The sequence below is a fragment of the Lytechinus pictus genome, chromosome 5 (genome assembly GCF_037042905.1).
Source record: "Lytechinus pictus isolate F3 Inbred chromosome 5, Lp3.0, whole genome shotgun sequence".
Lineage (NCBI taxonomy): Eukaryota > Metazoa > Echinodermata > Echinoidea > Temnopleuroida > Toxopneustidae > Lytechinus > Lytechinus pictus.
Window position 1 is genome coordinate 48,110,973 of NC_087249.1, and position 144,179 is coordinate 48,255,151.

The window sequence follows — 144,179 nt, forward strand, 5'->3', positions numbered from 1 at the left end:
ATATCAACTTAAAGGTCAAGTCCACCCCATAAAAATGTTGATTTGAATCAATAGAGAAAAATCAAACAAGCATAATGCTGAAAACTTCATCAAAATCGGATGTACATGTAAAATAAGAGTTATGACATTTTAAAGTTTCGCTTATTTTTCACAGAACAGTTATTAGTCCGGGTTATAATTGAGCAAGGTGCCACAAGAAAAAGGAGAAATTTTCATATAGTGCTTCTAGACCAGTTTTTTACGCTGAATATGAATATACATGTATGAGGTAACCAGGCTGTATCCTGAAAATTAACCCGTGAGGGCGCTTTTTTCAAAATGGCCGCCAAATTTTCAGAACATTTGAATTTTCGTACATAGATTTTGACATAAATATTCCATTGCCACAAAATTAGTGTCATATGAAAGACAAATAAATTTTCTACAATTTGGTACTATTTATAGGGGATAAGTAGGTCATTTGGCTGAGATTTTAAGTAGAAAACTGCATTTTTTGTCATTTTTTCCCAAAAATTGAAAATTTTGCAAATACATGATTTTACATAATTCTGAGAAAAATGAATGAATTACCTTGAAATGTTCCAGAAAACTTTATTGATATACTATTATCATGTGGATGAAATTCCAACTCTGTATCATTCTTCTTAGCAAATTTATAAGGTATCAAACTTGAATACTTCAATTTCAGAAATGTCGCTTTTTGTATGCATTTCCATAGACTAATACGTATAACATGTACTGTACATGTATAATATGTATAATGTATAGTTTAATAAAATTTAAATGCAATTATCTCCGCTATTTAACCACTTGGAGAGTTAAGAGTAGGCTTTTCTCTATCAGCTACATAAAACAAAATGTTAATTGGCACATCAAGGCCTGACCCTCTCATGGGGTGGGGGTGTCGAAGTCACCCCCCCCCCCCCTTGCCCTTGGCTATATCATGTTGTTGTATATTGCCTATTTGTTGGAAAAATCTTTTGGAGCACCCATTGAAGCAAAAACAGGCATTTCTGCTATACAGTACAGTCACTTTGATTGCTTTGAAACCACTTGGAGAGGAAAGAGTATATAGGCTTTGTTCTACCAGCTACATGTACATACAAAGTGGCACATCGAAGCCTACCACTCTCGGGGGGGGGGGGGGGGGGTGGTTTGCTTAATATTGCCAATTTATTTGAAAATTCACAATTTTGGACCCAACATTGAGGCAAAAAATCGTTTGTGCTTTGTTGTACACCCCATTTTATTGATTTGAAACCACTTAGAGAGGAAAGAGTAGAGTTTGTTCTACCAGCTACATATAAATAAGCACTGGCACATTGAACCCTAGCCCTCTCATGGGCTGTCTAAGTCACCCCCCCCCTCTATATCATGTATATTGCCGATTTATTGGATATTTCTCCATTTTGGATCACCCATTCAGGCAAAAGCGCGTTCCTACTATATAGTACAGCCAATTTTATTTTCTTGCAATGAATTGGAGAGGAAAGATTAGGCTTTGCTCTATCAGCTACATATCAAGAAGTGTTGGCAAATCAAAGCCTATCCCCTTCAGAATGTTCAGGGGGCTGTAGAATTTACCCCACCAATTTTCGGTAATTGACTATCTATTGGACAGTCACAATTTGCATCACCCATTGAGGCAAAGGGCGTTTCTACTACATAGTACAGCAAATTTCTTTTCTAGCAATGACTTGGAGAGGAAAGAGTAGGCTTTGCTCTATAAGCTACATATAAAGAAGTGTTGGCAAATCAAAGCGTATCTCCTTCAAGCGGCTGTAGAAGTTACCCCACAAATTTTCGGTTTTTGGCTATTTGTTGAAAAGTCACCATTTTGGAGCCCCCATTGAAGCAAAAAGGCGTCTCTGATATATAGTTCTGCCACTTTTATTGCCTTGAAACCACTTAGAGAGGAAAGAATAGGCTTTGCTCTATCAGCTACATAATTTTGTGCTGGCAAATAAAAGCCTACCCCCTTCTGGGAGCTGTCGAAATCACCCCCTCACCCCTTTGCGTTATTACCTATTTATTGGAAATTCACCTTTTTTGAGCCCCCATTGAGGTAAAAAGACATCTCTGATATAAAGTTCTGCCACTTTTACTGCCTTGAAACCAATTAAGGAGGAAAGAATATGCTTTGCTCTACAAAGAAGTGCTGGCACATTGAAGCTTACCTATCTTGGCGGCTGTCAAATCACCCCACCCCTTTTGCATTATTGCCTAATTATTTGAAAATTCACAATTTTTGAGCCCCCATTGAGGCGATATGCACTTCTGCTGTATAAAACACCCAATTTCATTTTCTTGAAACCACTTGGAGAGGAAAGAGTAGGTTCCCATCTTTCAGCTATATATAACGAATTGCTGCCATATCGAAACCTGACCCACTTCAGGGGACTATATAGATGTTACCCCACCCTTTTTACGATTTTTCTCCAATTCATTGGAAAACTCGCCATTTTGGAGCCCCATTGAGGCAAAAAAGTGTTTCTGGTATATAGTAGAGCCACTTCTTTATATGTAGCTGTTAGAGGAAAGCCTACTCTTTTCTCTCCAAGTAGTTTCAAGGCGGTAATAGTGGTAGAACTATATATCAGAACCGCCTTTTTGCCTTAATGGGGGCTCCAAAATGGTGAATTTTCCAATAAATAAGCAATAATGAAAAAGGGGTGCACGATTTCAACAGCCCTCTGATGGGGATAGGCTTTTATTTGCGAGCATGTCTTTATATGTAGCTGTTAAAGCAAAGCCTAGTTTTTCTCTCCAAGAGTTTTCAAGGGTGAAAAAAGGCAGAAACATAATCAGAAATGACTATCTGCCCCAATGGGGGCTCCAAAGTGGTTATTTTTTCAATAAATAGGCAATAATGCAAAAGGGATGGGTGATTTCGACAGCCTCCTGCTGTTTGCCTGCACTTCTTTATATGTGGCTGATAAAGCAAAACCTATTCTTTCCTCCCTAAGTGGTTTCAAGGATTTAAAAGTGGCAGAACTATATATCAGAAACGCCTTTTTTCCTCAATGGAGGCTCCAAAATGGTGAATTTCAAGGGGGGGGGGGGGGGGTAATTTCGACAGTCCCCTAAAGGGAGTAGGCTTTTATTTGCCAGCACATCTTTTTATGTAGCTGATAAAGCAAAACCTATTCTTTACTCCCTAAGTGGTTTCAAGGCAGTAATAGTGGCAGAACTATATCAGAAATGCCTTTTTGCCTAAATGGGGGCTCCAAAATAGTGAATTTTCCAATAAATATGCTATAATGCAAAAGGGGTGGGGTGATTTCAACAGCCTCCCGGAGGGGGTAGGCTTTTATTTGCCAGCACTTCTTTATATGTGGCTGATAAAGGAAATCCTATTCTTTCCTCCCTAAGTGGTTTCAAGGCAGTAAAAGTGGCAGAACTATATCACAAACGCCTTTTTGCATAAATGGGGGCTCCAAAATGGTGAATTTTTCAATAAATATGCTATAATGCAAAAGGGATGGGGTGATTTCAACAGCATCCCGGAAGGGGTAGGCTTTTCTTTGCCAGCACTTGTTTATATGCAGCTGATAGAGCAAAGCCTACTCTTTCCTCTCCAAGTCATTGCAAGAAAATGAAATTGGCTATATAGTAGAAACGCACTTTTGCCTCAATGGGTGATTCAAAATGGTGTAATTTCCAATAAATAGGCAATATACATGATATAGAGGGGGAGGGGTTGACTTAGACAGCCCCTGAGAGGGATATTTTTCGATGTGCCAGCGCTTCTTAATAATTTGTAGCTGATAGAGCAAAGCCTACGCTTTTCTCTCAAAGTAATTGCAAGAAAATAAAATTGGCTGTATGATATAGAAACGCCCTTATGCCTCAATGGGTGATCCAAAATGGTGAAATTTCCAATAAATAGGCAACATACATGATATAGAGGAGGGGGTGACTTAGACAGCCCCTGAGAGGGCTAGGGTTCGATGTGCTAGCGCTTATTTATGTAGCTGGTAGAACAAACTCTACTCTCTCAAATTAATAAAATACTATTTAAGCACAAACGCTTTTTTGCCTCAATGTTGGGTCCAAAATGGTGAATTTCCAAATTCAATGGCAATAAGCAAAAGGGGGAGGGGTGACTTCCCCAGCGCCCCCCCCCCCCCCCCCCCCGAGAGGGGTTGGCTTCGATGTACGTGCCACTTCTTTTGATATAGCTGGTAGAACAAACATGACAAAGCTTACTCTTTTCCTCTCCAAGTGGTTTCAAAGTAATTAAAGTGGCTGTACTGTATAGCAGAAATGCCTTTTGCCTCAATGGGTGCTTCAAAAATAGTGATTTTCCAATAAATAGGCAATATACAACAACATGATATAGCCAAAGGGGGTGGGGGGGGGGGGGGCTTCGACACCCCCACCCCATGAGAGTGTTAGGCCTCGATGTGCCAACATTTTGTTTTATGTAGCTGATAGAGAAAAGCCTACTCTTAACTCTCCAAGTGGTTAAAAAGCGGAGATAATTGCATTTAAATTTTATTATACATATTATACATGTATGTACAGTACATGTTATACGTATTAGTCTATGGAAATGCATACAAAAAGCGACATTTCTGAAATTGAAGTATTCAAGTTTGATACCTTATAAATTTGCTAAGAAGAATGATACAGAGTTGGAATTTCATCCACATGATAATAGTATATCAATAAAGTTTTCTGGAACATTTCAAGGTAATTCATTCATTTTTCTCAGAATTATGTAAAATCATGTATTTGCAAAATTTTCAATTTTTGGGAAAAAATGACACAAAATGCAGTTTTCTACTTAAAATCTCAGCCAAATGACCTACTTATCCCCTATAAATAGTACCAAATTGTAGAAAATTTATTTGTCTTTCATATGACACTAATTTTGTGGCAATGGAATATTTATGTCAAAATCTATGTACGAAAATTCAAATGTTCTGAAAATTTGGCGGCCATTTTGAAAAAAGCGCCCTCACGGGTTAATTTTCAGGATACAGCCTGGTTACCTCATATATTCATATTCAGCGTAAAAAACTGGTCTAGAAGCACTATATGAAAATTTCTCCTTTTTCTTGTGGCACCTTGCTCAATTATAACCCGGACTATATGTATATGCACAACTCAGTAACATGCAAATGACAGTCGATGATGTCCATCAATAACTCTTTCTTTTGTTTTTTATTGTTTGAATTATACAATTTTTCATTTTTTACCAATTTGACATTTAAAACAACTTAAATGAACCACATAAAATTAAACAATATCAATTCCACAAGTTCAGGAAGGAACAAAACTTGATTTCACATGACAAGGGGGATAAAATCAGAATATTTCATATAAACAAATATAAAAGAAATAGTGAGTGGGTGACGTCATCAGTCTCCTCATTTGCATATCAACCAGGATGTGCATATCATTTGGAAAATTACGCCAACTTAAAAATGTCATTACTTTCTTAATATTTTACATCCAAATTTGATGAAATTTTCAGTGTTTTGCTTGTTCGATTTTTCTCTTTTTATTCTAATCAATTTTTGTTGGGGTTGACTTGTCCTTTAAGTATCAAGATAGAGTCTGCAGCCTCATAAGCATCTTGCAGCTTTAAGGCTAAGCTCCTACATATAACAAAGAAAGCAAGATGGCTACATAAACATCGGCAAGTTTTTTCCTGCGTTCTCAAAATATATATATATTTTTTTAGGAATAGGGCCTAGGCTAGGCCTATTTGTTTAAAAATGAATTCAACATTCTATAAATGTGAGAAATGAAGTTAGGGCTTACCTCTAGCATGTTTAGGCCCTAGGCCTAGTTTAGTATCCAATGTCATGAACTAACGTTAAAGTGTAAAGCCTCGTTTTAACACTAACATGACTACAGTGTGTTAGAGAGTCAAAAGGGGCCTAAGCTTTCGATCCTAGCAGAATCTTCGTCGGAGATTCTGCTAGGATCGAAAGCTTAGGCCCCTTTTGACTCTCTAATTTACTCCATTGGCTCTTTTTTTAGATAAGCAGTTTTCAGCAGCTTCTTTTTGCCAATGACTACAGTGTGTATCATCCTCATCATCTGTAGTATGATTTATGTGTGGATAACAGACAACGATTACGATGCCCCCGAGATTTTTAACTTACTTTCCCTGTAAAAGATCTAGCCCTAAATCATGTATTAAATGAGCTAACTTCGGGGTAACTTTACAATCCAATGTCATAATTAATTATGGGAGCATGGACATGATGGATACAAATTAGATTCTTTTTGGTCAAGCAAACATTTTGAAATTGTCTTACATCCACGCCCAAACTGTACCATATTTGTTAGACTTTTAATAATGCATCAAGTGTGTACGACTGGGAGATCTACAGGCAGTATAGGCGCACGGCCAATATGGGAGACTCTCTCCAATATGGGAGACAATCTCTCATATTAGAGACTTGCTTTGCAAAAGAACAAAAGAAACAACACCAACAAAAACATATTTTTTTCCACCAAAAATTTTGTCTCACTGAGGTCAGAAGCCCATTTGTTTTGTGTGTGGATGACAACAAAAATCCTTATCAAAACAAAAGTAGACGGTGAAAAGGGGTAATTTTTCATGAGGAATCTGCTTATAACATTTTTATTTGCCGCCAAGGTAAGCCTTTTGCAGCAAATGTAAACAAAGGAAATAAGTAATAAGGAGGAGGAAAGAAAGAATGAAGGAAAGAAAATGTTTCCTTCATTCTTGGAAAGAAAGAAACAAAGAAAGAAGAAAACAGGAAGGAAGAAAGGGAAAGAAAGTATGAAAGAATAAGGACAAAATGGAATAAATAATGAAAGAAAGAAAGGAGGAAAGAGAGGGAGGAAAGAATGAAGGGAGGCCAGAATGAAAAAAAAGAAGAAAATAATGGAAGGAGAGAAAGAACGCAAATAAAAACGAGTGGAAGGGAGAAGGAATGAAGGAAATCAAAAAAAGGAAATGTAATAAAGGCAAGTAAGAGAAAGGAAAGAAAGAAAATGAACAGAGAGAGAAAGGATCAGGAAATAAAAATAGATATGTAACAAAAAAGGGCAAGAAGGAAGGATAGAAAAGAAAGAAAGGAAAAAGTTCAAACTTCAAGCAAATAAAAACAATCCAATCATATAACAAAAATCCTAATGATATATGGTGTTCTTTTAAATATATTTTTAAAATTAAAAAAAAACTAAAATGTTTTAGGAATGAATAAAATACGGGACGTCTGGTCACCCTGGTCCTGGCCGAGTCAATCCGACGTTTGCATGCACTCAGCGCGATCTAGCTCGAGACTCGACTGGCTCGCGATCGCTCGTGTACGTCCGTACATGTACTGTAGCGCCGATGTATTAGAGCATGCGCTCAGAGGGCGAGAGAGGGGTTTCCCCACTGATCTCTCCCCTAACTGGATGGGAACAATAACGCTGATTGGCCAATTCCGTGTTGAAGCACCGGAAGTTGTACCTTCGCACGCGGAGTTCCCCCAAAAAGCCAAAATCGAAGTAGAGTAAACGTACACGGCAATAGTGTCAATTCGTAATTATACTTACCAGATCAACTCGTATTACAGCACTTTTCAATGTGAATTTATACGTGATACAAAGTTAAAGATGCCGTCCTGTGCTGCGTATGATTGCACTAATCGGGACGACCGTGGAAATAGAGAAAAGGGGATTACTTTTCACAGGTAAGACAACTGCATAGTCGTAGACTTTATGTAGTCCCATGTGCTCAAATACAGTGTGGTAATTCTAAATGGCCAGAGCAAGTTTCCAAAACTTTAAAACTCCAGGGGGGGGGGGGGTTATCGATTGTTGTGATTTCTCTGGAAGCGTGAATTTAAACCATTAAACCATGATTTAAATAAATATTCAGTTTATTCATATTCATAACTGTCACCAAGTTTTATGAGTTTATCAGTTATATTAATTTGGACAGGAGAATATCACGAAAATCAATGAATTGCTTATTATAGCGCGCATGTCCAGTATTGTCCTCTAACATCTCACACTTATCATTAGATTACTTGTTAATATTGTTGTAATGCTATTATTAAATTCTAATGAATGCTGTTATTGTGTTTCAGATTTCCACACTGCAACCTGGACAGGCTTAAAAGATGGGTAGCCAACACAAGGCTACTCAATTGGACACCAACAGCAAGATCTCACCTGTGTTCTACACAAGTATTTAGGGGGGTCCACCTGAATTTAGGGGGGACGCAGGAAACAAAATTGACAAGCAAAAAAAAAAAGGTTATCAACAGAAATTTTAAGGGGGGGTCCATCCCCACCTAAAATTTAGGGCGGACAGGACCCCCGCTTCCGCCGCCTATACTATGAACAAACTGGGGAGAGGATAATTGAAGAGGGTGGGTGTGACAGAGGGAGAGAGAGACGCTCTTAAAAGGGCGAGTCCACCTCATGGAAAAGGTGATTTGAATAGAGAGAAAAACCACACAATAATACTGAAAGTTTAATCAAAATCGGAAGAAAAATAAGAAAGTTATGACATTTTAAAGTTTCACTTAAGCGATGAAATTTTCAGTGTTATGCTTGTTTGATTTTTCTCTATGTATTCAAATCAATTTTCTTTTTGGGTGGACTTGTTCTTTAAATAAAAGAGGGTTTCAAGCCCAGTATAAGCCTGCATAACCTAGAAAGTCCTCGCCCTATCCCTAAGATGTTATGTGGCAATGCCTCCAAAATATCCTTAGACGAGTCAAGGATTTCATCCATTCTTCCTCAGTTGAGAAAAACACCAACCCCTTCAAAATTATGTTTCCGAAATGTACTGGGACAGTACCGGTACCATGGTTTCAAGAAAATTGAGGATTCTGGCACCTTAAATATATGAAGTTTTGTATGAAAAGCAATGAGAGATTCAGTGTGCAGACAGCTAGCGTACCGCTCCAATGCACATGCAGTGGAGCGATCGCGTTCCTTTTGGGGGAACTGGTATGGCGGACAATAGAACTTGCGGGCTTCAAACAAAGGACCGTCCCAGCATATCCAGTTAGGGGAGAGATCAGTGGGTTTCCCCAGCTAGCTAGCTCCTTCGTCAATTAGTAGCGCATGCGCAGATTGTAGTTTAGTAAGTAAGATGGCAGCCCCAATCGAACGGGACCGCTGGCGATAAATTGGCGCTGATTTGACATGTTTCCACTGTTTTTTTACTGGTATGACATTGTATGAGAGATAATTGGCCGATAATTGCAATTTATCAAAAAATTATTAAACTTTACTGTCAATTTATCTTTTTCATTTTCAAAACAACCACTTGCCCGATCGGGCAATTGACTTTGAGAAATGCTTGCCTGCACGTCATTTTCACTTGCCCCGGGCAAGCGGGTTTGTCGCGCCCTGCTTATTTTCATATATATTTATGAAATAAAGACAAAAATCGATGAGCCCCGTCTGGGGGAGTTTGCATTGTACCTCCCCTAATGGCGGCGACACGCTAGCGAGCCTTCTGTATACGAGGAGAAATTTTAAAAAATTAAAAAATGTAGAAAAACTCCTCGAAACCGACGGCTGCCGGCTGTCTAGCTGTTGATCAGCATTACCATGGTAGTTACCTGACCCCATAAACATAGGGTAAGACACAACCAGGTAAAAATAACCTCCAAATAAAGAAGATATGGCTAAAAATGTGATGTACGTATAATTATGTCGTGTATATGTAGAGGAGATCAGAAAAATTGCGAACTAGTTTGCTAGTTTGACACGTTGTATAATATATAGAGAGATGAGAAATTGCGAACTAGTTCGTTCGCAATCTCGTGTATTTGTAGAGGATATAAGAAAAATAGCGAACTAGTTCGCTAGTTTGACACGTTGTAATATAGAGAGATGAGAAATTGCGAACTAGTATGCAACAATTGACCGTCATGTATTGATTATTTAGGGTATGTAGAGATCAGAAAAATTGCGAACTACATGTAGTTCGCTACAGTTTGACTCGTTGTATAGTCTAGAGGAGATGAGAAATTGCGAACTAGTTCGTTCGCAATCTCGTGTATATGTAGAGGATATCAGGAAAATAGTGAACTAGTTCGCTACAGTAGTACAGTTTGACACGTATAATATATAGGCTAGAGATGAGAAATTGCAAACTAGTTTGCAATAATTTCCCGTCATGTATAGATTATGTAGAGATCAGAAAAATAGCGAACTAGTTCGCTACATTGCCCCCTCGTATATATATAGGCCTATAGAGGAGATCCGAAAAATAGCGGACGAGTTCGCTACAATTCCCCCTCGTATATTTTTTATATAGGCCCTAGGCCTAGATCTAGAGCCTAAGGCTAAGGGCAAAGGCTAAGTTAGACTTAGAGGAGATCTGGAAAATAGCGAACTAAGTTAGGAGTTCGCTACAATTCTCCCTCGTGATTATTTATATACAGATCCGAAAAATTGTGAACTAGTTCGCTACAGTTTGACACGTCGTATAAATTATAATGTAGACTGATACAAGGAGATGGTTACAAATTTTGACGCTTATATATAAGTTAATAAGCGAGCGTCGCGTAACGTTGGGGAAGTACAATAAGAAACAAGATGGCGGCGTAAACATCGGGCAAGTCTCTTCCGTCTTTTCACAATATTTTTTCATATTTTTGATGAATTCTTGTTTTAAAAATAACAACGAGAGCGTAGAAATGTCGGAAATGAAGTTTTATCCCATAGGCCTATGTACATGATTTAGAGCTAGATCTTTCAGAAGGAAAGTAGAAATCTAGGGGGTGAAAGTTTCAGGTTTTGGCTTCCATTGTGGCTTATTATAATCACTCGGGTCGCGTTCGCGTTCGAAATCACTCGGGTTTGGGATTTTTGGCGATTTTTTTTATAACGGTGTCTTCAATGGGACAAACACGCTGGGAAAATGAAATGAAATTGAAATTCTAGTTTCGTGTTAAGCTGACAAGTGCCTCAAATAAAATGCACCCGCCTACTGTTTAACATAACAAACAAGCAAATCAGCCATGTGGCTCAACTATCCGAGAATACATCCAGACTTCTACTATTTTTATACGAGGACTCCGAGTCGGAACTTGCCATATCTGCCACATCGATATGACATCGCAGGGGCCGCGGAACGGTTTTCAAAGTGGGGGGGCTGAGCCAAAAGTGGGGGGGGGGGGCTGACCATGCAAAAAATCACAATCATATGGTAATTTTTACGTTTTTGTACACGGTTTTGGAAAAAAGTGGGGGGGCTGAAGCCCCCCCAGCCCCCCCCCCCCCCCGCTTCCGCGGCCCCTGCATCGTCATTCCCATGTGCGGACATGCATGCCTGCATGCAATGGCCCCAAGGCGGAACCCGGCCACGGTTGGACACGGCGTGCATCGGTAGCATGGAGCAAGGTAACGTGAGTCGAGCCGAGTTAGATCCCACGTTACAGTGCCAGTCAGTCCGCAGCTCGTCCAAAAGTATTTAATTCAGCGGTATGCATAGCCAGCCATCCGTGGTTTAATGCATATATACGTAATTAGACCAAGAGCTTCGGTCTCTGCAATGTTCGTTGTTCCGCTGAACTCCGTTAGCTCCACTCACCAATACAGAGACGGAAGTTCTAGCTCGATCTGTACAGGGACTCAATGGCCATATGTTTATGCATTAAGTTCCAATAAAACGGGGAAGTGAAGTTGCGCGACAGCCGAAGCAATTAGTTACTGTTGTTTCCCCTTTTAAGTTTATTTTCCCTTTTTTTTTTGGTGCATTTTAGGACAAAACGGAATAATAATCTTTATTTGATACAGTTCTTTTCATATATTTTTATGAAATAAAGACAAAAATCGATGAGCGCCGTCTGGGGGATTTGCATTGTTAACCCCGTAATGATGGTTGCACCATAGCGAGCCGTCTGTGTACGAGGAGAAATAAAAATGTTAAAAAACTCGAAACAGATGGCTGCCAGCTGTCTAATACATAATGAGCTTTGAGGACGATCTTTCCGATAGGCGTTTTAAAATTCTGCTCTTAATTACTGTCCATTTCTCATAAAATTTGTCTTATTTTATAGATAAAATGGCCATATCATGTTTTAAGTAACTGGAGACTTAAAAATTTCCCTACCTAAATTCTCGAAACATTGCATTAGGTGATGTGCTTAATTGATCTTCTTTGTGCTCGCGTGCCAAACGTATACGTTGAGCTGAACGGGGATCAGTCTTTCTCTCTCTCTCTGTCTCTCCTACCTTTCCGAAATTAAAACGGTCCCTCGATCGGACATAGTTATTTAGACGCAGGACAAATAATGCTCTGACAACCAAACTAACTTTTCGTCAGCATCAGTAAAAATGTGAATGGGCTTTTAAAAACTAATACTTAAACTGATCTAAAATTGATCTTAGATCGATCTTAAAATTGATTTTGGAAATCGATTTTAAATTAATTTTAAAATCGTAATTGTACCTGTTCTAATTAACCGATTTTAAAATCGGCTCCCGATTTTACCACAATCGGCGATCACCTGCCAATCTTCGATCATGCCCCTTGAAGGGAAAATCGGATATAAAATATCGGCGTAGATCACGTTACCTTGCTCCATGCTACCGATGCACGCCGTGTCCGACCGTGGCCGGGTCCCTCCTTGGGGCCATTGCATGCAGGCATGCATGTCCGCACATGGGAATGACGATGTAATATCGATGTGGCAGATATGGCAAGTTCCGACTCGGAGTCCTCGTATAAAAACAGTAGAAGTCTGGATGTATTCTAGGATAGTTGAGCCACATGGCTGATTTGCTTGTTTGTTATGTTAAGCAGTAGGCGAGTGCATTTTATTTAAGGCACTTGCCGGCTTAACACGAAACTAGAATTTCAATTTCATTTCATTTTCCCAGCGTGTTTGTCCCATTGAAGACATCAAATCGCATCGAAATAAAAAAAATCGCCAAAAATCCAAAACCCGAGTGATTACGAACGCGACCCGAGTGATTATAATAAGCCTCCATTGTGGGTCTATGGGATAGAAGGCCTGGCTTCGTATGAGATTGAGAGTGACCTTATGTTCGTAAATGATTTTTACTCTCTAGAAGCCGCCTGGCTACTCTGGCAGCGGCAGAGCTTCCGGCCAGTTGCCGGTAGATCTCCGCTGTCGATGTAGCCTCTTGTCGAGGCCCTGGCGGCTGCTTCCGGAGCGAAGCGAGGGCTTTCCTAATTCGCGAAGCGAATTAGGCCTGGCGCGAGCCAGGGCCTCTTGACATCTGAACTGAATTATATATTCATGAGGAACGTCTTCCTAATGAATATACATGAGTCATGATATTACCGGTCACCGAGTAAACCAATGAAATGTCAGAGCTGTTTCGTCTTGGGTTCGGAATACTATATAGTAGGCCTAGTCCACTATTCTGCAGGGGATTAATTTAATTGCGGGACACTAAAGGTAGGGTGTCTGAAGCCACACTGAAAAGTGTCAGCATAAAACAGGCTAATTTAGGGGAAAATATGGCACATTTTTTCGGGGAAGTTCAGGCTACTAGAAAAATGTGATCTGAATTGATTATTAACTTGTGTTTGGCATGTATGGAAAGAGAAAATACAGGGGCATCTTTTGACAGTAAGGACAAGTTTATATGATCATTTTAAATAAAGATTTAGAGATAGATTGCAAACCCTTATTTTTGTGTGTGTTGAGATTGCCATTTCTCCATGCGTTTTCTATGGGAAAATGACATTTCTGTTTTGCACAATTTTTTTCACTTTGTCGCAATTTTTCATTGTGATCTGGTTTCCAAATATTTATAAAAATCATACCATCAGATAGAGCATAAAAAATCCTATTGGACTCTTTATGGACAAGTTTTTGGCATTAATAATAAATTTATAACAGCTCTCGGAAGCTAAAATTTTGGATTTGTGTGTGTCCATTTCTTAACTACACAGTCTATGGCAGAGAAATGCTGAAAATTGACCTAATTTCATTCTTCTTTTTTGCAGCCAATAATGGGATTTTTTTCAAAAATGTTACATTTCTGTCAGTCTGAAGGTCATTTCTCTTCAAATTCACAAAGAAAATGTGATATTTTCTTGAAATAAGAAAAATAATTTTTTTCTCCAGACACCCTACTAAAGGGGATATAACCAGCAAAATGCTAGTGGTACTACTACTACTACTACTAATAATAATACTACTGGCCGTAACAGACCCATCACCGCCCCGAAACTTCCCGGGAGATACTGCTCAGCCGCTGGTCAGACTCGAGTCAACTCCTAACCAACTCCACCCCAGCTTCCCTCACTGCTGTGGTCGTAAGTGCCTAAGACCACAGGGTATGGGTAGCTTGCACGCGCGCGTCCCAAAATGGGGAGATCGCGAACGGACGGCCGTACGTTCGCAAGGGGCCTTGCCTGCGTGGAAGCCATCTTCATCACTTGAGAGTCGACCGGTGCGAGACGAGGACGTCTGTGTTTACACAAATCTACCTTCTGCTTCGCCCGTTCGCCCTTCGGGTTTCATCTAGTTGCGGCAATAATACATCACATCGGCAATTATACATCTACACCAAGAATACGTCACACCAGCAATATCCACAAGTTATTTAGGCCTGCTTTTTGGTTACCTTATCATTAATTTCAACGTGCCTTGCACCAACTTCCTACTGGTGAGTATATCTGTGAACCTTCCTCCTGTTAACCTCACTTTCCACTCTTTCCCTCACAGGTGATATATATACATATTAGCCATAAAAATTACTACAGTGGCGTTGCGAGTAGGATTCGAACCTACGCGGGAAAATCCCATTTGATTTCAAATCAAATAAAGGCTCATAATAACTGGTCAGTTTTTGCTCGTTTAATTGATAATGTAGTTCCATTAAGCAGGCAAAAACCTGTGAATGATGATCATTCAGCGGACATGTGTGTATCTCATATGGACATTTTATTTAGGGAAAATGACCCAGAGATTATAGTCAACCTTGATAGTGGCTCATTTCAAGACAAGGGCAAATCACCCAAAAAAGAAAAAGAGGGAATGGAGAATTGTGAAATTCCTTTTGTTAGTAGCATTTCTTCTGATTCGGATTTTAAGTTTTTAGAGCATCAAGTTAAAGATCCTGTGTTATTTCATTTAATACAATGGTTAAAAGATGGGACTGAACCAGAAGAAGGTATTGTTATGTTATGGGGTGAGAGGCAGAAGGCCTTGTGGATTAACAGGGACAACTTTTATTTAAAAAATGGTGTTTTGTTCAAGAAAGGTGCCCCAAAAGATAGGATAGTAGTACCCCACAGTTTACAATCAGTCCTTTTAGGTCTAAACCATGATGTACCTCTAGCTGGGCATGCTGGAATAGACCGTACTACAGCTAAATTAAAGGAAAAATATTACTGGTATGGCATGACCGTGGACGTCAGGGACTTTATCGCTCAATGTGACATTTGTAATGTTAATAAGAAACCTGCACGGAAAGGGCGCCATGCTATGACTATTTTTCATGCCGGTGTACCGATGGAAAGGGTACATTTGGATTTTTTGGGACCACTCCCTAAGACAAAGCAAGGAAATGTCTATATTTTAGTTATAGTTGACCAATTCACAAAATGGGTCGAATGTATTCCCCTTCCCCTGCAAACGGCAGAAGTGACTGCCAGAGCAGCTGTTAATGAGTTTTTTACCCGTTTTGGTTGTCCTTTGCAAATATTCACCGACCAGGGTCGGAACTTTGAAAGTAACCTTTTCCGTTCCATGTGTAAACTTTTACACATTCACAAAACTAGGACCACTGCATACCGACCTTCGGCCAACGGGCAGGTAGAAAGGTTTAATAGGACATTAATGGATGCAATCCGATGTTTTATTAATTCAACACCAACTGAGTGGGATTTCTACCTCCCACAGCTAGCAGGGGCAATCAGGTCCACAGTAAACCGGAGTACAGGTTTTACTCCGAATATGTTAATGCTGGGAAGGGAAGTGATTCAGCCAGTGGATCTGATCTATCCTTTGCCTCAGACAGAGGAGCATATGCTTGTAGATGAGTACTGTTCTTCTTTGAGGGATTCGATTGGCAGGGCTCATGAGGCGGCGAGAGACAAGCTTCAGTCGGTTGTGAATACCAGGAAAAGAGACTACGACCTAAAGATAAGGCAAAATTCTTATGAAATTGGGGATAGGGTTTATTTCCTTAATTCAGGCGTAACATCTGGTAAGGGTAGAAAACTCAAGTCCCCCTGGAAGGGACCAGCCACTATCATCCATAAGTTCACACCTTATCTTTATCAAGTGGCTTATCGTCGAGCTACCTTCGTGGTAAATCACGACCGGCTGAAGATTTGCAAAGACAATAGTCCTGTTCCATCATTATCACTTCGGGGTAACAAGCATGAAAGATACTGTCTCTGTCGTCAGAAGGATGATGGTACTTTCATGATCCAATGTGACTATTGTTTTGACTGGTATCATGGGCACTGCATTCGTATATCCCAAGAGGAAGGGGAGGCTATGGATAAGTTTAGGTGCCCTGTCTGCAAATTGAGGCAAAGTTATGGATTAGATGGTTTTCATGTTTGCTTCGTTTCTTTCGACCCAGCAACCATGGGTGAAGATAATTTGAAATGCATTTTTTGTTAACCGTGATTTGTTTATTAATATCTGCCTGGTTAAAGGATGGCAGATAATCAAATTGTATTTTTTTTGGTTTTTCTTTCTCCCATTTGCTCAGGTATGGAGAACGTAGAGTCCATGGAAGTGGACGACGGCTTGAGCAAAGGCAAGGCCCCCGATGCTAACGACGTCGCGGGCGATTCCTTGGAGGCGCTTCCAAGTAAACCGGAAGTGTCTTCAGAGACAACCCTTGCAAAGGGTCCGGGTAACGCAATTCCCAAGGCGCCAATTGCTGGCACTCCCCTATCTCCTTCGAGGAAAGTGGGTAGAGTGAAGCGGGGAATTATGTGCCCCTTTAGGGGGTGTAAGGTTGTCCTCAGAAGGGACAAATTAGCTAACCACTCATTTAGGTTTCATTTACCCCTATGTTTTAAGATGGAATCCTCTGAGTCTTGGCAGAAGATGCGTGGCCTGCGCATCAATGCTCTGTTTACTCTTTCACAAGAGCTTGGAGTAAGAGGGCTAATAGGGTTGTTTGATTTCTTATTCAAAAGGTGGAATTGTTCGATTAAGACTCAATTTCAACTCGAGCTTGTCGATGACATGATACACCTTTCGAGAGAATATGGCTGGCATATACCTCCTCGGTTTAACTTGTCACCACCAAATTCACCGGCAATTCTCATTCATTGGCGTCCCTTGCTATTTTTGGTAGGCCAATTACCTCGCACCAGACAAATTTGGTTCAAGAACAGATTCTCAGTTCTCTCCGTTCCTTCTATAAAAAAGGAGCAGGTACCACCTCCCCAAGAATGTCAGCACAAACCAGCGACACAATCAGCGCCAATTGCTGCTCCACCAGTGGTGCGTACGTGCAGTTCTGAGATTCCAATTGCGCATTCACAATCTGCGCCAATTGCAATGACCATTCCTGCTAGTGCGGGCGTGGCAACCTCTACCTCGCCAGCAAGGCCTGCGCCAATTGCAATGACCATTCCTGCTAGCGCGGGCGTGGCAACCTCTACCTCGCTAGCAAGGCCTGCGCCAATTGCAATGACCATTCCTGTCAGTACGGGCGTGGCAACCTCTACCCTGCCAGTAATGCCGTCAAGGTCTGCGCCAATTGCAATGACCATTCCTGCGAGTGCGGGCGTGGCGACCTCTATATCAGCAGCGATGCCGTCAAGATCTGCGCCAATTGCAATGACCATTCCTGCAAGTGCGGGCGTGGCGACCTCTATCCCAGCAGCGATGCCGTCAAGATCTGCGCCAATTGCTATGTCTGGTCCTGATGAGTCAGGACCTGCTCTAACAGCTTTTGACGCACATTATCACCCTGACCGTTTGAGCGCACATCTCGGGCATGTTACGGAAGAACAGTTAGCACCGCCCCGTGTTCCGGTCAGAGTTATAGGAGGCGTTATGAATTTTTGTGACCCAGGGACGTACAGCCAAATGCCGCGTTTAGTTGGGCATCCTTGGCATCTTGCTATTGGAATTCACCCTTCGCGCGCAGGTACATACACTGCAGACGATTTCGCATACCTTGAGCAGACTTTGTCATCTCGTCGGGTCTCAGGTATTAGTGAAGTAGGGTTGGATTACAATCTTGATCCAAGCACATGGGATTCCCAGATGCGTCTTCTAAATCGCATTTTAGAACTGGGCACTTTAGGTTATGTCCTTATTATGCACATTCGGGGACCTAAGGGAAACCCGGACCTTACTCGTTTGGTATACCGCAAGGTATTCAAGCAGGTAAGGTTGTACTGTTCCGTTTATCAGCGGATCCACTTACATAGCTTTTCGGGCGATCTAGAGACTATGAACGAATGGGTATCTAATTTCCCAAAATGCTATGTAAGTTTCTCCGGATTGTTGCGTGTATTCACGTCGGATCAGCTTAGCGCACTGCGGCACTGCCCGTCAGAACGACTGCTGATCGAGACGGACTCACCATATTTGCCCCTCAGGACTAATGTGGGAGTGAATACACCCAACTATATTGGAGATATAGCGGCTGCAATTGCTGAAATAAGAAATGTTCCTCTCAAGGAAATTCTGCAGAGGACCAGCAGAAATTGTAGGCTCTTGTACCTAGGTGTACATGAAAGCAGCACCTAGATACAGGGAAGTAATTTTGTACATACCTTTTTTGTCTTTGGTTTGTTTTTCTTTTACAAGAAAGATCAGAGTTTGATCTAAATACCTGTAAAATTGCAATGAAAAGTGCAGAATATGACAGGTAAAATATTGCAACAAATACAGCAAAGACAAATTGTATCAACTAATTTTCTGTTAGTACTTGTGCTAAAACTACACATGAGTACAAAGAAAAGAATACCTTTAACCTTATTTTTTATTATTAATATGCAGGCAAATTGTTTTTTAAGGGATTCCCTGGTAGTCTCGGTATTGGTATCAAGTGAATCTTGTGATCGCAAGTTTGGGAATCAAAATATTTCAAAAGTCACATAGATACAAAACCCCTTGGACCTTTACTTGAGAGCTGGTTAGGTATTTAAGAAAAAAAATATATATATATATATTAGACTAAAAGATACAGACTTGTGACGTGTTAATCTACTAGTCCGAACACTTATTGAGGGATTCTCTTTCCTGATATTTAATACTAATCCATGAGCGCGACAGTAGATTAATATATGCGTTCTTACCTTATTTGGAATCATTGCGACCCGTACAAGGGCCATGATCAAATTTTTGGATACTACCCGCTTGAGGGTTTATTTTTCTATCCTTAAATTAAAAGGCGACAACGCTGTCCTAAAGTCGGGGGGAGTGTGGTCGTAAGTGCCTAAGACCACAGGGTATGGGTAGCTTGCACGCGCGCGTCCCAAAATGGGGAGATCGCGAACGGACGGCCGTACGTTCGCAAGGGGCCTTGCCTGCGTGGAAGCCATCTTCATCACTTGAGAGTCGACCGGTGCGAGACGAGGACGTCTGTGTTTACACAAATCTACCTTCTGCTTCGCCCGTTCGCCCTTCGGGTTTCATCTAGTTGCGGCAATAATACATCACATCGGCAATTATACATCTACACCAAGAATACGTCACACCAGCAATATCCACAAGTTATTTAGGCCTGCTTTTTGGTTACCTTATCATTAATTTCAACGTGCCTTGCACCAACTTCCTACTGGTGAGTATATCTGTGAACCTTCCTCCTGTTAACCTCACTTTCCACTCTTTCCCTCACAGGTGATATATATACATATTAGCCATAAAAATTACTACACTGCACTGCACAGCGGAGATCGATAATCGACGCCCCGGATCGACCGGTGGAATCGCATGAAATATTAATTTTTTCCATATCCTGTGGGTAGATTTACAAAGACATCTCGTCCTTTCAGTGCAGAGTTAATTTCATCGACTTGCAAATCCTTAAATCGGTCAATATTCAGCGTTTTAGAGGCATATTCAGTGCTTTTTTATATTTCGTCGTCACTCTTCGCCAAGAATCCAAGCCAGGCCCAGGGTCGCCATTCAAGAGGAGCTCATGAATATTTAATATGACATCAAAGCAGCTCGCGCTCTTATTGGATGATTTTCACCGACCAGTTTTTGGTCGGTGAATTGGTAAAAACAATAAAAAACAAAAGAAAGTCGGCGAAATTCGGTACAGATGTCAAGAGGCCCTGTCTCGCGGCGCTCTGCTTCGCTCTCTCCCGTGCTTTGCCATGTTCGCTCGGAAAGCAGCCGACAGGGCCTCGACAAGAGGCTACTGTCGATGCGGGTTTCCGCCATCACGAACTCGTAGCCTAACACTACAGGGAATAAGATCTAAGTTTTATTTTTAGCCCTTACCTTTAGCTCTTCCGACGGAAAATACATCGTTTGAAATTGGGATAATGATACCATCTTCTTCACTTATGCAGACGAATTGTGCCCACGGGCTGTTGTTTGCCATTTTTCAAGGAAATTTCTAATGAGTTATCGGTCTCAAGAACTCTCAGTCAATCTTCAGCCAGGATATTTTATGTACGACGTCGACGCATGCGTGGTAGTACCGCTCGTCGATCTTGTCTTGACTTGATATTTGTTTTTATTTATTTACCATTTATTCTATTTTTTTTAAATCTTTTTTATTTATTTATTTGGGGGGGGGGGTCTTCGAGATCAAGTTTTGCTTGTTATTCTTTAACGTGGGCATAATACAACTGATCATAATTGCATAAGGTTACAAAGAGCGCAAATAATATATTTTAAGGTACTATTATTGAAAAGTAAACATAAATACAAATTGATGCATGGTCCAGTTAAAATTGTACTGGTCCAGTCTTGAATTGTAACTGGAATTCTATACTGGTCTTGTGTCTGGAGTTTGTTACTGGTTTCACATGGTCTTCAAACTGGTATCCAACTCAAGCTGGTAAGACTGGGTGTTACTGGTAGCCTATTTCCTACTGGTCTGACTGGTCCTCCAACTGGTCGAACTAGTCCTTCAACTGGTCTTACTGGATCAATTTACTATATGCATTTAGTTTGTTATATATATACCATGGTCAGTGAAATGTGGTGGAAAAGATCGATTAATCTTTCTGCGGTAAATTTAAATGTGTTATGTGAAATTACACATTTTCATTGTGAAATAGTTCGCACAATTATTTAGAAAGTTTTTAACAACATTGAGTGCCATTGCAATGATATTCTTTTCTAAATCCTGATTTTTCTTTAAAAAATAGGAAGTGTGCAAATGAGGTAAACCACGTGATCAGCATCATCAGAATTACTGGTATTACTGGTCTTGACCAGTAATTCAATTTCAAACAATAAATGGAATTACTTTTGACCTGTTGACTATATCAGAGGAATATATATTTGATCTTGATAATAAAAGGAAATAATTATTATAATAATATTAATACTAATGATTATAATAATGATAATAATAATAATAATAACAATAGGCCTACAATAAGAATAATGATAACATTAATAAGAATGATAACAACTATGATATCATAATATATAATCATCTTCATCATAATGATAATAATAATAACAATGATAATAATAATAAATACAAAAATGATAATAATAAAAACAATATTAATAATAATAATAAGAAGAAGAATGATGATGATAATGATACATGATAACGATTAATAACTTTCTCTGAATTGCAAGATTCATTTTCCACAATTCGTCAAATGATTTTGACTTGAAATAAAGTCATTATTTTTATTGGACCAGTTACACCAGTTTGATGAAAAACAAATTAACTGGTATTAGTACTTTGCTTTAACTGGAATACAATTGTTGGAACTGGTCTCCAGTTGATTTTTACTGGTCCACTTAAAAATCAACTGGCCCAGTAAAAATCTTCTGGAAACCATTAAAAAAAATTACTGGTCTTACTGGTTTTTTCTTCTGGGGGGGGGGCAGATGGTCATTTTTACGTTTTTGTACACGGTTTTGGACAAAGTGCGGGGGTGCATGGTCAGCCCCGGAGCCCCCCCCCCCCCCCACTTTCAAACCGCTCCGCAGCTCCTGCTTGGAGGACATTGAATAATGTAATAATAGAATACAAAAGAACAAATTGGGATATGACATCATCAATTCGCTCAATAATTTAAATCTTTAAAATGTCGTAACTTCGTTGATGAATTCCGAATTCGATGGAATTTCGAGTGTTGTGTTTACATGATTTTTCTTTATTTTGTTCAATCATATTATTCTGAGCCTCATTTAATCATTATAGGCCTAAAGAAAGAATTTTAGTAGTGCAATCGCAACGGCAACAGTACTATTTTTTAAAGTCATACACGACACCATGCAGAGATCACTCAAATACTGCCATCCAGAGCCCGATGGACTCCTAGAGCTATAGATAGCCAATATATTCTCAAAATCAGAGTAGGGGGAACATTTTCATTCCATCAACGTGATGTCACCCGCCTGCCCATCACCAGCTTGATTACATAGGCCTACAACTGATCGCCAACCAGCATCTGTATGTAGATGCTCCCCCCCCCCCCCCACCATCAGGGGCCCGGGATCGAACTATATTTTTGAGGAGGGGGTCTACCGGGGGGCTGGTTTGTGAATAAAATGACAAACAAGAAAAAAGAAAAAAGGATTCGCTACAAAATTAAAGATTTTTTTGTCACACTTCTACATTTCAGCAGACTAACCTGAAAAAAGGGCATGCTGCCTATGGTACATAGGCTCCTATCTAAGCAGCACCCCCAGAAAATCTGGGAGCCGTTACTTTGTTCTAGATACGCCGCTGTTTTACGCCCCTCATTATCCTTTTGAACAGATCATTTACATGTATTTATATCAATCAACAGCCACTGCGAACGTGAAGCGAGCGAAATTTTGAATATCATAAGATGATCTGAAAGATTTGTGTTAGTGACTGATATTGTTGGGAGCTAACAGTGACTGCATGGATGGAAAAATGTTCACAATTCAAAGAGTGAAAAGGGCGTTTTGGAACACTTTGCAGCTTGAGTAGGATGCTTATGCTATGGTAACATTTACTATACACATCTTTTTTCTTCAGTTTTCAAAATTTCTGGGAGGAAGTGGGGGGGGGGGGGTAACGATCTTGACTGGGGGCAAAGGCCCCCGTTCACCCCCCCCCCCCCCTTGGTGCAGCCACTGTGCTGAAGCACCCCAAGCACACACTCAGATATTTTGATGCCTTAACAGACCATCATCCTCCTGCTGGTGTCAGTGCCCCATCCAACATCTTGCCATCTACTATAGATTTCTCCATCCCTCTGATAATAATGAGCCCTATAGATACCCACCTAGATGTACCATCTACCAGAGATGTTGATGCCTCACCAGAGCACTTTCCACCTGCTGGTGACAGTGCCCCATCCAACAACTTGTCATCTACTATAGATGTCCCCATCCCTCTGATGATAAGAACCCTTGAAACCCACCTATATGTACAATTTCCCGGAGATGTGGATACCCCCACCACAGGGGCGTCGATCCATTTTTCAGATTGGGGGGGGGGAGCAAAATCATTAACGTTCCAAAGGCGCTCGATCGTACAAAACACCCACCCACACACACACACACAACACACACGCACACACACATATATATATATATATATATATATATATATATATATATATATATATATATGTATATATATATATATGTATATATATATATATGTATACATATATATATATATATGACTCATGAGACACAGACACGTATCTCACTACACAGATAGTACCAGTGCCGAGAGTGAGCTCAAATTTCTTTACATTCTGAGCTGAAAACTTGATATTCTACGCATTTTTGGTACCAATGATAAAGATTTGTATCTAAAAGAAGAATAGATGCGAGCGCGAAGCGCGAGCTGAAAATTTTGATATTTCGATCTGAAAAAATGACAGTTTACTGGACGTTTTTGATAAAGAACAAGCTATATATCCAAGAAAAGATGATTGCAAATTGAAGCAGTTCTATTGAGGCTTAGAACTGAAAACGGGACATTTACATTCACCAATTTAATAAGGAAAAGTATGGGTTTTTGCTACAGAAATGATGCGAGCGCGAAGCGCGAGCTGAAAATTTTTATATTCCAATCTGAAAAGCGGACATTTTGAGCACTATTTTAAATAAAGAACGAGTTTTGTATCTCAATCTCGCTTGCTGAACATTACAATCTTGTTTTTTTTTTATACATATCCGGAATTATTGGGGGGCAAAATGATATGTTTGCCCCCCCAATATTTTCATTGGTGGGGCGATCGTCCCCCCCCCTGCCCCCATCAGGGTCGACGCCTCTGCGGGCCCACCCAACAACCATCCACCTGCTGGTGTCAGTGCCCTGCAATGGAATCTGTTGGTTACTTTTCGATTCATTTTTCTTCACATTTGCTTGATTTGTTATAAATAAATACCATCGAGGTGCAAGTTAATAGAGTACGTGTTTGTTGTACACCCATGTACTCTATATGCGTGCACCCCATCAGTCTCGCTGATTCAATTCAATTCAATTTATTTTTCATTCTTCAACATAATACAAATAATTACAAGATAAATTAATTCAATTTAAATAAAAGCATGAACAAAATTCAACATTGAGTAATATATATATATAGACGTATGGTATAAAAGTTGATTTGTGATCGAAGATTTGCCGAAATAACAATGCACTAACGTCACACTTTACCTAAGTGAAATGATTTGTTAAATATTTAATACTTATGTGATGATAATTGTTTAAAAAACACATTGGATTGCATATACATTTGGAGAAATAGAGCTACTTGAATCACAACCATCAGCACAAAAAAAAAAATGCCGCTAGAGACCTCATCCGGTGTCAGCGCTTCTCGCTGGCATATCGGGAAGAATCTTGACTACAGACAAAACGAGGTGAGATCGAGTCCCAACTAAAATAACTAAAAAATCGATACAGAAAGTGAATAGACCGGAAGTCTCGACAATCTTTTTGTCATTTTAGGTGGGGGTACATAATGCACCCTAAGGGGTAGACGTGTACACGGCCATCTAAGGTGCAGATGGACACCCCAAATAGGGGTGCACACTGCAGTACACCCCTATTCGGGATGTATGTGTGCACCGCTAGGGGTACTCGTATAGGGGTGTAAAATAAGCCAGTTCGTAGTTCCACTCTGCGCATGATCAGAGGAAGGTCATTGGTACTAATTAAAGTGACATGGTGGTTTAAAATTTAATGAGATAAGCACCAACTTTGATGTCTTGATTATTCATATATTCTTTTGCATTGTGTTTTTCATTCATATCCACAAAAAACAACAATGCGTCCACGAACGACTGGTATTTCACAGTTAGCCAAGTACATTGTACAACATGCTAGAAAATGCATTCAAAGGAGAAATGCACATGTAACAATACCTTCATAGAGTGTTCATTGATGTGCTATTCTAGTCACCTGGTCTATTCAATTTCTTCATACTGCTATGTAAGGCATGCTTACGTAATATCTTGCTTTGAAATCTGCCTATCATAATAAAAGAAATGAAAGGTCATTTGAACAAAATTGTCCATGAAGTAACTGGTCTATTCAGTGAACCCAAATTTCTTAGTGTGTACTTGTCGTACGGGTCATTTAAACAACAATTTCTGGTCTCTATGCTGAGTGCAGTGAGCAATAAAGTTTTCTTTTATGTCAATGATAACGATATAGTGGGTATATGTGAAAAACTGATAACCAACAAAACTGTTTGATTATGGGTGAATCAAAGGGGAAATGATGTGTCGTACGGGAATCAGAGATGTCCCTTATTACAACACGCAACATTTTCACCTCTAATTCACCCAAGGACGATATTTTTTGTTGGCTGTCATTTTTTTACATGACTTCCCAGTCGTACTATATCATTTCCACTGAAAACAAATGAAAGTTCCTCGTATCTTTGGACAGCAGGTAATGTTGAAAAATGATGTGAAAATGGCTGATTTTTCAAGCATGGAATCGCCCATGAAGGTTATCAACACTTCTATCACCATTGTTGATAATCTTCGGTACAATGATTGTGATAGGTTACAACGTATTTTTTTAAACATGATGTATATATAGGGTGATTTTTAATATGATAAATATTTAATTAATATGAGTGGTATGTGTCAAAATAAAATGCACTGAAGTATTTTCTCCCCTTAATTAAGTATTTACTGCTTTACCCAGAGCTTTTCAATTTCTCCTTTATCACCAGGCAAGTTTTCGAATGCATCAAACATTTGTTCTTTTATAAGAGCACCGCCGTTAATAGGCAAGCATATTACTTTTTTCGCGCGAATTTCCTTTATCTTCACTCAATCGAATGTTTCCTTTTCCTCGTTGCTATGTGAGGGTAATCGAGTGAGAGCGAACGAGAATTGGTCATGTGATTTGATGACGGGAATCTGATTTGTCGGATTTGTTATTGGTGGCGCGATTTTTTGTGTGGTGGAAAGGAAAGAAAGCGATTGTGGGCAGAAGCAATTTTCGCCGCTTGAGAAAAAAATTCATGTTTTGCCAACCCAAGGGAAAGGAGTCTGACTGCTTATGAGAGGGAAACATTGTGTGCGTGTTAGCATGTATTTTCCCCCATTATTTCCTGCCAACCTTCTTGCTGTTTTGGAGCTAGATTGGGCAGATTGTCGGCGGTTGACGTGATCCTTTCAGGAGGCGGCAGGCAACGGGATCTCCGATAACCAGAAATAACTGTAAGTTTGTAGTCGAACGTTATTTGTATCTTTGTTTAAATCAACCCTGGAATATCATAACTTTGTATTATTTATTCACTTTAGGAATAAAATAATTCATGTTTATATTATTGCATTTTACAGGACGTACACTGTGTTAAAAAAAAAAAAAAAAAAAGGTCACATCTAGTTACCAACAATGCATATAGCATTTCCATTTATTTTAAAGCAGGTAAAAGAGCATTGTAGATTAAATGCCTTGCTCACGGCCATAGCTGCCGCGGCCGAGGATCGAACCCCGGACTTTTTCATGCGTAGTCAGGCGCCTTAGACCATTCGGCCACGGCACCTCCAAATATATTTATAAACGCAAGACCATATATTTATATATGGCCTTGCGTTTAGATAGGAAACGCCCTCTCTTGACAAATTTAAAGGGATGGTCATTTACTTTTTGTAAAAAAATCGGCCATTTTAGATTAAACTTTTGATGGCTGACATTTTAAATTTAATTTCTATTGAAAAATAGTATACACATTTAAAACCTGCAATGTGTTGCCCAAATTGTCTCAGTGTTTTTTCACAACATATGTATTATTAATTTTTTTTTTTTTTTTTTTTTTGGGGGGGGGGGGCAACGGATACAAATATTTATGTTCCTATATATGGTATACAATTTGTTTTTGTTTGATGGAAGTGAAATAAATAAATTTGAATTGAATTGAATTGAATTTTGTATTTTGGAACCAAGTATGTCATTTGATTTCCATTACTGTATTTTAGAACCACAGTAATTCTCTTGTTATTGAAATTGTATGAGAAGGTTTAAATCTGAAGATTGGTCATTTTTCAAAACAGCATTAGTAATAAGCCTGATATTAAAGCGACTTTTTGGTGACATTGGATTTATAGTTACTGTTGCTATTATATTTGACCTGTATAAGGCAGGAATTATTCAAACTCGTATAATTAAATTTTATTATATATGCTTGTATAAATCGTGACCAGGCTTTAGAAATGGAAATATATTTTTTAAATGATTGGCATAGGGAATTTTAATCATTGATACCCTAGCTTATTATTGCCCTGTAATCATTTTACAGCCGTATAATTATGCTTGTTTTTACTTGCACGCTGTAAGCAATTTTTTATCGAATAATGTACATACACTTGCACGCTGCACTTCACCAGTACGACAATACACCAGACGGTGGACTGTACTGTTTCCAGAAGAAGAAGAAGAAGTATATGCATAGGCTGGCTTATAAAGCCATCATCGAGTTGATGAGAGATATTGGCCGTGATCGAAAGGCACTGGATATAAGGACTTAATAATAATAATAATAATATAGGGTATTTATATTGCGCACATATTCACCTTGTTAGGTGCTCAAGGCGCTCCTATATTACCCGGCTAAGCTAGGCGTTCATAGCGCACACACTTGATCATCGGACACAAAGTCTACCGTCTAAATACGAGGACCAGCTACGTCTTAGACCGACGAATTTTATTCGCGGTTTTCAAGAACATAATGAACTGGTCCGTTATCTTTTACTTTAATCATGCTAATTTAGTTAAGATCATCACTACGATTTTTTTTAATATATGAATTTAATGCTCTGCTATGGAGTGAAGACCCTCAGAAGCACATATTCAATTAAGCTTTCCATAATTATTTCCTATTTTCAGAATCAGTTGTTGTCAACTTATATATATCATTATATTTGTTTTATATTATGTGGGGTTATTGATTTGAATTTACAAGTTTACACGATTTGTCTTGAATTAAAAATCGATCTAACTTGTAATTTTTCAATTTCTGAACGATTCTTTTTTTTAAATTTGTGTATCGCAATATAAAAAACTACATTATCTGTGAAAGTACATGTATGTGTCTTTTGTACCTGCCTTGTAGTCGGTGTTGGTATATTTGTTTGTTTTTTCGATTGCTTTTTGAGTGAGAAATGCAGCCTGGATATTGGTCTGAAGTCTGATAACAATTTTCAAATTGTTATTGAGTTAGAATATATGTTACCAATGTATTTCATGTTTCGTGTTCAATGGTTAATTCAGTGGCGTAACTACGGGGGGGGGGGGCATGGGGGGGGGGCACGTGCCCCCCCAATCGGCTAGCCAAAAAAAAACGGTGGAAAAGGAGAAAAAGAGGGAGAAAGGAAGAGAAACGTAGTGGGAAAGAAGAAATTATTGTTCATTTAAATGTTATATTATAGTTATGTTATGTTATATTACATAAGAAACCTTTTTTTTTCATTACTTTATATGAAACATAATTTGCTCAGAACCTATGTCTTCATTGTTCCTGGTGCTCGCATTGTCTGTTTAACGAGATATATAATCCTGTTGTACTCAAACCTCCCGTTTTCAAGTCAATATAAGCCAAATATATTTCTCGCACTTCGAGTTATTATTGTTTTATATAGTGACATAATTATGCTTCTTTTTCATGACTACTTAAAGTGATCGCCCCATTATAAGGTCTTAATATTAAACATTTCCTGTCCGTGCTTACGTTTGCATCAGTGGATTGGTGAGATGTGTCTGCTCTTCATGAATTCCTAAAATCAGTCCTTAAAATGTCCCTTTTTCTGATCTGAATACCATAAATTTTCAGCTCGCGCTTCGCGCTCGTATAATTTGGTTAGTAAAATACGTATGGTCTTAGCGCAATCCTACAAACAAGCCTTAAAATGCCCCTCTTTAGGTCTGAATTTTTTAAATTTTCCCTTCTAAAGTCCTTGCAATACTCGATTAGGGAGATGCGGATGATAATCATGATTACAATGAGTGCAATTGCTTCATGTGTTTAGATGTACAAAATCAGCAAGCGCTTGGTACTCGAATAAGATGACTATGGTGATTGGTGAGATATGTATACTCCTAATGGATTCCTAAAATATAGTCCTTAAAATGTCCCTGTTTGGGGTCAATATATACAAAAATTTCAGCTCGCGCTTCGCGCTTTAATTGTTTGTTTAGCGAGAAAGGTACGTATCATCATAACAAAAATTTGCTTATAATGTCCCTTTTTAGGTCTGACTATCAAAAATTTTCAGCTCGCGCTTCGCGCTCGCATTATTTGATCAGTGGGATACATATTTTTTTATGGCACTGTCCTTAAAATGTCTCTATTAGGTCAGTAAACCTGGCAACTGAGCGCGCTCACTAAGTGACTCAAAAATGTTCTGGTGCCCCCCAATGCCGTGACCCACGGTACGCCACTGGGTCAATTGCTTTATAAGAAAGTCGGAGGGTTGGAGAAATCAGTACTTTGCTCTGTTGAAAGAGACTTGAAGTGTATTTTGAGATGGCATGAAAGTTTTAGTATAATGGCTGATGATGATGATGATGATGATCCACAGCATTTATATTGCGCCATATATTTGTTAAAACATTCAAAGGCGCAAGCTCATCCAATAAGTTAATCACTACACATCTGCCAAAATAAGTGAGTTTTGAGAGACGGTTTAAAGAGTTCTATGCTGTCAATTTCACGAAGTGAAGAAGGGAGGGAGTTCCAAAGGCATGGAGCAATAGAACAAAAGGCACGGTCTCCAAATCCCGTTAGGTGTGTGATCAATGTCCCTGTATGGGATCAATATATACAAGAATTTCAGCTCGCGCTTCGCGCTCGCATTGTTTGTTTAGCGAGACAGGTACGTATTATGATTATAAAAAAATGCTTATAATGTCCCTTTGAAGGTCTGAATACAAAAAAATTTCAGCTCGCGCTTCGCGTTCGCATTTTTAATCAATGAGATACATATCCGTTTAATGGCAATGTCCTTAAAATGTCTATATCAGGTCATTAGGCCCATACCTGGCAACAGACTGCGCTTCGCGCGCTCACTAAGTGACTCAAAATGTTTGCTGGTGCCCCCCTCCAAAGTCGTGACACACGGTACGCCACTGTGTGTGATGGGTACATGAAGAGTGACACCAGTACCAGATGACTGAGATGAGCGCAAGCCAGGACGTACACGGCGTTGTTATATTAAAGGAAGGTCACGTATCCTGGAGCTAAACCATGCACAGCCTTGAAAGTAAGGAGGATGATTTTGTATTCGATCCTGTACTTAATTGGTAGCCAGTGCAACTCTGTGGCTAACGAATTCATCTGCTTACTTCAAAATACAAATGTATTTTTCTTTTAAATTCAATTTTTTTTATACGAGTCTTTACGACTATCGTTCATCATGATGTTTTGCCTGCCACCACTGCTTTTATCCCTGTTTTTATTAAACGAGCGCCCGCTACGTTTTACTCATGAATTAGAGCCTCTTTTACGTATTTGTGACTATTGATATTGGGACAGCTTATTGCGATTTTGGTAACCCCCCCCCCCCACACACACACACCTTCCGCTCAGCCTCTCCCAATTTCAAAAAAGTTGAGGACATTTATATCAAATCATTATTTTTTATTCTTTTATCAAAATCATTAAATGTCTTTTTAACGTAACCAAATGATCTAAAGGAGTAGAATCTATTTATTCAGTTAAAATCACTACTTGTATTAATACAGATTTTAAAGTGTCTCTGTTTAAGACATTTATGAATATTTTTTAGAATGTATACTATATAAAACGCTTTATTGATTACAAGATTGTGGTTTTCACAGTACGTGGTATAGTGTAATATATTTCTGTATTTTCTCACTCCTTTGAAGTTTCTGGGGTCCGTTTACTGATTCTCTTCGAAGATTACACACGCCTTTACGAATGACGGGTGACACCTTTTCTCGTGGGAAATGATATACTCCACATTATCATTGGTGTATACTTACCCCTAAAGAAAGGGTATCCATTGGAAAGCAACTTTCGAAAAGCTTTTAACGGCCCCGGTGCCATTGTAATACAGGAACTTCATCCTGAAAAAAGTTTGTTGTAAAAATATCAGGAAAAAAAATATATTGGTGAAGGTTTGAGGGAAATCCATTAAAGATTAATAAAGTTATTAGAATATTAGGTTTCGGATTTGTGACGTCATAAGCGAGCAGCTGCCCCATATGTTATGTAATATAAAATGCATAAATTTGAAAATGTTAATGGTCCCTGATTACTTATTTTTGTTTACTTTTTAGGAACGGGTCCCGGTGTGAAATGATTTGTCTACTGATATGGTTCAGTAAAAAAAAAAACAATTTTTCAATTTTGTGAAAAAAACGATTTTTTAATTGCTTATAGATATGTAGGAAAGCTGCTCGAATATGACGTCACAAAATAAATAATTGAAATTCGAATAACTTTTTTTATTTTTGGATGGATTTTTCTCAAACCTTCGGCAATATTTTTTCATTATTTTTCTGCTATTTTTACAACAAACTTTTTGCCAGGGTGAACTTCCCCTTTAAATCTCAACTTTCAGAATGTATGCTTTTATCATTTCAAACCCACAATTCATCTTATTTTGTTATTTTTTTTCGGACTATCATAGCTTCAAAATTACACATTTTATTCATATATTGAACAAACGGTCTTCGGCATAACTTAACTTATTTATCGCCGGATGGTGGCGTATCTAGGCATTATGACTCCCTATATGCAAACATTTAAGTTACGACACCCCCCCCTTCCTAACTGCACTGATACATCTCCGTTTTGGTATAAGCAAGGGGCGTGCCAACAAAGCGTTGAAATTCAATTTTTAACCCGATCTGTGCATTTTCGCTAATAAAGAATCCTAAAAAAATACACTGATATTAAACGGAAGAGGTCGATCAAAAACTGGACATCGGACATCCATATACATTTTCTGTTTTCTTGAATGGGAGAAAAATATTAAGTTCACAAAATCCCTGACATAAAATACTCATTGTCTAGTAATAATTAGCGACATTGACAAATGTTTACATTACGAGTGTTATAAGATCTAGTTAGGTGCGTTTATCTTTGTTACGAAGATTCAGACTTTTTTAAGACTTTCTTCCTCATTTTCCCCCTTTTTATTTTGCGATGTCTACTAAAAATCCACTCTTAGAGGTAAAAATTCTTCATTAAAATCAATGGATGAATATGTTATCTTAACGTATAATACAAATTCGTTACCCTGATGATTTCTATAAAAATAAAGTTTCCTAAAATAATAGGGGCGCGAAAGAAATCCAAGTGAGCGAGCTTTAAAAATCGTGTGCCATTTGAAAAGGCCTATCTTTAAAACCAGTTTTATGAATTAAACTATCAAATTCACCTTCAAATAGAGCGGGGACTTTGTCTCTCAATTTTCTTTTAGTTACATTTTTTTTCTTTTCTTTTTTCCCTTCTGTTTCGTGGTTGTGCCACCAGCCCTCAAAGTACCCCCGGGAATCGTTCCTGTATCCTTCTAGATGCACCATACTCTATTTTCATTTTTGGACTATCGAACAGACTTAGGGCCTGTATGCAATTTGGTCGTTTCGAAATATCGAACCTTCGGAATTATTTGAGCACAGCATAATTACAATGCCCTTTATAGCATTGAATTTTATGTTCACTGCTCTTTCTGATGGTATAAACGTTAATTGTTGTTCTTAGATCCAAATCAGATTGATACAGGTCTACTAAATTCTAAATCGCACACACGCGCATCATCACCCACAAACTTTAACACACACACAGTCGCATGCACCCACCCACACACATATATCCACACTGCTTTCTCAAGACTTTGAAAACGTGATAAACGTGAAAATCACGAAACTCCCTTTTTCACATTTTATAGCGACTTGAAACTGAAAATGGTGTCTGTCTTTAAAATGTCAACATGATGAATCGCGAATAAAGATCCAAGAATAATGAAATACACAATCGTAAGTTAATCATAATGAAAGATTTTATTATTCAAATACAAACGTTAAGATGTAGATCGTTTAAATATTTTCCATTGGCTGGAATGTATTGAGCAAACAAAGCCTTGGATGTCGAAGCATTGTTTACGCACGCCATCCCACGGCTTTGTTTGGCCAGTATGTTCCGGCGCCCACTGATATCCTTGAAAATTGTATAGATCATAATTATTTCAGATTTTGTAGCAAGAGGTGCAATATTGAATTCAGCGAGTACATTGTAGGTGCAGATATAGTATTCTGATTAGACAGAGAGTTCGAGATTCAAACCATTGTTAATAGAGATTAAAACCATTGGAACAATCTAGATTGCGTTAAAACAGGAAAAAAATAAAATATAGGGGTCAATGAAAGTTTGAAAATTATTGGAGAAATAAGAAAGTGATATGCAATGGAATGCTGAAATCGCTAGTGTTATCTTCCCCCCTGCTAATGCGACGAAGAGGCGTGATATCACACTTGTACAGCTCGCCGTTACTTTTGAACTAATTCACTTAAATTTTCACTTTTATCATTTTTATCAAGTTCATTTGTAGATCAGGGCTCCGTAACACAAAGATTAGCGAGCAATCGTTAAATGAACTGACCAATCAATATCAATGTCACACGCGCATTTGATAAAAAAAAACCCACCAGGGACCAATCAGTGCTGTTCTTTCATATTTGCAATTCATCGCTAAGCTCTGTGTTACGGAGCCCAGATGTTATTTCATGGGAGGTCTTGTAATATAGGTTTCACAAAATACATCATGGAAAAAGAGTTTGTTCTGCCAATAGAATGAACTAAAAATATGCTTTGAGACATATTTTCATTTTTATGAAACCACCATCTTCAAGCTTAACCGCTCACGATGGCAGTCTCCTGCGTCCATTAATTTATTTTTTATTGTGAAGTTTATGCTCACAACGTTATTTTGGATTCATTATGTATTATGCTAATATTGTTTATATTATGGATTATTATTGCATATTATATTATGTAAACACATTTGGTATTGTATTTTTAACACAGTAATGAAAACAAACAAACAAACAATAAAGGGAGAATTGTTCATGTCCGTCATCACAATCTTGGTCGCATTGATCTATACAGCATTATTGATCTCGGCATATACAAATACTCCTGTTTTATTGCTTGTCCAATAGTTTTTAAAACTTTGATCACATTCTTTGATTTGTCTGTTTTCACACACGATTACTTGTTCCAAGGGTTTTATTCTCCTTTAACACGGAATTGATCACCCTCCTAACCTTTGTCTAATCTCAAAATGCCGAATTAATTTCTGCAAAATTAGGCAAAATCACTACATAGTTTGTTTTATCAGATCGTACTTTCTTCAAAATTAAATCTACGTGATTTTACATGATCCCTGAACGCATTGAAAAGAGTCCTACTATACTATTTCAAATACACAATGTCATACGTGTAATTCTTTTCCATCCAGCTTCTAGAATAAACGTTAGTGTATAATATCAGCCTTCATTATGAAAATAAATTACGTTGCATTGACAATGCATGAAGTTTAAAGACACACAAAAAATAAAATTTTAAAATTAATAATGATTGCACTACATGCAGCCGGGCGGCACCAGGGCATTGTGTTAGGGGGCGAGGTGCCTCACCGTCAAGTGCAGACAAATATGGGAGTCCCATTATTCAGTAGTCAATATAGGTTAATATGTAATTTTCCCTTTTATTGTGTCATCAACCCGATACTCTCTTTACACTTTTTAAAGATATTTCTAAGTCATAGGAGCTTTTGCCCCTATCCCACCGCCAAGGTACAACCCAGGCTAGAGAGCTCACGATAAAAAATTGTATATAAAATAGAATAAATATACAGTAAAGTGTTCAACACTTATTCTAGTTAAGACCATACTATCTTGAATAAGTCCTACTTAATAATATTACAGCATACCAAAATAGCTTGTTGTTGGTATTGAGTAAGTGAAATAAAGCCAGCAAACCGATTAAGATAAGAATGTGCGCAATAAGGAAACTAGGAAACAAATGCACAGTTTTATGTATCAATGTAAATTAAAACTGTAGGATCGAAATCACATTAAAAAAATTTAAGAGCACCTATTAACTGGAATTATATAATGATCAAAGAGCTACACACATGTTTATCTAAAATTTCACTCATACTATTAAAACACTCGGTACGAGGTCGGGAGGATAAAAAAATCGACCTATGTTATTTTGGTTTTTATCTTCGAGTTCCAAAGTAAGCGATCGTCCATGAGTATACATTCTGGGTAATATGCAAACACTATTTTTCTTCAATTTCATAGTAGACACTTGATCGTAGAAAAACAGCGTGGTTGATAGAATTGAAATTTAAGCCAAGCTTCAGTACTTGATTACGTTCTCCATGATATATTTTTTGGCCGTACGCATTTTTTATTTACTTCAATTGGGGCAAAAGTAGGTTTAAGTATATACATATCTCCCGTGTTATTAGTGATTTTTTCCTGTTCTCTGTAAAAACTTGCTCAGTGGAAAAGAGAAATATCGGTTTTCATGGATTAAAACATGTCACGGTATTCTGATATTTTGAAATTTTAACTTTTATGTTTTTATTGGTACCTGGCGAATAAAGTCTATCAATTTGTCAATCCATATCCTTTCAGCGAGGGAGTGAAGCATCAAAATCAAATGCATTTGATTTTCTTTTCATTTAGCTTTATAAAATAGACGATTTGGTTCATATTCAAAATGACAATTACAGTTTAAAAAAAATTGTTTTTAATGGGCAAGGGGGTAGCTACCCCATGTTCCCCGCTGCGTACGGCCATAAGTTAGGGTTATCATGATTATATAGTTACCATGGTTACGGACCTACACTTGTGTTCGATGTAAAACATTATCATAAGAATATTATCGTGACCAAACATATTCATGCACAACATGATATTGATTTGAATAAAAACTCGACTTTGTACTTTTATGATAGTCTCCACGGCAACACGGCCGAGCCGACGTCTAGGCAAATAATTGAAGCACGCTGACGACTGCAGCCAGAAGAAGAATGCCAAACCCTGTTGAGAGCTTTACGGCTATATTAAAGATTCAAAGAATAAATAAAGATGATTTTATAAGCGCACAAAGTTTCATGACATTAATGTTATAATACTTGAAAGCCGAAATGGCTTATTTCAAATGATATGACATCATCAGCTAACCTACTGTATTTTCATGAAAGCATTTTTATATGCATATAATATATATTTTTTTATACATTGCTAATATTTATTGTCAACATTCACTTTATCAGACTTTGATTGATAAAATATTAGGCGTGTTGCTCATTTACTTTTACTATATTTATTCAGAAATTATTATTTTTAGAAGTCCTTTTTCTGCAGTATTTTTATATTATGAATTTTTATTTAGATGATACGAAAGGAAAATATAAAAGTCAGTAGTTATTTAGTCGCTCTTCTATACATTCCCTCAACAATTCACAATGGCAAGTACGGGAGAGCGGTTCTTCAACATCTTTAACCGACAAACTGTAGAATCTGATGACTTTGCTTGATCTTAATTGACAGGGAAGCATAAAACAATACTGTCAAAGAAAACGTCTGACAAGTCCTGTCATGAAGTTTCCCCAGTATTTTTGAATACTCATCCGTTTTAACAATGTATAATTTGTTCAAATTCGGGAACGACGCATGATGTGCTAATAAGGGAACCTATAAATGAAACGTTATTATTTCTATTAAATTAATATAATTATACAACCCGTACATCTGAGTTTTCATACTTTCCTTTTCTTTTCCTTTCCATTCTCTCTCTTATTTACAACTTGAAAATCACCAGGGAGGGGGTCGCACCATACATTATATTATAGAATATAAACTTACTCTGAATTTTCCACAAAATAAGTGCGCCCCAACATATGCCATTGAACTAATGAATATCAGCGTGGCGCAGCTTAGTGGTCGGCTGGGTGTGACTCTCGCCTTTGAAAAAGAGGATCGCCGGTTCGAATCCTAAACGTGGCATATAAGCACCAGATGGAGCTAGAACCGTATAATAATTTGCGCCTTAAATCGGCAACAAGATAAATGGCAAATTTTTTTTTTTTATATATAAAGGGTATATGTAACTATTATCTATTTAAAAGAAAGTTCACGTGAACATAATCAATCGCCTCAATTCGATGTGTATTCTTGCTATTTCATAAAACCATGATTCATGAGATTTGCACACGATCTCGAGTTCTCAATAAATATTGACATTAGATCAAACTTTAGGGAGTGGTTTGGATCAAAATCAATTGCTGACAAAGTGTAAATGTCAATATATTTTTTTTACTATTGCATCGTTCCAAATGGTAAATAGGTTTTTATCTGAAATTTTAGTCATCAAGAAAATATGCGGATATTTGATCATGGTCGTTCATAGAATAGGGGTTAATTTTCATTGGGTAAAGTAGGAAGTTCGTTTAAAAATAATTTCATCCAATTGTGTGATTTTATTTGAGTTTTATCCAAAAGAATAACGCATTCAACTTGTTCTTACATCTTGACATGTCATTATTATCAAAGGGTACTCGGTCAGAATATGATTATATCTAAATAAAAAGAGTACAATTCGCTAAACAAACTGCTGAAAATTTCATCAAAATATGATAACAAATAACGAAGTTACTGAATTTAAGATTTTAGCAATGTTTTGGGAGAACAAATATATATGCACACCGTCATGAATATCCATAAGGTGGGCTGATGATGTCGTGTCCCTCCTTTCCTTTTTCATAATATGTTATAATATAAATAATAATTATTCCATATTTCCATGCATGTGTGTATGATGAGTCTCCCTTGTAACAAAATAAGTTGCAGTGAGGAATATCTTATGCATTAAGAGACTTGTCGATCATTTTTCCCTTCTTGACCGAATGTGAATAAATATGATTTCATATAAAAAAATATAAAAGGAAAATTGAGGATATGACACCATCAGTTTGCTCATTGAATATTCAAGACATACATAGACATATTTCACTGAAACAATGCCTATCTTTAAAATGTCATAAGATCGTAATTCCCTGTCTGATTTTGATAAAAATTTTCAATGCTTTGTTTATCTGATTTTTCTTTGTCTGTTCATATCATATTGGAGCACCTCTTTAACATGTTTAATGGTTGTTGCTTTTTTCTTGAATAACATTATTACCATATACACTGCATTGACAGTCGTGTTAAAACAGACATATTTTTTTAGCCCAGCGATTTTTTGAGGCCGAGTGCTAACAATGTACATCACAAGATAGAAGACGAAATGTCAAAATTGTCCTGTACCTATTTTTCTAAGCAACAATTTTTCCCTTTCAAAGCGAAACATGATTTAAATCAAGAAAAAAAGTAACAATTCACCCTATTTTGACTCGGCTTTCCATATCCTCTTTTTCTCGACCGTGAAATGTCAGAAATCATTAATTCATTCTGGCACTTAAAGTCTGATAAACCTTATGATAAAAACTGCAGCTAAAGGAAAAAGAAGTTATGTAAAAAATCGACGAGTAAATAGTTGTCCTGAATGAGGTATAGAGCTACTCTGATCCGATGAATTAAGATTTTGCTGCATCATTTACTCGCATCAAAGTCAAGTGTAGGTAAGACTAACCCAGTACCGGGAGATTGTGTATTATTGTCATTCGAGAAAGCTGTCGGCCTACAGCCAGTTTCCTGGGCATGACAGGTGTGATTAGCATTTCAATTGTTCTTATAATCGAAAGAATCATTTTGATTATATCTACCTCTACAGATGAAAATAATACATAAAATATAGGAGAGTTGGCGCTTTGGAACTACTTTGTCAGCTAGGAAAAACAAGTGATGATCTTTTCATATAGTTTAAGTTTTTGTTTAAATAGATCATCAGGAATCACAATATTTACAAACGATTTACATGATTAAAAAATAGAAACAGGAAACATGGGAGGGGGAAAAAGGAGATTGAATAAAACATGTTAAAGTGATGTTACTTTGATTAATACCCGGTTCCCACTGTCATGCGATCCCTTAAGAACGCCATAATTGACCCTTCGTTACTGATTACGAAAAAAATGAACCATTCAATTTCTTTCCGCGATCAATACGATTGACACGACGGATCTGATACGATCTTATATGATCTGATACGATCACTATACGATTACTCCACGAGTAGGACCGCCGATTCATTAACCCCGTGGGTTTGACATAATTCTTACCATCTGCAGTGGTCATTTCAGTAGTTGCAGTATTGGTAACTGTGGTAAAGAAAATGGAAAGTGCGAAGCTATAGTGGTTTGAATCCAAAATCATAAGTAGTTACACACACCCTTTCCTACAACCCCACATATACATGAATATTGTCTTCGAATTTCATTTGATTATTGTTCATTATATATATACATATATATATATTTTTTTTTAATGTATGTATGTATATGCATGTATGCATGTATGTATGTATATATATATATATAAGGCAAAATACTAGGTGAATAAAACAACCGTAGAGAGAAAAGTTAGATCGAATTTTCGCCCATAGGGCTTCATCAGGAAATGCTCTTACATATATATATATATATATATATATGTTAGAGCAGATAGCTCGGGGGAACCTTGATTTAAGCTACGCCTTGACCATTGTTATCTTGATTCATTTCTTTCACAAAACATTTAAATACAAGATTGCCAAAGCTCTTGTACATGTATAATTTCTCATATATCTATATATATATAGTTCTGCAACTCAATTTTGAGGGATGATATATATTTTTTGTAACTGAGGTATAAAAGATGAAACTGGTATAATTATTCCTCTTTACAATGATATGCCATCTGCTGTGATTATGACTGTAATCATGGAATGTGCAGTGACCCTGAATATATATAGGGAAAAGTCAGAAGTGAAATGTTGCAAAATTAATTGTTTTCTATAACCAGACTCTCCATTTCTATAGAATGTTGATCATGCAGGCGGGTGACAGTGAATATTTTGCAAATGTGTCAGTAGTGAAGGGTGCTCTTTGTCTCACCTGCATAGCAGAGTGAGACTATAGGCGCCGCTTTTCCGACGGCGGCGGCGTCAAACACCAAATCTCAACCGAAGGTTAAGTTTTTGAAATGACACCATAACTTAGAAATTATATGGACCCAGAGTTTCAAGTCACATGACCAAGGTCAAAGGTTATTTAGGGTCAATGAACCTTGACCAAGTTGGGGTATTTGTTGAATTACCATCATAACTTTGAAAGTTTATGGATCTGATTCATGAAACGTGGACATAAGAGTAATCAAGTATCACTGTACATCTCATGCGAGTTTCAGGAGGTAATTATTAAATTGCTGTCATAACTTTCAAAGTTTATAGATATACTTTATAAAATGTAGATATCGGGGTAATCAAGTATCACTGACCTAGGCTAGGTCGCATGATCAAGGTCAAATGTCATTTATTGTCAATGAACATAGTCTTGTAACATTATACATATGGTGTTTTTTGTGAATAATTATTTCATAGTAGTTTTCAAAGTCAGCAATGCTGCTATATTGAATCGCGTGACAGGTGAGACTGCCAAAGGCGCTCCACTTGTTTAATGAATTAAATGTGCTTGAATACTATGCGGGTGGTCATTGATGAAGGGCGTTTCAGCTGAAAACTCTAAAATATGAAAGTTTTGCTTTGTTTAGTGTTTGCTTGGAGTGAAAGCTTTCATTAAAATTCAGTAACAATGAAATTAACATCTTTTTTGTTTATTCAACATCCTAAATCTTTTTTAAATGACAAGGTTCAACATATTCCATAATAATAATAATAATAATAGGCATTTATATAGCGCCATCTATCTAGAAATATTCTATTCCGAGGCGCGTTATTTTCATTATTATTACCCTGGCTTTAGCTCGAGCTGCCTTTCATCACAATCAATAATCATTGCGCTAATGAGAATACACAATGTATGGAAATTCAGGCATCAATGCATGATCAACATCACTTAAACTTGGACCATCCTCGAAAAAATTGGAAATTCGCTATTGGAAATAACGAAATTTGCATCATTTCATTTTTTACTTTGCTGCATATTTATCATGTCTGCGCATTATATGATAACATTAGCATTACAAAATAATGACACATGATTGTAAAGATGAATATTCATGCTTTCCAATGATACCACTTTTACATATGATGATGGCACACTAAGAAATTTATTACCGCGCAAACTTGAGTTACAGAACTTTTTTGAGGGGTTTATATGCCAGTCCAACCTCTGATAAATAATTCCCATTATATCCTACATAAATCAAATTCTGTATGATGATTGGTTTAAATAGCATCAAGTGACTGAACATATTCTCACTTTCTTTGCGATGATGGCGATGATGCTGAAAATGAAACGCCCACTGAATTTATTTTTACTATACTGTGACATCAATGATGCAATAGTGCACTATTGCACGAGCTGAAAATTTTGATTTCCAACCAGAAAACTCGACATTTCATATGAACAATATGCGTATATAACTAAGCAATTCATGCAAGTGTGAGCTGAAACCTTTAAAGGGATGGTCCGGGCTGAAAAAAATTATATATATATTAATAGTGTAAAATTCACAAAGCAAAATGCTGAAAATTTCATCAAAATCGGATAAAAAATAAGTAATTGAATTTTATAGTTTATCAATATTTTGTGAAAACAGTTATATGCACATCGTCATGAATATTCATTAGGTGGGCTGATGATGTCACATCCCCACTTTCCTTTTTCTTTTGTTATTACATGAAATCATAAATGTTTCATTTTTTCATACATGTGTAAATGATGTGTCTCCATTATGATGAAATAAGTTGCGGCAATAAATAACTAATGCACTTAATCAGTTGTCAATCCAATTGTTTTATTTCTATTTTTTTTTAATAAACCTAATTTCATATAATAACATACAAAAGAACAAGTGGGGATATGACATCATCCGCCCACCTAATGAATATTCATAAAGACATGCCTAGAACTGTTTCACCGGAATAATGCAAATCTTTGAAATTCAATAACTTTGTTGTTTGTGATCCAATTTTGATCAAATTTTCAGCTTTTTGCTCTGTGAATTTTACTCTATTTATTGAGATATAAATATTTCCAGCCTGGACCATCCCTTTAAACGTCCTTAAAAAGGACATGTTAATGACTGTTTGCAGTGACTCATGAATAGAATACATTTCTCACTAATCAAATAAAGGGAGCGCTAAGCGTGAGCTGCAAAATTGAGATATTCGACCTGAAAACTGATAAGGGCGTTTTCATTTAACAACACGGTAAAAAATCGCGAGCTGAATTTTTCTTCTGATTTAGAAATAAAAGCAGGACTTTCAAAGCAATGTAAAAAACATGAAGAGGGTGGGCATGGAACTATAAGCAACTGTTGTGAAAGCAACAATTTTTGCAATCATGAACACAATGGGTATCTAATCAAACAATGAAATAATGCGAGCGCGAAGCGCGAGCTGTTTTTTTTTTACATTGTTAATCAAAATCGGTCAGACTTTGCAGTCTTTGTAATAATGAAAGGGAAGGGTATCAATGTATGTTGCGAGCTTGAATCGCGAGCTGAAAGTTTGTGATATTTCGACTTGAAAATCAAACATTTTTACACGTTTTTATATAAGGAACAAACTCAGATGCAACATCTGTAATTGACAAGCTGTGTATCTTAATGAATATAATGCGAGCGCTATGTAAGCGCGAGCTGAAATTTCTGATAGACCTATACTGACCCGAAAGGGTACTTTCAAGCAATTTTTGATATAGCAACCAGAAAGGAAAATATTAAGAACTGTCCAATATGAAGGGAGATCGTGGAGAGGATATCGATCTCACTTAATATATGATGCGAGCGCGAAGCGCGAGCTTAAATACTTTTAAGATCTAGAACTGCCCTGCGCTTGCGTAACAGACAATTCATAATTTTTCCAACATTTCAGACTAAATGAAAACTTCGTTTACCCTGTCCCTATACTTTCTCAAAGCCTGATATATTTGTATATCACGATTACCAATTCGTAACTGATTACGACAAAATTTGAACCATTCATTTTTTTTTCTGCGATCAGTACGATTGACACAACTGATCTGATACGATCACTACGATTATTACCGCGGCGCGCTGTTTCAATAACCCCGTGGGTTGATATAATTCTTACCATCTGCAGTGGTCATTTCAGTAGTTGCATTATTGGTAACTGTGGTAAAGAAAATGGAAAGTGGAAAGCTATAGTGGTTTGAATATAAATTATAGCCAGTTACAAACACCCACCCACCCATTATATCGATTATTTTTTTCATTGTATATATCTGTATATATATATATACAGTGGCATACCTAGGATTTTTTCTACAGGGGGGGGGGGCAAAACCGTCCGCCAAAAAGTTTGACAAGCAAAAAAAAAAAAAAAAAAAGGTCTTCAATCACAAATAAAGGATTTCGTACCAGAAAAATAATTGACAAGCAAAAAAAAAAAAAAAAGGTCTTCAAGCTCGTCAGGGGGGGGGGGCAAAAAAGGTCTTTCAAGCTCGTCAGGGGGGGGGGGGCAGGGATACGTCCTTTGCATGGGTTGTGGTTTGTCAGGGGGCCCAGACTGCCCCCCCCCCCTCCGTAGGTACGCTAGTGTATATATATATATATATATTTATATATATGTATATCTTACGAACGCCACGATTGTCCCTTCGTAACTGATTGCGATAGAATATGAACCATTCAATTTTTTTTCTATACGATCAATACGATTGCTATGTCGACTGATCTCATACGTTCGAATACGATCATTACAATTACTTTACGAGTAATGAGACGACCGTTTCAATAATGGCGCGGTATGTGACAGTGGGAACCAGGTATAACCCCGTGGGTTTGATATATCTTACCATCTGCAGTGGTCATTTCAGTAGCTGTTGGTAAAGAAAATAGAAAGTACGAAGCTATAGTGGTTTGAATCCAAAATCATACGTAATCACACACACACCCACACTCACCATTTTCACCCCTACACACACCCTCACACACATACACAATATAATAATAATGATAATAATAATAATTGATAAAATACACTTCATGAAACGCTGAGATATTTTTTTTTTCTAAATTATTGAAATTCCCCGTGTAACGTATACTCGATTCACCTTAACGTCACTTATTTTTACCTACTCAATCCATTGTTCTGCATAGCATCGATCTTTCCTCATTTCGCTTTTGGCAGATGATGATGATGATGATAATTCTTAATCTTTAAACTATAAAAATAAGAAAATCGATGATAATCATAATCATAATCCAGACTTTTGGGGAATCTGTTTGTGCAATCCTATACACAGTAAAAACGCTGTTCAAAACTTTATGCAACATCGTTTACATTAAATATTAACCTTACAGTAGACCAAGTTGTTTCAATTTAAACAAGCATGCTTGATTTATTGTGTTGTTTAAGATTTAATAGACTTGTTTAAATGTCTAAGGTTCATAATATTGTAAAAATTAGGTCGGCCTTCTTTGTTTACCAGTTCAAAAAAGCCATTTAATTCCATCTATTTTGCCGAGAGAACAACGGATTGCATGGACTAAGCCGATCATTCTGATGTGTTTAATTATTGTTCTAGTGGCCCGAACATCGAGTAGTGTTTGCAATGCTTTGTAACCAAAAGAAAAAGGCCCGATATCAAAATGGCATTTGGATTAGATTGGATTAAACAGCATTTTTACTTCACCGATTTAGGGGACACTCAGCCTCTTCATCCCTAATTTGCAATCTTCTAGACCCTCTATGAATTTGAATACACTTACCCCCGGTTGTAGTTGGTTCTTCAGTCACAGCTGCAATGAAAATTTTTAAACAGAAAATGTTATAATATATATATATATATATATATAAAGTTTGTAACATTAATATCTCGAATATGCAAGAAAGATTCTGATACAGTCAAAGACGAGGAGTGCGAAAATGACTGAAGTATGCTACATGCACACTGAGAAAACCGACTCCAGGGCTCCGTCTTACAAAGAGTTACGATTGATCCGATCATCCTGAAGTATATGGAAATCCATCAACATCATAACATTTTCTTCAGGAAATGTGCATATTGTCCTTTGTAAACAAAAAGTAGCACACTGAATTTTCAAAAAAAAAAAACATTGCTATGAATATACATCATATATAGAAAATATTCTGGACAAGCATGCATTCAGATGTTAACGTTGCTGGCTTTCCAGAGTTGAGGTTGATTGGATCAAGCGTACAGGGCCCTGATCGCTTTATGGCCTATATTTCTAAAGGCGGTATATCATCGGTCGGTTTGGAGTCCGTATGGTCGGTGAGACTGAAAATAAGCCTTGACCAGGGCGCCGTCTCACAAAGGGTTGCGATTGATCCGATCAATCACAACTATGGAAAGCCAGCAAGGTCAACTCATAAAATGCATGTTTGTTCAAAATATTTTTTATATATGAATGTATATCCATAATAAATTCATTGATTTCTTAACAATTTGGTGTGTTCTCCTTTGTTTACAAAGGACATTTTGCCAATTTCCTGTAGAAAAATCATGACACTGATGGATTTCCATAGAGTTACATTATTATGATTATGGACCAATCGTAACTCTTTGTAAGACGGGGCCCAGACGTGGATCCTATAATTGGAGTAAAATTCTACTGTGCATGGATAACAAATTCAAAGATGTTTCTCTTATCATCAAGACCACGACAAAGTTTGTTTTGGTCTGAGGAAGCCCAGTCGGAGGAAAGGTTGAATTAGTGCCCGTCTGGACAGAGATAATCAAACCTTCCTCCGACCAAGATACTCCTCCAGGTGTCCTGGGATATCTTGGTCGGAGTATCTCTGTCCAGATGGGGCGCTACACCGACTGCAGCTTCCTCCGACTGAAACAGCCTTTGTCTTGGTTGTGTTGATTCTTTGGAATTCTAATTGATGCATAATATAATTTTACTCCGACTAGGATCCCGCGTCTAATCGAGGCTAATTATAAACAACTTAACTATTCAAATTCAAATTCTTTTGCTGAATCATGCGAGAAATATTCATAATCAAGATAATGAAAATGACATGATATGAGCTTTAAAATAAAGTATTATTTATCATTCAGATTAATCTATAAGTCTTATGATAGATTTTGTGATTCTCTTATGTTTTTTAATGTAATTTATGGTAATATAGGCATCATGTTGGCATTGCTTTTCAGTAAATTTACGAATTTAGTGAGGGTTAACAAAAATATCAGATCCTATCACAGATCATATAAATCAGTCTATTCTAGAATTCTTATTGTGATCAACAAACAATTAGAAAACGATAATGATGATTATGATGATGCCTAATGGTGATTATGATGATGATGGTGTTGACGATAGGAATATCAGACTATGATGAAGATGATGGTTATGATGATGATGATGATCCTATTATGTAGTTGCAAACTCTACCACTTTCGGCGGTAGACTATTTTATTTATACCGCATATTACACATTGAAATTTTCACTTTCCACCAATTCTATTTTATTTTCAAAAGATACTACCGCTTTTTCAAATATTTCATAATTTCTACAAAACAGTAAGATGGACAATGTGATATTATTAACGTTATCTTATACAGAAAAGGTCCAAATCTGAAATGATCTTTTGACTCGTGACTTTTGCCCCCATCATCCTCATGAACACATATTTGGTATTACCCAAGGGCCATGTGTACGAAATGTAAGCCCCATCGATGCAGAAATAAAGATATTTGAAAAATTTGAACAAAATCTTAACCTGTTGACCCTTAGATGACCTTTGACCCCATCATCGTCAACAACAATGTGGTATTACCCAAAGGATCATTTGAACCAAGTGTGATCAATATTAAATGCAGAAATAAAGAAATGAGAGCAAGCTGCACAACAACTTTAAAAAAGGATGGAAATGACCTCATATAATTTGACCTTTACCCCTATATGACCTTTGACCCAACATCCAGTTCATTACCAATTGTGAGTTTAATATCATGATTCACATTTTTATTTTTCTTCGTCATACGTTTCGATAAAATGTTCGAATTCTTCTTAATGTCATTTCCACAATCCTGAAATTTATCCCGATAATAACTTTTTTTTCTTCAAAATTTTATTCAAACTATTAGCCCTATTGCGGATATACTTGATTTTATTCCACCAAGATATTAATTTTGTTTTTCTAAACCCTTTGGTGTGCTAATGTTAAATATTCATAATTTATCCAAGGTCCTTTTTTGTTTTTGACGCACATATATCCTCAGTGCATGCCTATCACACATATTCAACATGGTGCTTTTGAAGCTATACCACAAATTTTCAACATCAAACCCATATTGATAAAATTCATCCCATTCAACCTTAATTACATCCTCTTTAAAATTTTCACTGTCAAATTATCTGAAGGAAAGAATTTTTGTAATTTTGGGGAAAGAAGTATTTCCCCTTAATTCCAGTATATATCACAAAGTGATCACTAAGGCCAGCAGCATGTCTGGACTCAAGATTTAATGATATTTTCAACAAGTGGATCAGCAATACAATTCAAGTCAATTAGGGACTGACTATGCGGTGTGACTCTAGTGGGTTGAGATATAACCTGTGTACCACGTATGAACATAATTGATGCAGAACTAAAGAAATTAAAGCAAGTTGAAGAAAAACTTGACCATTTTTGAAACAGACTAACAGACCAACAGTCCAACAGGAAAAGTGTTCACCAAATCTCTGCCGAACTTCGTTCAGGCGAGACAAAAAACAATGTCATGTTACTGACTACACTGCTTAAGTTTCAGATCACATGATCAAGTTCAAAGGTCGTTGGGGTCAATGAAATCTGACCATATGTTGGTATCAACATTGAAATCTCAACCAATCGTTAATATCATCATAACTTTCAGACTATAGGATCATAGTAATTATCTCATTTCATTTATTGCGTCTTTTAAATCGGATAATTGCATACACTTGACAATTGTATATAGCTGAAACATAATCTATATAAATGAGACTCATTGAAAATCAATGGCAGGGTTGACCAAGTATCACTAATCATCCTGCTATTCAAGTTCCAGGTCACACAATCCTGGTCAAAGATCAATAAGGGTCAATGAACTTGACAATTTTTATTTTTTCAACATATCTCGGGTTATGATTTAAATCTTTGAGACAATGTTGAAAGTATAAGTCCATATTGCATAAAATTTACATATAACCGTTCGGCAAATAGATGAATGAAATTTCAGGTCACTAGTCGAAGATCAAAGGTCATTTGAGGTTAAAGTGTATTTTATCATCATAATGGATATTGCGCAAGACTATTCATCTAGCACTGCTTCTATATTGAGGCGAGGTGATAATGGCAACAGCGTTCCACTTATTTGATGATGAATCATGATGATCAATTTGATGAATGTTTTACTTTTTATTACGTTGATGACGATGTCAAATGTAGAGATAAAAATCGTTTACCTTTGACTGCCAATACTTACCGGCACCTTCAGTCAATTCGTCTGATCTGAGCCCCACGTAAAAGGTATCGTGGTTAAGGGCTACAGTACCACTGGAAAAAAAATATCGTATAAAATAAAAAACTAAAATGTTCAGAACGATGATAATGATAAAAATCAACAAGAGTTGTTGTTTATATTGATTTAAGGATTATGATGAAAATGATAACTATGGCAAACAATAGTATCATTTAATAAGATAGAACCCCTCCATTTCTTGACTGCGCCCCCTGTTGGGATTAAGAATGCAAGTATACCACTTTTCAGTGGGGTTATTTCATCGCTCGTCAAATTGTTTAGAGGAAATTTAAACAAGTTAAATGGTAATGATTTTTCACCTGATTGCCAAGAAATCATGAATGCTTGTAAGCAAGCAAGCAGAGTACCGACGCGTCGCGACGGCTTAAGGTCCCCTCTGAGGGACCTTGTAATGAGAATTTAAATGGCTTAATATAAAGGGCGCCAGCGCACCAATTGAGAATCGAACCCGGGTCATCGTATACTACGGAACCCCCGCTCTACCGACTGAGCTATGGCCGTTTAAGTCAATATTTGTTTAATTTCCTTTAAGAATCTTTTTTCTTATATATTCAATTGTCTTTGTAGCAAATTATGAAACCATGAGTTCATTCCTTTGGCATGATCTCTAAATTGCCATTTTTTTTTTTTACAAAAGCACACTATTATAGAAAGATTCCCAGCCAACTCAAATACCTAATACATTAATAAATGAATGGATAAATCAATCAATAATAATAAATAAAATAATATGAATAGTTAATTTGAAATATAAAAGTGACTGCATTTTATAAATAACAACAATAATGAAAATAATAATGATAAAGATGATAATAGTAATAATAATAATGATAAAAAAATAATAATGAAAATAATAGTAATGATAATAATAACAGTAATAACAATATAGTAATAATAATCATGATAATTATGATAACAATAATAATAATGATAATAGGCCTAAGAATAATAATAACCTTTCATCAACGTGACGGGTGAATCACTTGTCCTCTCCGATTGCTCGCCCCCCCCCCCCGCCCCGTAACGTAAACACAACATCTATCAATATTAAAAAAATATACTTTTTAAATCTGAAAACATAATTTTGACAGTTATTCCGAAAATGTAACATCGTTAATATACAGTGTAAAATATTGGTTAGCATACAAGGCGTACTATTTTATATTTAGATTTCATGCAAAACTCACAAGAATGTAATATTCCCTGTTAAGTCTGAAGGTGCATGCCATGTAAAGGTTTCTTCTGTCTTCTCTGTATTATTGGTGTGAGTGACTGTACTTCCTGCATAGGTGCACGCGAGAAGTTGTCCAATTTCACTGTCGGGTGCCGTGAAAGTCCCCACCACGGTGTCATCATCAACCTTACGAGCCTGCAACAAGAAGCCTTGGAAACTGTCCGTACCGGAAGCGGTCGCGATCGAAACTGTAAAATAAAAGGGAGTATTAATAGAGATAGTGAGGAGGAATCTCAGAGGGGGCGGGGTAATTGGAGAATGAGGAAAAATAGAAAACGGGATCAAAATGACGAGAATAGGAGGAAAGACGGATGAGTGGTCATGGTGGTAGTATATATAGATAGTATTCATGGCATACAACATATTATCGATTATATTGAATATGTATTGTTACTTTGATTATATTTTGAAAAAATTGTTGAACGGAAATAAAATCTAAATCTAAATCTAAAATCTACAAGACGGGAAGGTATTTGTGGTTAACTATATATGATAACAGCGAATATCAGCGATTAATCCGACCGGGTACTCCTTTACCTCACCAGGGTCGAGAGCAGCACAATTTTGATAAATTCCTGGCTGAAGTGAATATGCCATGCCTTGACATCGAACACATGACCCACTGTTTAATAGAAATTTAGATATATTTTTAATTTAATTTATTTGAACAGACTCCTTTGAATCGGAGGCTCTCATAGAATATGGTGCGTTCATCAAATTAAAAATAAATCAAAATATATACAATCAATAAAAACAAGCAATTAAAACAACATAAAAAAAACAAATTATCAATCCCTTTACCCCAAATGACAACACACTATTCAGACAAGGCTGAAACAGAGAAGGGGACAGCATCCTTCCCCCCGAAAATCAACGATGGAGGACCCCCCACACACACCTCTATTCGACTGTGGGAAGCTGCAGCTGAAAAAAAATATTGGACTGCAGGCAAGGGTTCAGACTCATATCTAATTCGGAAGATACTGAATTAAACCTATGATGATAATACCCAAAATCGTTTCGCTCGATACTCTCACTCATAAAATACAAGACGGAATGCTTTTGAAAGCAGATAAAATCGATAAATGAGGTCACCAAGTATTATAATGGGATAAGAGTCGTGGTTTAGCGGTTCTAATTCTCGTCTTCAGAGGGTCGTGTGTTCGAATCCCACGTCATATGTAGCGTCCCTCCGCAAGGCGTCAATCCACACTTAATTTACCTCTCTCTACCCAGTTGTTAAATGATCGAGTACCCGGTAGGATGCGAAAGCTTATGAAACATGCCTAGCAATTGAGTCTTGAAACTTATGGTCGAATGTTCCCCAGGGAGAGGAGAAACTAACAGTAAGTACACGAAAAACGCTTTGAAGCGCAAAGTATTAAGCGCTATATAAATTCAACTGTTATTATTAGGCAAATTATTTATTCTACTAGGCATGCTAGGCCTGCATTGATACAAATATTTTGTTTTCCTTGCGTGATGCGCTCACTTGTATAGTGGACCTACGCCTAGATAAGAATGTATAAACAGGTTGGTAAAAACGAGGGGCTGCAGAACCGCCCGGGAAGCAGGGGGGGGGGGGGGGGGCACTGGCCCTTTTAGAATTCCAGAGGTAAACAATCAATTTAAAAATGAAATGTTCCCTTTGAATTGATACTATTTTCTATTATTTGTTATTCCTTCAATTTTGCTTAGTTTTTTATCCCGAAGGACATATTTCATGCATAAAAGGAAATTTGGTATCTCACAGTAATCACTTCAAGGGGTGGCAAATTGTTTGCCCTACTACCCCCCTCCCCTTCACTTAAATGCAAATAATGACAATTTTTTTTTTTTGAGTAAAATGTTACTTCTCTTTGGTTTGTACCCAAAACTGACTGAATCAAAATTTGTTTGTTATATTAGCATATTGGTGATATTCTTTAGTGTTTATAGTTGTTATATTTTTGCTCCTGACAGGAACGTCGTAGACAGTCAGACGGCAGGTCCCAAGAAAGTGGCTTCTTTCATCCAAGTGATATTCATGACTTGAGATGTTTTGCATATTTAATGAGCTTGATGCGGACCGAAACACCTCTTTTCATTCGGTCATTGCTGCTCTAATTGTGCATCGAATTTCATGAATTTGGTATCATTGTAAAGAATCATTCTTTCAGATCATGTGTTTGAATTTATTCACAGATTTTGTAATATAGGTTAAAATTTTGATCTAAAATATGCTACAAAATAATTATTTTCACCTGACAAAAAATGCTATTTTCAAACTTTATTTTTGTTTGAGCCCAAATGATGATCATAAAGCTGAATATGTATGCTTTAAAATGATATAGGTTTCAAAATAAGAATTGGTTTAATCGGGTCAAGATCACACTTTTCATTTGCCAAGTACATAAAGCAGCTTGAAAACAAGAATACTGCACTCTGATTGGTCAAAGAGACCACACACTGGCAAATTGCAACGGTTCCAGTGCCTGGGTTCATGGGAAGGTCACACTTCCTCTGTGGTAATCTCCTCAAATACCCCGCGCCTGTTGTTCTGTGAACCTTATCCAGCCAATCAGAACTCTGGATTTCATGCAAGTACAAAATTTCAGAAATCTCGTCTTGTACCTTGGTGGGAAAAGTGTGATCTTGACCCGATTAAAAGGTGCCGCATATCAAGAGTGGCATTGTGAGAAAGTGCAGAAGTTCAGCTTTATGGTGATATAGATATCATTGAGGCTCAAAATAAAAAGTTTTGCACAATTTGCAAAAGAAAACAGAGGAAGAAAATTCAATTTTGAGGCACATTTTCAGGTCAGAAATTTACTTATTTAACAAAATATTGTATACACAATAAATGACCAATATGAAAGAGTAACATTTACTCTATCTGATGGTGCAATAATATTTCATTTAACTTGAGGTTAAAACAGGTAAATTCTTAGAGAAAGAAAATCTCACGAATCACGAGATTTTGCAAGGAGGAGGATTCAGCCACGAGATGATTTGGATGAATCTGGCCTTTTTGCTCATTAGCATAGGGACCTGCGGTCTGACTGTAGAATAAAGAAAATACTTTGTTCGACGAAGAGGCACATTGTACATATAGAGGGGCATTTTTCCTCCAGCTCCCACCTTATACAGTGCCCTATGTGTGACAAAATGGGCCCTATTATAACTCCACCTTATCCCCGTGATAACATGGCCCTACGTATATTCATGTTCTCTTCAATCGATAAAAACTGCCCTCTCTGAGGTTAATTTTCCGGTATTCATCTTCTATTTAAAAACTAACCGCCCTTTCACACGGTAAAAAAAAAATCGTGATTTGAATGTTGATTCCAGTGAAAAATAAGAATAATGACGAATAATTAGCACGCGTGAAACCAAACTAGAACATGATTAGAATCACGAACGCTAATCACAGTCACGATTACAATAGAAATCATCATTACAATCATGATTCAAGATTCACGTATGAAAAGGCCCAAAATCGCTTTGAGGGGAAGACCACCCTTTTCTGTTTTGTTCTATTCGTACTTTCATCATTTTTGTGAGGTCTCTATCTTCTGGAATCGCTGAAAAAAGTTTTTTAAATCCCTTTTCAGGTCTGATTGTGATCACAATACACTGCGCACTCACATTTGGATGAGTGACAGTTGTATACTTCATTATAAATTTTTACAAAGAGTCCTTAAAGTGCCCCTTTTTATGTGAGTATAATGTAGGTATATTGTATTATATTACATAGCTTATGTAGATTCGAATCAGTGATAGGTCAATACGCCATCACGTGATCATAGCTGCGAGGATCGCATTTGTTATATTTTAGGCTTTGACGTCACCTCAGTGAATATAACTGCGTTGTATTGTCAATTGCGGCGTTATATTCACTAAGGTGACGTAACTCGCTGCTTCCAAGTTGCGTAGTCAGGTAGTTTATTTGATGTACGCGCTAATGTTAACGCGTCGATTGCATTAAGAACGCTTGCTGTATTTTCCATTTTGTTTTCTATTATGACGTAGACGTATCAGAGCTGTAGCAAGAATTTCGGGTTGGAGCCAGATGATGAAGGCAATCTCTGATGGCGAATCCACATATACTATATAATATAACAGATATTACCTGCTCTATCTTTTTTAATAAATAACATTTCAACTCCCCTCCGAAGCAATATTTTTCCCTCGGGATAATATTTTCCCTCAGCGCTGCGCGCTTCGGGCAAAATATAATCCCTTGGGAAAAATATAACTCCGTCGGGGAGAGGAAATGTTATATTCAAACTCTATATAGGCAATATCTGTATAATATAATTCCAAGGGGTGCTGCTGCCTATGGAAAATAACACACACAGCACCCCCCCCGGAAAATCCCCCCCCCCCCCCAGCATCCCGCCTCCCAGAGCCATAATTAAAGAATACGAAAATTATTTCAATGTTGACGTCATATACGAGCAGCTGTCCCATAAGTTATGTAATATAAAGTGCATATATTTCAATTTATAATGGTCCACGACTATTTTTTTTCTTCTTTTAGGACCGGGTGTGAGATAATTTGGCTATTGATTAACAAAAGGTACAATAAAATGCATTTATATATTTTTTTAAGAAAATGACATTTCATTGATTTTTTTTGAATTCGTGACATGGGAAGGCTGCTCGCATATGATGTCACAAATAATTATAAATATTTGATGGATTTTCCTCAAACCTTCACCGACAGTTTTAGGTATTTTTCTCTTATTTTTACAATAAATTTCTTGTCAGTCTGAAGGTCCAAGTTAAGTTTAAAAATCGGTACCCAATAATTCTATTCGTCGATCTATAGTATATTCCAATTGGCCTACCTTCAAGATCACCGCCTGGATTGTACTCCGAGCCTTCAAAGGTGAAGTTGTAGGGGCTATTGGCGTTGTCTTCGGGATCAATATCCGTGGTTCCATCCTGTTCCTTATGCCCTGGTGTGGCATCAACACAAGCTGAATCCGGCGCACCAGTTTGAAATGCCGCGGTGAAGGCAAAGAGCGTTGACAAGCCAACGGCAACTAGCAACAGAGATGTTTTCACACTGGACGAAACCATCTTTTCCCTGTTTATTTCTTTATAAATCTCTCTAAAGGACTAAAAAAGATTCTCAGTTGATTAATAACAATATTGCAGTAGACGGTCTAGAAAGTCGATGATATTTTTCTCTTTTTTGTAAAAAATTATATTTTTCAGATTCCGTGCAACGAATCGTGCGATGAGATGCTTAAGCCTACGCAACTTCTTATGAAGCAGACAAACGATTGTCGATCTAGCCACTTTTACGAACCGCCGCCAATGTATATTGACTTAGCATGTTATAGTCAATATTTTCTCTCGCTTGTGAGATAAGTAGAGTTGAAAAAATAGCATATTTGCATGTTCCGTACAAGGAGAGGGCATGTGATATCTCTGATCAAGGATTTTTTTATTCATTTATTCTATTTTTTAAATATTTTTATCTATTTTTTTTTTGGGGGGGGGGGGAGGAGGGGGGGGAACGAGAAAATTGTGTCTCTGCGAATGGCGAAAACTTTTTTCTTCTTCGTTTTAGATGCATGGCACCTTGTCAAATTAAATGAACAGTAGTAATTCATACTTACTTCTGATGAGCGCTACATTAGCTTGTTGGATGACAACAAATGTTACCCTAAGGAGTGGCGCCGAGACATTTGATAATGGAAGGGTGGGGGGCTGAAATCATCTTAATGTGTATTTTTGTATTCACAATCCAGCACACTCTTTTGAATACTAACTTTCTTCCTAATTATTATCCGCATCAATTTTTTTACTTTCAGTAATCATTTGAAATACCAAGTCGGTGGATCGCCCCGCGCCCTTCACCCGTTACGTAGCCCTCGGTGACTCCTAAAAATAGAGATGATATCGTCAGATAGGGGGAAATCGTTTTCGAAAAATACCTTTTGTACAAATAAATGTATAAGGAAGTTCATCACCAAATTTGAGGTTGACCATAAAAAATATGATGTCAGTACACAACAAGCAATTTGCCCTCTCTCTATATATAAATATATATATAGAAAATAATATTTACCCAAATCTAATCATGATTTAGTGCGTGAAATGATACCTTGTTTATTAATACTTAATGTAGCATTGACGCCATTCGGTATAAGAAATCGATTTGTTTTTGTGAACTATCTGTGTGATACTATGTGTGAGTGCGCTTAAGTACAATTAGGCGTGGCTTCTTGAGATACGTATCCTGTACATGCTTGTTGACATAATTCCTGACGCAGTGGGTTAGAACTATTAAGGGTATAATTTCATTATTTTAGTCTAATGCCATTCCGTCTATCACCATTTCGTCTAATAACCATTTAGTCCAATAACCATTCGGCCTAATCATCACTTCGTCTAATCACCATTTCTTATATGACCATTTCGTCTCAACCAGTTGGTCTAATATTTTTTATTCATTTTACACAATTAACACTTAGTCAAATTAGACATGGTATATGGACTAAATTGCTATTGGACCAACTGGTTATTATTCGAAATGTTGAGTGGATGAATTTGCAATTAGACCATGTGCATAGTGGACGAACTGATGGTAGACCAAATGATAGTAGACGAGTTGGCAATTGGACGAATTTGCATTAGATGAATTGGAAATTAACCCATATCCACACCTGATAATGGTATTCAGTATCATTTTTGTCTCCGTCACTGTCATGGATTCATAATGCGCTTTCGAAACATGTCATTTATAATATGATAATGTTCCCTTACGGAGAATAGTTAAATATTTACATGCGCTGCTAGCGACGTGCCCTGCCTTTCATGTTTTCTGGGTTCAAAGGACAAAGTCTTTATTGATCGTTGGCGGGAAACTAACTTTATTTGATTTCTTATACATGAATCATAGAGCTTTAGCTCTATGCATGAATCAAATATTTTGAAGCATTATCATATTCCCTGCCAGTCGCCCACTAACCCACATCTCCGTTAAATTTTGAATCTAATCAAAATACATTATAGGGATTTTTTTTGGGTGGAAATGCTTAAAATCCAAGAAACAAAAGTGACGGAGATGGAGGAATAACAGATTATGTTCCTTAGAGAGTGAATTAACTTTAATTCTTTGGACTGCTGCTCCTATTTCTTCGACAATGCTATACCATGCCACTATTACTAGGCCTACTACTCTACTACCACTACTACTACTACTACTACTACTACTACTAGTACTAGTACTAGATAATTAAGAAGGTTATTGCTATTTTTATTTTATAATGTATATATATATATATATATAAGGAAGCTGCTCACACTGATGTCACTGGTAAAAATTCTAATTCTAATATTTTTTCATCTTTTATTGATTTTCGCCAAAACTTCACCAATATTTTTAGATATCTTTTTTTACTATTTCAACAGTAAACATTTTGTCAGGGCAAACTTGCCCTTTAAAACCGTATTCCTTTCATAATGCTCTATACGATGAGGTTGCTATATAGAGCTAACATAGAGATATCACGGATAGCTCCCACACTGTCTCTCTCTCATTCTCATCAGGGAGCAGATTTTTGGGGCCATTCTAAAACGTTTTTCTCGCCATTTATGTTTGATTTGCATGAGATTAGAATTGTAGATTTCGTATATTAAAAGGACTTTTTCATGCGTCATTATTTCATTCAGATTTCTAAATCATTCGGGGCCCCATTGAAGATCCTATTGATTTTACTACCCTGTTGAAATGCGGATGAATAAACAAATAATAAATGAATGAATAAAAAAAAACAATAATTAATAAATAGAAGTATATTGCACAAATCGATATTTAAAAAAGCATTGACTGCTGGGCATGCTGGGTAATTTTTTAAAATTTACTAGCGATCAGATCGATGTATTATCAAGATTAACATCCATTACCCGTGACAGAACGGGATAAGCCCGCCAGTCATAAGGACCATAAGTCATAATACTAACTGGTCATAAGGACCGCTAGTCATAACGTGTAAAATCCTACACCCGAAAGTTCGATAGTCATAATAGGGAAAAGGGGTCACTAGTCATAAGGTCATAAGGACCATGAGTCATAAGGTCCAATTTTCATAATGCAAGATAAGGGTCGCTATTCATAATGGACCATAAGGGTAATTGATCATAAGGATCGCTAGTCATAATCAACAATGAGGGTCGGTATTCATAATACTAGATAAGGGTCGTTAATCATAAAAAGGAAGAGGCTACATTAATCATAAGGGTCGCAGTCATAATAGGGGATGAGGGTCGCCAGTCATGATAACAGATGGGGTTCGCCAGTCATAATAATACATGAGGGTTGCCAGTCATAATAGAAGAAGGGGTTCGCCAGTCATAATAGTAGATGAGGGTCGCCAGTCATAATAGAATAAAGGGTTCGCCAGTCATATTAAATAGAAGAAGGGGTTCGCCAGTCATAATAGTAGATGGGGATCGCCAGTCATAATAGTACAAAGGGTTCGCCAGTCATAATAGTGGATAAGGGTCGCTAGTCATAATAACAGATGGGGTTCGCCAGTCATAATAGTAGAAGGGGTTCGCCAGTCATAATAGTAGAAGGGGTTCGCCAGGCATAATGGTAGATGAGGGTCGCTAGTCATAATAGTAGAAGGGGTTCGCCAGTCATAAAAGTGGATGAGGGTCGCCAGTCATAATAGAAGAAGGGGTTCGCCAGTCATAATAGTAGATGAGGGTCGCCAGTCATAATAGTAGATGAGGGTCGCTAGTCATAATAGTAGAAGGGGTTCGCCAGTCATAAAAGTGGATGAGGGTCGCCAGTCATAATAGAAGAAGGGGTTCGCCAGTCATAATAGTAGATGAGGGTCGCCAGTCATAATAGTAGATGAGGGTCGCTAGTCATAATAGTAGATAAGGGTCGCTAGTCATAATAACAGATGGGGTTCGCCAGTCATAATAGTAGAAGGGGTTCGCCAGGCATAATAACAGATGGGGTTCGCAAGTCATAATAATACATGAGGAACGCTAGTCATAATAGTATAATCATATAATCATTGACATTGATGGCGCTCTCGTAACAAGAACAGCAAATTATCCGTCTCTCCTGATTTTCACATTGTTTTGAGGTCTAAATTGCAGTTATATGCAGGATTACCAACCAAGGACAACTACATAACGTTCCTAATCTTATATTGGATAAGATGTCTTACGACCTAAGGAAATCTCAGAAGGGAAAGCCTACAAAAACCACTGGATCTGTACCAACGAAAAGGCCAAACCCGTTCTCGCACAACATGTACAAAGCTCTACCGGATCAGCTTACCCCCAGCCAGAGACCTGGGGAGCCAAGCCAGGTAAGCAGCCCTGCCAACACATCCGTGATTACGCCTGTTAACGGAACTAACACCTCTACGCCTGACCGCACATTCCAAGATCAAGACTTCGAACAATCTAAATTGGATTTATTCCTAACAAAGAAATTCGAAGCTATGCTTGAAAGGGCTGTTGATCGGCTTGCTAAGAAGATTGAAGTTGTTGAGTCACTTCTAGGGGATTCCCTGGAGTTCGAGCGACAAAGGGTCAATGACCTTCAGGTCAAACAAAATCATCTAGAGACCAGGATCAAGAACTTGGAAGAAGAAGTGGCAAAGAACGGAGCCGCTACTAACAAATCGGAACGATTCTCCAGGAGAAATAACATTCGTCTGGTTGGGATCGACGAGTATCAGCAACCAACATCTCTTCCCGCCGATAGCGCATCTTCATCCGATAGTTCATCAGCTTCTGAACCTCACCAGGAAGATTGTATCACGCTTGCCGAAGACAAACTACGATTTTTCTTTGGTATTACGTCGAAAGTTGAACGAGCTCATCGTGACGGTAGGAAAACCAACGGAAGACCTCGTCACATTCTTGTGAAGCTTTTGTCATATCGCGATAAAGTTGATGTAATGAAAAGAGCTCGCTCCGTTCTGAAAAACCAGAGTTTCTTCATCATCGATGACCTTACCAGCGCTGACCTCCAGGAAAAACGCAAATGGTCCAAACAGGTCCAGGACCTTTACGCCCAAGGAACCAAATTGCGTTTTTATGCAGGAAAATGGCGACTCCGTGGAGGTGACCCTTTCAATTTTGAGTCTTCATCCGACGACACCTCTCGCATCACAACCATTGGTCACGCTGGAGTAGTGTTCTAATTTTCTCAACCCGCTGTATGAACCAAGGTCAATTAAGCCTCAAGTACTTTTTTTTGCAACAATGATGTCGACTCCTTGAGAGAAAATTTGATGTTCATTTTGATTTTGATTCAACTATAATTATGTCGAGAAGAAATAACTCGATGTTCGTTATAATTTTGCTATGACAATATGCATCTCCTCGATCTGGATATCAATGTTATTATTCGTATAAATGGTAAAAAGGGGAAACTGCTTTTTTATATTTCACTCTCTATAACATCTAAGTGCTGTTAGTGGATATTTCAATTAAAGAAGGCCTACTATGTACTAAATCATTCTTATCTCGCCTGTATACGATCTATTTAATTGGCACCCTTTCACCCATAGGCTCTACTTTTATATTTCCCAACATTGATCCGTTTTTTATGCATCTAGATACCTTATTCGTTTGCATGTTGTGTGTTCACCTAGCTTTAGGTTCAAGCCTGAGGCAAACCATAAATTTATAAATCGAAATCATAACTGAATCGCACAAAAAATCTCGTTCATCAAAAGTAGATTATGTTGCTTATTAATATAATTCATGTATAAATCACTTACACGGATGTTTGTGTGAGTGTGCTTTTAAGTCCTAGTATGCACCAATTCTAAACAATCTAGCTACACTACTTTAGTCTTATTAAGCAGTTAAGGGTGGATGCAGGATCTTACACACTCTGATTTACCGGCCATCAATCATTTGTATTCATTTAATGTAGAATCGTTATCCCACATGATGTTGGCATCTGTTTTTTGTTTGTTCTTTTTGTAATATGTGCAATCTAATCACTTATATACACTGGTTTTATTGTTTTCCTTTCTCGTACGTTCATGATTTTCTTAAAATGAGTCGATTAGAAACCACATGCGCTTTAGCACCGTGTTTACAAAAGACATTGACACGATAGAGGCATTTACTTTATTGTATCATAATTTCTCACAACTTGAAAAGTCTCCCTACCAAATTTGAGAAATCACAATGTCGAAGCTTACAGGGTATGATTGTCTCTTTTTCATGTTCATCCAATCAAAGTGTCAACGAGATCCAATATATAAAAAGTGTTTACTTTCTGATTGATATCATTTGCCATCTATTTTTAACAGAATCACGCATCTCCTTTTCACGTTGGTCATCAGTATTTGATTTATGTTCTATTGGTACAGTTTTCCCCACTTCGAACATGCTGCTTTGTAATTTCTCTTCCCCGTTATAATATATCTGAATTGATCAGTAGCAAAATAGCTATTTGCTATATACTACGTTTTATTTTCCTAAAATCATACTCAATTTCAGTAAAATCAAACTCATGGCTACGCGCCTCTTGTTACTTCTATCAAGACACCTAGACTGTTTTATCGCCCAAGGTGTGCCCTTAAGCTTGATGTTCATCCAATTTCAAGTTTTATCAGGAACCAAATTTGCAAATTTGTTATATAAGGTTAATACGACTAATTGAAGTATACTTCATTGCCAATTTGCTTACTACTCCTTGATACGGATAACACATTTTGCAGATGTCTCCTTTTGTATTCATTACGCACCAGCAAACTTGACAATATAGGCTACATCAGAAATTGAACCTTACTGAATTAAGCGTGCTTGGAGCGCGAAGCCTTATCATTGGCTTGCTAATGACCTCCTTTTCTCTTTTGTTTGGAAATGACTCATTAAAGGGTTAAATGCAGTGAATTGTTATTTTATTTGTCAATTCAATATCAGTGACGAAGGGAAACTCCCTGGTATATTTTGGACTTATCGAATTTACAGCGTAGAGGCTCCCTGCATCGCGCCGGTTCCTTGGGGTGCAGTTCGGGTCGCGGTGGGGAGCTGTGAGGCTTTTGCCGGGGGTTGGTGGACCGGGACAGCACCGGAATCTCCTATTCTGGGTGGCGACATGTTTGCGTCTGTTCGTGTGGTGCAAATATTCGAATTTTCTGCTGTCCCGGTCCGCCGGCTTTTGTCGGGAGCCTCGGGGCTCTCCGCTGCGACTCTGGCTGCATTTTCAGAAGAATCGGTGCGTTAATGAGTTTCGCCAGCGTCCCTTCAGTGAATTTGAGAACTACCTAGATCTTGCATCGTTAACACAATCTTTAACCATTGCAATGTTTTGGGTCTTTTTAATATTTTGCCTCTTGTTTTTTCCCCGAGAACCACTTAACACTGACGTATATTTACGCAATGATTTTTTGTATGTATATTCTATGATCGATCTTTCTTATTCTACATATCACACAGGCTTAAATCCTGCTTCCTGCTTTTTTTTTTTTTAATTACTATTTTTTAAAATTACTATTTAGCTTTCTCCATTTGATATGACCTCGTTTGTTATTTTTGATAGATTTCATCACGCTTCAGGAGAGACGGACACAGTATGATTATTATTTTTTCTGTCCTTGCCTTAGTTTGCTTACTTACGTTCTTGTTGATATTTGTTGCTTGTTTGTTTACATTTGGCCTATTTTAAGTTATTCACTAAGGATCAGTCAAGTTTGCTTTGTTTTCATTTTTGTCCTGTTTTTTCATCACCTTTATTTCCAACCCCCCCCCCCTCCAAACTTTGCACTGCACAAGGTCATTATATATCTTACACTAGTGTTCAATTCCCCTGCTTTATTTTTGTTCTTTCTTCTTTTACTCCTCTTTTATTGCCTTTTCACTGACACACATTTTTTTCTTCTCCTCTTCTACACATACTCGGGAACAGGCACGTAGCACAGTGTATTGCTTCCTTTAGGTTTCGTTTAACCATCATCTCCCCTGCTAATGACGGATTTTTCTAGGTTTCCATTTAGCTCTCTAAATAACGATGACTTGTTGTCTCTCTCGGCGCAACATGGCGTTACTCGCACACTAGATAATCATGATAACTCCAACTATGATGCACACATACAGAATTTTATGGACAATAATACATCCGATCTTAATTACAATTTGGATGCAAATGATCACTTCGGACAGCTCACTACATCACATTATTTCACAGAACAACATTTCAAATCATACATTACATCAGATAACACTGGCGAAAGTTTTTTTCTTCTCCATTTTAATATCAGAAGTGCCAGTAAAAACTTTGATAAACTTAGACTATTTCTAGATAAAAACCGGTTTCCGAAATCTTCATTTATTGGTTTAACCGAAACATGGTTCTCTGATAATCCATGTTTCCTCTTCACACTCCCTGATTTTGATTTGATTGTTAACAATAGAACGCTAACACCTGGGGGTGGTGTAGCTCTTTACATACCGCAACAATACGACCATACTCTTATAGCTAACATGACCATATCTAACGACGTTCTAGAAACCTTATTTGTTGAAGTCACAAACCCCAAAGGTAAAAACTTAGTACTTGGTGTTTTTTATAGACCCCCTCAATCTAATGTTAATACTTTTTTAGAATCTCTTAATGAAATTTTATCAAATCCTGTTTTGAAAAATAAAGATTGTTTTTTTATGGGTGACTTTGATATTAACTTAGTAGATTGTAATTCAAACAGCACCTCACATGAGTTTCTTGAAATGTTTCTTTCATATTCTTTTTTACCGCTTATCACTAAACCGACAAGAGTGACAGATAACTCGGCCACTTTAATTGATAACATTTTTAGTAATATAACTCAACAAATTCCAAAAGCCGGTATTATCCTTAGTGACATTACTGATCACTTTCCAATTGTTGTTAAATTATCTACAAATAAAATTATCATGAAAGAAGCATTCAATACTCCATTTCGAAAGATAACTGATGACAACATAAACAATCTAGTTAATAATTTAAATACAACAGACTGGTCAACTATTTTTGAATCCACAGACGTTGATGACGCATATAACTTTTTCATTTCCAAATTAAACTCTTCTCTAGATACTCACGTTCCTTTTACCACTAACAGAAAATCAAATTATAAAAAGGTTCCACTCCACCCTTGGATTACTAAATCACTTTTGAGATCAATCAACCGAAAGAACAACCTTTACTATAAATACATAACTAAACAAAGTAACGAATCTCGCTTTAAATATACTTCATACAAAAACACACTCACTACTTTATTACGCATTGCAAAAATAGAATATTATACCTCCCAACTCAATTTGTTCAAAAACGATATGAGGAACACATGGAAAATCATTAATGGAGCATTAAACAAAAACAAAAAAAGTACTTCTATAACAAAAATAAAAGTAAACAATACAACCACCGACGACAACATCTCAATAGCACAAGAATTTAATTCATATTTTTCAAACATTGGCAACAATCTGGCAAGCAAAGTCCCTCAAACTCATAAATCTTTCAACAGTTTTCTTGACAACCCAAATCCAAACTCTATATTTTTTAATCCTACGAACACAAGAGAAATTATTAATATTGTTAATAATCTACAGACCAAGAAGAGCCCAGGTTTCGATGGTATTCCTAACTTCCTACTTAAGAAAATTATTTTAACTATCGTCGATCCTCTGGTCCACATATTTAATGTTTCTATGAACACAGGGAAGGTACCTAACCTAATGAAAATAGCCAAAGTCATCCCCCTTTACAAAAAAGGTGATAATCAACTTGTTTCTAATTACCGTCCTATTTCATTGCTCACTTCGTTATCTAAAATTCTCGAAAAACTTATACATACTCGTACAATTACGTTCTTTAATAAATTCAATACTTTTTCGAACTCGCAATTTGGTTTCCGCGAAAATCATAGCACCTCGCATGCAATTTTGACTTTTATTAATAAAATTACTTCTTCCATAGATATAGGTTGTCATACTGTTGGTATTTTCCTGGACTTCTCCAAGGCCTTCGATACCATTAACCACGATATACTTCTTCATAAACTTTCTTTTTATGGTATCAGGGGGGAAGGCCTTGGAGTGGTTCAAGAGCTACCTAACAGACAGGTCTCAATTTGTGTCAGTCAACAACGTTGTTTCTTCTACTCTTCCTATTACATGTGGAGTACCACAGGGTAGTTTACTTGGTCCTCTTCTTTTTATTACATATATTAATGACATTAAAAAAAGTTCAAATTTACTAACATTTGTATTGTTTGCTGACGATTCGAACATTTTCTTTTCTCATGATAACGTAAACCAACTTGTAAGAATTGTAAACTCAGAACTTATACATGTCACTGACTGGATTAAGGCGAATAAACTATCACTTAACTTACAAAAGACGAATTGTATGCTTTTTAGTAACAGAATAAATACAATACCTGATAACATAATTTTTGATAATACTGTTCTTGAAAATGTTTCAGAGACAAGATTTTTGGGGGTTACTATTGATAATAAGCTATCATGGAAACCACACATCAATAATACATGCAAAACAATTTCAAGAAACATCGGAATTATCAACAAACTCAAATATTTTCTCCCATCTAACACCTTACTTACACTGTATCATACATTAATATTACCATACATTAATTATGGCATTTTTGGATGGGGTTGTGCGATCCAAACACAATTACAAAGAATACTGTTGCTGCAGAAGAAGGCTCTTAGAATAATTTTTCAAACCCAATTCAGATCACACACAGATATACTATTCTTCCAAAATAATATTCTTAAAGTGAGTGATTTATATCTTTTCCAACTCGCCCAATTTATGTATAAACTAAAAAAAGATGATCTCCCAACAATTTTTTCAAATATGTTCTGTAAAAACTCCTCTATACACGATTACCCAACGAGACAACGTAATTGTTATCACCTACCCCCTACCCGTACTATATTAGCGAAAAACTCTTTTATCTTTTTTGGACCTGTGTATTGGAATTCCCTGCCCAACGACTTTAAAGAATCTACAAACCTTAATATTTTTAAACGCAAACCTAAAAAGATGCTCATTTGTCAATACTCCACACCAACAAGTCAAGCTAACACATAACCTAAACTAAAACTACATAATAACTTAACCTTTAACTGCCAATAAATTTGTCAAACTTTACTTATAAAAAAAAAACAACAACACTACAACATGATACAATACATTACGACCTGTGCACCTGCCATGTTCCTCCTTTCATTTGCACTTTTTATTTGCACCTCCCTTATCTCCCTCTTTCTTTCCTTTGCCACTTTTCCCTCCCTATTATGATTTTGTAAGTACTTTTTTGTGTGTTACCACTGTAATTATTATTACTTGAATTACTTTCTCTTATTTTTGTTGTCGCTTATTCGTTTTATTTTGATATTTGTGGATTACTTGTTTTAAGTTTGTCTTCTGTGTCCGTCTCGATTTTTGTATAGAGTTGTATATATAGTTTGTTTATAATTAGTATTGAAACTAAGTTTAGGGGCTTGCCTTCTCGACAAGCTTTTGCTTTTCTTGGCAAGTCCCTCCGTTCATTTCTTGTTTCTTTTCATTGATAATATTACTGCAACAAATTGTAGTTTTGTTTAATTTATATTCAACATTTGTTACGAAATTTCATTGATTTGTCTGTATTATCGATTATATTGAATATGTATTGTTACTTTGATTATATTTTGAAAAAATTGTTGAACGGAAATAAAAATCTAAATCTAAAATCTAGTAGAAGGGGTTCGCCAGTCACAACAGTAGAAGGGGTTCGCGAGTCATAATGGTAGATGAGGGTCGCTAGTCATAATAGTAGAAGGGGTTCGCCAGTCATAACAGATTAAGGGGTTCGCCAGTCATAATGGTAGATGGGGGTCGCTAGTCATAATAGTTGAAGGGGTTCGCCTGTCATAAAAGTGGATGAGGGTCGCCAGTTATAATAGTAGAAGGGGTTCGCCAGTCATAATAGTAGATGAGGGTCGCCAGTCATAATAGTAGATGAGGGTCACCAGTCATAATAACAGATGGGGTTCGCAAGTCATAATGATACATGAGGAACGCTAGTCATTATAGTAGAAGGGTTTCGCCAGTCATAACAGTAGAAGGGGTTCGCCAGTCATAATGGTAGATGAGGGTCGCTAGTCATAATAGTAGAAGGGGTTCACCAGTCATAACAGATGAAGGGGTTCGCACAAGCGCAGCCCGCCTACCGCTAGGGCTATACGCTAGGGCACGGCGGCCGTGGCCCCTCCCTGCTGCACTGCATGCACTGCGCTGTCTATGGTGATATGCATATTAGGTACAGTACGCGCCCGGCCCGAATATGACAACTTTTGCCATTGGCTTGTGGTCTGACACATGTTTATTTAAAGCTAAAACGCGAACGCGAAGTTTGACCAATGAACATCATTCTTACATCATCGTAAAGCTTAGAGAAAACTGCACAATGACTCATGGAAACTAAGCTGTAAGATACCATCAAACGAAATTGGATCGAGTGGGAAATCGTTTGTGGTGACATAAAGTAGGATTTTACGTTGAGTTTCATCCTATTTTTGATATGAAAGGGGTGTTTTTGACCCCAAAACGCGAATGTAATGAACATCTTTGCAAAAATTTCAATTATTTAATGGAAATAATATGATATCATCAGCATTATATCATTGAAACTAAGGATAAAAGTGGTAACTTTTTTCAGGAATGACAAAATTGTTAACAAAACATGAAATTTCCAATGGTATTTCCCAAGCCCCCGAAGCTACCGCCATTTTGTTTAATCCATTAGAAGCTAAAAATAAGCCCTCATTAATATTAATTTCGTACGATGCTCCCTCGTCAACTGTGGTTTTGTACGTGTATTAGACAATACGCACATCAGCGCAATGACAAAGGTCAACTTGGCAAATTCATTAATGTATTCATTTTGTTACGCGCTCGTAACGCGAAGGATTCAGCGAATCAAGCAAGCACAAATCTGAGACGATACGTTGCGCTCTATAAAGTATCGATATCACAAGCGATATCACTTAAAAACAAAGCATTGTTTGTATTGCGTCTTATAGGCCTTTGCTAATTCCAAAAGGGAAGATGAAAAGAGTAGATCAAGTCGTGATTAGGTAAAGAGGTCTCTAGTGCTTTTGCCATCCCTATAGATCGTAGTTACCATACTTGTAACTCATGATGAAACGGGCCCCAATTTATCATGTTTAATACGTTTCCTGTCCCCTTTATTCTCCAGCATTTCTTACTCTGTTTTTTTTTCATTTAATCATTTTCCCACTCAAAATTCTTTTGTGCCGCCTTTCTCCTACATATGTAGAGCTCATTTTTAAAAGGGGTTAGGTCAATTTTTCATCAAACTTGATTTTTATGTCTTAATTTATAGATTTTTAGTAGCTATATAAGATGATACCATAGAAAAGTTGAAATTCCTATTAAAAAGTGAACTAATATGGCAAAGAAAAATCACCTTTTTTCAAAAGGGGTTAGGTCCATTTCAGTTAAGTTGCAAAAGGGGTTAGGTCCACACAGACTTTTTTTGGAAAATAATATCTTGAAAAATATGAAGACAAGTAGATATCTTTTTATACCCAATTTTATGTTCTCATGGTAGGCTATCATGAAAATTCAGTTTCGCATAAGAATATTGCAATATGGGAGAATTATTTTCTTGGAGTGGACCTAACCCCTTTTGCAACTAAACTCTTCTGAAGAACTCATTTGTCAAAAGGGGTTATAGGTCCATATTCATATATTTAATTGTTTTCTGTCTCTAAACCTATAAATTTTCAGTCACTCTGATGATACCAAAGAAAATTTGAAATTCAAATGAAAACGTGAATGGAAGTGGCAAAAAAAATCACTTTTTTAATCAAAAGAGATTGGATTCACTTCAATTTACTTGCAAAAGGGGTTAGGTACACAATGATTTTTTTTTTTAAAGTATATAGAAAAAAATTGAAGACAGGTAGATTTCTTTTATACCCAATTTATGTTCACATGATAGAGTAGTACATCATGACAATTTAGTTTCTCATAAGAATATTGCAATAAGTGAGAATAAAAACATGGTTTTTCTCGGAATTGTTTAAAGTGGCCCTTAACTCTTTATATATTTCCTTCTTCTTTTCCCACTTCTCCTGGTTTCCATAAATCTCGTCTTATTTCTCTTCCACCCCTTTTGTTCCTACTTCCCACATTCTAGCTCTCTTACCACCCCCCTCTAAATTATATCTTCATATGTGCCCCTCCATTTCTTTTCAACCCACTTCTCATCACTCTTTCCCTCTCTCGATCTTCATCTCATTTTGAATTTTGCCCATTCCAAATCACTTTCATTTTAGCTCTGTACAAATACTATATGAACACAAATGAAAGACATAAAGGAATTTTCTGGTTAGTGGTGAATGTTATTAATTAGCCATAAAAAATATCACATTATCAGAGGATAAAGCTTTACATTTTTCTTAAGCGTATGTTAAAACTTTGAACCAAAATAATTTTTTGTTGTATGCTGGGGCAGCGATCCTGGGGAGGGGGGGGGGGGACACAGCTCCCCCTACTTCTTGAATCACTGAAAAGTGCCTTTTTATGCAAGAAAAATGCCCCCTCACGAACCTGTACTGTGTCCCTTTCATCTGAGGGCCCGTTTCATGTGTTAAAGAGTGCCCCCTCGCCTTCTTGTAAGTGCCCTTTCTCGAATCACTGCCCCCTTTTACCCAAGAAAAGTGCTCCTAAAGAACTTGTTCTGTGCCCCTTTCACCTGAGAAGGACCCGTTTTATAGTCACCATGACGATTGCCCTTTGAAACAAGAAAACAATATTCTCATTTCGATAATATACTTATAAAGGAAATCCTTTGTGCATTAAGTTTAATAATTCATGAGTTGGGGTATATAAGCAGTTTCGTACAGATGGAGGGGGGGGGGCTTGAAGGACTCTTGCCCCCCCCCCCAAAAAAAAAAAATATCATTCTGAACATTTTAGATTTTCTTTTTAAAAATGTCAAAATTTTGCTCGCTCGCAACTTCTTAAAAATTTCACGTAATACAGCATTTTCCCTATGCCCCCCCCACTTTCAACTTCATTCCGCCACTCCTATTTCTATGTTTATAGCTTCTCCTTTTGCAACCAGTTTTAATGAAAATCAACAAGAAATTTCATACGTCATGAATTTGGGGTTGTGATAATAATTTTGGTTTTTTTTTTTTTTAAATTGGACTTGGAAAAAAAAAACCTTTTCCATCTTCATCAAGTGGTTCCTAAGTCAGACTCTTGAATTGTTGGATTTCTTGAATGAAAACATCTGTTACACCAGTCCTGCAGATTGAAAAAATAGAGAAAGAAAATCAATGAATTTAAATTAAAATTGTTGTGATTTAAAAAACATAAATGTTTTAAGAAAAGTGAGAATCTTACTTCTACTAATTATAAACTTGTACTTCTATAAAGCATATCACTTAAACCTGTTCTATGCAGTTTACATACCACTCTCCATTATAACTACATGTAGGCCTACTCTATGAAAAAATGTCAGAGATTTCTCATATATATGAATATATGAATTAACATATGTAAATTATATAAATAGTCAGAATTAAAGTTGATATGTATTGTTGCACAGAATATTTTGATCTGTGATTAAAAACGACACTAACTATAATCTAAAAACAAAATTGAAATGGGTTTTTCAAAGGCAGGTCTATTTGTTGCCAAAAAAAAATGTGAACAACCTCCATTATCAAAAATATTCACTAATTAACTCACTCATATAACTGCAGTAGGTTGTATTTCTCTTTGTGGTCTAGTCGCTGTTCTATTAGGCCTACTTCACCAATTATTTATCATCATCAATCACCTCCATGGAAATTGTAAAACTGCGTCATCCTATTGGACAAAATGTAAAATAACAAGATTTTAAATAATCGTAAATCTACAAATATGAAATATGAATATCACACTGAAGAATGAATAAAATGAATTTTGTAAAATATGAAAAATAAATGTTGCTTTGTTTATACTATACAAATAGGAAATAAAAAGGCCATTTAATTACTAGTAGATCAAGGACATGACCTAACCGGTATTTTATAAATTTGCCCAAGGTACATAACTTTTGGCATTGGTTCTATTTTAGACTCGAGAGCCTGTATATTTAAGAAGTGTATATTCATTACAGATCCTACCTCTTTGTGGCTCGGATTATTTTTATTTAATGTAAACATGGTTAACATTCAATGCATGTAATGTATCTGTAATTTTGTATGGGTTAGTTTAAGTTTTATACCTGAATGAGAATCTGCAAAATGATGCATGCACTTATGATCATCATCTTGAACCATATAGGTAGACCTCTACTGTTTTTCTTATTCTTCAAACTCAACCTGTTTGTGAAAGAAAAGAGAGAACAATAATAAGAAGTGATCTTTTTCATGGCCGTATGTTTAGGGGGAGGGGTTTGGGTAAGAGCTGAAATGTGAAACCTTCATCAAAAAGAGAATTGCATGACATCCTTCAATTTAACTTTAGAAAATGCACAAAACGGTCCTAGGTAATATTGGTCGCTTCTGGCCCTCGCTTTCTGAATTTTAGGTTCTCTAAATTTTTTCTCTAAATGTCTGCCCCCCCCCCCAAAAAAAAAAAAATCTGGATCTTTTTATTTCCGAATCTTATTTCATTTGATTTTAACATAATTTCATAATCTCATGCACTAGGTCTAGATCTATTTGTAAGAAAGTATAGATCTAGTCCAACGAGACTCAGTGCTGTGCGACAGCATTCATGTATCTAAATTAGGTCTAGATCTAGACTAACGATGGACTCTCGATCTATCTAGACCTAGAAAGTAAAGCTTCGGTTCTAAACCGAGATCTAGACCCTATATCGGTTTAGAAATTGTTGATGTCTGACTCTGACTTTTATTCCTGGCTAAGACTTCATTGCCATTATTGACCGAGAGTAGATCTAGATCTAGTCCTTGGTCCACTGACAGTCATATTACTCGTACATGTAAATGGAGTCGTCTAGGCCCAGACCTAGATCTAGGCCTAAATTACAGACCTAGATCATAAGCCCTGGGGGTAAGTGTCGAGGTTTGGGAAAGTATAAGTTAGACTAGATTTGAATTAGGTAGGCCTAGCTCTTGATAGCATCGATGAATAAATAAAAGTAAAGTAGCCTAGCCTAGATCTAAGTATAAAGTAAGTAGGGCCTAGGATTAAGAGATCTAACGTTAGGTCCTAGATCTATTGATAATATTAATAAGACAAACATGCAGAGCAGCATGTTATTTCTAAGACCGAGTCTAACTATATTTATAAATAACAATAAGAGTTAAAATGGGTGGGGGCTAAATGCAGAAGCCTGAAGTTATGCAAAATAAATTTGATATCTGAAACAAGTCAAAGTGAGGACTGAGGATTAACACAATGACAGGCGTATCTTCATCCACACTCCGCTTCACAGTTTATTCCTGACTGAGTCTCGATCTACTGAAGATAGATGCAGATCTCCCTCTAGATCTAACGTACAGTGCACAAAAAGAAGCCTCATTCTTCTTGTTTTAATCAATCGTGGGTTGGTCCTTATTGGAGGTGAACCAAACCAGCCCGATTATCTCTCGATTCCCAGCCGGCTAGGAGCCCGTACAAAATACATGTGGTTAACACAGCGGCATAATATAACGGCTTAACCACAACACTGCAAGCAACATACAGCCTACAGTACAGGCTGCACTGGGCGACGATGACAATCTAACTTCAATTTCAAAGACCAAATTCTGCTTTCCTTTAACAGAAGAATGATAGCAAACTCTCTAATTTGTTAAAGAAATAACCTAAGATCACAAAATACAGTGTGAAATGTGTAAATAGTCCACTGAATTCATGTGGTTATATCAATTAATACGTACTCACCGGAGTGTTCGTAGGTCCATCTTGTGTGTGGAAAGAAAAGTTTCAGAATGAATAAATTAGATGACGTAATGAGGTCAAATGAATAATTAATTCTGTAACACGATACCACTAGTATCGATGAAAAGAATCGGGGAAATCGCGTATTAATGACGCTCTTAGCCAATGAAAAGGCCGGATTATGAATATCTTCATGCTCATGAATGTCAATGAGGGCTTATTTTTGTCTTCAAATGATCGCGGTAGGCGGAGCCTAATCTCATTTGTTTTGTGCTGAACGCGCACGCAGCTTTCGGTCTAGTAATATATTATAAGGTCTTTGGTATTTCCATAGAGTGGTAGACACGCGCGGAAAGCACGCGCAGTTAGTGTCCCATAGGATACGAGTCATAAAACTGGATGAGGGTCGCCAGTCCTAATAATAGTAGAAGGGGTTCGCCAGTCATAATAGTAGATGAGGGTCGCCAGTCATAATAGTAGATGAGAGTCGCCAGTCATAATAACAGATGGGGTTCGCAAGTCATAATACTACGTGAGTGTCGCTAGTCATAATAGTAGAAAGGGTTCGCCAGTCATTTTAGTAGAAGGGGTTCTCCAGTTATAACAGTAGAAGGGGTTCGCCAGTCATAATGGTAGATAAGGGTCGCTAGTCATAATAGTAGATGGGGTTTGCCAGTCATAATGGTAGAAAGGGTTCGCCAGTCATAATAGTAGAAGGGGTTCGCCAGTCATAATAGTAGAAGGGGTTCGCCAGTCATAATAGTAAAAGGGGTTCGCCAGTCATAATGGTAGAAGGGGTTCGCCAGTCATAATAGTAGAAGGGGTTCGTCAGTCATAATGGTAGAAGGGGTTCGCCAGTCATAATAGTAGAAGGGGTTTGCCAGTCATAATAGTGCATGAGGGTCGCCAGTCATAATAACAGATGGGGGTTCGCCAGTCATAATAGTAGACGGGTTTCGCCAGTCATAATAATAGAAGGGGTTCGCCAGTCATAATAGTAGATGAGGGTCGCTAGTCATAATAGTAGAAGGGTTCGCAAGTCATAATAGTAGAAGGGGTTCGCCAGTCATGATAGTAGATGAGGGTCGCCAGTCACTCCCCCATATGGAAAAGTTTGGGGTGGAAATTCGCATTTGCTCAAAATGACCGGGTTCCGCGGGTCACCGACGTACGCCGCCCGCTTCATGAATTATTCATGAGCTCTCCGGTCCAATGCGCACGACAGCTTACGAAACTACGATACGGACGCGTCCATTATGGAAAATGGGTAAATTATCGTAAAATCTACATGCATACAGAACACTGTAGGCTTGATGTTTATGGCATTTTCTTTCGTTTTTTTTTTATAGTGGGAAGATCTACATGTAAATACAAAAGTTGTTTATGTTGTTTCTGCATATTGTTATGTGATTATTTTGGTATTATGACAGATTTTATATTTCTTAAGATTTGGCATGAATCCCCCCGTAGACACAAATGGTGCTATCCAACCTCTCTTTGTACAGTTATGAAAATGGGCGATCCTGAGTCGACATTGTAGAAAAAAGCAAAATTCTCCTCGTTCTGTTCTTAACAATACATATAAATGAAAGTTTCAGACTCTTTGCAGTCTTATGTCATTAGATCAAAATCCAATTTAGCTAAATACCCGAAGTAAACCTCAAATGTTGTCTGATTTTCCGAGAATGTCAGGCCGCGCTCCCCGCGCTACATGTAAAATCCACCATGATGAAACTCAGACGTCTTGATACGTCATGACCCGGTATGCTAATGAGGGCAGAGATCGCACTGACGGCTGATTGGGTGAACAAATGAAGGGGTCTTAGTTTTTCTTTATTTCCGTAGACAATTTTTAACCAATCAGCATCATTCGTACATGAATTGTAGAGAAATATATTCTGCACAGATTGGCGGGAAACCGGCTTTTGTACGATGTTTGGTTCATGAGATACAGTCTTTGACAGACCGTCCCACCTCGACACAGCGTGTGCAAACAGGGAAATTTACGTGTAATAATACGCAAATCTGGTGTGGGAGAAGCTCAAACATGTGTTTTATAAACAGCAATTCCGTGGAGCCTGAATCTCTAATTTCTTTAAAATTTGGTATTATCATAAAAAAAGGTGTAGAAAATAGATTTCCACTCAACCGAGCTTCGTAGGAATTTTACTTTTGAGTCAATTCACATTTCGGCCCCATTACAACATAATTTCGTATCTAGAGTGCCATAGCTTCTGTACACGTACGCGCGTTCGGTCGCTTCTCGGGAGCAAATGCGACTACTTTTCCATAGAATGGTAGAAGGCCTTCGCTAGTCATAATAGTAGAAAGGGTTCGCCAGTCATAATGGGTAGATGAGGGTCGCTAGTCATAATAGTAGATGGGGTTTGCCAGTCATAATAGTAGAAGGGGTTCGCCGGTCATAATAGTAGATGGGGGTCGATACTCGATAGTCATAAGAAGGGGTTCGCCAGTCATAATGGTAGATGAGGTAGATGGTAGATTTTGCGTATTGACCTTCAACCCACTACATTCAGCAAATGAATCCAAATTAATTAGTACATTACAGAAACTGGCAGCTGTACCATCGAGAAATAAAACTGTGTCATCCGCATATTAAAGAACTTTGTATTCTTTTAAGCCAACATAAATTCCTTTGACAGAGTGTAAATTTCGAATTAACAACCCAAGAATTTTAGCGCAGAACAAAAACGAAATCTTAATGTCATTTGCCTATTGACTATAACACTAGAAAATGCATTCTGATATAGTATTTTTGCTCATATCATAAAAGATTTGCCAAATTTAAAAAAGGAAAGAGATTTAAACAAAAAATCACGAGAAGCACTTTCAAAGATTTTTCAAAATCAATTAATAAATTCATACCAGGAATATGTTTCTTCTCCGTATACACAATTAAATCATACAAAATTTTAATATTTTCACCAATAAATCGTCCAGACAAGAATCCTGATTGATTAACATGAATAATATATGGTAATACTTTTTAAAGTCTGTTAGCAATACAACTTGACAACAGTTTATAAACAACATTCAACAATGAAATTGGTCTCCAATTTTTGATGAAATGTCTTACTTTGTCACCTTTAGGAATTAATGTTATCAAGCCATTATTGTTTGTGAGATGGATAATTTTCCAGAAATGTAAGCAAAATTCATACTTCGTACCAAGTATATACCTAAGTCCTGAAAGAATGCTTTAAAAAAATCAGTTGTAAATCCATCTTGTCCAGGAGCCTTATTCTTTTTTATATTTTTTTAATGCAAAATCAACTTCACTGTAAGATATTTTTCCTTCTAAAGAAGAATTGTCTTCCTTTGTAAGACTATGGAAACTCTCTTTTCTAATAAGAGAAAAAAAAGTTCTTCAGCATCACTATTTGCATGATATTTATATAACTGTTCATTATACATGTTATATGAGCCAATTTCTCTTAAAATGTCTGTTTGTTCTTGCAATACTGTACCATTATCATCAATCAATTTAACAAATGTTTATTTCTGCTTTCCTCTGCTTTTCAAGAAAAAAAAAATATTTAGACGGTTTTTCTCCATATTGCATTATTTGAAGTCTTAATATGTTTGCTACCATTTCAAGTTTCTGATGTCTAAATTGTTCTAATTCTTCCCTAAGTAGCATAATTTTTTGTAAATTTTCTCTAGTATTTATATTTTGGTCTAAAAGTTTTTCTAAGTTAAGTATTTCAATTTCGAGGTCTTTTCTACACTTTCTTCTTTTCTCTTCTATCTTATTACATACAATATAGTCGCTGCTCTCAACTCCATCAACAGCAGGGGCGGATCCAGCCTTCGCCAATAGGGGGGGGGGGGCGGAATTTTTTCAGACATTTTTTCCCCGATCGGCCGCTCGAAGATGATTTTTGGTTTCTTTGAAGGGGTAGTCATTATAGTCACTTCTTAGCTTTATTCTTATGAATAAACATTAGTATATAATATATTTCTTTATATAATGTGAGCGCGAAGCGCGAGCTAATTTTTTTTGGAAATCTTTTGTATTTTTTCCAAATTTTTTTAACATTCTGGGCAATGTTTCTTATTCTGTAAGAGATGTGTATGCAAATGAATAACTACTACGAACGTGAAGCGCGAGCAGAAATGAACTGATAGAAAAGGTACATGTTAAAGACTGCTTGCAGTTAGCCATGAAGACGTTACATCTTTCAAAAATTAAATAATGCGAGCGTGGAGCGAACTGAATTTTTTTGGACATTTTTACCTAGAGAATGGAAATTCTAAGCACTTTCTGTTTTGTAGCTCAAACATAATAGGTATATAACTAAACAATTGATGCGAGCGCGATATTTCGAGATTTAGACCTACTAAACGAGACACTCTATTCAAGTTTTGTAAATCATGAAAAGGATGAGTAAGTGGGGATCTTCCTTACATTAATAATGCAATCGCAGAGCGCGAGCAGAATTTTTTTATATACGTTTTGAACTCAGTATCGAAAAGGTAATTAGCCATGAAGACGTTACATATTTCAACAATGAAATAATGCGAGCGCGATCCGCGAGCAGAGAAATTGTCAAATTTTAATCAATTTTTGTAATCGTGAACAAGATAGGTATATAACTAAACAATTCATTGATGCGAGTGGTAAAAATCGAGATTTAGACCTAAAAACGGGACACTATATTTAAGTTTTTTAAATCATGAAAAGAATGAGTAATTTGAAATCTTACTGCATAATATTGCGAGCGCAAAGCGCGAGCAGAATTTTTTAATATACGTTTTGATCTAATAAAAAATGATCTGTTAACGGCTGCTTACAGTTAGCCTGAAAACGTTATATATTTCAATCATCAAATAATGCGAGCACGAAGAGCGAGCTAAAAATTTTGACATTTCTACCTGAAGAATGAAATTCTGAGCACTTTTTGTAATCATGAAAAGGATAAGTATGTAACTTAACAATTGATGCGAGCGCGATGCGCGAGCGGAAAAATTCGAGATTTGCACCTAAAAAATGGGACACTCTATTCATGTTTTGTAAATCATGAAAAGGATGAGTAATTGGAAATCTTTCTAAATTGATATTGCGAGCGCAAAGCGCGAGCAGAAAATTCTCGATATTGTAAAATAAAACTGGATAATGAAATTTAAGCTTTATATTTCAAGCACTTTGTAGGAAAATTGTGAGGTGGATATGGATCACATTTTAAAAAAAGAGTTTCATTATTTTAATTTCATTCAAAAGTTTTATTATTATTACTTTGAGTTTTGACATAGGACCAGGACATTCCAAGAACATTATGTCATCATATGAAAATTATGAGTAATCTTCTTATTTCTCTTCCTAAGCGCGAGATAAAACTTGACGATATTCCATTTAAAAAAAAGGACAATTTGATTCTTAAATTAATATCTTATTTATTAATCTAATAGGGGGCGGGCCCCTCGGGCCCCCTAGATCCGCCTATAAACAGTGTATAAAAAAACAACTGATAATCAATAATAAATCTAAGTTCTTTTTTTTAACAGCTTCAAAAGCTTTACCATGAAGACAATCAATATCAAGATACGGTAAAATAATTTCTTTTACTTTTTCCTTAATCAGATCAACATATTAATTTTTTTTCTCAAAATTTCCAATAATTGAATCGCTTATGACATTTATCTAACACAATCTCTAAACTGATCATTGAGTGATCGGTACGATATCCTAAATCAATATCACATTTTCTAACCAAAGAAAAAATATCTGAAGATATAAAAAAATAATCTTTTCTACTTTGCATTAATGGTGTGGGCTGTCTCCAATTATAACATTTTGAATTTGGATTTAACTAAAGCCATGGATCAACTAAATGTATTATATATATTTTTAGTTTCTACAAGAAAAATATGATTTGTATATTATATATATATATATATTGAACTTTGTATTTTGCATTAATATGTTCTTATTTATTGAAGGAAACCTTCAATAACAAGCTTTGCTTTTCAGAAGGTTTCTTTTTCATTTCATGTTATGTTATATTTTGCTTTACTTTGTAACCTTGTTGAAATTTTGGAATGAAATAAATTCGTTATCAATCAATCAATCAATCAATCAATTAACTAACTAACTAACTAACTCAAAAGTTTGGACCAGGTTCCAATCACCAAAAAGGATTTTATGAGGATCATCATAGGCCAATAAGATATTTTCTATACATCTAAAACATTTAGGGTCATCTTTAGGTGGCCCATACAATGAAATCAATGAAAAAAAAACCAGATTGAATACACAAAGTTTTCATCAGTATCGCATTTTATGCATTTAAGATGTGGACCTAAACCTGTACCGCAGTATTTTCTGAAAGCCTTTTTTTTTCAATAGAGGTTCTTTTTACAGAAAAAATGTTTTTACTACATATATTATACTTTATTTAGTTGATGTTGAATATGATATGAGCATGAAATTATACCTTCATATTATATATTTCATTTTTTGAAAAGGAAAAAGAAGAAATATTTATTGTTTACAAGTTGTATGTTTTTATCAAATAATATAGCATTGCATTAGATGATTTATATGAGAAAAAGCCCCTTCCTCCCCACTCCTTTAAGATGTTTTCTTCCAAATCCTTAACAAAATGAGTGTATTGTAAACAATAAATATTTCTTCTTTTTCCATTTCAAAAAATGAAATACATAATATGAAGGTATAATTTCATACTTATATCATATTCAACATCAACTAAAAAAAGTATAATATATATAGTAAAGACATTTTTCTGTAAAAAAAACCTCTATTGAAAAAAAGGCTTTTAGAAAATACTGTGGTACAGGTTTAGGTCCACATCTTAAATGCATATATTCAAGGTAGATTTCCTTGTTATTGGAATCATTCACAATCTACACCTTTTCGCCTAAAGATAAGGTGATTTTTTAGGGGAGGGTGTCATTTTTAACAACTTCTGCTGGTTATGATGAAAAAAATCCCCGTAGGTAAAAAAAAATGCCCTTTTTTCAAAGGGAAAATGCCTTTTACAAATTGAAATGTGCCCTTTTCAAAACTAAATACTCTTTTTGAAGTCCAACATAATACATTTCAGGATGGTCACAAAAGTAATGTGAATAACCTCAAGGTAATTTATCTTTTTTAAGGGGAGAGGGTGTCATATTTAACAGCTCCTGCTGGTTATTATTTTTAAGAAAATCAAATTTTTCAAAATAAAAATGTACTCTTTTTCGAAATTGAATACCCTTTTTCAACTACAACATAATACATATTAGGTTTGAAAATCACCTTTTTTGTGTTCTCACGCTTTGCGCCCACCTCAGCTATTATGTAGCAAAGTTCCCTTCTACTGACGGGCAAACCCCTTCCACTATCATGGCTAGCGACCCTCTTCTTTTAATAAGACTAGCGACCCTCATCTACTGTTATGACTAGCGAACCCCTACTACTGTTATGACTGGCGAACCTTTTCTACCATTATGACTGGCGAACCCCTTCTACTTTTATGACTGGCGAACCCCTTCTACAATTATGACTGGCGAACCCTTTCTACTATTATGACTAGCGAACCTCATGTACTATTATGACTAGCGACCCTCATGTACTATTATTACTGGCGAACCCTTTCTACTATTATGACTAGCGACCCTCATCTACAATTATGACTGGCGAACCCCTTCTTTTATTGTGATTGGCGACCCTCATTTATTCTTATGACTGGCGAACCCCATCTGTTATTATGACTGGCGAACCCTTTCTACTATTATGACTAGCGACCGTAATCTACCATTGTGACTGGCGAACCCCTTCTACTATTATGACTAGCGACCCTCATCTATCTTTATGACTGGCGAACCCCTTCTATTGTGATTGGCGACCCTCATTTATTATTATGACTGGTGAACCCCAGTATTACAGGCGAACCCTTTCTACTATTATGAATAGCGACCCTCATCCACTATTATGACTGGCGAACCCCGTCTACTATTATGACTAGCGACCCTCATCTACCATTATGACTGGCGAACCCCTACTACTATTATGACTGGCGACCCTCATCCACTATTATGACTGGCGAACCCTTTCTACTATTATGACTGGCGACCCTCATCCATTATTATGACTGGCGAATCCTTTCTACTATCATGACTGGCGACCCTCATCCACTATTATGACTGGCGAACCCCTACTACTATTATGACTGGCGACCCTCATCCACTATTATGACTGGCGAACCCCTTCTACTATTATGACTGGCGACCCTCATCCATTATTATGACTGGCGAACCCTTTCTACTATTATGACTGCCGACCCTTATCCACTATTATGAGTGGCGAACCCCTTCTACTATTGTTACAGGCGACTCTCATCCACTTTTATGACTGGCGACCCTTATGATCAATGAACCCTTTTCCTCCTTATGACTGGCGACCCTCTCCCTTGATTATGACTTGCGACCTCTATGAACAAAGCCCCTTATGAATAGCCACCCTTATGACTATTATGACTAGTGGTCCTTATAACTAGCGGGTATTATGACCAGTGGTCATTATGACTGGCGGGTGGACCCTGACAGAACGACCCTCATCTACCATTATGACTGGCGAACCCCTTCTACTATTATGACTAGCGACCCTCATTCATCTTTATGACTGGCGAACCCCTTCTACTATTATGACTGGCGAACCCCTTCTACCATTTATACTGGCGAACCCCTTCTACTATTATGACTGGCGAACCCCCTTCTACAATTATGACTGGCGAACCTTTTCTACTATTATGACTTGCGAACCTCATGTACTATTATGACTAGCGACCCTCATGTACTATTATTACTGGCGAACCCTTTCTATTATTATGACTAGCGACCCTCATCTACAATTATGACTGGCGAACCCCTTCTTTTATTGTGATTGGCGACCCTCATTTATTATTATGACTGGCGAACCCCATCTATTATTATGACTGGCAAACCCTTTCTACTATCATGGCTAGCGAACCTCTTCTTTTAATAAGACTAGCGACCCTCATCTACTGTTATGACTAGCGAACCCCTACTACTATTATGACTGGCGAACCTTTTCTACCATTATGACTGGCGAACCCCTTCTACTTTTATGACTGGCGAACCCCCTTCTACAATTTTGACTGGCCAACCCTTTCTACTACTATGACTAGCGAACCTCATCTACTATTATGACTAGCGAACCCCTACTACTATTATGACTGGCGAACCTTTTCTACCATTATGACTGGCGAAACCCTCCTACTTTTATGACTGGCGAACCCCCTTCCACAATTATGACTGGCGAACCATTTCTACTATTATGAATAGTGAACCTCATGTATTATTATGACTAGCGACCCTCATGTAGTATTATGACTGGCGAACCCTTTCTACTATTATGACTAGCGACCCTCATCTACAATTATGACTGGCGAACCCCTTCTTTTATTGTGATTGGCGACCCTCATTTATTCTTATGACTGGCGAACCCCATCTGTTATTATGACTGGCGAACCCTTTCTACTATTATGACTAGCGACCGTAATCTACCATTGTGACTGGCGAACCCCTTCTACTATTATGACTAGCGACCCTCATCTATCTTTATGACTGGCGAACCCCTTCTACTATTTTGACTGGCGAACCCCTTCTACTGTTATGACTAGCGACCCTCGTCTACAATTATGACTGGCGAACCCCTTCTTCTATTGTGATTGGCGACCCTCATTTATTATTATGACTGGCGAACCCCATTATTACAGGCGAACCCTTTCTACTATTATGAATAGCGACCCTCATCCACTATTATGACTGGCGAACCCCGTCTACTATTATGACTAGCGACCCTCATCTACCATTATGACTGGCGAACCCCTACTACTATTATGACTGGCGACCCTTATCCACTGTTATGACTGGCGAACCCTTTCTACTATTATGACTGGCGACCCTCATCCATTATTATGACTGGCGAATCCTTTCTACTATTATGACTGGCGACCCTCATCCACTATTATGACTGGCGAACCCCTACTACTATTATGACTGGCGACCCTCATCCACTATAATGACTGGCGAACCCCTTCTACTATTATGACTGGCGACCCTCATCCATTATTATGACTGGCGAACCCTTTCTACTATTATGACTGGCGACCCTTATCCACTATTATCAGTGGCGAACCCCTTCTACTATTATTACAGGAGACTCTCATCCACTTTTATGACTGGCGACCCTTATGATCAATGAACCCTTTTCCTCCTTATGACTGGCGACCCTCTTCCTTGATTATGACTAGCGACCCTCTTGTTTCATTTTGAATGGCGACCCCCATCGATGATTATGACTTGCGACCTCTATGAACAAAGCCCCTTATGAATAGCCACCCTTATGACTATTATGACTAGTGGTCCTTATAACTAGCGGGTATTATGACCAGTGGTCCTTATGACTGGCGGGTGGACCCTGACAGAACGACCCTCATCTACCATTATGACTGGCGAACCCCTTCTACTATTATGACTAGCGACCCTCATTCATCTTTATGACTGGCGAACCCCTTCTACTATTATGACTGGCGAAACCTTTCTACTATTTTGACAGGCGAACCCCTTCTACCAATAAGACTAGCGAACCTCATCTACTATTATGACTAGCGAACCCCTACTACTATTATGACTGTCGAACCTTTTCTACCATTATGACTGGCGAACCCCTTCTACTTTTATGACTGGCGAACCCCCTTCTACAATTATGACTGGCGAACCATTTCTACTATTATGACTAGCGAACCTCATGTACTATTATGACTAGCGACCCTCATGTACTATTATGACTGGCGAATCCTTTCTACTATTATGACTAGCGACCCTCATCTACGATTATGACTGGCGAACCTCTTCTTTTATTGTGATTGGCGACCCTCATTTATTGTTATGACTGGCGAACCCCAGCTGTTATTATGACTGGCGAACCCTTTCTACTATTATGACTAGCGACCGTAATCTGCCATTATGACTGGCGAACCCCTTCTACTATTATGACTAGCGACCCTCATCTATCTTTATGACTGGCGAACCCCTTCTACTATTTTGACTGGCGAACCTCATTTATTATTATGACTGGCGAACCCCATTATTACAGGCGAACCCTTTCTACTATTATGAATAGCGACCCTCATCCACTATTATGACTGGCAAACACCTACTACTATTATGACTAGCGACCCTCATCTACCATTATGACTGGCGAACCCTTTCTTCTATTATGACTGGCGACCCTCATCCATTATTATGACTGGCGAATCCTTTCTACTATTATGACTGGCGACCCTCATCCACTATTATGACTGGCGAACCTCTACTACTATTATGACTGGCGACCCTCATCCATTATTATGACTGGCGAACCGCTTTTTCTATTATGACTGGCGAACCTCATCTACTATTATGACTAGCGAACCCCTACTACTATTATGACTGGCGAACCTTTTCTACCATTATGACTGGCGAAACCCTCCTACTTTTATGACTGGCGAACCCCCTTCCACAATTATGACTGGCGAACCATTTCTACTATTATGAATAGTGAACCTCATGTATTATTATGACTAGCGACCCTCATGTAGTATTATGACTGGCGAACCCTTTCTACTATTATGACTAGCGACCCTCATCTACAATTATGACTGGCGAACCCCTTCTTTTATTGTGATTGGCGACCCTCATTTATTCTTATGACTGGCGAACCCCATCTGTTATTATGACTGGCGAACCCTTTCTACTATTATGACTAGCGACCGTAATCTACCATTGTGACTGGCGAACCCCTTCTACTATTATGACTAGCGACCCTCATCTATCTTTATGACTGGCGAACCCCTTCTACTATTTTGACTGGCGAACCCCTTCTACTGTTATGACTAGCGACCCTCGTCTACAATTATGACTGGCGAACCCCTTCTTCTATTGTGATTGGCGACCCTCATTTATTATTATGACTGGCGAACCCCATTATTACAGGCGAACCCTTTCTACTATTATGAATAGCGACCCTCATCCACTATTATGACTGGCGAACCCCGTCTACTATTATGACTAGCGACCCTCATCTACCATTATGACTGGCGAACCCCTACTACTATTATGACTGGCGACCCTTATCCACTGTTATGACTGGCGAACCCTTTCTACTATTATGACTGGCGACCCTCATCCATTATTATGACTGGCGAATCCTTTCTACTATTATGACTGGCGACCCTCATCCACTATTATGACTGGCGAACCCCTACTACTATTATGACTGGCGACCCTCATCCACTATAATGACTGGCGAACCCCTTCTACTATTATGACTGGCGACCCTCATCCATTATTATGACTGGCGAACCCTTTCTACTATTATGACTGGCGACCCTTATCCACTATTATCAGTGGCGAACCCCTTCTACTATTATTACAGGAGACTCTCATCCACTTTTATGACTGGCGACCCTTATGATCAATGAACCCTTTTCCTCCTTATGACTGGCGACCCTCTTCCTTGATTATGACTAGCGACCCTCTTGTTTCATTTTGAATGGCGACCCCCATCGATGATTATGACTTGCGACCTCTATGAACAAAGCCCCTTATGAATAGCCACCCTTATGACTATTATGACTAGTGGTCCTTATAACTAGCGGGTATTATGACCAGTGGTCCTTATGACTGGCGGGTGGACCCTGACAGAACGACCCTCATCTACCATTATGACTGGCGAACCCCTTCTACTATTATGACTAGCGACCCTCATTCATCTTTATGACTGGCGAACCCCTTCTACTATTATGACTGGCGAAACCTTTCTACTATTTTGACAGGCGAACCCCTTCTACCAATAAGACTAGCGAACCTCATCTACTATTATGACTAGCGAACCCCTACTACTATTATGACTGTCGAACCTTTTCTACCATTATGACTGGCGAACCCCTTCTACTTTTATGACTGGCGAACCCCCTTCTACAATTATGACTGGCGAACCATTTCTACTATTATGACTAGCGAACCTCATGTACTATTATGACTAGCGACCCTCATGTACTATTATGACTGGCGAATCCTTTCTACTATTATGACTAGCGACCCTCATCTACGATTATGACTGGCGAACCTCTTCTTTTATTGTGATTGGCGACCCTCATTTATTGTTATGACTGGCGAACCCCAGCTGTTATTATGACTGGCGAACCCTTTCTACTATTATGACTAGCGACCGTAATCTGCCATTATGACTGGCGAACCCCTTCTACTATTATGACTAGCGACCCTCATCTATCTTTATGACTGGCGAACCCCTTCTACTATTTTGACTGGCGAACCTCATTTATTATTATGACTGGCGAACCCCATTATTACAGGCGAACCCTTTCTACTATTATGAATAGCGACCCTCATCCACTATTATGACTGGCAAACACCTACTACTATTATGACTAGCGACCCTCATCTACCATTATGACTGGCGAACCCTTTCTTCTATTATGACTGGCGACCCTCATCCATTATTATGACTGGCGAATCCTTTCTACTATTATGACTGGCGACCCTCATCCACTATTATGACTGGCGAACCTCTACTACTATTATGACTGGCGACCCTCATCCATTATTATGACTGGCGAACCGCTTTTTCTATTATGACTGGCGAACCCCTTCTACTATTATGATTGGCAAACCCTTTCTACTTTTATGACTGGCGAACCCCTTCTTCTATTGTGATTGGCGACCCTCATTTATTATTATGACTGGCGAACCCCATTATTACAGGCGAACCCTTTCTACTATTATGAATAGCGACCCTCATCCACTATTATGACTGGCGAACCCCGTCTACTATTATGACTAGCGACCCTCATCTACCATTATGACTGGCGAACCCCTACTACTATTATGACTGGCGACCCTTATCCACTGTTATGACTGGCGAACCCTTTCTACTATTATGACTGGCGACCCTCATCCATTATTATGACTGGCGAATCCTTTCTACTATTATGACTGGCGACCCTCATCCACTATTATGACTGGCGAACCCCTACTACTATTATGACTGGCGACCCTCATCCACTATAATGACTGGCGAACCCCTTCTACTATTATGACTGGCGACCCTCATCCATTATTATGACTGGCGAACCCTTTCTACTATTATGACTGGCGACCCTTATCCACTATTATCAGTGGCGAACCCCTTCTACTATTATTACAGGAGACTCTCATCCACTTTTATGACTGGCGACCCTTATGATCAATGAACCCTTTTCCTCCTTATGACTGGCGACCCTCTTCCTTGATTATGACTAGCGACCCTCTTGTTTCATTTTGAATGGCGACCCCCATCGATGATTATGACTTGCGACCTCTATGAACAAAGCCCCTTATGAATAGCCACCCTTATGACTATTATGACTAGTGGTCCTTATAACTAGCGGGTATTATGACCAGTGGTCCTTATGACTGGCGGGTGGACCCTGACAGAACGACCCTCATCTACCATTATGACTGGCGAACCCCTTCTACTATTATGACTAGCGACCCTCATTCATCTTTATGACTGGCGAACCCCTTCTACTATTATGACTGGCGAAACCTTTCTACTATTTTGACAGGCGAACCCCTTCTACCAATAAGACTAGCGAACCTCATCTACTATTATGACTAGCGAACCCCTACTACTATTATGACTGTCGAACCTTTTCTACCATTATGACTGGCGAACCCCTTCTACTTTTATGACTGGCGAACCCCCTTCTACAATTATGACTGGCGAACCATTTCTACTATTATGACTAGCGAACCTCATGTACTATTATGACTAGCGACCCTCATGTACTATTATGACTGGCGAATCCTTTCTACTATTATGACTAGCGACCCTCATCTACGATTATGACTGGCGAACCTCTTCTTTTATTGTGATTGGCGACCCTCATTTATTGTTATGACTGGCGAACCCCAGCTGTTATTATGACTGGCGAACCCTTTCTACTATTATGACTAGCGACCGTAATCTGCCATTATGACTGGCGAACCCCTTCTACTATTATGACTAGCGACCCTCATCTATCTTTATGACTGGCGAACCCCTTCTACTATTTTGACTGGCGAACCTCATTTATTATTATGACTGGCGAACCCCATTATTACAGGCGAACCCTTTCTACTATTATGAATAGCGACCCTCATCCACTATTATGACTGGCAAACACCTACTACTATTATGACTAGCGACCCTCATCTACCATTATGACTGGCGAACCCTTTCTTCTATTATGACTGGCGACCCTCATCCATTATTATGACTGGCGAATCCTTTCTACTATTATGACTGGCGACCCTCATCCACTATTATGACTGGCGAACCTCTACTACTATTATGACTGGCGACCCTCATCCATTATTATGACTGGCGAACCGCTTTTTCTATTATGACTGGCGAACCCCTTCTACTATTATGATTGGCAAACCCTTTCTACTTTTATGACTGGCGAACCCCTACTACTATTATGACTGGCGACCCTCATCCACTATTATGACTGCATGGCGAACCCCTTCTACTTTTATGACTGGCGAACCCCTTCTACCATTATTACTGGCGAACCTCTTTTATTATTATGACTGGCGAACCCCTTCTACTATTATGACTGGCGAACCCCTTCTACTAATAAGACTAGCGACCCTCATCTACTATTATGACTAGCGCACCCCTACTACTATTATGACTGGCGAACCCCTTCTACTATTTTGACTGGCGAACCCCTTCTACTGTTATGAATAGTGTGGCGTGTGATACGTCGAAACTAAACAAAACCCAAGAATCAGACCGAGTCAAGTGTGTTGATGTGTGCACAATGAGACTGGTTCAATCTGCAATTTAATAACAGAATAAACAATACTTGTATAAGCTGAATTGACAACATGTCATGACACATATGAATAATGTCAACAGATTTCCAAACGGGCAAATAACGTTGACTTGCATTACAACTTAAATTATTCAACAACCAAGAATGACCTTGACATGTTTCAAGGTCATATCAAGTATAAGCATACTGTAAATGTCATGTATTGATTAATGCACCCTAAATTCACCTTTTTGTAAAACAGTTTTCGGAATAAAATAAATCAACTACCACTTTAAATGCATTTTTGTTTACTTCTTTATGTTTACATGGCTTATGACAATGCATACATCACGCGCCCGTAGGCGCCAAATTCAAATTACATACACAACTACCGCCACGTACGCTTTCTATTACATAATGCATGCATGTACACGTATACGGCGTTTTCATTTGAACAAATTCACTTGGCCTACATAACTTTGACATATTAATTTCATTAATCAAGAACAATATTTCAGCATGCCACTTGGCTTATCTGATAGTATAACTAATAAACTTCGAAATAAACAAATTAATACTTACGTCATTGGGCTCGTATCACGAAATTAGAGAAATTTAACAACTATACGGACAAGCGACACGCTTTCCATGACTGTACAAAAACAATACGCCCTCAATCGGTAAATTCAAATCTAAATACAAATCGATTTACAAGATGAAACAAAAACAGTATCAAAAATAAATTGAAAAATTAAAAACCTTCATCCTGTACACGTCAAATAGCGTTCCTCATCCACTATTATGACTGGCGAACCCCAGCATCTACTATTATGACTAGCGACCCTCATCTACCATTTTGACTGGCGAACCCCTACTACTATTATGACTGGCGACCCTCATCCACTATCATGACTGGTGAACCCCTTGTACTATTATGACTGGCGACCTTCATCCATTGTTATTACTGGCGAACCCTTTCTACTATTATGACTGGCGACCCTCATCCACTATTATGACTGGCGACCCTGATGATCAACGAACCCTTTTCCTCCTTATGACTGGCGACCCTCTTCCTTGATTATAACTAGCGACCCTCTTGTTTGATTATGAATGGCGACCCCCATCGTTGATTATGACTAGCGACCTCTATGAACAATGCCCCTTATGAATAGCGACCCTTATGACTATTATGACTAGCAGTCCTTATAACTAACGGGTATTATGACCAGTGGTCCTTATGACTGGCGGGTGGACCCCGCAGCCCGGTCGTGTTATCAAGTTCTTTCATTTTTTTGTACATTTTTCTTCATATACGGATTTTCAATTTAGCTTTTGGCTCTACCTTCATTTCCCGTTTCTTTTTGTCTCTTTCTCCCATTTTCCTGCCATTCTTGCCTGTGCCACTAAGTCATATCTTTTGATTTTATATCCCTCTCTTCAGTGCTAATCATGCTAATATATTAGTATTTTGGGATATTTTGTACTTTCTCAAATGTTCTTTCGTTCATTTTCCCACTTTCCTTCCATTTTCTCTATTTATGTTCTTTCTTTCTGTCCCTTTCTTTTCACTTTTTCCCTTAGTTTTCCTTTCCTTTTTCCCTTTCCTCTTTTTCTTTCTTTCCCATGCCCATTCTTTCTTCTCCCTTTTCTCTTTTTCCCGTTGAAATCCGCAAGCTGGCACGTATAGTTCGCGCATTGGCCCGCATTAAAAATTTAGTGCGTGCCCATGCGCAAACTATGCGGGAACCACAATGCGTGCAAGTGTCAACCGAGCTTAACTCAAATTACAATACGAATATGACGTCTGAAACGCTTGACCTCCAAAACATCTTTTGTGGGCGGAGCTTACGTGACCTCTCAAGCATTGTATTACGGAAATAAAAGGAAGTGTCTTGCATTTGCGATGCAGTGCTTTGATTGACAAGTCACCAAGGACATCGCTCGGGAATTCGAATTCAAATCGCAGTTTTGGAGTGAACGTGTGAATGGTACGATGATTCTAAAGACGAATTGCAATCATCATTACAATGATGATTCAAGATTTTCGTGTAAAAAGGCACTTACTCTATTCGCGTATTAGACCGTTGTAATTTAGGGGCCCTTTTTCTCATTTAAGGTGCTTCTGACACTCTATTCGCGTTTCGCGCGTTTCACGCCTACCCGCGAAAAAGCGCTCCCTCTTCCGCGTTTTCTTTGTCGCGGATACTATCCACTGTCCAATGACAGTGACCTTGGGCATGATATCTTAATTCTTCAGAAAGCCATGTGGAAGTGCAAAGAATGTTAACTTAACGCACATAAAAGTAAAACCTTTATCAACCAACTACAAACTGAAACATGTGCACGGTCCCGATAATCTTTAACCATGTTTGTATCGGGAATGTTCTTGTTAATTCAAGAACAGTTTATCTCTCTATTTGCTTGAGTCCAGACGCCCTTTCACACGGTAAACAAATCTTGATATGAATGATGATTCCAGTGAAAAATAAGGCTAATGATTTTTAGCACGTGTGAAACCAAACTAGAACATGATTAGAATCACGAACGCTAATCACAATCACGAATTCAAATTCTACTCCGGAGGTGAATTCCATTACGAATTTACGTGTGAAAGGCTTGACCTTCAAAACATCTTTTGGAGCGGAGCTAACGTGACTTTTCAAGCACTTCCGTAGATAACACAATTGTTATGCACTCATCTTATTAGTTTTTATTTGCGATTCAGTGCTTTGATTGACAAGTCACCAATGACACATACTGCCTTCGCTCGAGAATTCGAATTCAAATCACAGTTTTCGAGTAAGCGTGTGAAAGGTTCGATGATTCTATAGACGAATTGCAATCATCATTTCAATGATAATTCAGGATTCACGTGTGAAAAAGGCCCCGGAATAGATCTCTCATCATGTTCATTTGCAGGATAATTTGTTACTTTAAGGTGTTTACCGTGTAAAAGACATGATCATCATACAAACAGGTCCTACCTTGAGCATTTAAAGTAGAAATCTATTGAAAATCGTAAAAATAAAGAATTATATATCAAATTAAAGGGGAAAATAAGAAGAACACGACAGTGTACATCATTTATCATGGAGACCGATGAAACTCGCTTAATTAAAGTTCTCTCTCTGAATGCTTCAAACACGCACAATTACGTCCGCGAAATTTGTTTTTTTTATATGACGTGTATAAGTGTACGAGAGACGCGATTGGCTCTCCCACGTCAAGCTCCCTTGCATGCAAAACCTGTTGCTAGGGTCTGTTTTCTCCACACTGTCACTGAATACTTCGATCACGAAAATGAAAGAAAACCCAGAAGTTTATCTAGATTTTGGATTTTCAAATTGATGATTTTGAAGATGAAGAGAAAATTGATGAAGTTTCTAGCTTTAGTGACGTGGATGGAGGTAAATTAGGGGAATTACGCCTATGATGATAAATCGGACAATTCAACTTGCATGCCGATTCGCTACCAACTCATTTAGCTGCTAGTGCTAGCTGCACGTACCGCGAGCCAAAATAAATCCATGAAAATTAATTCCAGCCTGACAATCTAGACAGAGTCTCTTCCCACATTTACTCTAAAGAAGGAAAACAATGATATAACTGTACTTTCAAACAAGTGAATATATCCGAATCTGAAGGCAATTCAACGAATAGCAGCAGACGATATGCACCGACGATAATATTCACGTGGCTGGGATTAATTGTCACTCGTTCTGTTAGATATAATTTCTATCTCATTATTTTGACAAAATTACGAAACTCGGGGAATTATTTCTCTATATAAAAATATAGTAACACCTCGTATTATTTTTAAATTACGATAAAACCTTTTTTTAAGCAAAAAGTTGAGGTAAATCAAAATTAGATGTAAAAGATCATCCCCAACATGCGTAGCTCGTTCCGTATGTGATTGTTAACAAACCATCCAAAATGCCGGTTGAGAGCTGTGCAACACGTGCATCTACCGTACTCTCTCAGCTCAGCCAAGGCGAGCAAGCAATGTGTGTTTGTGATGGTTTGTTTACATACGAGCTATATATACGCATGTTGGGGATGATCTTTTACATCTTATTTAATTTACCTAAACTTTTTGCTTCAAAAAGGGTTTTATCGTAATTTAAAAATAGTACGAGGTGTTACTATATTTTTATATAGATAAATAATTCCCCGAGTTTCGTAATTTTGTCAAAATAATGAGATAGAAATTATATCTAACAGAACGAGTGACAATTTATCCCAGCCACGTGAATATTACCGTCGGTGCATATTCGTTGAGTTGATTTACCTTCAGATTCGGATATATTCACTTGTTTGTAAGTACTGTTATATCATTATTGTCCTTCTTTAGAGTAAATGAGGGAAGAGACTCTGTGTAGATTGTCAGGCTGGACTTAATTTTCATGGATTTATTTTGACCCGCGGTACGTGCAGCTAGCACTAGCAGCTACATGAGTTGGTAGCGAATCGGCGTGCAAGTTGAATTGTCCGACTCATCATCATAGGCGTAATTCCCCTAATTTACCTCCATCCATGTCACTAGAGCTAGAAACTTCATCATCATTCTCTTCATCTTCAAAATCATCAATTTGAAAATCCAAAATCTAGATAAACTTCTGGGTTTTCTTTCATTTCGTGATCGAAGTATTCAGTGACACTGTGGATAAAACGTACCCTCGCAACAGGTTTTTCATGCAAGGGAGCTTGACGTGGGAGAGCCAATCACGTCTCCCGTACACTTATACACGTCATCAAATTCGAGTCAATTCAGAGACCGCTGGGAGGCGTATTTCGGAGAGGCATTTTAGCGCTTTTTAATTGGCGATTTCCACCTTATGTATTACTTTCGTTATTTTTGAATGACCAAATGATAATCCCCACATCATGACCTTTCCACTGATATATAATAAGGCCATATTCATAATCAATATATTTCTCCTTTAAACAAACATTTGAAAATCATGAAACCTGGGGCCTATTTCATAAAGGTACAGCGTCAGCGTCAAGTCCCAAAACAGCGTCAAATTTTCACCTGCAGCGTCAAATTAAGTATTTGACGCTGCAGTGCATTTCATAAAAAGTTGACGCTCCAGTAGGAGCGTCAACTTTTTACTGGAGCGACAAGTATGGTTACTGGAGCGTCAAATAGGGTTAAATATTTGACGCTGGTCATGGGGGAGCGTCAAGTTGACACTGTAAAGGGTTTTTCATTGTTAAGAATGGTGTACGTTGTGCTCAGGCATGCCCAAATGGCTCTTACAAGAGAACAGATATTTAGAGCAATGTCTGTGATAATGCTAATAAAGAAAATATTAATGTAATGCTTTCTAGTAGAAATGCTGTTTCTTTTTTTTTGTTCTACCTACCCCCCCCCCAAAAAAAAAAAAATGTTAAAAAATTCCTCCAAAACAGCAAATTTTTCAGTCTTTCCCAGGGCAGGCAAAGGGAAAAAAAGGGAGGTTATAGACATTTAAAAAAAAAAAATGAGAGGATTTTTTTTCTTGTGAGAAAAAATAGAGGAAGGAAGATCTATTATGTGGAATTGTTTAATTCAAGGCCTAAATTAAAAAAGCCCTAGGCCATAAAAAAGGTTACACTTCGTAATTCCGAAGGTCCGTAATTCCGAAACACGTAAATTGCCTATACCTCGATGTTCGTTAATCTGAAAACGTAAAAGGGTTCGTTAATCCGAACATTTGTGGCGTTATTCCGAAGGTTCGTTAATCCGAAAACGAAATAAGGTTCGTTAGTCCGAAAAAGAAATAACGTTTGTTAACCATTTCGTTTTCGGATTAACGAACCTTCGGAATAATGAAGCTTCGGAATTACGAATGTATGCGATAAAAAAATGATTGCTTTTTTTTTCTGTTTCTGACTTTCTCCAAAAAAAAAAGTTGTGGCCATGGCATTGTTGAATCCATTTACTGAATGGTTATTCACCGTTGAAACCGAAAACGTTGAAACTTAAAAATCATTTCCATTTTGAAAAAAAATAATCTTTTAAGGTCATTTTCGATGTTTCATGCATAATTAGAGCCTACAAATTTACTTGCTTCAGGGTGATCATACAGCACTGCACCAGCAGCGGGCCGCCGCTTGCCTTGTTGTTGATACAACCTTGCATTACCGACACAAATAGTCAAGTGTGGGACTGGGATTAAACTTGTACGGTAGAAAATTTGTTGAAGGTGAAATTTCGACCGGCAATAATAATAAATTTTCCCCCTTTTTAAAATAATTTTTTCCCTGGCATAGGGCTAAATTAAATCAATTCTCTGAAAACTTACACAATGGAGAAACAATGCTATGCCATCCTGTGACAAATTTATGTTTTCTTCTTACTCTCTTCTAGAATTGCAAACTATCGCCATAGAGCCATCACTTTGCTTCAACTGCTAGTCTTATGCTGCAGACCCTGTTTGCAGTGGTCTGCAGCTGCTAAATAATAATTTCGCTCCCGAAAAAATTAATAAGCAAAAAAATAATAATAATATTCTCTTTCAATTTTTTTTCTTCTAATTTTGCTTCTCAAAGGTGGAGGGGGGCCACGGGCCGGCTGTGCCCCCCCCCCCTGGATCCACCAGTGCTTTCTACCTAAACTTATGACTTGAATTGAAAACAAAAAACTGGAGAGAAAGGGGATTTCCCCCTAATCAGCCTCGTACATGACTATTCAAATAAATAGCTGGAAAGTCAAGCTGACTTTCCAGCGAATGTGCTTTTATGAAATGCAAAGTTGCTAGCATAGCAAGCAAAAGTTGCTATCATATCAAGTTGCTATCATAGCAACTTGCTATGATAGCAACTCTTTATGAAATAGGCCCCAGTTCATACATATCTGGGGGTGTTTCACAAAGATTTAAGTATGACTTATACCGTGTTTACACTTAATCGGCTTTTGCATCGGCTCGCGGTTCTGAACCGCGAGCCGATGCAGCATCGGCTTTTTCATAGCTTGTAAACGCGATTAACTTGCATCAGCTCGCGGTTCAGAAGTAGGTTCAGAACCGCGAGCCGATGCAGAATCGGCTTTTTTACTTCGTGTAAACAGAAAGCCGATTCTGCATCGGCAATATTATTGGTGCGCATTTCATTTACTTTACCATTGTGACGTAATTGTATGCGCACAGATCCAGCGTTTTCTTTATTATGACGTATATTGTTGGTGTGCGTATCATTTCAGGTTTTTGACACGCGAACCGATTCTGAATCGCGAGCTGTAACAGCGTGTAAACGCAGTGCAAGATAAATCAAAAGCCGATTCTGCATCGGCTTTTGGTTCTGAACCAAAAGCCAATTAGGTGTAAACACGGCATTAGAGTCGCACTTAAATACCGAGTTGCGTCCGGTATGAAAGGCTTGACCGCATTGGTCAGATCGTGTGATGAGGACGCGCACTAATGCGTATCTTACCGTGTTTACACTTGATCGGCTTTTGGTTTATCTTGCATGCACTGCGTTTACACGCTGTTACAGCTCGCAGTTCTGAACCGCGAGCCGATGCAAAAACCTGAAACGATACGCACACCAACAATTTACGTCATAATAAAGACAACGCTGGATCAGTGCGCTTACAATTACGTTACAATTGCCGTGTTTACACTTGATCGGCTTTTGGTTCAGAACCAAAAGCCGATGCAGAATCGGCTTTTGGTTTGCGTTTACACGTTGTTACAGCTCGCGGTTCAGAACCGCGAGCTGATGAAAAACCTGAAATGATACGCACACCAACAATATACGTCATAATAAAGACAACGCTGGATCAGTGCGCTTACAATTACGTCACATTGGTAAAGTAAATGAAATGCGCACAAATTGCCGATGCAGAATCGGCTTTCTGTTTACACGTAGTAAAAAAGCCGATTCTGCATCGGCTCGCGGTTCTGAACCTACTACTTTGGTGGTGCAAATTGCCGGTTCTGAACCGCGATCCGATGCAAGTTACTCGCGTTTACACGCTATGAAAAAGCCCATGCTGCATCGGCTCGCGGTTCAGAACCGCGAGCCGATTCAAAAGCCGATTGTTACCGTGTTTACACTTAATCGCATTTCATTTACTTTACCATTGTGACGTAATTGTAAGCGCACTGATCCAGCGTTGTCTTTATAATGACGAATATTGTTGGTGTGCGTATCATTTCAGGTTTTTGCATCGGCTCGCGGTTCTGAACCGCGAGCTGTAACAACGTGTAAACGCAAACCAAAAGCCGATTCTGCATCGGCTTTTGGTTCTGAACCAAAAGCCGATCAAGTGTAAACACGGTATAAAGACGGTAAATGATAAAGTAGATGAAATGCGCACCAATTGCCGATGCAGAATCGGCTTTCTGTTTACACGTAGTTAAAAAGCCGATTCTGCATCTGCTTGCGGTTCAGAACCTACTACTTTGGTGGAGCAAATTGCCGGTTCTGAACCGCGAGCCGATGCAAGTTTATCGCGTTTACACGCAATGAAAAAGCCGATGCAAAAGCCGATTAAGTGTAAACATGGTATCTATCAATAAGATCGCGCGTTGCATAATCATGTACGCGTCGGCATTTAAGTACGACTTAAGTCATACTTAAATCTTTGTGAAACACCCCATGAAGGTTGTTCATTCACAACGGTTTACCATTCACAACACATGTTTACGGCACAGAAGTAGGTAGTATTCTTTAAGTGCACAAAACAAAATTGTAAAGGATTTAGTTACAAAAGGATCAGTAGTATCCTCCAGTTATCAATTTATTTTATTTATTCATGTTTTATTTAACACAATCGGTTAAAAAACGAACAGTTGAGGGCAGTCCGATTCTGTTGAAAATCTGCTTTACAACGGAGCTTTCCACAAATTGAAGATACATAAACATGATGAAATAAATGATATAACAGAACATGAACATGATGAAATGAATAACAGAATATAAACATGATCAAATAAATAAAAGAACATAAACATGAAAAATTTAATAAGAGAACATAAATATGGTGAAATAAATAAGAGAACATTAACATGGTCAAATAACAGAACATGAACATTATTATCAGAACATAGATTTAGGGAGAGCAGAATATATTTTTTTTGGGGGAGGCAATTTATTTTACCTTTTTACCCATTTAGCTGAACGGCACTTTTTTAACATGCGTGTACTGTACTTTGGTTAATCAATAAAAAAAAAGTATATGAATAAAAAAAATCTTGCCCATCCCCTTTAGGTGCATTCTTAATTCAGGGATGTGAGAGTTCAAATTGTGATAACATATTTTCTTTATTCAATCCCCATGCCTCATACCCTTTCATAAATACCAATTCATTTTAAGTGTTATATTTTTTAGCATTTCAGATTAAAAATAAATGCTCTTAGAATGTTATTCATAGATGCTCTTACAGACCTGCTAATTTTCATTTGTTCTCTATTCCTAAGTATAGTGTAATTTATATTTCAGGCCAAATGAATCAATATTCCTCAACCATTCAAAATGAAAGAAAACTGAAGTAAATATTTTTTTTCAATTGATAAAACACCACTGTCAACTTCCAAGAGGCTAATGATACACATTTACTTCAACATTAGGTTCTCAAATTTAGTTTTGTTATGTATTATTGACTTTAATCACAATAGACACAATATTTTGAGATTGCATAACAAGCCATTCATGTGCAATGTTTAAAGAGCAGTTTTAGAGTACGATGTTTGTTTATAAAAACGTCTACATTTTTAGATGTCACCTGTTCTTACACTTAATCATGCTATCGTTTAATGTTATATATTTTTGTGCTTCGTGGGTTCTACTTTTTCAGTACAGATCTGAGATCGAATTCACATTAACATTGTTATTAATTAATACTAAGCAGCTGTTTATGGATACTTCGAAAAAGAACTTTGTCACTTGTAGTAACAAACACTGAAAGCAGGAAACAAATTTTAGGTACCACTTTTTCATTGAAAATTTAAAAATTGTTTGCGATTTTCTCAAAACTATCAATCTGTTATATTACTGTGAGCTAATATGACCCATTCAAAACTTGCATTAATTGACTATTGAGTCAAGAAAATTATATATTATGCCTATTTATGATGTTTTTACTTCTTTTGATGAATTATTCACAACTTCGATGTATGACTTAATCCCTACAAACGGGGTATCAAAATAACATTAAATATACTTATATGCTCACAGTTACATATACATATATGTGGAACAACACAAAATAATTGCACTGTGAACACTTAAACAAATATGAAATGTTTAGCAATTGAATAGTATATTAAAACATATTTTCTGAGTATTAAACAATAACTTAAAAACAATGAAAATTATTTCAGAAATAGCTTATTTTTTTAGGTTTATCGAATACATTTTTACAAATTTCTGTGACTTAATTGAAAAAAACAAGATTTTAAAAAAATCCTTTTGAATGAAGTTGACTCTGCATAACTTTGACACAGTGGATAAATTGATCATTTTAAGACAATTATCCTGCTTTAAAATTGTTAAGTAAATTTGAACCAAGAAAATAATGGTTACACGTAACAATGTACTAAATTATAACTAGAAAATCAATGTCATTTCCATTTTATTAATTAGGCTACAGTTAAATACCTAAAACGTGGTTCTTTCACACGCAAGAGACAACGATAGGAAAGTTAGAGTCATCAATATAATTAATTTATAAACGTGTATAAACTAACATCCATACATCATTTTAACATCGTTGAAAGAAAATTAAATAAAATTGAGGTTACCGTCTTGCTTTAATCTTATCAAGTAGATTTTACAAAAAAAATATCAAAACATTTGGTTACCTTATTGTACTATTCCTGGTCGAAAAGTTCACGTAGAAGACAATAATTATTATTTCACTAGGCCTACTGTAATAATTTAAATCTACGACAGAATTGACAAAATTGATCTAAAAAAAGGAGTGAGGTGATTCATTCTCGTAAATCTAGTTCCCCCCCCCCCCAAAAAAAAAGGGTTTATCAGACTGACATAATAATCAATATGAATTTTTAAAAGAATCATTAAGATATTTATATATCAAATTGTAAATGACATTCATAGTCACAATCAGTGCAAAGTCATGTGCCAATAAAGGAGTAGTACCGTATTTCTATCAGTTTGAACAAAGCAACGAAAAAGAAAGAGGTCGATTAATGATAAACTAAAACAAGTGAACTTTTGGCGCGAATGAGTCCATATCTTTGTGTACATGAAGCTATTAAAGCCACATATTATGATTCAAATGAAGTAAATACAACATAAGTCTGCTGATGTGCGTTCACAGTGTGTTCAAACACTCAAACGATTAATGTAACGGCAAGAAGATAATTTCACACAATAGAAATCTCAACAGTACATGTAAGTGTCAACAGTGTTAAGTGGGAAATATGTGAAAAAACGGAGATTCACCTGTAAAGTTAAAATGATCGAATATAACATTGTGAAGATAACTTTACACCGGACACATCGACAGTGTAAGCGTCAACAGAGTTAAAGGGATACGCCAGGCGAAAGATAATGATTTGAACAAATAAAGGAAAACAGGACGAACAAAACACTGAAAAGTTATCAAAATTGGACAAGGAATAACAAAGTTATGAAATTTTAAATATTTGCGTTATTTCGGTCAAACAGTTCTGTAAATGTCTTCATGAATATTCAGTGAGCGGTGATGTCACATCCCCACTGTATTGTATTGTATTGCATTATATGAAATTATGTTTATTCAAATTTTTTTCCCAAGAACTAAAAAAGTTGGATTGACAAATGATTTAATGCATTAGATATACATTGCTGTAACTTATTTTATCACAAGGGAGACATACCATTCACACTTGTATAAAAAATGAAATAACTCTGATTTTATGTAATAACATAAGAGAAAGGAAAGTTTCGATATGACATCATCAGCCCATCTAATGGATAATCATGACATTATATTAACTAGTTTTATAAAATAATGCGAAACTTTAAAATTCAATAATTTTGTGATATTTGTTATCAAATATTAATGAAATTTACAGCATTTTGCTTGGGTGAATTTTACTCTATTTATCAACATATTTAAATATTTTTAGCCTGGAGTACCCCTTTAAGTGTTCACAAAGTGTACTATGCGAAATATTGTGATTCACACTGTTTAAATTATCAAATTTAACAGTGTGAAGGTAATTTCCAACGAACGAAGACGGCATCAACACACATCAGTATACTGCAAAGTGTTGCTGCCCACTACGTTCGTTGGTGATTTCAAAAATGTGTTCCACACTTTTAACACACTGTGAAGACAATGTACTATTTTTTTTAGATATCTTGTTGATTTGCGCCATATAGCTAAAACTTGTATCAATTCAATAAACTTAAGCAATAATATTTGGTTAGTAATTGCACGCGATACATTCAATCAGGGGCGGGTCCAGCTTTTTATAAAGGGGGGGGTTGGGGTGGTATGCGAGGGAGCGTAGCGACCGAGTCCAAGCGAGCGGAGCGAGCGAGGGGGGAGGGTGTGGGAGGGGGGTGTCCCCCCTCCCACAGTAGGGAAAATTTTTGAAAATCTGTGTGTGAAAATGGCGTTTTCTAAAATTACAAGTTTAAAAAAAAAGATAAGATTTAAAAAAATGGTCCCCGGATTTTTTTTTTTTTTTTGGGGGGGGGTTGCAACCCCCCAACCCCCCCTCTAGATCCGCTTCTGTCAATATGCCCATATTCTTGTATCAGTGTTAAACTGAGCATTTTTATAGTTAGATGGTATACATTTGAAAATATGTCTTCATGAAGCAATTGTGAATTGTGTAATTCAATTTGTGTATTTCATTGATTGATATCGAACTGTCCTAATCATTATGTGTATTATCAATAATTGGTTTGTACTTGTGAACTGTATTTCTTCTACACGTGTTTTATTCAGCTTTCAGCTGTGACACACAGTCTCTCCGTTTCAACTATATTAATTGATCTATTATTTATTTATTGGTTTTCTTTATTTTATACTGCAGGGTAGGCCTGTTCGGTTATGCAAAACTGCTTTCCAAAGGCGCCCTGCAGTTTAACAAACGAACTCTGCATCAATAGCAATTCAATGTATGTAATAGAATACATTATATACATATACAGTGCGTATCAAAAAATGGGACAGATTTGAAAAGTCTATACATTTTTTGTTTCAAATTATGATCTCTAAATTTTGGTGTCAATAGGTGCTCTGAGGTCTTATTCTTCAAATGCCATTAAAATAATTTAGCTTCGTTCATGCTTGAGCGAACACGGAATGTTTTTGTCTAGGGTTAAAAAGGAGGCTTGCGCCAAAATGGCATAAAATGATAAATATGATTGTCGGACTTCTTGCTAATCAGCAGACTTCCTCTTAACCTTTTCATTATCTTTGCCATAATTTTCGAATTATGCCGTCAAAATTCGTTTCCAAATCTACTTATTTGCTTGAATAGTTCAGTTGTTGTTCCTTTTTAATATGTTCTCTTTCAGCTTTGAATATTCCTTCTTTAGGCAAAAACAATTTTTTTTTTAAACCGAAGTATGGGAGAGCGTGTTTTCTTTTTTCAAATCCTTTCATTGTGTGCTACAAAGGTTATGGTGCCTTTGAACAGTGGCATACAGAAGGGCAGGGGATCAGGGTGCCCCCCTCCAATAAAAAAAAAATCATGACCAAGAAAAAAGGTGGAAACATAAAAAGTGAAATATGATATCATTTTCTGAATATCATGTCAAAATCACAAAATTTGATATTTTAATAAAAAAGTGGAAATTTTTGGCTTGCTCGCTTCACAACTTTTTAAGAATCAAAGTACCTTCGCGTGCTTTTCATGATTACGTACTATTACAAGGTTGAACGTTAATTTTCTTCATTTCCCAACAAATAATCATCGAGTCAGCATGAATACGTCGGATATGTCCAACCGTTACGCTTGTTCACGATGCGATAAAACCTTTAGTAGGAAGTATGATATGCAGAGGCATGAACAAAACGAGCATGATACTGGAGAAGAAACGAGTGAAGATGAAGACTCCGACCCATCCTCTCAAATGCAAAGAGTTGAAGAATCCAACGATGATTCCGAAACGAGCGTATCAGAAAGCGATGGACATGAATCGTCAATGACAGCAAACATGGAAGAAACTGAAGACAACCTCGCTTATCGAGGATGGTTAGAGCAAGCCATGACAACCACCGAGGACTTGAGAGACGAAAAATATCAGAAATACATCTCAGAAGGAATGGAAGAAGAAGACGCTAAAGCAAAGGCTCACGTGAAACTACTCTGGGCAGTCAAACGCATCTTTTTCGATCTTTACTCTCAGTTCTTGCAGCAGAACGTGTACCTCGAAGACGCTGACATCAATCGTGAAATCGTGTCCGATCTCACGGAAAGATTAGAGAATGGCATGGAATTCCGGAAAGCCGTACAGAGAGTGTTAGCCAGGCATGGTTCACAATTCGATGGTTTATTCCAGTATCAAGGTGACGATGACGATGATGATGGTGGAGAAGAAACGGAGGGTGAAGATGGAGTCTACAACTAAAGGCACAGACATCAGCTTGTCAAATAATAATAATCCAAGAAAACGCCGTCAACATAAATGACAGTTTGAACTTCATTGTGTTCATATTTTCTGAATGCCATCCATAGACATGTGTTACAATCCATTGAGTTAAGCGAAGAAATAGAAAAACGAGAACTTCGCTTTAATATTAACAATGAACAGTTAACAATTAGTTTGTTATTACAACATAATTTGAGCACATAACTTACATTATTTTACCTTTGTATCAAAATCTGCTGTTTATACACTATCTGAACCGATCTACATTGAAATGGAATAGAATAAATGATAAGAATAAAGAATCATCCTTGACTGTATAGTGTTTCATGTTATCACCATCTGTACTGCGGATGAATGAAGTTGATTTAAAGGAGTCATCTACCGGTTTCAATATAGTATACTTTTTGAGAGTCAGAGAGCCGGGCAGATCATGTGAGTTAAACTGAAAAGTATGGACAAAACAGTGTGAAAAAGTCAGAGAGTTTTGATGGGGAAAAGTCTGGAAGGAGTAGAGCCTGAGATGTCACTATTATCATGATTATAATCACATGTTGGATTACCAATAATTGTTGTAATAAGAGGCAGGGAGAGAGTCGGTTTTCACCTTTCCAATAGGATATCCCAAGTTCAATGACGCGCGTTGGCCGTGCATGGGGTGATCGATTCGTGAACCGCGAGGCACTTGACATATCTGCTGGTAGGCGGAGAAAGATAACTTTTCACTTTTTAACTGTATAGAAATCATACGTCTATTTTGCGCATCGTATCCTGTACGCGGCGATTGCGCCACGGTGGTGCAATACCGGGTAAAGGGTAATTCCCTGGGATGAGATCACGGTGCTTGCGTAGCCGGTGACGTCATGCGAGGCGGTTGACATATCCGCCGGTAGGCGGAGAATAATCGCTTTTTAAATAAGAAACTGTATAGATGTCTTTTTGTGCATCGTATCCTATACTTGACGATTGCGCCACGGTGGTGCAATACCGATGGTGCGATAAGGGTAATTCTATGACATCACGGTGGTTGCGTAACTGCGTCGTAATACCATTTCATGGCTGGCCGGAAGTCTGGGTCAACCATCGGGTCGTGTGGTCTGAACGGGGTAAAGGTCATGGCTGACCGGACTAAAGGTCATGGCTGACCGGGTCGAAGGTCATAGCTGACCGGGCTAAAGGTCAAAGGCTGACAGGCTAAAGGTCAAAGGCTGACCGGACTAAAGGTCATGGCTGACCGGGTCGAAGGTCATAGCTGACCGGGCTAAAGGTCAAAGGCTGACAGGCTAAAGGTCAAAGGCTGACCGGACTAAAGGTCATGGCTGACCGGGTCAAAGGTCAAAGGCTGACCAGGTTAAAGGTCATGTGGTCAAAGGTCATGGGTCAAAGGTCATGCGGTCATGGGTCAAAGGTCAAATAGGATGAGGTCTCACCTATAACTACTCATAATAAAAGGATTTGAATAATTACGAATTCTCCCAATTAATAATGCAAATCATCTTACTTGGGTTGACAAAAAGTCTTCTTTTCTTACTTATGAAGGAAAGTTCAAAGGTAAAAGAAGTTTAAATGAAATACAAAGTAATTCAGGTAAATAAATATATTTGTAAATTAAATTTGACAGCATAATTTGAAAATTATGGCAAAGATAATGAAAAGATTAAGATGAAGTCTGCTGATTGGCCAAAAGTCTAATCATCAAATTTCTAATTTCTGCCATTTTGGCGCAAGCCTTTTTTTGAACCCCCGACAAAAACGTCCAATGTTCGCTCAAGCATGACAAAAATATATATTTTTTAAATTGCATTTTAAAGATAAGATATCAGAGCATGTATTAACATCAAAATATAGATATAATAATTTGAAACGAATTTTTTATAGACTCTACAAAACTGTTCCGTTTTTTTATACGCACTGTAGAGTGAAATCAACAATTATCATGGAATCATTACATCTACATCAAGATATTCAGTGCAATCACATGTATGACAGTCAGAATTTTAATGATTTACAGTGTTTTTTTTTATGCGTGGAGGTACGTGAATTACTGTATATCACAAGGGAGAGAATTAGGAGAATTAATAAGATGGCATCAACATATTCAAAATATTTTCTTTTATAATCCGTCCTTGGGCAGGGTATTTGAAGGGGACATTGTTCAGAATATCGTTTTTATAAGTTACATTATGTATCCAGCGTAGACAACAATTCATGTTGGGGAGTAAGATAGTCCTTATCTAAAATCATTCGGGCATACTTATTCTGCAGTTTTTGTATTTTGCACAGCTTCCCCAAGATGTACAATAAGCAATGTAAGGTAAAATCATGGCAAAATATAAATTCTTAAGAATCTTAGGCGGAAGGAATTGTTTGATTCTCTTTATACAACCTATCGTACGAGATATTTTAACAATGATACTAGATGCATGTACATGCTCTGCCCACGTTATGCCAGATTCAAGTGTTACATCCAAATATTTGATCATATTTGAAAAAATTATGGGATCATTTCTATATTTTATCATTGAAGCATCATTTTCAATTTTTCAATTGACGAAAAACCCCGACTTTAGTATTTTTGAATGCAAATGCAATGCATTGAGCCAGCTACAGATAACATCAAAATCACTTTGCAGATTTTTTTTACCTTCTTAGATAACACATCATGACAGAACAGAGCAGTTTCATCTGCATAAAGACACATTTTGGAATTAACATTCAAATTCAAGTTACATATATCATTGATAAAAATACAAAATATCAATGGACCCAATATGGATCCCGGTGGGACGCCTGATCTAATTGTTACACTTTCACTGATACAATTATTTACAACAACAAACTGTCTCTTCTCTGTTAAATTTGCTTTAATCCAATCATATTCGTTACCCTTAATTCAATAATACTTCCAAGAATGGAATTGTGTGGTATAACATCAAACGCTTTACGTAAATCGAGGAAAATACCTCCGATCATTCGCACCTTATCCATTTTATTAAACAAATAGTCTGTAATTTCAGTTAGATTTGTAGTAGTAGAATGCAAAGGTCTAAAACCTGACTAGGAATTCGTTAACAGTTTGTTTTCATTCAAATATTCATAGAGTTGATTGTGGATTGCTCTTTCTAGTATTTTAGACAAGCAAGGTAGAACAGATATCGACATCGTTTGATCCTCCTTTATGTATTGGAGTAATTCTTGCCGTCTTTAAATCTCTTGGAATAGTACATGTTCGCGATGTCATATTGTATAAATATACCAATGGTTCTACTAAAAAAGGAGCAGTCAGTTGAATTGAATTTAAAATGTGATTCAAAAATAAAAATTACATTTGGCGTACGCTTTACAAAACTGCGATATTAATTACTTTCTCACCGTCATCATATTGAATCTCGCTTGATGTGATTTCAGTCCAGAAAACGTCATGGTCTTTCGCCACAGTACCACTGTAAGAAAGAGAAATAAAATGACAAAAGATTTGTAGAGGTGTTGTGGCTCAGTGGATAAGTCTCCGGACTTTGAACCGCAAAGTCCGAGGTTCAAATCCTACCGCAGCACTCGCGTCCTTTGGCCATGTTGGCCATGGGCGGAAATCCCAGGGGGGACAGGGGGCGCGTCCCCCTACCCAAAATAGTAGGGGGACACAATATAATTTGTCCCCCTACTACTTTGAGTATTTTATGATGGAAAGAAATACATCATTAAACATCGAAATAATGCATGTATTTTGGAGGAGATGACATTACTTTTTGGGCCCCCTCCTATTGGCGGAGCAAAACAAAAATGGAAAAAAGGGGGAAAGAAAGAAAAAAGAAGAAGAAGGGGAAAAAGAGGAACAGGAAGAGGAAAAATAAGAGGAGGGAGACGATTGAATAAAATAAGGTCAAGGGAAGACTTGGAAAATGGTTAGAAAATATATTTCATGTCACTATATTAAATTTTTGCTGGCGCTTCGCGCTGGCATAGCCTATTCGATGAAAAACATATCTTGCTCAATAGGCTGATTAAAATATCAAGTTTTGAAATATACAATGCATATTTCAGCTCGGACATCGAGCTTTCATTATTTTGTTTGATTTACAATTGATTTTTTTAAGTGCTCTGTAAAATGTCCGTTTTATTATGTGAATATCATTTGCAGATTTTTGCGCTGTGCACGCATTATTTGATTTGTCAAGTAGGCCTACATAATGTCTTTGTTTATTCCATAAGATTCTTTATATATATTAATTCTATAACAAATTACTTAAAATCCCCCTTTTTATCAAAAATTTCGTCTCGCGATTTGCGCTAGCATTATTGTTGAAAATATATCAACTCATAAATCGTATTCTTGATTACAAAAGTGCTTAAAATATCCAGTTTTCAGGCCTCAATGTCAACAAATTTCACTCACTCATTATAGGCGTATAACAAATACGATAGATAACATTTTCATGAATTCCTAATAACAAAATTGTCCCTTTTTCCGAAAGGAATATCGACAAGTTTCATATCGCGCTTAGGAAAAGGATAAGGAGCCAAATTTTCATATATGATGACAAAATGTCTTTAGGCCTAGAATGTCCCGGTCTCAGGTCAAAATAGTAATGAAAATATCAGCTTGCGCTTCGCACCCGCATCATTAAGTGTTATCCATATCCACTTCACAATTTCCCTACACATTGCTTTAGATAGTGCTTAAGGACGTTCCACAGTTATATTTGTGCGCATTATGATCTGCGCATAGTTTACACTCTGCGCGCTGACGTCACAATGGATGAACAGGTGATTAATTAGCTGCGGGTATGAGCTGATTTTTCTCATCTTCTGCACTTTAACTGCAGATCCGATGCGTTATTTCATGAAGCTAAAAAATTGAATTATTCCTTGGACCATTCAAAAAAATATTCTCTACAATTTCAAAATACTCTGCAGTGCTGCCAAGAATCACGAATATTACCCCGAGTTTGAATAAATGGTAGAGTGGTTTTGATTTTTTCTTCACATAGATACTAAGCATTCGGCCCATTTTTGGTGTTTTAAAAAGCACATTTGCTCTAATAAAAATGCTAATAGTTTAAAAACAAGCACATGAACCCCTATTTTTTAATGTTTGTACCTCTTAGGTATACCTTCCTATACAACTCTGCAAATTTTGGTGAAAATGACATGGATTTTGAATAAAGTGCAGCATTTATTGTACGTTTGTAGTTTGTTACTGAAATTTTACATTTTTTAGATTGGGATTTTGTTATCTTTTACGCCATTTTTAAGAACTGACAGTGCTGTTAAACTTAAAATTGCAAACAAATAGCACTATTAATGGATTCTCCATTCTAACGATACAATTATTAACGCATCTTTTTCAGGTTCACAAACATTGCCCAGAATATTCAATTTTCAGGAAAAAAATCTATCACAAAATTTAATTTTTTTTTGTAATAAAAACTAATTAATTATACGTGATACGCCGTATCGAGCCCCCTCAAAATTTTTGGCTCATTACGCCACTGGGACAACCCCTTCAAAGAAACAAACAAAAATCAACTTTGAGCGGCCGATCGGGGAGAATATGGGTGTGACGAGATAAGTTCCGATTGAGTCTGTGAATGTGGACTTGACAGAAAAATTGCGATTGAGCCAGTTAACTTAGAGAAAGTGAAAATGAAATATGAACCGTTTGTTTCTGTAGGATATGTTTCCCTAGCTGGTAGCGTCGAAGCAAAAAAGGTGAAAGTGTTGCGTGATACTGGTGCTTCTCAGTCTTTGATCTTGGAGAGTGTGTTGCCTTTTCGGGAGAAATCTTGTGTTGGAGCTAGTATTTTGCTCAAAGGAATAGGAGATGGCTTTGTAAAAGCACCCCTTCATGTGGTAGACTTGAAATCAGACCTTGTTTCTGGTAGTGTGAAAATGGCTGTGAGACCATCACTTCCGATGGCAGATGTTTCCATCATTCTAGGGAATGATCTTGCTGGTGATAAAGTTGTGCCATGTCCAGTTGTGAGTGCTATTCCGTGTGAGAGTAGTAAAACAGAGTAGTTGGTTGCAGAATTTCCTACTGTGTTTCCGTCTTGTGCTGTTACTCGTTCGATGGCAAAGAAAGTAGAGTCTGAATCGAAGTCTAGTGAGATAGATGAGGTTAACTTGGGAGATTATTTCTTTTGTGGTTTGGTTGATGATGAATGTGAATCAAATGTGAATGAGGGTGCAGGAGAAACTCAAAGTACAGAAGAGAAAAGTAAATGTGAACCAATGCCGATAAGTAAGAGTAAGTTGTTGGAGGAGCAACAAAAAGATCCTCAGTTAGTATCCATTTTTGAGAGAGCGATCTCTGAAGAGGAGGACCGTGCCTGTTTGTTATTATACGAAGTCAGGTGTTTTGATGAGAAAGTGGAGGCCGATAGATGTTCCTGTTGATAAAGTGTGGAAAGAGGTCCACCAGATTGTAGTTCCTTCTACTTATAGGCCGGAAATACTTAGTCTTGCTCATGAAGCACCACTTGCAGGTCACTTGGGAGTCTATAAGACTCGAGAGAAAATCCTTTCTCATTTCTTTTGGCCGGGTTTACAAAAGGATGTTGCAAACTATTGCAGAAATTGTCATGTATGTCAGGTAGTAGGTTAACCAAATCAGAAAATACCAGTCGCGCCATTAAAACCAGTGCCAGCGTTCGATGAACCGTTTGCAAGAATTATCATAGATTGCGTAGGTCCGCTTCCGAGGACAAAAGCGGGTAATGAATTCCTGTTTACCATTATGTGCGCAAGTACCAGGTATGTCGAAGCGATTCCACTTAGACGCATCACCGCAAACAATGTGAGCAAGGCGCTGATCAAGTTTTTCACGACTGTAGGATTACCGCGTACCGTTCAGTCTGATCAAGGATCAAACTTTATGTCGAAAATCTTTAAGCAAGTGCTAGGGCAGTTAGGGATTGAACATGTAGTTTCTAGTGCATACCATCCTGAATCGCAAGGAGCACTTGAGATATGTCATCAGACACTCAAGAACATGCTCAAAACATACTGTTTGGAGACAGAGAAACAATGGGATGAGGGAATTCCATTGTTGCTATTTGCTTTGAGAGAATCTGTTCAAGAATCTCTTGGTTTCAGCCCATTTCAGCTCGTGTATGGACATGAAGTCCGTGGACCCCTCAGGTTGTTGAGTGAAAGGTTGTTGTCAGATGAGGAAGATGTAAATATGTTGGACTACGTATCGTCTTTCCGTGAGAGATTGCATCGTGCTTGTGAAGTTGCTGGGAAGAATTTGTCTGATTCTCAGGAGAAAATGAAGTCGTGGTATGACAAGAAGTCCAAGGAAAGGAATTTCAAGGCAGGTGATGAAGTTTTGGTTTTGTTACCAGTAGTTGGTAATGCTTTGCAGGCTAGATTTTCTGGACCGTATACCATTCTGAAGAAAGTTGGTGATGTTGACTATGTCGTCAAAACTCCAGATAGAAGAAAGAAAAAGCGTGTATGTCATGTGAATATGATAAAAGCTTATGTTCAAAGAGATGATGAAAAGAGAGCACAACCAGTGTTGAGTGCTGTAGAATCTGAGCTGAATGATGAAAGTGAAGAGATGTGTAACATTGAGAGAGATGAACCATGTGTGAAATTGAAAAATTCAGAGGTTCTAACACACATCAATGACAAACTAACCCACTTGTCTGAGAAGGAGAGGAGGGATGTGAAAGAGCTGTTGAATGAGTATCCGCAGTTATTTGCAGATATCCCATCTCGTACTGATGTTGTTGAACATGATGTTGATGTGGGAGATACCGCCCCAATCAAGCAGGCACCTTATCGTGCTAACCCAATAAAGATGAAGAATCTTGAAAAAGAAATAGAGTACATGCTGCAGAATGGCATCATCGAACCAAGTAGCAGCGCATGGTCGTCACCATGCATCTTAGTTCCGAAACCGGATAAGTCGTATCGTTTCTGTACCGACTACAGAAAAGTCAATTCGAGTACGAAGACCGATTCTTTCCCGATACCGCGCGTAGATGACTGTATTGACCGTATAGGCAAGGCGAAGTATGCGAGCAAATTTGATATGCTTAAAGGCTATTGGCAGATTCCGTTGACTAAGAGAGCGCAAGAAATATCCGCATTTGCTACACCCCAAGGCCTATTCCATTACACTGTGATGCCATTCGGTATGAAAAACGCGCCGGCTACATTGAATAGTCTTGTCTCTGGTCTTGAAGGCTGTGAAGCTTACATAGATGACTTGATTATGTATAGTGAAGATTGGGAAGTTCATGTACAAAGAATCAGAGATTTGTTCAGGAGATTGTCTGATGCCAAATTGACAGTCAACTTGGCAAAGAGTGAGTTTGGAGGTGCTACTGTTAGTTTCTTGGGTCACGTTGTTGGTTCAGGTCATGTTCGACCACTCTCAGCGAAGGTAGAAGCTATTCTGGCGTTCCCGACTCCAACCAACCGGAAGGAACTGATGAGGTTTCTTGGCATGGCAGGCTACTACAGACGATTCTGCCATAACTTCTCTGATGTCGTCGCCCCGCTGACCAATCTACTACGCAAGGAGGTGAAGTTCATCTGGTCCAGTGACTGTCAGAGTGCTTTTGACAAAGTGAAAGCACTCCTATCTACCAATCCTGTACTGGTGGCTCCAGATTTTAGTCAGCCATTCTCTATGATGGTTGACGCTAGTGATGTGGGTGCCGGAGCTGTTCTTACGCAGAAAGATGAACAGGGAACAGACAGGCCCATATCGTTCTTCTCGAGGAAGTTTTCGAGCAGTCAGAGAAATTATTCCACTGTGGAGAAAGAAACTTTGGCGTTAATCTTTGCACTGCAACACTTCGAAGTATATGTGAGTGGATCTCAGCATGAATTGGACATATGGACAGATCATAATCCGTTGACGTTTCTAAGTAAGATGAAAAAAAAAAATCAAAGACTTACGAGGTGGAGTCTACTGCTCCAAGAGTACAACTTGAACATTAGACATCTACCGGGAAAAGACAACATTATTGCAGACACATTGTCGCGAGTGTAAACTAAATCCTAAACTTTGACCAATTTGATAACATGGAATTTGTGTGAACTTTGAACTCTGGACAATGGAAGTTTAACGTCATGTGTATCAATGTGAAATTCGGACAATGAAAGTTTGATACCATCAATGTGATAAACAGTGAACGTTTGACATCGTGTTATGTCATCGTGACGTTTGAGCAGTGAACATTCGACAGCGTGTTAATTCTTCGTGACATTTGAACTGTGAACGTTTGATATTGTGTATAATCAAGGTGAAATTTGGAAACTGCACTTTCTGTGAACTGTTGAACTTGAAACTTATACCATCATGTGAATTTATACCTAAATGCTTACTTGTCATCTCAACTTAATGGATACTTCGGAATGGACTCTCTACCATGTTTGATTTGAAAGTGAACTGAACTTGTGTTTTTCTGGATTTCTGGATGCCAACTGTGCTCATGTTTACACTATATCTTGGATCAAGTAATCTGAACCTACTGCGAAACTCATGAACATTCAATGAACCCTAACTGAAGCGATGATGTTGAACTTCGTTGAACTGAAACTATAATTGGAAGAAGATATTGGAAATCAGAAGTTTGGACTTAATACATCTTGAATGATTTCTCATATTATTGACTTTCGGACTCAGTGAAGCAATGCTTTTTATATTGCTTTTCTCATAACACTTGGAAGTAATATCATGTATTTCTATGTTGATTATTCATGTTAAATTTCTTATGACTATGTTTATTACGAACATAGTATTTCAGAACATGCGTGTACCTTTTTATGAATAAGTTTTACTACATGCATGCGCTATCAATACATGTCTGTTTTACTCATTTCATATATACTATGTTTTATATTATGCTCATCTTTGCCAAAGTATGCAAAATTGCTGCACAAAGAGCGTGAAATTGAAAAAAAGGCATTTCGATATGTTTTAATGCATTAACTGTGTTTGGTTAAGCGCTATATTCATTGTGATAATGTTCGTTTATATTGACAAGCAAAATTTGAGTTGCGAACATACTTATTGCAGTTTCTTTGAAAAATTATAAGCATGTTTTTAAGGAAGGGAGTGTGACGAGATAATAAAACACGTTTAAGTCTGGAGTACAGACTAGAAAAAGGATATCGCTAGCTATGTGAACAACGGACCTGTGAGTCGATCGGAATCGTCATGTGTATATTTGTAAATAAACTGTGTTTTAAACGATTTGACACAGCGTGGCTTGTTTTCTAGTTCATGATTGTCTGAATGGAGAACAGGATTCAGGAGGTTTACGTAGGAGTTTGTCCAGGACAGGTCATAGTAAGAGCTTGTCCGGACCAGCAAATGTAACAATGGGTGAGAAAAAAAAATCGCCCCCCCCCCTTTTGGCGGGAGCTGGATCCGCCCCTGGTCCCCCTATACCTTCGAGGAGATATTTCCGCCCTTGCCTTTGGCAAGGGTTATATCTACATTTGCCACTATCCATCCAGGTGTAGTAAATGGGTACCCGGTAGGAAGGAATTCCTCGAATGCTCGAATGTCCGAGTAATAGTATGCAGTGCCTAGAAACATTTGTTTTAAGCACTATATAAATGTTGCATAATTATCATTATTATATGATACAAAGTATGAGGTTTTGTGAAACTTCGGGGTTTATTTCCGACTGGTCCAATGCCAATTCGTCCAAATCAGCAGATTGCGACATTATGCCAAGAGCGTCCGACGCATGTCGCAGTCAACGCATAATGTCGTAGTTTTTCTGACGCATAACGTCACATGTCGCAACGCATAATGTCGCAGCAAATTTCTAACGCATAACGTCACATGTCGCAACGCATAATGTCACAGCGGTATTTTCTTCAGGACTCGAGTTACAGATAAGATATAAAATATGCTTTCACTAAATATTTTGAGACACGAGAAAGAGAATTAAGTGATTTGGTAATCAGGATTACTCTTTGTATGGATATTTATCGGTTTATTACCATTTCGTCTACTGCCTTTTTCCCCACTATCGCATTGTCTGATATCATTTCGTCTACCATTAGTTAGTCAACTATCAACATAGTCCAATAACCATTTCGTCTAATTACTATTTCGTCTAATAGCCAGTTGGTCTAATAGCCGTTTTGTTTATTATCATTTAGTCTAATTGTATTTTTTTCAATTGGTCCAATATCCACTTTGTCCAATATCATTACTTCTATTACCTTTTGGCCTAATAGCCAATCGGTCTAATAACCACTTGGTCTACTCTCATTTCGTCCATGTTCCATTTGGTCTAAATTCAGTTAGAGATGGTAATAAGACGAAATGGTTATTGGACTATGTTGATAGTTGACTAACTAATGGTAGACGAAATGATATCAGACCATGCGATAGTGGGGAAAAAGGCAGTAGACGAAATGGCAATAAACCGATAAATATCCATACAAAGAGTAATCCTGATTTCCAAATCACTTAATTCTCTTTCTCGTGTCTCAAAATACTTAGTGAAAGCATATTTTATATCTTATCTGTAGCTCGAGTCCTGAAGAAAATACCGCTGTGACATTATGCGTTGCGACATGTGACGTTATGCGTTGGAAATTTGCTGCGACATTATGCGTTGCGACATGTGACGTTATGCATTAGGAAAACTACGGCATTATGCGTTGACTGCGACATTATGCGTCGGACGCTCTTGGCATAATGTCGCAATCTGCGACATTATGCGTTGGTGCGACGTTGGTGCAACGTTGGTGCGATATTATCGGTTGTAACAGGCCCTACATCATAAACATGATAAAGGATTTTTCTAAAGTGAAAAATTTTTTTTAGCACTTACAAGAACTTGATGGTCCCTTCATTCTTCTTCGTGTACCACTCGAACTTCATTCCAGGAAGCTTAGGATCCGCGCTGGTGTGGGTAACGCCGTTGTTATCTCTACCTCCGCATCCCCGCAGCTGAGAATTTGACGGCAACGACTTGAAGCGCCCAACTGGTTTATCATCGGCAGAACGTGCCTGGATCAGGAAACCTCCAAATGTTTGACTCCCTTCGATGGTAACTACAAAATATTGTCAAGTAAAAAGCACAAGTAGCATATGCAGCATGTCTTGGACGCAGTGCACGATTGGTTAAAATGCACCGTGAAGATGTATTCACGATTGATGAGGACGTCGCAGAGACGTCAGTCTTCACAACTGATATAGGCAGTGGCGTATTGTAGGTCACAGTATTGGGGGCCACCAGCAAAAAATTGAGTCACTCTGTGAGCGCGCGAAGCGCACTCAGTTTCCTGGTATACTGACCTAATAGAGATATTCTTTAAGGACAGTGTCATTAAACGGGTATGTATCTCACTGATCAAGTAATGCGAGCGCGAAGCGCGAGCTGAAAATGTTTGATATTCAGACCTAAAAGGGGACATTATAAACAAATTTTTGTAATCATGATACGTACCTGTCTCGCTAAACAAACAATGCGAGCGCGAAGTGCGAGCTGAATTTTTTTTTAATATATTCTAAGGAATCGATCTATTAAGAGTATACATATCTCACCATAGTCATCTGATGCGAGTGCCAAGCGCTTGCTGATTTTGTTAGAATTACATCTAAACACATTAAGTATTTTTTGTAACCTTTGTAATCATGATTATCATACGCATCTAACTAATTAAATATTGCGAGCGCGAAGCTCGAGCTGAAAATTTAGGAAATTCAGACCTGAAGAGGGCATTCTAAGGCTTGTTAATAGGAATTCACTAAGACCATACGTATTTCACTGACCAAATGATGCGAGCGCAAAGCACGAGCTGAAAAAAATTGATATTTAGATCAGAAAAAGGGGACATATTAAGGACTGACTTTAGGAATTCATGAAAAGCAGACATATCTCACCAATCCACTATGCGAACGTAAGCACGGTCAGGAAATGTTTTATATTAAAATCTTAAAATGGGGCAATCACGTTAAGTATTAAAAAAGAAGCATGTGTCACTACATACAATACCTCGAGGTGTGATGTGATGAAATATATTTGGTGTATATTGACTTGAATACGGGAGGTTTTAGTACAACAGTATTATATATCTGATTAAACAGACAATGCGAGCACCAGGAACAATGATATAGGCGCTGATGAAAAAAATGTTTCTTATGTAATATGACACAACATAATTATGATATAATTAACATTTTATAATAATGGATAATAATTTGTTCTTTCCCATTCCGTTTTTCTTCCTTTCTTCCTCTTTTTCCCCTCCCCTTTTTTGGCCAGCCGATTTGGAGGGGGCATGTGCCCCCTATGCCCCCCCCCCCTCCGTAGTTACGCCACAGTGACTGGATATAGGAACCTCGCGGAGACGTCTATACGACCGATAAGGACGTCATAGAGACATCTTCATGACTGATTGGGGCGTAGCAAGGAGGCCATTACGACTGATAGGGATGTCTCATAGACATCTACTACTGATATGGACGTAGCGAATACGTTTTCACAACTGACATGACGCAGGGCCGTCGCTAAAGGGAGGGAGGTGTGGAAAGAAGAAAGAAGAAATAAAGAAATAAAGAAAAAAAAAGAAAGGAAGGAAGGAAGGAAGAAAGAAAAAAAGGAAGAAAAACATAAGAAATAAAAAAGGGGGCAAAAAGAAATAGAAAAACAGAATTAAAATAAAAGGAAAACAAATGGAAGAAGACTTTGACTCTCGATTTTATTTCCCTTTCTATATGAACGCGATACTCGTTTCCTATCTTCATTTGTTTTACTGCTTTCTTCCTATTTTTTAATTTGTGATGTAACTGTTTTATCTTGACCTATTGTTTTCTCTTCTCTTTTTGTTATTAAAAACCCCATAATGCTCTTCGTTATGTTTTATCATTTTTACTCCACTCTACTTTTAATTACCCATGGTTAAAATCACAACTTATTTCCAGAGGGGCTTATCAATACAAGCTTTGCTTTTTGATATATCTTTCATTTTCATTTTTTAACTATGACCTGTAATTCTCAAGGATTAAATTATCAACATGTGTTACAACTTAATTATTTACCGATCACTTTTGTATATTATTTGTAACTGAAGTATCTATTATGACGTTTATTCTGATTGGCATATTATGTATCTATGTCTGTTGTATATGTTAATTATTTGAAATTGAAAATAAAATTGATAAACTGAAACTATATTTAGTGAGATCGGTATCTCCCCACAATTTTCCTTTTTGCTGGACAGTGCTTAATGTTTTCCTTTCGGGTCAGAATATAAAGAAGAATTCAGCTCGAGCTTCACGCTCGCATTATGTTTATTAAGATTACACACCTTGTTCAATAATATATGCAGGATCTGAGTTTCTTCTTTTTATAAAAAAAACATGTGAAAATGTTTTAAAGTCAAGGTATCAAAAGTTATCTGCTCGCGACAGTGATTAGAATGTCCCGGTTTAAATTCAAAGTATCGCATGATGTTTATTGAAATGTACAGCTTTTTTCAATTACAGATGCTTAATCTGATTTGTTCTTGATATAAAAACGTGTAAAATATTTAATTTTCAGATTAAAATATCACAAAATTTGCAGCTCGCGTTTCGCGCTCGCATCATTCATTGATACCCTTCATATTCATGATTACAAAAACTGGAATGTCCTATTTTTAATTCAAAATATTTATAAGAAACAGCTCGCGCTTCGCGCTTGCATTACTTAATTGTTTGATTAGACACCCATCGTGTTGATGATTGCAAAAACTGTTTAGAATTTCCAAGGTTGCAGGTTGCAAAATATTTTTTTTTAAGCTCGCACTTCGCGCCCACAACGATTCTATGCCCACCCTCTTCATTGTTACATTGCTTCGAATGTCCTGTTTTAGTTCTAAATCTGAATAAAAATTCAGATAGCGCTTCGCCGTTTTTTACCGTGTTCTTTATCAAAAACGACCTTAACCATTTCAGTTTTCAGGTCGAATGTGTCTAATTTTTTTTAGCTCGCACTTCGAGCTCGCTCTTTTTGATTAGTAAGAAATGTATTCTTTTCACGAGTCACTACAAGCAGTCCCTTTTCAGAACAGTTCATTAAAGGCTTCATCTCGCGCTTGCATGAATTGCTTAGTTATACATACTCATATTCATATAAAATGTCTAGAATGTCTAGTTTAAAAATTTCAGCTCGTGCTTTGCTCTCGCATCAAATGTTTGGTTAATATTTTTATCTTTTTCATAGTATCAATCAAGTTTTCAAGTAGAAATTTACATATTTTTAGCTCGCATTGTTTTTGTTAGGTTAATATATCCATCTTCTTTGTGGTTACACTCGAGTTTTCAGCTCGAAATGTAATTTTTCAGCTGGCGCTTCGCGCTCGCATTCGTTGATTAATAAGATATGTATTATATCCATGGATCATTGCGAACTGCCTTTAGCATGTCTTTTTGCTGCAGGCCAGTATTTTATAAATTTGATTCTCTAGTTAGATAGGCATGTAGTTCATGATTTTACAAGATGCTCAAAATGTTCAATTTTAAGGTCCAAATATATGACATATCGAAAAATTCAAGCTCGCGCTTCGCGCTCGCACAGTATTTTTTTTTTTATATTCTGGCCACATGAAATACCATATCTTGTTTCTAAGAATGAAAATTTAGTTAGGACTAACCGCTTAAAGAAAAATGCTTTAAAAACGCTTCGCGCTCGCACAGTATTTTTTTTTTTTTATTCTGGCCACATGAAATACCATATCTTGTTTCTAAGAATGAAAATTTAGTTAGGACTAACCGCTTAAAGAAAATGTTAATGAAATATGTTTTGCCCTTCCCCCTATTGATTAAAGCTAAAACTGCTTTTGTATGACCAAAGAAAATGTGACCAAGGAGAATGAGGATCTTAGGCATGACACATGGTCTCCGGACGTCCGGGTAATCAGTACCGATATTTGTCGGTAATCAGAGCCTCCGCACCCCCCCCCCCCCCCCTCACTGGAAAGGTCCGGGCGACGCCCCTGCATGGACGTCGCGAAAACGTCTTCGCGGCTGCTTGGGAAATCTTGGAGACACTTTAATGCCTGAGAGGGATTTTGACTTTACGACTGCTGGACACGTCGGGAAGATATCTTCATTAGTGATTTGGGCGTGGTGAATATCTCCTCCAAGACTAGAAAAATCGTCCAGGGGAATCAAACATTACTCCATCTTGAGAGAAAGGCTGGGGCGAAAATCCACCACAGTGTAAAAAACGTGTTTTTTTTGTTTTTTTTTAATGTGTCTTGTAAGCAGCTTCCTCACAGGTAAAATGCCACATTCCCTTGCTAAATCTTCCTCTTCTCCTTCTAGTCCAGGCTAGGCTTCATGCAATTTTGTGATTTCCTTGGGTAATTTTCATATTTGGGCGGCAATATTGGATTTTGCAAATTTGCAGAAAATGCTCAAGGTTACACGATACGAGTGGCATTATTCAGATTTGGAACCAGCACCCTCGCATTGACAAGAAACCATAAAAAATATTTTTTACAAAGCGAGGTCATGCCTCTTATCTAGCCTGGACTATCTCTTCCTTTCGTCCAGTCTATCGTTCTATGTTACTTCAATGGTCCGTGCGATATTACGTAATATATACCCGAATATTGTACATGTTTGCGAGTGTGGTTCCAGACAATGCCTGTATACTTTGCATTCATACACAACACGAGACCTTTATAAATGCACGAAGGTTTGTATTATGCAATGATGCTTTAATGTCGACTGAGCGAGTCATATCTCCAACAAAAGGGGAAGATTCAGGAAGACATTAGATATATGCCCAACTTAATGCACGATTTTAATCAGCTAATGTTGAAATCTCATGTCTTACATTAAACAAAATTCTCGTTGACAAGCTAATCCAATTTAGGTATAGAAAGTCTAAAGCGATTATGTTAAAAGGCAATATTAAAGGTAACAATTTGCACGAGAGTGTACGCATGCATTCGTCAGTAAAAAGCGCGTACTTGGACATTACAAAAAGGTTATGAAACAGTGCCAAATCGAATAATGTATGTATATATATATATATTTGAGATCAAGAGTATGGAGAGGGTCGTAGCAAGATCAATGTATGTATATATACATACGTATATCAATTTTTTTTCTTTTTGGCACTCAAAATGTTTATATTGTATGTTACTCAAATTGATGACCTTCATAAAGACGCAGGGAATATCGAAATTTTATAACTTTGAAGTAACTTTTGACCAAAAAAGCAGTAGCTTTCGGATTTGTCTATATACATATACATATATACACATATGGTCGATTTGCAACGTGATTGTCTTTAGATGTAAAGATCAAACTTTTTGAAATTACTCGATTATGGTGTCAACTTTATCTAATCATTTAACTGTTTAATGCTGTCAAATTCAGTGTTTTAACAAATTTAAATTGAAACCCCAGAAAACTTGCTCGAATTTGAATGTCATGTTGCTTAATCCCGTCCGGGATAATTCATCTTAAAATTCTTAGAGGAGATAAAAGAAAAACTTACCGGTAATCTTCTGACCGATTTTATAAACTGTTGAATCTACAGTGAAAGTATACGGACAAGGCCCAGTTTGGGGTTCAATCATCTGCCCTTCATTACTTAGGTGCTGTGGGGCAGCTTTGGCGCAGGCATCCGCTGGTGCACCGTTCGGGTAGGCTTCGACGGGGCTCGTACTTATGAACTGTAGAAGGATGATCGCAGTTAGTAGGCCTACGAGAACGCGGCGTGAGTTCACTATCAGCAGAGCCATCTTAAACTTGAATGCTAAAACTTATTTTAAAGTGGGGGCCCAAAACAGGGTAAATTCAGTGGGTTGGATCAACTGGATCACATGTTGGTAGATTAAAAAAGAACAAAGTTATAGCACACCAGGGTTCCGAAATGAACTTTGTCATGTTTGTACTAGCTATTCAGGTCTTTTTTTTTTCACTGCGCGCCTCAGTGATGATTGTGTAATAGCTAGAGCTTGTTGTTGACATATCGTACAGGTGTAAACAAAATTGTGACACGTTATTTATTTAAGTACGAAGCAGTATATATGATCCAGGTTGTGTTCAAGGGTGGTTCAAGAAGTTCGATTATGTCTTTAATTCCAGACTGGAAGACCGGAGGCTCGCGAGACCGACGGTCCGGGGACGAGGGTCCAAAAATCGAGGCCGCTTGGTTTATACATATGGTTTATAGGTCCGTGTGGTTTGTCTTTTTTAACTTGCCAGACTCTGTGTGAAGTATAAATGTCGTTTGTACGCCATCAGGCTATGTCTCCTTAAATATCCGCCTTTCTGAAAAGTAGCCTATATATTGAGTCAATCTTCAGAACACTTGGGGAGCCGGAATGAACTCATCGATACTCTTCATGCAAAAAATAGCTTTTGAACTAATATTCTAATTGATGCATATGCCGAGCCCCTTACATTCAGTTTAATGACACCTGTTTTTTTTTTAATCACTTTCTGCAGATTTTGAGAAGTGTCCAGTAAGCCATATCATTATGTAATCGGCCGTTGACTTGAGTCACTTGACCCTATCTCTACTTGACTTATGAAAGAAAACATTAAGACGAGTTTCAGTGGCGGATCTAGGGGGGCAGCGGGGGGGGGGGGCTGCCAAGCAAAAATAAATGATTTTGGAGCCATCCTCTTTTTTGTGCTTTTTAAATTTCAGCGGACCAAAATGACCTTCATTTTCAAGTAAAACTTATTTTGGGGGCGGCTTGTCAAATTTCTAGGTCAAAACCGCTCCTTGGATAAAAAAGCCAGATCCGCTCCTGAGTTTGCAAGATATTTCCCATTAATGTGAATACTTGTAAGCAAATTGTAACCAACGATGGGACCTGGAAATTAAATGTGAACGAAGGGACGAGAACAGGCAAAATCTCAATTTATGATAGGATAAATCTTGAGCGAGCTTACAAGCTTGGCGCATGGAGCTATATAAAACACAGATGACTATGTTTTATAGCTCCATACTTGGCGTATGAAGCCTATATAGTGAGGTTTTCCTTCAATATGCGCATTTGCAACAACCATTACGAACTGAAAAAAAGAAAATGTGTAAAAAGGAAGATAAAACAATATGGAAAGACAAAAATTAAAGCAAAAAAGAAGAAAGGAGACCGAAAAATATAGCAATATCCACATTTATCTATGGCGTCGAAAAATGTTGAAGGACAGAAGGAAACGTAAGGCTATAAGGATTTGAAAGGATGTTGTGATAGATTAGTATCAAAAAGTTATTTATAGCTATTGGACAAAAGTCTTAACTAGATTTGCACTCAAAAGAAGGTTATTATATTTGGTAATTGGTGAAAATGTAGGCCACGATTGTTGGCTAAAACGTCAGAGGTGTAAAAATCACATTTCTTGTGTGAATTTTCACGTAAGATTGCGTTAATATCACTCTGATGTTTTTTTATAGAAAATTGATATGCAGCTGAATACAGCTAAAAAGTAAAAGACACAGTTAGTGCACGACTAAAAATTAAACGGTGAATAAGTTCCGTCGTATCCTTTTTATTACATTGATCAATTTTATCTTGTTTTTTAAGATAAACATTTGGTATCCATTTTCTCTTTATCAAATCAATTGATCATGTAATTATTCTCAATCATTTACGAATTAATCAAAATAAAAGAACCCCTTAACCTTTTCAAGGATTTTTTAAGGGGGTTCTCTATTTTTAGAGAACATAGTTGAAAATTAATGTTTTGGTGATAATATATCGCCGCCGAATAGTTAAACACTTTGCAGTTGTAAAGTTAACAAAGCACATATTGGCAATTATGCAATAATCTGTTTTCAAATCTTCTTTCGTAAATTTGTGAAATATGATTTTGAAAACGAATTTGCTTTCACTCTCTTCTCATTTAAGTTTCATACACAAAACTACGAAGAGGAAAAAAAGTCACTTCATTCCATTAAATGAAATACATGTACAATCTTCTGTACATGTGTCTGGAATTTGCAGAAGCGGAGTTGCAGGTTACACGGGCCTAACTACAACTGGAAGGCAAAAGGTATTCATTCGAGCCAACCCATTCTCAATTTTTTTATTTGATATTGCTGATTGACAAAAAAGAATAAATATGACTGACAATCTAACACTGATTCTAGGGAGGGTACCTACTTAACTTCCTTTGTTTCACTTTGGAAAGATATATCACTACTATGGAACTGTTTTTTTTTGCTGGCGGAAGAATTAGGGCAATTTTACTCTCTGAAGTGACGAATTTGATCCCGTCAGGTGTAGTCTTCATAAATGCCGATTTATTTTTTTTAATGAGCCGGTCGATGTACCCTTTTCTGGTCAGATATGGAATGTTAGACATGTATCCTATCTACTGGTAGTAAACATTCAACCCTCGAATTTCCTCCTTATTTTTTATGAGTTTTCTTAAAGTGCCACTTTAACACACGAGTCTATGGGAAATGAATTAGGCATGTGAAACCTGCAGCACCCCCGGTTTCATTTTTACAAGGCCCTATATACATGATATAGGGCCTTGCATTTTTATAGCTAGCGCCCTCAAGTTTGTGTTTCGTTTATTGTATAATGTAAGGTTGAGCTTGCGTGTGTATGTGTGTGTTGTTTTTTTTCGTTTTTGTGTTGTTAGTTTTTAATGTTATTTTTGTCTTACCCAGTGAACTTGACCTGACTACGCACTTCAGTGGTCCTTTCTCGTCACCACGTATCGACAATAACAAGCTGCCAATTCTGGCAGAATGCAGGGAAGTCTCGTGTTCCTGTTTATTGTAGCAAGTCATGACAGGACTTTGTTATGAACTGGTGAACTGGTTGCATAAGTCAAACTATTTTTTTTTCTTTTAGAGAGATTCAGACAAAATTTGATGGATAATTATATGGGGTGGGGACAGATATTATAGTACATCCTGACCCACAAATCAATTTCGAATTAAACGCGCATGCATATTGTGTATGTAGTTAATTGTCGCCCATTTCTTTGGACACTTGCAAATGCAGATTAGTTCTCAAACTGTTTGTTTCGAATGTGCTTGAGATGTTTGTGTTCAAATTTCACGATACATTTTTTTCATCAAAATTGAGGTTTTCTTAAATTTTGGAAGGTGAGCCTCGATAAAAATCTGAGCCCTCTAGTTAAAAAAAGATGAGAAGCGCTGCCTAACAGTTTGTATTTTCATGTTGAATGATGTTTAACTGCAAGGCGCCTTTGTAAAGCAGTTTCTTTCAGGTCAACCCTGCAGTATGAAATGAATAAATATCAATAATTCTTTATAATATTCTGAAGATAATCTGTTCATAAGCTCCGATACTCTCACATAACACGCAGTGTGATGTATTTTATGATGTGTTTTGTTTATCCGCTCTCTTATACCTAATCCAAAATATTGTGAGTGTGCCCCCCCCCCCCCCTCTCTACCCCTTTCATAAACCCAATTATGCGGCTAATAGCAGCATAATTTGGTCGTAAAATCGGAGGAGGACCAGATTTATCCGCATTATTTTGATGCTGCAATTATCCGCATAATAGCGGCATCGGGACCAGATTTTGACTTTATGAACGCATTTCCAAATAATGCGGATAATTGCCAAGGTGCGGTCACAAGGTCACCCTTTTCCAACACAACCGCATCGGAGGGGGCGTGTGCAGTTGTCATGACGATTATCCGCCTTTTTCAGGACGGGCGCTCGTAAAAATAATGCGGATAATTTTCGGAGTTTGTGAACGCAATTTTTATTGAATTATCCGCATTACTCTTAGGCGGCTAATTGGAGGATAGGTTTTATTGGGTTTATGAAAGGGGTATTAGATTACCAATGTTTCTTCAATCATGGCACAAACCACTCTGAAAGGTGTGGCTATTTTTGTGCGTAAATGTTATTCTGAACAGATCGAAAAGTGTGTACACCCTGATGGTCGTGTTCTTGCGATAAGATTGAAAGATGATAAAAACTCTTATCTTGTTGTAAATGTATATATACGCACCAACAAAAAATAATGAAAAAGAAATCTTTTATAGTAATTTAACAAAATGGTTACGAAAAGTGATACAAGTCAACGATTCTAAGACTGATGAAAACCCATCTAATGAAAATAAAGCTGAATTAGAACGAACAAAAATTCAACTAGACCAATGGTTAACATATATTAAAGGAGCTTTCATCAGATCCAGAAAGCGAAAAGAGAAACGGAAAGAGAAAAGAACTTAATTCTATTAAAAAGAAAAACCAGGAATCTGTTCTTGGAGAAATATTTCAATATTATAAACGTTTGTACTCTAAAACAAACAATGAAGTTGAATCGTCTGATATTGATGACTATTTAGATTCAACTATATTACCTACGTTAACAGAACAAGAAGCATTGTCATGCGAAGGTATACTTACTGAGGAAGAATGTCGTAATGCTTTATTTTCTATGAAAAACAATAAGTCGCCAGGTAGTGACGGTTTATCTGTTGAATTTTTAAAGTATTTTTGGGACGATGTTAAATCCCTTATGATAGATAGTGTTAATGAAGGTTTTATTAAAAAACAGTTATCAGAAACTCAGAAATTAGCTATATTAACTTTGCTGTACAAGAAAGGTGATAAACAATGTCTAGATAATTGGAGACCTATATCATTGCTCAACACTGATTATAAGATCGCAGCAAAAGTATTGTGTACAAGATTAAGAGCTGTTATAGATAAATTGATTTCTTTTGATCAATCAGGTTATTTATTAAAAACAGCGCTCTGCTATGCAAAATCTACGTTTGGTTAAAGATATTATTAAATATTGTTAATATAATAATCACCCAGGCATTTTTCTTTTTCTTGATTTTCGAAAAGCTTTCGATACGGTTACCCATCAGTTTCTATTTCAAATATTATACAAACTTAAATTTAAAGAATCTTTACATGGATTAAGGTCCTCTATGCAAATGTGGGAGGGAGTGTCATGAGTAATGGTTGGATTTCGAAAAAAAAAAAGAAGAAAAAAAGAGGAATTAGACAGGGTTGCCCTCTGTCAGCTTTATTGTTTATTCTTGTTGTTGAAATTATGGCATTAAAAATAAAGCAGAATATTGATATCAGTGGTATCACTGTAGTATCTACTGAAACTGGTATTTCAAAAGAATTTAAGATATCTCAACTTGCAGATGACACTGTTCTCTTTTTAAATAACATTCAATCTGCCAACTTATATCTTGAAGAAGTAAAACTTTTTGGTTTCTTTGCTGGGCCAAGCCTAAATGTGATGAAAACAAATGTTGTCACTATGCAACAAAAACATGCATTCATTGAAGGTATTAAATGGAATGATGAACCTGTCAAAGTGTCAAGTACTTAGGAATGTATCTAACAAGTGATAAAAAAAAGTCTGAACGACTGAACTGGTTTATGAAACTTCAAAAAATTTAATCGATTTTAAGTTTTTGGAAAATGAGAAATTTAACTTACTATGGTAAAGTTTTGATTCTTAAATCATAAGTAATTTCTCAATTTGTTTACGTTGCCTCTGTATTACCCATCCCCCAGAAACTAATTGTTTATCTCAATAAACTGATGTATAATTTTTTATGGAATTCAAAACGAGAAAAAGTCAAGAGAGCAGTCTTGATTAATGATATTATAACTGTATAAGGGGAGGACTGAGAATGATAGATTTGAAATCTAAATTCCAATCCTTACATTTATCATGGTTGAGTAGATTCTTTGAAAATGATAATGATGTACCGTGGAAGTTTATGTTTAGATATTGGATTGAAAAAATATGTCCCTTTTTATTACTTTTGAAAACAAATTGTTTCAGTAAAGATATGTTGAAGTTGTGCGTAAAACAAAAGGTACCCGACTTTTATATAGACTGTCTCATAACTTCATGAACTTGGAGTGAACTTAAATACATTCAGTTTCCAGATATTGTAAATGTTAAAAATCAAGTTTTGTGGTACAATAGTAATATCACACAAGATAGAAAACCTTTATTTTTTTAAAAATGGTTTGAAAAAGGCATTATAACGATTAATTACATTGTAGAAAATGGACGATTTCGGCCAAGAGAACATATTTGTCGAGTGCTTGGCTCAAATTCTTTGTTGATTGACTTTATGTATTCGAAACTGAAAAATGCAATACCAGAAACTTGGATCGAAAGAATTCTAGATATAAGTTATGCAGATAACGATGAAACAAATTCACAATACGGAAGCGACGTATTCGAAATTAGAACGCTTGATTTTATTAGACTACGATCAATGAAGTCTCGCAATTTCTATAGTTTATTGTGTGAATTTAAAAAAAGAGAACCGGCTGCTTTAACATTCTGGGAAGGTAAATTGAACCTTGCAATTGATTTTGACTGGAAAGACACATTTAAATTTAAGTTTAAGACATTGAAAAACAATAAAATAAAGCAACTCAACTTCAAAACTCTTCATAGGATTTTACCGTTTAGATACAACTTGTGGAGGTGGAAAATCGTAACAGACACCTTATGTATTTTCTGTAAAACAACAGAATCTTTTATTCAAGTTGTTTTAGAATGCCCAAGCGTAAAGCTTTTCTGGAAACGTATTGTGGATTTGATTAATTTAATGTTTAAAGAAAAAATTATATTAAACGAAAAATTATTAATAGTTGGTTTTGATTTCACACATGAACAAGCAACAGATATAAATACAGTACTTGTGTATGCTCAATATGCAATCTATTTGATGTATATGATTAATTATTTTCAAGGTAAACCATACAACACTTATTCTATATGGCATGTGTTTAAATATGAAATTCTTTTAGACGACATCTCGGATGTTGTCTCTAAGACCCTGAATGTTAATACATGTTAACTTGGCTATTGAATGAATAAAAAACCTCTGACACGAGGAAAAAAAATGATAAAGGACCGCTCCAAGCATTTTCCATCAGTGTTTTTTGTTAGTTCGACACCCATTAATTCTATGATAACGTATTATTTTTACTACTTTTCCACTAATTTGGTGTTAAATGTTCAAATCCATTGAGTAAGAACCTGAGGGAAATGGGCTTATCAGACCGTTAACTGGTGTTCGACTTAATAACATTCCCTACTGGAAAGAACACAGTGTCCCACAGTGTGTTCACAGTGTGGGACACAATGTGAAATCACCTTCACACTGTTGAAGTTGAGAATTTTAACAGTGCTAATCACAGTCATATTCGACCGTGTGAACAGACTGTGAACAGTCACACTGTCGAGGTGTCCACCGTGTGAAAATATCTTCACACGGATGAATCTGAGCAGTGTGAATGATATTTTCACATAGTCCACATTTTCACATATGTGAACACGCTGTGATCATCCGCACTGTCGAGGTATCCACAGTGTGAAAATATCTTCACACGGATGAATCTGAGCAGTGTGAATGATATTTTCACATAGTCCACATTTTCACATATGTGAACACGCTGTGATCATCCGCACTGTCGAGGTATCCACAGTGTGAAAATATCTTCACACGGATGAATCTGAGCAGTGTGAATGATATTTTCACATAGTCCACATTTTCACATATGTGAACACGCTGTGATCATCCGCACTGTCGAGGTATCCACAGTGTGAAAATATCTTCACACTGTTGAAATTGAGCATTTTAACAGTGTGAATGATATATTCCCTTAGTCAACAATGTGAACACGCTGTGATCATCCGCACTGTCGAGGTGTCCACAGTGTGAAAATATCTTCACACTGTTGAAATTGAGCATTTAAACAGTGTGAATGATATATTCCCTTAGTCAACAATGTGAACACGCTGTGATCATCCGCACTGTCGAGGTGTCCACAGTGTGAAAATATATTCACAATGTTGAAATTGAGAATTTTAACAGTGTGAATCACATACGCAAATAGTCGACCGTGTGAACAGTCACACTGTCGAGGTGTCCACAGTGTGAAAATATCTTCACACTGTTGAAATTGTGCATTATAGCAGTGTGAATGATATATTTACATAATCCACTATTTGAACATTCTGAGATCACGCTGGGCGACAGTCATGACAGTGGTTCTAGCAGGGTTTTATGTTTTATAATGTACACTTCGAAGAAAAATAGATATAATTCATATTTTCAATAAATATACAGTGTCTACAAGAATTATTTGTACAATACATACAGCAATGCAAAATGAGAAGATGAACTATGTTGGAACCAAACATTTCCTAAGTTGGCCATCATAAAGTATAATAAATTCTATATCATATGAAAGAGGGAAGTTTAGCAAATGCTCTGCAGCTAGTTGGAAATTGTGATTGGTCATGCATGAACTATTATGAATTATGAAATGCAATAATGCATACTTTCAGACCTTACTGTGATTATTGAAGCATAGCGCACAATGCTTCATTGATCATGACTTATTTTCCTATTTTTCTGAGAGATGAGATGATATGCTTTCATTTGCTATACAATTCTTAATATGTTAGTCAGTTGTACGGATTTCGTTAACGATTTTAAACAAATTGATGTCTGACTGCTGTTGTCTCATTTACTTTTGTGAATGGGTGTAATTTGATTAATTTTTCATATTTCATTTCCTGTCAAAATGAATATAAAATGGAAAAGATAGTACGGCCTTTGTTTGGCAACTACTTCCAAATAGTGATCAGTCATGCATTACTGATTATTGATTATGAATTGTTAAATGCAACAATGCATGTTTTCAGACCTTGCTCTGATTATTGAAGCGTAGCACGCAACGCTTCATTGATCATTCCTTATTTCCCCTTTTCCCAACAGATGATGCGCTTTCATATAGATCTCTATACAGTTCTTAATATTTCAGTCGGTATTACAGATTTCATAAACGATTTTTAAACGAATGATGCCTGACTGCTGTTGCCCCATTGACTTTGTACAGGGGTGTAATTAGATTCATTTTCAATATTTCATTTCCTGTCAAAATAAATAAAACAGATGTAAAGGATCTGAATTTTATATGAAATGAAAGCATGTCATCTCATCTCTCAGAAAAAAATAAGAAATAAATCATGATCATTGAAGCATTACGAGTTACGCTTCAATGATCACAATAAATATGAAAATATGCATTATCACACTTAATGAACTATAATTATTCATGCGTGACCGATAACAATTTGCAACTATATGAAAACCAAAGACTATGCTTTCTCTTTCATATGATATGTAATTCATTAGAGTTTACGAAAGCCAGGTTACAAACTTTTTACTTTTATTATAGTCCATCCACTCATTTTTCAGTGTACAAATAATTCTTGTAAACATTGTACATGTATATTAAAGAATATAAGCCTATATAATATGATCCGTTTACAAACATCCCGAGTTATACAATACCGTGCACTAGCCAAGGGGAAATAATTAAAAACTCAGAATAAATAGGTTTTTTTAAACAGATATCAATTATTATTTCATGTAATAAGAAAAAAAAACGTAAATTGGACATGATATAATCAGTCCACCTATTGCATAATTCATGTCTCAGCATAAATATAAATGTTTTCTCAAATGTTGCTAAACTTCAACATAGTATTGATTGCATTTTGTTATCAGATTGTTTACAATGATATTTTTAATCCATTTTTTTAAAAGAATCATTTATGCCATAAAAAGTAATCAATATATCACATTTGTTATGTAATGGAAAATATAATATACGAATGATATGAATGCAGAAGAAAACAATAAATCAAATCGAATCAGATCAGACTTTGATAAATAATGTAGTCTCTGTGCGCTATACGGATGAAATATTATTTATTATTATATAAATACATGAATTACAATATTACAATTATTCTAATGTAATGAAATGTAGTGTTATGTGCAGTGTTTTGCCCAGGTGAGTTTTACTCTTTTTTTATTTAGATATATGACTGTTTTCAACCAGCAGTTTCCCTTTAAAGATAATCGGGGGTTAAGTATTATATAGTAACTGTAGTTTAAAAAAAAAAACATAATAAGCATAAATACTAGGGCTTTCTATCATTGGTCAATGCAACTGGGCGTTGTGGCGTGCGCCTGTAATCCAAGCTGTGGGGAAGTTACAAATTGATACAGAGGTTCGAGCCCTGGTCATGTCTTTCGGATGGTGACGTTAAAGGTCGGTCACAGACGTAAATAAATCATTTCTGATTGATACATGTCTGACAAAACTCCCAGGGGGGGGGGCCACTTCCATTGACGAGTGGATACCATGCGCGACCATGGGGTCTCGAAAAGCACCCTAAACACGTATTTTCCATATTCTGAAAATGCACCCCTTAACAAGTATTGGCGTCTGAAACCCTACCCTTAACAAGTATTGGAAACAAAACGATACTCCTGGCAAGTATTCCCTGAAATGAACCCCTAAACAAGTACAGCGATGTTTTATGTCACTGGTCCGTCCGTCGTCGTGGTTTTACCTTTACACACCATTTGGTTTAGTACGGCCCCACCTTCCACACCTCGCGCAAATCGGACTCTAAACACGTAGTGTTGGGGCAAAAAGGACATCTTTACAAAACATTTTAATTTTGTTGTATCATCCCCGCAAATTTACCCTAAACACGTAGCTTTCCTAGCGAAATAGATACCCTTTTTCATTATTTTTGTGTTTTTGACACCCTTATCAGGTTACGTACGTAACGTGCCCTATCTTGAAAAAGACATCCTTTTTACGTGTTTTCTTGGTCGCGCATGGTATCCACTCGTCAATGTAAGTGCCCCCCCCCCCGGGAATAACAATAACTTCGCTTCGTTTTCAAGTTACCATTCTACATTGTCAATGATATTCCATTGTCATTTTCCGCACTTTGTTACATCACCGGGTATAATCAGCTCCTTCATCATTATAATTTCCTTATGTCGACCGTTTAATTCCTCTTGCGAAACAACAATAAAACTAAATGAATGATGAGGGCAATATGAAGTTACAGTATAGCTTGACACACGTAAATAACACCTAATTTAAAGCTCAAAGAACGGATATCATGTAGACACACTGCAAAAACTCCGGTGTTGATTTGACACCAGCCAGGAATCTATATATGTCCACACCAGAGAAGTATTGAAACAACACCAGTTTGGAATCAAATCGATGCTGTTTTAATACAATAACACCTATCTGGTGTTCGACAAAAACGAAACTGGTGTTGTTTTACATGCACTTCTCAGGTGTGGACATATGTAGATTCCAGGCTGGTGTTAAATCAACACCAGAGTTTTTGCAGTGTATAAGAAAAAACATCAACGTGGTTGATCTTTCTCTCGAGATATAATAACTACTAAACAAAACTTGGGGGTTTAGGTGAACGCGAAAAAAACATGTTCGATCAAAATCTATTTGACTTGTGTTGATTCTACACTGCAAAAACTCTGTTTATTATATCAACGTTTAGTTGTTTAACAGTTTAAATAACCATGCGTTATTTATTGAAAATTAAATATAAAAAATTAAACTTTGTTATTTAATATTCTGAGCAATTGTTTAAACTATTTAATTATTACAGCGTTGAATAAAATGTCAGTATTTTTGCTGGGTACCATGCACACATTCGGACGTTGGACATACCAGGTAGATTCTAAAAAATGCATTTATGTGTGCTGATCATGCTTGACCAAATTGATCAATTATCATTACTATTAATCAGAACACTCCAAACAACTAGTTTTGTTCAAAATATTTTAATCACTTATTCTGTTATGTTTTGTCATGTTGACTAGCAACAGTATGATAAACAATTTACAGTACAGTTTCGGGCAAGCATGATTTATCTTATTTTGATTTCCTGAGTTCGTGCTTTGTCAGTGAGCTCATCGTATACTGTACTGTATATGCATAATCTATATTTCCTTTCACCCGTTCCTGTACAAAACACATGGAAAATTCACTTTCCCTTTCCGGCTCATTCTTCCGCAAAAGTTTCGAAATATTTCCTTTTAATTGTGGGTCCTTTGTTTTTCATTTTAGCTCTCTTAAGAAGAGAATTTCATGAAAGCACTTGTTGGATGTTTTTATGCGTCAAAGTCTGTTTTATCCGACACTTACCAGTTACCACGATGGTTCTCCTCCGGCCAGGTCTAGATACATAATTATATTTTGAAAGAAAAAATACAGCAGTAAATATTTTGGTGTTATTCAATAATTCAACAGGCGATTGTTTTATCTCAGATCAGTTGCTTTATCTCAGATCAGTTGCGAAAAGTTGCCCTCGAGCTAATTTGAAATGTATTTTAGTTTTCTTGTCCTCGGTGTTTTCCCCAACTTTACTTAAAGGTCAAGTCCACCTCAGAAAAATATTGATTAGAATCAATAAAGAAAAATCGGACAAGCACAATGCTGAAAATTTCATCAAAATCGGATGTAAAATAAGAAAGTTATGACATTTCAAAGTTTCACTTATTTTTCACAAAATAGTTATATGAACGAGTCAGTTACATCCAAATGAGAGACTTGATGATGTCACTCACTCACTATTTCTTTTGTTTTTTATTGTTTGAATTATACAATATTTCAATTTTTACGAAATTGACAATTAGAACCTCCTTGCCTGAACCACAAAATGTTCAAATGGAATTCCACGTGTTCAGGGAGGAGTGAAACTTCATTTCACATGACAATGACGAGAAAATCAAAATATTTCATATAATAAAATACAAAAGAAATAGTGAGTGAGTGATGTCATCAGTTCCCTCATTTGCATACCAACCGAGATGTGCATATAACTGTTTTGTAAAATGAAGTGAAACTTTAAAATGTCATAACTTTCTTATTTTACATCCGATTTTGATGAAATTTTCAGTGTTATGCTTGGCTCAATTACATGCAGCTTGATCTACATGAAGGGCATGCATGGTTTGTTTTGTTTTGTTTGGTATCTGTTTGATATCGTAATATTATCATAAAACTGTCATTTCGAAACCTGCATGCGAGTCAATTTTCCTTGACAGCATGGAAATCCGTGGGGTTTTATTATCTTAATTGTCCATTATTTTGGAGAGTGAACATAGTAAAGGATGATCTTTTGCAATAGAAGTTGAAGAACGCATCTCTTTCGACGGATGATATGACAATGATAGGCGTGTCATACGCCTAGCTTGATTGGTTTGGTGAATTGAAGATGATTTTTTGATGATGCACGGACTTATTAAGCCTGTCACCTTTCTGCGATAATCCATTAAATCAATGGAATATTACATGAAAATACTGATGAGACAGAGAGTCGTGGGAAGTATTTCACCATCGCTACCATACCCTTGAAAAATTCCTCATCATATATAGGGTTTCTCGCAACGCCCTGATCAGCAGGGAATTTCATGGAATCATACCCGCTGTTGCAATTTACCTCAACTCGACGATAATTAAAAGGTCTAGGTGACGCCTTCGTTGCTTTAATATTTAGTAATCAATATTATATTTGACGGCAGGTGAACGGAAAAATTCCGGGGTGGGGAAGATTGCGAAATAATTCCATAAATAGATCGCAAGGGTTTTATCGCACCGCTTGGATACGCACGCACAATAGCTCTCACTTTGGCTCTCTGTGGGAGCTGAGCGCGGCGACGAGCGATTGACAAATTCGGGGGAAGTCCCGACGCATAATGAGATAGACGGGTGACGTAATTATTGATGTTCGACGCGCGCGTGTTTACGTTCAAAACATCACCAGTGCAGCGGGCATGCCATTGTTGTCAGGCATCTATTGGGAACAAAGGGCAGTTCTGTGCGTGCTGCTTGATACCAGCAGACACCTTATTATCAGTCATTAGAATCAGCTGACAGCGATGCCTTTGTTGTAATTCCGGTTAAAAAGCGAACGCTGTATTAGACTCGTTTCATTAACATTTCGAATGGTGTATGCAAACTTGGCACATGCGTTTTCTCTTTCGTTTTGACGTGCAATATGATAGTAAATATGAGAGTTTCAGATTGGTATATCGTTGCCCTGGCATCTCTTGCTGTTGAAACTGTTCTATCAACGAAAGTGGTAAGTAATTAGACCTATTAACCTCACCATGCTGAACTTCATCTTTTTTTCTTTAAATTTGTTACTTTTTCTTTGTAAGTTTCTCAAAATTTTTCTTAAAATCGAAAGGATGCATTTAGGATACATGCTTACATTGTTTTAACAATTTCAGACAGATGTACATGTATATTTTGGAATATTTCCTCATGCATGGTCATGTTCTAGATCAGATAGTTATTGGTTAATTCGTGTTGTTTAATCATTTGAATTTACTTTAAAAAATATATTCTCATTTGGTTTCCGTTCACGAATCCCAGCGAGGGGGGGGGGGGGCTATAGTGGACAGTATCCTCAAATATCGAATTCACTAATATAAATATGAGAAACTATTAGAGAACCTACAATTTCAATTGCACAACTGAGTGAAATTGTCTTAATTATGACTTTCTTTAGGCGTAATATTACAAGTTTATTCCTATATTATCTCAAGTAATATGATGTTATATGATGTGAAGTCCGGAGGAATTCGCTAAACGATAATGTAAATTCCTTTACCCTATTAAGCTCGAATTCGCACATGCTCTATAAATTGTGAGTCACTGATAAGTCACGAATTCCGACTTCTTTGATATAGATAAACCGTGTGGCGGTCACCCATTGTTCAACCCCTTGCGAAACACTTGCCAGTTCTGACTTTTTTCCCAATTGTATGGACTTTTCATTGTAAATCTTCTTATTCTCCATAACTGTTAACAATCGCTTGTTTTGCCTCATTAATCTACCCTTTCCTGCTTCTTGGGAAACGGGAAATTCCACTCTTTCCGCATCCTCCTCGGCATCCTCTGCTATTGCCCTTTCAATACCGGATGCTGGCACGTGCTGAGGGAAGAGTGATTCATAAAGCACATTTCTCCAGTTATTTTCATTGACTAATGTGTTCTTAGCCAATCAGATGCATGGATTTGGGTAGTTTATAACAAGAGTCTGTGGTCAGTGATTATTTAATTGTTTCATGAAATTCTGTCCAGATCTGAATAGTTATTGCCATGCCTTGCGGTCGTTCACGCGATTTTTTTTAGATTACCTTGTGGATGTATGAGGGGAGGGGGTGTCCCTTCGAACGATGAAAATCCTTCTCGTATCCGTATCAAATTTGTCAATATCCTTTTGCCAATTCCGATATCTTGCACTCACTTTATGTATGCATGTTAGGTTCCCCAACGATCGGGGGGGGGGGGGTTAAATGGGGCAGTTATAATCACAACCAAGTTTTTTTTTTTCTTCATATTCTGCATCATAGAGAATGAATTTTTTGAGGATGGAGGAGGGGCAAACAATATTCGTCGTGTCCCCATCTGTCGATTTTATTGTACTGTTATTATTTTATCTCAGGACCCTTTTCCCGAAATTCAATGATCAAGCATAGGCATATATATTCAGGCCTATATTACTCAATCCTCTTTTCAATTTTTTGTCGTCTCTTGCTTTTCATTATTTCATTTTTAATTTCTAAAGGTTTATAACTTTAAAAAAATATGGTCTTTATTGATGTCACGTTATTTTAATCATTTTTTTTTCATTATCAGGCCATCTCGTCGTGTCCGATCGGCCACTATGCTGTGCTAGACATTGATGGAAGTGGTCTCATCTCCGACTGTCTGGTATGCGATTCCTGCTCACCAGGTTACGGGGTATCGCAGGACTGCTCTCCAATCTCAAACACCGTCTGTCTTCCGTGCAGCATGGGTAAAGACCATTTCATTATGAATATTATTTGAAACAAAATATTTAACCAAATATTATCAACATAAATAGTTACATTATAAAGGTATCGATATGTGAACAGACAGGGGCGGCATCAGAGGACCGTTTCGTGAAAGTTGTCAGCACTGAGTTTCATTGTTGTCATCCGACAATACCTATAGTAACATAAACATGTGCTTCTCGGCTAATCAAAGCGATGATACTTGTTATAGCAACAAATCTCGATGAAATACCTCTCATTGTATACTTTTTCTTGGCAATGACAGTATACCCCCCATCTATATGCCAGTGCTCTTTTCATAAGTGTTAGCATAATTCTTGTTCTTTTTATCTATAATCAGGTACATTTTCAACCACAGTGAGTGCCACAGATAGATGTGAGGCATGTTCAGACTGTCGGGGACGAGTCATGGCGAAGGAATGCAGTCCGATATCAGATAGCGTGTGTGGGGCAGAGTGTTCTTTAGGTATGAAGTTTTACTTTGTGATTCTTGATATCCCCCCCCCCCCCACTATCACACTGATTAACCCAGTCCAAAGCGATCGAATCGGTTCCATCAGGCGCAGTGTTAACCCGGGGGGGGGGCAGTCAAATGTATTGCTGTACACATGCGTGACCAAATTATTTCCAAACACCCCCTAAACGAGTTTTTTTCTCTGTGTACAAAATAATCCCCTAAACAAGTTTTTCGCGGGCTTCATTTACACATTTTGGCCCCTGAACAATTTTTCGCCAGAATATTACCCCTATAAACAAGTTTTGTCTCAGGCCCGAACACTTTTCAGAAATGAGAAGGAAAAAGCCCCGCGGAAAAACACACCCTAAACACGTTTGGCTAGTTCTGTGCCCCATTCACATGAGAAGGACCCATTTTATCAGTGAGCAAGTGCTCCATTGTCTTATTGTAAGTGCCCTTTCCCGAATCAGTGCCCCTTGTTACCCAAGAAAAGTGCCCCCACGAACGTGTTCTGTGCCCCTTTCATATCTGAGAACGACCAGTGTATGCCGTAAGCAAGTGCCCATTTGCCTACTTATAGCTGCCCTTCTCGTTCAGTGCCCCTTTTTACTCAAGAAAAGTGCCACTCACGAACATGTTCTATGCCCCTTTCATACGGAGAAGGACCCGTTTTATGCCGTTAGCAAGTGCCCCTTTGCCGGCCTTCTTTCCCCTCACGAACATGTTATGAGTCATGTGAGCGGGAACGATAAGCAGTGGCGTACAGCTGGGACTGGTGCCCTTGCCCCAGTCACAAAACAATCACAACCAAGAAAGAAAGAGAAAAGGAAAGAAAAGGGTGAAATATGATATTATTTTCTGAATATTGTGTCAGAATCTATCACGAAATTTGATTTTCGTTATAAAAATGTCAAAATGTTTGCTCGCTCGCAGCTTATTGTATGTGATACGATATATCTAGCCCCCTCAATTTTTTTGCTCATTACACCAATGTAGATTTTTTTTTCTTCGTTTTAAGATAGTGCCCTTTTCGAAAGAAAAAAATGTCCCTTTTCCCTGTGACCCCCCCCCCCCCCCGCCTTTCAACTTCGCTCCGCCGCCCCTGCACAAAAGGATATTTTTCGTTTTCAAATTACGTGTGGTTTTTCGATTTTATGCCGACATGATAGCGTCGCATAAAAGTAGACGGCGAGAGAGACTATGCATGCGTGATGTCGATCCAGAACATGTTTAATTATCCTCGATGAAATTAATTTTCTCAACTGGTTTTCTCTAGCAAGATGGTAGACTGGTTGTTCATGCGCAGTCGCAATGTCCGTATTTTTTTTTTAAACCAAGTTTTTTTTCTTAATCTTTATCAAGTTTATTGCTTAACAAGAAAGCCCCATAATATTATACAGTACCTATCATGTATATCAGGTTTATTCAGAATCTAGTTTATAATCAAGATAAATCACCCGCAAAATTCATATAAAATAATCTAATCTGGCAAGCGTCACAGAAAGCGTTGCCGGAAACCATTAATTTCAGGAATATGTAGACCTGAACGGACTTGACCAGTAGTACATTTTGCCAAACTTACTTACACATAGTGATGTTTTTAACCAAATAGGCGAGTACTTCGACCCTACATCACTCTCCTGCAAACAATGCTCCTACTGCTTCCCCGGACGTCCATTCGCTCGGACAGCCCGTGTACTCGATTGCCAGCGTCAGGGTCTCGATATTGACTACCAGTGTTCACCGTTACCCGGAACTGATGCGATCGACGTCGTTCATCCCCGGGTTGTAACCGCAGATAGGCACCGCAGCGCTACAGCGGCCAAGAGACATCATGACCGCACAGTCCATACGTCTAGCAGAACGCAGCAACGTACAGATATGGGCGAGAGAAAATCTTCAGGACTGCATAGACAGAATCTTATGAATGATAACGGTAGGTAACATGCTAGGTAATGGATGCTATTGTCTCTCAAATTAACTACTAAAATTAATGACAGGTTTAACTACAGGAGGAAAAGTATTTACCTCTCTTCATGTCCATCTCTGGGATGTTCTACTTCTGAGGAACTTGGGAGCGTTTCATGAAAGTTGTCGGCACTGACAAGTTGGCTTTCTCCGACAGTTACCATAGTAACAGTCAGAGGCAAGTGCCGCACAGCCAATCAAAACCAAGGATTTCACTGAAATTGTCAGCACCGACAATTTAGTCAGTGCTGACAACTTTCATGAAACACCCCCCCCCCCCCCATCTGCAAGATCACTGGATAAAAAAAAAACACTCGAAAACTGTATTTGCTTTCGTCTTATTTCTTACTCCTTTAATTTTGGCATTCCTCTAAAGTTTGCTAGATAAATAGATCGATAGATGCATTTTATTCATTATAATATAGATCAGAATAAACATTCTTTAAAAGGCATCATTTAAAAATTTCATGAATGTATAGGCCCAGCCATTTATAAACCATCATGCAAGTGTAATACCCGAAAAGGCACTTCCGAAAAATTGAATGTTACCATAAAATGACTATTATATGCAAGTGTGTTTTAGTAACATTTCACTCATGGGTTGTTCCTACCGCAGGTAAATCATCAGCCAAAGTAGCTCCATCTACCATTCCTCTTGTATGGAGCACCCAACGCCCTCCACTTTTCGAAGCTACAACTACAAAATCAAGCAAACCTGTCGATTTTAGAACTGTTTTATCATCAGCAAAATCTCCGGAAGAAGATTCTCAAAGAACAGTTCATGAAAGTAGAGACAAAGCTTCAAAGATCAGTGAATTCAGAGACACATTTAGAGAGAAAGTGGAGAATGGGTTAGACGCAATAAATATTCCCAAAACTGGTAAACAGGGTTCGATTATCCCGTACTACCATTCAATGACGTCGACGGACATCGTCATCCTGGTCGTCATCGTCATCATCGTCATGCTCATCTCAATCATGATCACGGCCATGGCGTGTTACTGTTGGATATGGAGAGGGAAGAGCCTCCATGGACACAAGGTGATGTCGGTCAGCGCGAAACCGCCCACGAATGCGTGGACGTACCAGGACATGATGCCGTCGATGACGGAGATAACGGAGATGCGGCCCCTGGTCAAAGACACACCACCGCCGTCGAGGAAACTCATAACTTGTGTTTGAAGGTGGCAAAACATTTAACTTTTAACATTTAGATCATGAAACAACTGGAGAACGAATTGTCTTTCCTCACACCATGTATGGTCTATAAGTGACGAATGAAGACATGAGGACATAATAGCCGACTTGTGAGGGATGTATGTCCAGATTCGCGGTCTGTTGTGGCAATGAGAGATTTCATTAATCTGTGGAGTAGAGTGTAGAGGACGTGACTCCTTGAAAAAAAAATCAACTTGAGGATGTTTCGCTATTAAGATTTAAGTGTGACTTTCATCCATAGTTGCGTAAGGTATCAAACACATCACCGCAATTGTCAAATCATGCTCAGAGGACTCGCGTTACTAGTATTATAGATGAAACTGCACGCTTTGCCCGTCCGTACTATATAAGCATGACATCGATATCAGTGAGAGAATGATGAGGAAGAATGCAATGGTCCAGCCGCTTTTGTTTGTTTCTTTTTTATATAAATTATATGATGATAAATGTGTTATGGTTGCTATGGTATTGGCATTGACTATTAGAACCATGCATGTTGGCATCAATATATTTGTCGGGATTTGCTAGCATAATTTGTGGCAACTGATTGTAATGACCTTGATGACCACTGATAATAATAGCAAATTCTAATGTTTTGCACGGTGGCAGTTCCTAAATTTGTGATTTTAAGTTGATATTAATATCTGTCGCAAAATAGATGTAATATCAATTGTCACTGTTTGCTATGAGACGATATCAATATCATCTCATGAACAGTATCATTTAGGGGCGCACCATTGCATACCCAGGGGGAGGGGGGCTGGAAGTTTGGGTTGATGCAATTTTTTGTTAGTTTCTTCTTTGAGCAAAGTTTTTTTTCCTTACTCCATTGAGACAAGTTTCTGTTTTTGTCTACATTTTTTAGATGATTTGTGAGTGGACCAATTTTTTTTTGTTTATTATTTATTTTTTTACTCTGATGGTGAGTCAATTTTTTTGTTGTTGCTCAACTTCCAGCCCCGGCTGGATATCCAATGGTGCGTCCCTTAACTGTGCTTCTCAGCTAATGAAATTCAAGGTGTCAGGCAATTTGTCAGATAAACTTGTCCGACGAAAATATTGATAAAACGCTCCGCATGATTTATTTTTTTACCCGTCTCAAATGTCAGTTTATCAGGTTGTCTTTCATTAGTAACATAGACTTTTATCTTAATGTTTTTATACATACAGTCCAATGTTCGTTAACTGTAGTTTTTAAACTAACAAAAATGACTAGTTTTAAAACAAAACAGTGACGCTCGATCTTGGCATGACCTTTGCCCAATTGTTATTTGTCGTCTCGGATGAAACGATTGACTTCGTTTTTTTTTAATGACGATTGTCTTTATCTTACTTCGTAAATATGGTGATACGTGATTGTTGCGTTGGAAATCAATACGTGGCAACGAGTTTCAGTCCCACATGACAAGAACGATGCTAAGATGTTTGTCTATTCTTTAAAGCATGTTTGCAAGACTCGGAATTTGCTCAATTCATAATTTGTTCTTAAAGGTCAAGTCCACCCAAGAGGAATGTTGATTTGAATAAATAGAAAAAAATCAAACAATCGTTTTGATGAAAATTTCATCAAAATCGGATGTAGAATAAGAAAGTTATGACATTTTAAATTTAGCTTATTTTTCACAAAACAGTGATATGCACAACTCAGTGACATGCAAATGAGACAGTCGATGATGTCCATCTCTCACTATTTATTTTGTTTTTTTATTGTCTGAATTATTCAATATTTCATTTTTTTACAGATTTGACAATAAGGACCAACTTGATTGAACCGTATATTATTAAACAATGCTAATTACACATGTTCAGGCAGGAATTTATCGTTGTTTCACACAACAACGGGGAGAAAATTTGAATATTTCATATAATAGAATACAAAAGACATAGTGAGTGATGTCATCGGTCTCCTCACATGCATACCTACAAGGATGTGAATATAACTTTTTTGTGAAATAAAGTGAAACTTTAAAATGTCGTAACTTTCTTATTTTACTTCTGATTTTGATGAAATTTTCAGTGTTATGCATGTTGGATTTTTCTATTTTTATTTGAATCAACTTTTTGTTGGGGTGGACTTGTCCTTTAAACGTTGATTTTCATGCAGGATACTGTGATCGGGTTCACTCAGAGATATGTATTTCATAATGCCTATTTAGAATATTGTTTAAAGGTTCACTTTACAATATAGTTTGTTAGCTCCCACGTTGCCTATCTTGCACAGAAGGATTTAATGGAACATATGGACAACAATAACTGAGATGATACAATTTTTTTTCGCTGCTCTTACAATTTTGGGTTTATGTATCCTATCTACCTTCAACATAATTACTTGGCGAAAGCCCGGGAGCTGCAAAAATTTAATTTCAACCTGCCGCATTAACCATATCGAATCGAAGGCCTGAAAGACTGTAGGATTTGGATCGGGATTTTACATCTGTTCTACCTTTAACATGTTTATATAGATATATTAGAAATCGTAATATTATCCGTATTCCAGCACGTACAATTAGGAAGAGTGACATGCTTATCGTACTTAAACTAAGAAGCAAATTAAAAGAAATTAAAACTGGAAGAAATATAATATTTTTGGTTAGTGTCTATTAATTTCTTTTTCAGATAATAGGCATACGTAACAAATAACCCGTCATATTTTACCTCAAAGAAATGGCCCTAACTACCCACTTCCTCCGAACACAGAAAAGTTATATAAGGGTGCAAAGAAAATGAATTATAAGCATTGAAAATTTATTCTTTCTACTTAGAATTTGCATATTGATATAAGGCCGCGTTAATGGTGAGACTGTTAAGCGTGTATATGTTATTTGTAATATCTCTTGAATTTTATCGAGAACGTATTTTCACTATTTTATATACTGTGATTTTTACAGTTTCACTGCTTCAAATATGTAAATATGTTAATTTATTTTCTTCATTGGAATTAAACCAATAAGTCTTAAATTTTCCTGACGGGTAGATGTGACTCATTTTAAACGTGTGTCGTTAGTTGCTGCTGTTTCTTTAATAACGGTGTAGTTTGGACGTTGTTGATTAAAGTGACGTCATGGAGTTCAAGTATGTTCGATTGGTTGGACTTGAT

At 37.3% G+C, this 144,179-nt stretch overlaps 4 protein-coding genes and 1 long non-coding RNA gene across 8 annotated transcripts; 2 read left to right on the plus strand and 3 right to left on the minus strand.

Moving 5' to 3' along the window:
• The first annotated feature begins 14,360 nt into the window (after positions 1 to 14,360).
• On the plus strand, positions 14,361 to 20,528 carry LOC135154056 (uncharacterized). The gene is made up of 2 exons (XM_064099120.1): positions 14,361 to 14,592; positions 16,654 to 20,528. Exon 2 carries the CDS (start codon positions 16,656 to 16,658, stop codon positions 18,657 to 18,659), a length of 2,004 nt encoding a protein of 667 aa, XP_063955190.1. The 5' UTR covers positions 14,361 to 14,592; positions 16,654 to 16,655; the 3' UTR covers positions 18,660 to 20,528.
• A 12,989-nt stretch (positions 20,529 to 33,517) lies between these two features.
• On the minus strand, positions 33,518 to 55,736 carry LOC135154057 (putative defense protein 3). 4 transcript variants are annotated; one of them, XM_064099121.1, is made up of 8 exons: positions 55,234 to 55,736; positions 50,355 to 50,589; positions 49,111 to 49,181; positions 45,397 to 45,426; positions 44,481 to 44,504; positions 43,757 to 43,795; positions 39,780 to 39,818; positions 33,518 to 36,612 (listed from the first exon to the last, which is right to left on the minus strand). In XM_064099121.1, the coding sequence occupies exons 1-8, from the start codon at positions 55,466 to 55,468 to the stop codon at positions 36,539 to 36,541; spliced, it is 747 nt and encodes a 248-aa protein (XP_063955191.1). In that variant the 5' UTR covers positions 55,469 to 55,736; the 3' UTR covers positions 33,518 to 36,538. The 4 variants fall into 4 exon arrangements, with proteins under 4 accessions (XP_063955191.1, XP_063955194.1, XP_063955193.1 ...); XM_064099124.1 differs by lacking the exon at positions 43,757 to 43,795 and having other exon boundaries at positions 55,234 to 55,710; XM_064099123.1 differs by lacking the exon at positions 39,780 to 39,818 and having other exon boundaries at positions 55,234 to 55,710.
• A 13,614-nt stretch (positions 55,737 to 69,350) lies between these two features.
• LOC129272976 (uncharacterized) lies at positions 69,351 to 74,007 on the minus strand. Its single transcript, XR_008585777.2, has 3 exons — positions 71,698 to 74,007; positions 71,178 to 71,297; positions 69,351 to 70,730 (listed from the first exon to the last, which is right to left on the minus strand). It is a non-coding gene; the product is annotated as an uncharacterized LOC129272976 (long non-coding RNA).
• Positions 74,008 to 105,739: 31,732 nt separating this feature from the next.
• Positions 105,740 to 122,187, minus strand: LOC129261163 (putative defense protein 3). The gene is made up of 3 exons (XM_054899222.2): positions 121,243 to 122,187; positions 115,576 to 115,798; positions 105,740 to 107,199 (listed from the first exon to the last, which is right to left on the minus strand). The coding sequence occupies exons 1-3, from the start codon at positions 121,487 to 121,489 to the stop codon at positions 107,097 to 107,099; spliced, it is 573 nt and encodes a 190-aa protein (XP_054755197.1). The 5' UTR covers positions 121,490 to 122,187; the 3' UTR covers positions 105,740 to 107,096.
• Positions 122,188 to 135,392: 13,205 nt separating this feature from the next.
• LOC129261162 (uncharacterized) lies at positions 135,393 to 144,040 on the plus strand. Its single transcript, XM_054899221.2, has 5 exons — positions 135,393 to 135,695; positions 137,261 to 137,420; positions 137,780 to 137,905; positions 139,509 to 139,832; positions 140,481 to 144,040. Exons 1-5 carry the CDS (start codon positions 135,612 to 135,614, stop codon positions 141,044 to 141,046), a joined length of 1,260 nt encoding a protein of 419 aa, XP_054755196.2. The 5' UTR covers positions 135,393 to 135,611; the 3' UTR covers positions 141,047 to 144,040.
• The last annotated feature ends 139 nt before the right edge of the window (positions 144,041 to 144,179 follow it).

What these genes read in the sequence shown, in the direction of transcription:
- LOC129261162 (XM_054899221.2), top strand. Translation starts at nt 135,612, where the DNA reads ATGATAGTAAATATGAGAGTTTCAGATTGGTATATCGTTGCCCTGGCA. An exon ending in CTGTTCTATCAACGAAAGTG is followed by an intron (nt 135,696 to 137,260) that starts GTAAGTAATTAG and finishes TTTCATTATCAG; the next exon opens with GCCATCTCGTCGTGTCCGAT. An exon ending in TGGGGCAGAGTGTTCTTTAG is followed by an intron (nt 137,906 to 139,508) that starts GTATGAAGTTTT and finishes TTAACCAAATAG; the next exon opens with GCGAGTACTTCGACCCTACA.
- LOC135154057 (XM_064099121.1), bottom strand. Translation starts at nt 55,468, where the DNA reads ATGGTTTCGTCCAGTGTGAAAACATCTCTGTTGCTAGTTGCCGTTGGC. An exon ending in AGAACCAACTACAACCGGGG is followed by an intron (nt 44,505 to 45,396) that starts GTAAGTGTATTC and finishes CTTTACCAACAG; the next exon opens with CTACTGAAATGACCACTGCA. An exon ending in TGAAATGACCACTGCAGATG is followed by an intron (nt 36,613 to 39,779) that starts GTAAGAATTATG and finishes TCTTTAATATAG; the next exon opens with CCGTAAAGCTCTCAACAGGG.
- LOC135154056 (XM_064099120.1), top strand. Translation starts at nt 16,656, where the DNA reads ATGGAGAACGTAGAGTCCATGGAAGTGGACGACGGCTTGAGCAAAGGC.
- LOC129261163 (XM_054899222.2), bottom strand. Translation starts at nt 121,489, where the DNA reads ATGGCTCTGCTGATAGTGAACTCACGCCGCGTTCTCGTAGGCCTACTA. An exon ending in AATCGGTCAGAAGATTACCG is followed by an intron (nt 115,799 to 121,242) that starts GTAAGTTTTTCT and finishes AATATTTTGTAG; the next exon opens with TTACCATCGAAGGGAGTCAA. An exon ending in GAAGGGACCATCAAGTTCTT is followed by an intron (nt 107,200 to 115,575) that starts GTAAGTGCTAAA and finishes TCTTTCTTACAG; the next exon opens with TGGTACTGTGGCGAAAGACC.